General features: G+C 39.5%; 5 protein-coding genes and 1 non-coding gene across 17 annotated transcripts; 2 read left to right on the top strand and 4 right to left on the bottom strand.

Annotated features, from left to right (window-relative positions):
- Positions 1-27,934: 27,934 nt before the first annotated feature.
- kdm4ab (lysine (K)-specific demethylase 4A, genome duplicate b) lies at positions 27,935-48,299 on the bottom strand. 4 transcript variants are annotated; one of them, XM_017310201.2, is made up of 23 exons: positions 48,127-48,299; positions 46,146-46,307; positions 45,862-46,037; positions 45,662-45,776; positions 45,306-45,499; positions 44,230-44,279; positions 43,783-43,886; positions 43,544-43,681; positions 43,238-43,455; positions 42,726-42,883; positions 41,956-42,623; positions 40,745-40,849; positions 40,432-40,552; positions 40,129-40,304; positions 38,565-38,778; positions 38,168-38,247; positions 36,254-36,309; positions 34,278-34,386; positions 32,644-32,835; positions 31,593-31,763; positions 29,738-29,857; positions 29,561-29,653; positions 27,935-29,438 (listed from the first exon to the last, which is right to left on the bottom strand). In XM_017310201.2, the coding sequence occupies exons 2-23, from the start codon at positions 46,284-46,286 to the stop codon at positions 29,301-29,303; spliced, it is 3,537 nt and encodes a 1,178-aa protein (XP_017165690.2). In that variant the 5' UTR covers positions 46,287-46,307; positions 48,127-48,299; the 3' UTR covers positions 27,935-29,300. The 4 variants fall into 4 exon arrangements, with proteins under 4 accessions (XP_017165690.2, XP_008431630.2, XP_008431631.2 ...); XM_008433408.3 differs by having other exon boundaries at positions 40,432-40,549; XM_008433409.3 differs by lacking the exon at positions 40,745-40,849 and having other exon boundaries at positions 48,127-48,298.
- Positions 48,300-51,251: 2,952 nt separating this feature from the next.
- On the bottom strand, positions 51,252-65,827 carry abhd8a (abhydrolase domain containing 8a). Of its 2 annotated transcripts, none has more exons than XM_008433413.3 (5): positions 65,276-65,827; positions 59,110-59,942; positions 57,030-57,200; positions 56,637-56,853; positions 51,252-54,977 (listed from the first exon to the last, which is right to left on the bottom strand). In XM_008433413.3, the coding sequence occupies exons 2-5, from the start codon at positions 59,931-59,933 to the stop codon at positions 54,777-54,779; spliced, it is 1,413 nt and encodes a 470-aa protein (XP_008431635.2). In that variant the 5' UTR covers positions 59,934-59,942; positions 65,276-65,827; the 3' UTR covers positions 51,252-54,776. The 2 variants fall into 2 exon arrangements, with proteins under 2 accessions (XP_008431635.2, XP_008431634.2); XM_008433412.3 differs by lacking the exon at positions 65,276-65,827 and adding an exon at positions 61,226-61,354.
- Positions 62,136-68,743, top strand: mrpl34 (mitochondrial ribosomal protein L34). Its single transcript, XM_081598221.1, has 2 exons — positions 62,136-62,661; positions 68,167-68,743. The coding sequence occupies exons 1-2, from the start codon at positions 62,360-62,362 to the stop codon at positions 68,489-68,491; spliced, it is 627 nt and encodes a 208-aa protein (XP_081454347.1). The 5' UTR covers positions 62,136-62,359; the 3' UTR covers positions 68,492-68,743.
- Positions 68,744-77,206: 8,463 nt separating this feature from the next.
- LOC103479147 (DET1- and DDB1-associated protein 1-like) lies at positions 77,207-80,783 on the top strand. Of its 3 annotated transcripts, none has more exons than XM_008433416.3 (5): positions 77,207-77,317; positions 77,742-77,822; positions 77,927-77,978; positions 78,055-78,116; positions 78,904-80,783. In XM_008433416.3, exons 1-5 carry the CDS (start codon positions 77,258-77,260, stop codon positions 79,006-79,008), a joined length of 360 nt encoding a protein of 119 aa, XP_008431638.1. In that variant the 5' UTR covers positions 77,207-77,257; the 3' UTR covers positions 79,009-80,783. The 3 variants fall into 3 exon arrangements, with proteins under 3 accessions (XP_008431638.1, XP_008431639.1, XP_008431641.1); XM_008433417.3 differs by having other exon boundaries at positions 77,210-77,311; XM_008433419.3 differs by having other exon boundaries at positions 77,229-77,538.
- Positions 80,784-80,939: 156 nt separating this feature from the next.
- On the bottom strand, positions 80,940-102,872 carry ano8a (anoctamin 8a). 6 transcript variants are annotated; one of them, XM_008433420.3, is made up of 18 exons: positions 102,508-102,870; positions 98,275-98,385; positions 95,095-95,227; positions 94,870-95,008; positions 94,632-94,728; positions 93,785-93,901; positions 93,516-93,643; positions 91,904-92,065; positions 90,997-91,149; positions 90,290-90,416; positions 89,958-90,013; positions 89,798-89,872; positions 87,320-87,817; positions 86,749-86,925; positions 86,448-86,639; positions 86,225-86,356; positions 85,947-86,057; positions 80,940-84,167 (listed from the first exon to the last, which is right to left on the bottom strand). In XM_008433420.3, exons 1-18 carry the CDS (start codon positions 102,686-102,688, stop codon positions 83,526-83,528), a joined length of 3,231 nt encoding a protein of 1,076 aa, XP_008431642.2. In that variant the 5' UTR covers positions 102,689-102,870; the 3' UTR covers positions 80,940-83,525. The 6 variants fall into 6 exon arrangements, with proteins under 6 accessions (XP_008431642.2, XP_008431643.2, XP_081454141.1 ...); XM_008433421.3 differs by having other exon boundaries at positions 86,749-86,922; XM_081598015.1 differs by lacking the exon at positions 102,508-102,870 and adding an exon at positions 102,320-102,431.
- On the bottom strand, positions 91,537-91,609 carry trnak-cuu (transfer RNA lysine (anticodon CUU)). The gene has a single exon. It is a non-coding gene; the product is annotated as a tRNA-Lys (tRNA).
- Positions 102,873-103,423: the final 551 nt, after the last annotated feature.

Genomic DNA, 103,423 nt, shown 5'->3' with positions numbered 1-103,423 from the left:
TTGGTAGTGCCCCACAGTCACTGGGTTTGTATTGCAGTATTTAACATAAATTCACATAATTAATCCACATAACTCAGCTCATGTTTAACATAATATATTATGTTATATATTATGCATTGGAGTGACCATCACAAAGACCTGATGTCAGTTCCTTTGAAATTTGGCAGATAGAACTGAAAACAAGGAGTTCTACAAACCTGACAGTCAGTGGTGGTTCTTGACATGGGCAACCATCCAGGGAGGCATCTTATGGGGGGTGAAATGGGTCACCCCCACCCCGAATTCCCCCTTCCCACACTCTTAAAAACCTGAGGCTCTGAATATCAACAGTACTCAACAACTTCATGGAGGATGGTGGGCAAAGAGGGTATGGTGGGACCAGAAAGGTGGTTCGAACCAGGGGAACAACATTTCAAGATGACAGTAGTCATTAAAAATAGGATTTCGTGTTGAATTTGGGGGGTGGGGGGGTTTAATACTAGATTGTTTAATTGTTTAAACTGTCCTGACTAACTTATTTCATGGGCAACTGTACACAATCAAAACTGAATTATGGAGTAGCAAAACATGTTTGCAAAAATTATATCAGCATAGTGTGGGAGACTGATTTAGTGAGCTTCATACACTGTTACAGACTCAGTCAGTTTGAAGGACCTCTGCTCAAATCACTATGTTTCCATTGATCTCAAGATTGTGCAAATTGGAATCTCAAAAATAAATATGCTTTGTGGAAACACGCCAGTTTATATATATATATATATATATGTGTGTGTGTGTGTGTGTGCGTGTGTGTGTGTGTGTGTGTGTGTAAAAAATTGCAGTAGGATGAGATGGGCTTATCAAAATTAGTGTATTGCGCAAAACGGCAATGAAAACAGTTTTTTTGCATCATGATAAACAGCCGGATATTACTATTGGTGGAAAAGACGAAGTAGACAACAATAAGTGGTAGGTGGATAATGGTGCAACATGTTTTTTAATGACTTATCGCGTGAGCAAACTTATTCACATGTAATGTTAACTGTGTTTCATATTTAATGGAAACGCTGCAATTGCAAAAATTGTGTGTGTGTGTGTGGGGGGGTTGTTTCGTTTTTTTGCACACTGGAAAAGCAGCCACTGTCAGGTATCTTAATGCAACAGCCCACTGTTCTGACAACCTTCATTCCAGTTGGCTTTTCAGTACATCACAACCCCAGGTAACAGCCGACTGCTGTGCCCATAATCCTGTCCCCTCACTCTCTTGCTCCTGTTACTCTTATTTTTGGGTTTTCCTTTACATATCTTGCATCTTGATCATTTCCTGACATTCACAAAGCATTTGTATTCTGCACAAGCAGCTGTCGTACTCAAAGAGGAGGAAACAGTGAGGCGTCAGTTTTCCGTTTTTACCCTACAAAGTGCGTCTCAGAGTAGCACCCCAATCTATTAATATTGAATCAAGCAGGAAATAGAATCTGCTCACCCGCTGTTCTCCAGATGAGCTCAGGAGATTTGGAGCAGGAAGGAGAATGACACACGAGGCAAAACCTGAGATGCACTCATACACAAATAGACTTCTCTGACTGAATTGTCACAGGGTAAAAAAAAAAAAAAATAGCAGCATTTGCCTCCATGGGGTATTAGTGGATCAGCATGGTGAGTTATACACCTCATTCACCTTTAGGGTTTGTTGTTAAATGGGGTGCAATGTACCTTCAAAGTGAGGAGCCACATTCATTTGCTCTCGATGTTCAGGTGGCATCGATTCCCTGTCAAATCTCGTCCAAGTTTTTCCCATTCACTGCATCTGTTGTGAAAAGCTTATGGTGGGGAAAAGGCTCAACTCTGAAAAGAAATACAAGCTGAGCACCATAAATTAAAAGCTCGTTTTACTTGCAAGGTTGTGTAATTTGCTCAGCTTGAGGTTTCCTGCCATGGCGATGGTTGGGCTGTATCGCACCTCACCATCTTGTTCCTGGTTTCTTTCTTCTGTGCGTCTCTGTCTGTGTTTTAAAGGTGTGGCACTCTGGACTTGAAAACCAAAGCCAGGTTGTTGTTTGTGCACACGGTTCTTTGTCAATGAAGTTGATTCTATTTCACTCAATTGGCTCATCAAATCTCTTACTGACAATCCAAGAATCTCTTCATTCATCACTAGTGTCACTTGTCGGTCTTCCTCATTAGATAAATAACTTAACCTCAACTAGGCTAAGCAGACAATATTTGTACAAGGATGATCATTAAATTTTGTTATTTGTGTTTAAAGAAGTTGCCGCTCCAGTGTTGGACTGCCTGTTGATAGACACCTCATTGGACGGATCCTGATCAATATGTATTCATGATCATATTACATGGTGGAAACACATCCCTCTTCCTTCTATTTTTGGGAACCATACAATAGAATTATTTTCTCTGGGTTTCTGGATTTAAACTTGACATCTTTACCTCCAGGATCATCTTGAAGCTGTAGCATGTAACTTTTACAAATATATATATATGTTTTTCACATATTTGCTAAAACTGTCAGCATGTCGTGACAGTATATTATTAGACAGATAAAATGTGAAAAGATCGATTTCCTCCCCCTCCTTCTGAGCTACTATTGACCGCTCCAGGTCAAAAACAGCCAATCAGAGCCAGGAGGAGGTTCTTAGTGCTGTCAATTATCCTCGTGTATGTGCTGCTACATGTGCTAATGGTTGAGAAACAACTTACCGTTCCAGGAAAATTGTTTTTCCACCATCATCGGTGGCCATGCTAACTAACCTTACCATTTCTGGCAAATTCTGCTATCAGGAACAAACAACAAGACGGAGGAGGGAAAGTTTGTGAGCAGCTGGTATCCAAGTTGATTGGCAACTCCAAGATCCTCCTCCTGGCTCTGTTTCTAGTTAGTAGTGGTTTGAGGAACTCAATTTTTTTCCCAGATTATCTGTCACAACATAGTGACAGTTTTAACAAATACGTAAAAAAATATATAAAAGTTACATACTGCAGGTTTAATGCTTTGTCACATTCTTGCTTGAGTTTCACCAAGACCTGATTACTGCCTGACCTGTACAATCAGAAAATTAGAAGAACGCCCACAATACGTGGTAGATCAAGAGATGTCAAGAAACATCACATCATGTTCCAATGTCAGGACTTTGGAGAACAGACCCCAGATACATCTATCAGTCTGGTGAAGACATTTCTGTACCACACATACTAACATGTGGTTGGTACATGTGAACCACGGTGAACCACAGTGAGAGTCATTATTCTCAAATGAAAAAAACATGGGAACACCAAGAGTGGAACACCAACTCCTCTCCAATAACACACCAGGAAGTCACAAAGAGGCCTCCAAAACATCTGGACCGCACACCTCACTTACTTCAGCTAAGGTCAGAGTTCATTATTTAACAATTAAACAAAGAGACCATAATAGCATATAGTCAAGAGTTCCACATCCAAAATCCCTGCTGATCTCATTGATTTTCAGAAATTATTAACTAACAAGCTGTAGAGTTACTTGTAAGTTAGTTTTGTCTTATTTCAATTGTGCTAAGATTTTTGCACTAGAAACTAGACCAAAACTACATGGTAAGATTTTGTGTTTTTGCACTTTACTGTAAAATGTGGCATAGTGTTTAGAATTGGGGAAATAGATAAATAAATTATGGGATGGTTTCCCTCTTAAGATAACATTACATAACCAAGACAAGCATGTAAATGTCTGACAGTCCATCATGCTGAAAAGTTTGCTCCATGTTGGGTCATTCTACATTCAGCTTTGCCTGATAACTGCTGAAAATTTACTATCAGCACAGACAATTATCACTCATATTACCACATGAGGTGGAAAGTAACAGCGCTACAGATATAATAACTGAACCTACACTACGATGGAGTGTGGGTTGCACCACAGAGCCTCCGGGACATTCCTATGACACATAAAGTCTCTGACTACTGCAGGAATTCCATATAGTGACTGTCCAGTCACTATATGGAATAGTTAGATCACACTGTGTGCAATGCTAAAACATACAATTTGCAATTTGCATAAGTAAGACAAGACATAAGTATAGTAGTGCAGCATACCAAATAAACCATCACAGTAATGTGTTGCACTGGATGAAATATACTGCAGTACCATAAAATATGTTTTTTTTATTTATTCTAGTGCCTCTGCTCCAACACAGCTGATTCAAATGGTCCAACTACACCTATTCTATGGATAGTCTAAGTTTTTACAGAGGCCTGCTAACAAAGTTTCTCACAGATCTTTCTTTTTCCCCTCTCATCTGTTGCAGATCTTCTGCTGTGTTTGGAGTCATTGTCCTCATGGCTGAGTTCACACATTTTTGCTAACTGTCTCACATTTGACTTCAGAATACTTTTGTGCACAGCAGACAAGGGTTGACTGAAGGTCCAGTAGCTTCTAAACAAGCCCAGATAATCTTCCCCATCAGCTGAATAAAAACAACTGACTAAATTGAATGAATAAAACTGATGATTTCCTTCAGTGACAGCGCCTACAGTTTGAATGGAACATGAGTTTCCCTTAAAGACTCACCAGAGATCAGAGGAGGATGGAAACAGTAAATAAATGCTTCAGAAGTTTTTATTGTAGCTCATATTATTATAGACCCATTCATAGTCACAGTTAAGTCAATTGGAATCCAGGCTGATAGTGACTTCTGGCCTACAGACTTATTTGACTTTGCACAGCTTTATTTCAGTCTAAGATAGTAAATAACAGCTATTCAAAAGCTCAGCATCAGGAAGGAGGCTCACCGGAGGTTGGAAGCAACTCAGTAAAATCTCCTCCTGACCAGCAACCCTTTAATAAACACAGAGACTGAGGAACAAGTCCTCTGAAAATCACTCTGGAATTTAACATTTTGCTGTTACCATAAGTTCTAAAGGTTCTAATTCCTTGGCACCTTTTCCCCCTGTCTTCATTGTTCCGACTTTCATCACATCTAATTAATGTTTCTGCACCACTCCTGTGGCTTAACTGTGGTTAAATAAATCATTAATTGCTGTAAATGATAGATGAGAAGCCAGGTGGGCATTTTCCTCCACTGAGAAGACTGTAGGAAGTAGATAAAAGGATCCTGCACATGTCCCATATTCAACATGCAGGAATATGTGGACAGTGGAGCAGAGTGGGATAAAGTGGAGCATAGTGTTACAACACTGATGGACTTTGTGTTGGTTTACACACCATTTGGTGTGCATTTTTCACAACTTTCAACAGTATGCATGCAGTGCTTTGCAAAAGTATTCACTGATTCAATTCCACATCTTCCATTAATGTTTTCAGGGGAATTGTCTATGTCCAGAGTTTGAATTCCATATTGGCCAACAAAAAACTTGGATAGTTTCTAATTTGAATTAAATTGGCTTTCTTATTTTTTTATTTTGTTTTTAGCATGTACTTGGAATAAGTATAAAAATGACAGTGGGCATTCTATGGAGTCTAAAGAATGCTGTATAAAGTGTTTGCTTGATTAAAAAAAAATAAAATTAACAGGTTACTCTACAAAAAGTGCTTTATCACCATTGCAGAAACTAACATACACAATCTTCCTTATTTATGTTTTGGAGTGTTTATTGGTTGTTTCATATTTGCGCTACTGTGTTGTTTTTATGGTGAAAAGAACTTTGAACTTTCTTGTCACTGACGTGTGCTACACTTATACTTGACTTGACTTTGGGTTACAGCCAATTAGTGCTTAGGAAAATAAGGGTGGTTCTTAGATTGGCTGATTCCAAGAGCCAGCCAGTAAAGTGCCAAGCAACATTGTGCAAGATATTTTAGCTTTCAATGATGTATTTTCTTTTGAATATTTTTCATATGCTATACGAAATAAATCTGTGAAGACCTGCTTTTATCTCAGAAACTTTAGAATTATGATCCACAGAAAAATCAGCAAAAAGGTGATTTTTTTGCTGATTAATCCATAAACGTTTCACCACAAAATTGGTGCCATTAAAGGTTTAAGTTTGTTGTTAGCTGGCGTCATTCAATCCAAAACCACTCTAAATGTGTGTTTATGGTCATTGTCTGGTTGGAAGTCTCAGTTATGTCCAGATTTTAACTGACCCACAACATTACGGTAAAACTGGATCGATTATTCAGAACAACTTGGAGCAAGACAGAAGCACCTGGTAGCTGCTACAATTATCACTTAAAGCTCAATCAAAAATGTGGAGCTGCTCACATGAACAAACCAAATGTTTATAGATTTAGCTTTGCATACATCTCAGGACCACCTTATTTAAATACCTTACTTGTGTAAAAAAAATATTTCAAATCAGTTGCTAAATGCTTGGACATAATTGGGTGTTCCAACGGGATCAGGATGATCACAAACATTAAAACTCATTTTTGACTTTAAAACACTAAACGTGCCTCTGCCTCAAAACTATTAAAACTTTATGGACGCCAACCAGCAGTAAATGAGTTCTACAATATCTGCCAAATATGCCACAGACTTGTTAATAGCTTACCAAGGTGTGGTTTCTTTGAAACACCCTCGGCACCATTTGTCTCAATACATCATTCCTGGCTCAGGTAGATCTCGTAAGTGAACCTGTATGTATAGTTTTGACCCTGTGCATTATAAATAATATTTGCGCATACAGTTAGAGTTTACCATAATCATTGATCAAGCTTCCATTAAAAGAAGACACCAAAACATGCAGAACTGCCTCACCCACATAAAATGAACAGAATTGTAAGATTCTGAGATATAGAAACCATTTAAACCAGATCAGAGATATCAACAACACGACCGCTCAGCTAACTTTCTGCTACCGGAGAGATAAGATGTATTTTCAGTTTTCTTATGTGTTATAGTGATACAACAAATTCTATAAACTAAACTCACCCCAAAAATGAAATGTGCAAATATTTCTACATTGAGAAAAAAGCCAAGGAGACTTTACCACATAAAAAGTTCACTGGGATGTAGGAGTATTTGTTCATAAACTCTCTTCTGCTTTGAGCTTACTACTGTCTAAAATACTCATAGTTTAACTAGTTGTAGCACATTACGACCATGTTGCCAGTTTACTTCAATGTTAGCTTCTTCCCCAGTTATGTGTTTTCGAGTAACATGTTTTTTTTTTCTTTTCTTGTCTTTTTACAGCTTTATTACCTCCGATATCAAACTGAACCGAGGCATATTTTTTAGAAGCAAGTCTCCAAATATTTGCATTGATTTTTCATTGTAGCTTTGTAACACTTTAAAACAGGTCTCTGACTCACCTGGCAGAGGATGTCAATACAAATTTTCTTCCCTCTTCTTAATGGATTTAACGGATCAGACTGCAGTTTGGGGGTAAGTCTTGTCTGTCTCTCCTCTCTCCAGCTCCTGAAGGGTGGGGCTGCTCCTCACACCTGCTGCTAATCTGTAAAGAGGGCCAACAGGAACAGTCGCCAGCTTCCAGATTGCCACTAGCGGTTCCTGTAAAAAATCTTTTTGTTCTGCTCCTTCTGAGCTCTAGTATCTGTTACATGTACTCACCTCATAATTGCACTTCAGTCCTTTATTTAATTCCTCGTCAGCTCCGCCTCCATACTGATAACCTGGAGCATGTGAACTTCAGCAGAGACAAGATTCAAACAAATAGTTCAATCACATAAAGGAATTCCTTATTCTAGTAGCAAGATTATTCCAAGGCTAACCGGGCTAGCGTTGTATATTTCTTCTCCATGAAATACATTTGTTTGTTTTTGTTTCCGTTCTCTTCCTATTTCAGAGGCAACACAGAAGCATGACCACACAGACCAGAGAAACAATCTCCTCATTAAAACAGCATTTCGATAACATCCATTATCAGGACTTCACTGGATGTTCTCACGCCTTGTCTCACAACCAACACATCATCCGCCGAAACACACACGTTGCTGCTGCAGCCTTTCTGCCTCTTCCTGAAAAGGAGCAATGACTCCTCCCTCATTTTCAATCTACAGTTTTTTTAAAGCCTTTAAAATTTAAGTTGGAATATGATCATTAGCTTTTCAGTTGCAGCTCAATGCCTCCTCCTGAGTCTTCAGTCAAACCTGATGCCCCCGCCCAAAAAAAGACCCTAACAAAATACTGTTTACTTGATCATTGACCTTTTAGTACTATGCCACTAATAGTTAACCAATTTGTCAATTACAGATAAAGCTGGAATCCAAAATAGAGGAAAAGGCAATCTAAGCAAAGCAGGAGGTCATGAACACATGACGTCAATTTCTATGGCAGGCTCCAGTTTAATTAAATGATTTTATACATGCAGACATGGTCAGCAGTGTACCCCCCACCCCCACACACACACACACACACACACACACACACACGCACACACACGCACACACGCGCACACGCACACACACAAACACACACACACACACACACACACATGCGCACGCACACACGCACACTGTGTGAGTACACTGTAAAGAAATCTTCATCACTCATGTCCTCAAAACATTCTGCCGGTCAGGAGATTAACCCCTCCATGGCAAATATGATATACACAAAAATAGCTTTTTATGCCGTTTTTGACAATGAACTTTTACATCATATTGTTTATTAACATGTGCAAAACACACAAATAAACAACACACAACACTTTGTTTCTCTTTCTATAAGTCTGCTAAAAACTGTCCGGAATATACAAAGAGGTTTCATAAAATGCTTTCATAATCACGTGACATTTCTAAATATAAAACCTTTACAAGTCCCTTTACTCCCTGACAGCCCCAGTGTGTTTGCTGTGATATCATGAGACAGACCAACACAGCTCTGAGGGTGTGTGTGGAGTGGAAGGAAAATGATTCAGTGTTCACACAGTGATGTGAATTTCCGTCTAGCCTCCCTTGACTGATTTACCCACCAGTAAAATTCCAACAAAACATATCAAAGTTTGTGAAAAATTTAAAATTACAAACTTAGACTTATGAGTACTTCTGCCACGTACTGTACATTAACGTGGATCTACTTAGATTTAAATATGTAGGTCATTTTATGTGAAATTATTTCTTTCACTAACAAACTGTCATCATTTTTGAAATGTTTCTGTTTGAAATGTTTCTGTCCTATCTGCAGAAGGCGAGAGCTGGTGGTTGTGGACCAGGAAAACACCCTGAGATTATTGAAACGATTATGGGCTCAGTCCATCATGTGAGGACTTGAGTAGAACTGGAGGCTGCCTGATGAAGTGGGAACAGCCTGAAACATGTTGGAATGAACGCTAAACTTAGTCTTCCCTGCAGCAGCAAACGCTTTCAGAATAGTCAATGTGGGGAAACAATGCAGGCAAATGATTACAGAGTGCTTCTTGGTATTTAAGCAGAGTTAAATATAGAGAGAAGGAAAATGTGGGCCAGTGAGGTTAAAATACAGTGAAACATCGGTTAAAAGTTGTCTGCTAAATCACTAACTGCTTTCTGTCACTCGAAAGCCTTAATCGTTAATCAGCCTGAACTTTCACATCCTCAGACCTCTAGACTCTTTGTCTCCAGCCCTGATGGAAACACACATGCACTTCCGCAGCGTCGTGACTCGTGAGTGTGTGCTTACATTTATTATTTCTCTTGCAGTGCTTGATGTTGATCTGCATGACAGAAGTTCAGAGTAGCACTTCCTGGAAAGTCTCATTATGTCAAATCATGAGCAAAATGTACCAAAAAGGCTGTCTGTTGCACAGATATGATCAAATTTATGTGTTAAATTTGTGGAGAACTATTTGCTGTTTCAAAAAGGTACAACTTTATCCATATTACATTTATTATTCTGGAAAATATTAAGAGGCCACTTTAAATGATCAATTTCTCCGATGTTACTTTTTATAGGTATATTTTTGAATAATATGAGCATTGTTCTTTCACTTTATGAACTACTGACATGTCTCCGAAATTCCAAGCAAATATGTTTTATTTATTTTAAGAAAATGAGAAATGGTCAAAACAACAAAAACGATGCAGTGCTTTCACACCTCAAATAATGAAAAGACAACAAGTTCACATTCATTTGGAAACAACAATGCTAATGTTTTAACTCAGGAAGAGTTCAGAAATCAGTGTTTGGTGGAATAAGCATGAGGTTTTCAGTGGGGTTCAGTGCAGTGAATCCCACTGAAATATCTAGAGCTGTATTTTCAGACTTACTATTTTCTAAAATATTTGAAAGAAATGTGTCTTGGGAAGCGGAAATGCCTAGTGCTGCTTGACACACTATTGGTTGGAATATCCCATTCCTTTTCCTTGAAGGTGATTGGCTGTAGATTTTGAGGGGGCAGCGAGACATTACTACAGTAATTAAAATGTACTGCCCTCCTACTGGTTTGGATCCTAGTAAATCAATCAAACTCCAAAACTGTTTAACAGTCCATCATGTGAGGATGGACTGTTTAGCCAACATGTCGCTATTGTGTTTACATGAATAAAATTCTTTTTTTTTTTTTTTTTGCAATCAAATGTTTTTATTTTAGTTGTTTTACATCCACAACAACATGTACAATACAGTATAGTTACAATAGTGGAATCAGAAATAGAAATAGAAAAGATAGTATTCTCTAACCAAAGAATATGCTGCGTCCCAAGCTCTAATCGTTTTTTGACTGGCCGTGTGCATCCTGGCCACTGATCTCTCCATCATAACGATAACTAGGAAGGAGTTGGCCCATTGTTGACAAGGCAATAAGTGTGGTGGTTGCCATCGTAGAGCCTCATGAATAAAATTCGGAAAAATACACAGAAACATACATTGTAGCTCAAAAACTAGCTAGATAGTAGTGAGTGCTAGCTGCTAACAGTTGGTGGTAAGCCTATTTTATGAGTGGGTACTTTAGTGTTTTCTTTGGCACGGTGGAAAATGTGGAGTTAGCCAAAACACCCAGTAGCTTGGCCCAGCTACTAGGTACTCTATTTTACACAAAGAAACTAAGTTTGTGGTTCCCCTGAATAAATACTCCCAGACTGAAAAGTCTGTATCCAGGAGTTTTCTAAAAACCTTTTCACTTACTCAGAACTCCAGTAGGCTACATTTTATAAGGAAACAAGGCTTATTTATGGTCTTCTTTAAAAGGGAAGTTCCAAAGTGCTTCATTGTAGAAGCAATAAAATCATCAGTAATATAAATTGATTGTAACTTCATCCATGGAGCAGCCATTATCTGTCCAGCGAGACTCTGTTTTCTGACTGGGTTTTATATGTGAGCCCACTTACTGTATAATAGCTATAAATCACACAGCTCTGAGTCCGGCTCAGCAACAAACACTCACAGATGTTCTACCTTTGTCTTCACAGGAACCTTCGAGCAAACAGTGGTAACGTTTCTGGTTATAACACAGCCAGAACACAAATTAGTAGAAAACAAGTAGAAAATAAACTCTATAATATTCACTGTAGAAAGTTCAAACAAAAACAAACCCAATGAAACTGGAAAAAACTAAAGTGAATCGTTAGGGCTCAGCTTTTAGAAGAATGTTAATTGTCAATCACACAAAGGCCAAAAACTTAGGTGAACCAAACTGTGAAAACTCCTTCACAGCTTGTCTTTCGTTTCACAGAGGATGGGCCTCTTTCTGTTCTGGGTCTGCTACTTCCTATTCAGAAAAGTAGCAGACCCAAATATTATGCTAGCACCTCTACTGAGTTCCCCTCTGTTTGTACGACTAAGGGCTAGACCTGATTTCATGTCAAAATCACAGCCATGCTGTGTCAAAATCACAGCCTGTGAGAGTATGGCAGGTAGCGGTGAATATTTGTCAAAGGTCAGCTGTGGTGGTGCAGGTGCAAGTGTGAGGACTGCATCAAAACCCACAGATGGTGAGCTGATTATCTAATCATGAGAGATGAATCACACCCACATAGGCTGGCAGATGCACTGCTTTCAAAGTAGTTAAAAAAAGTATTTATTTTTTATATGTAAAGTATTTTTGAAGTGAATTTGAATTAGAATGTCTCATGAAGGTCACAAAAGGGACATTTTCTTGCTGTTTTTCTTTGCACAGCTTCTGACCTTCAGTCTGATTCAAGATGTGCAGCTGCAAACTTCCATGGCTGCATCATGCTTAGTTTGTACATCATTAATCCTCATTTCATTTTGCTGCACCCGCTGATTGAAATATTAACATTTATCAACTCAATGAAGTCCATAATTCATGGTCAATGTACCTGCTCCTAAAACTGTTGACTTATCACCTGTATTATAGTGCATTTAGTCAGTAATGTACTATATTGGTTGTATTTTCATGGAATTATTGATGTTTTTCCCTATTTTATGATATTCTTCTGTCTTTTGCTGCACGATATTCTGTTATTTGATGTTTTGTGAACAGACCATTGATGAAAATGAGAACTTGTTCTCAATCAACTTGCACACTATTGTGGCAACAAAAGCTGTCCTCAAACAGACATGCTGTACATGTACAAATACTTGCCTAAGAACTCTGCTGAAATAGAATGTTTTCCTCTTGATCATGTGGTGTGTATAGATAACTTGGGAAACACCAAGTTCTTGTTTGAATTCTAATTTTGTAAGTTTGCGCACTTACAAACACTGAACACGAGTTTTGAACTAGAAAAAATAAGCCATTCAAAAACCCTTATTTGCTGTTGACAGACAAAGTTTGTCTATTTGGAGGTCTTCTGCTTCCTCATCTGAATACCTACAGCCTCACACCAACTAGTATGCAATTAGTGTAGAATTGTATGTAACCTTTGTAAAAATATGTTTCTACACATTTGTTAAAAGTATCATATCAGGGTGCTGTGGTGGCGCAGGGGCGGGGCTCGTCCCATGTGATGGGGCCTTGGTCCTCGTGCCGGTGGTCGCGGGTTCAATTCCCAGCCTGGCGACATTTGCCGCATGTCTTCCCCCTCTCTCGTGGCCTTCTTTCCTGTCGAACTGCTTTCAGGTGGGGGCCACTAGAGCCAACAAAAACTTTAAAAAAAATTAGATATATATATCTCATATCATATCGTACCATGTCATGAGAGTATAATATGAGACAGATAATCTGTGAAAAGATTGATTTCCTCTGCAAAATCTGCAAAAATGCCCCAAAAACAACCAATCAGAGGCAGGAGGAGGGGCTTAGCCCTGTCAATCAACCTTGTGAATGTGCTGAAAAATGTGCTGAGGAAAAACTCACTGTTACAATAACTGTCAAGGGTGGCCATGCTAACTAGCCTTAGCATTTACAACAGAATCTCCTGACAGGAGAATCTGTATCGTAGCAGAGAGCGAGGGGACAGAGGCACACAAACAGAAATGACTGAAGCTAATGCTCACAATGGCACATCTGGAACAACATAAATTCATCTAAACGGACAGATGAATGTCTTTGGCCGTTTTTGTTGCAGTATTTTACAAAGATGTTCAGTCTGTCGTGTTGAACTGAAATTCTATATCAAAAGCTTCCCTTCATGTGGTTTTAGTCTTGTCTTGAGTCTTCATTAGTTTTTATTTGGTTTATGCTCGTGTGTCCTCTGCTGTACACCATGCTACTGCTACTGCATACTGCATGGTGTGCAGCAGAGGAAGTCTGATTAATCTGTTTGGTGTAAATGTGATGTGAGCTGTCAGAACTGAACCATCAGGAGGCAGAGTGGCTCTGCTGTCAGTTTACCACACATCTGCTACAAACTAAGACTTTTAAGTAAAGTCAAGAATGCTGCTTCCACTTGTACTGTTTGGAGGACAAGAAGAGCTTAGCATGACCCAAAGAATCAAGGTCCACAAAACACAAGAAGCTGAACAGCTGCAGGGGAGTAATTATAGATTAGTAAACACACAATCATGGCAGAGAGGAAAGACTAGAATGAGTTCACAAGTTCATTCGAGGGAGGAAATAATGACTGGAGAGCTGAAATATCTAATTTGATTTTCCATATTAACAAAGGTTTTTGTCCAAAAGTAGGTACTTCCTCACAACCGACTGCTCCCTAAAACCATCCATCCTCTGGCAGAAGAACCTGCTTCTGGAAGGTGAGTAGTTGGGGCTAACACACCCACAAACTTCTGACCAGTCACACAATAGTTATGCATGGAGAGGTGGGGTTGAAAAGTTTGTGACAATAAGGGGGGAATGGCATGCAGGTTTTGTTATGTAACTGCGACAATGAGAGCCAAGCATGCAGGGCGTAGTGGTATTTTTAGAACAATGAACTAAACGTACCAGCAGGGAAGCAAATCAGTGGATAAATGAAACACACATTTTGATTGTGGAGTTGCCTTTACAACTTCTGATCTAATAGACGATATGTGGAGGAATCTAAAGGTCATGTTGCCAAACTGAAGCCAAGAAACCTAAAGCAGTAGAGTCCAAGTGTCAAACTCCAGTCCTCCAGGGTCGGCATCCTTCTGCGATGGGGGTCAGTCAGTGGAGACGTGTGTTGGACTATAAGTTGCAGGACACCAGATCCAGAGAACTGAACTTTTAAGGCCCCCCACATACTTCATCTGAAGCCGAACAGTTGATACGCAGTCATGGGGTTGTGAACTGTTCGTATTCACACACAACTTTCATATAGCGGCTTACAGTCTTTGGGGGAAACCTCTTCCACTTTGGTATACCACAACCCACCGGTGTTTCATCCTCTGTAAACTGACATGGAGCTAGCGCCACACTTTGCTGCAGACAGGCTCCTCTGTGAACAATGTTACAGTTTTTATCCAGGAGTTAATAACCATTCACCAATCTGAATTTTTTCATAGGATTTATTTAATGAAGATTTCTATGTAATTCCTCATTGCCTCAGGTAAATGTTCCCCAAAAGTATCCACGTCTCCTGCAGATACGAAAACCAGATAGTGGAAGCAGACTAGTTGATGATACATTGGAAGAGCACTTCTGCATAAAGCACAGCAACGATCCCTCTGACAGTGCGTCAGTCAAACTGCATCAGAGTCCATATGAGTTCACAATGTAAAAGACTTAATGCTACCCTGACCTCAGTTAGGATGTTGTTTTCGCAGAAGGATTACGATCAGAGACGGCATCAGTGCTTGTATTCAGGAAGCACATTTTTCACATATTCCATGCCCAACTTTTTATAGACTTTTGGAAAAAGAGCAGAGGCATAAATTGAGTTACGGAGTTAAACTGAAAGGCCTTTGGAGGCGTCTAATAACAAAAGTAAGGCCCTTTCTTGAATCTCAGTCTCTGTTCTCTCAGTGGTTAATTGAAGGAGTTTCAAGTTAGATGTTTTAACGACTTCTTGTATCCATGGATAAAAGTATTCAAACCACTTTATTCACATTTTGTCACATTATATCCAGAAACCTCAATGTAATTAACTGTGATTTTGTGCCATAGACCAACACAAAGTTGTACCTGGTTGTGAAATTGTTTTCAAAAACATTTCTGCAATTTTAATCCAAACTGTGTTTGGATTGATGTTCAGGATATCTGTACTGCTCAGATGACATTACATAATGGATCAATTTATTTGTTTAAGACTCAAAATAAACAGTTTTGGCACAGTTTGAGACCTTAATGCCTTTATTTGGGATTTGGGTGGGAAAACGTCAGGTAAAAAAAACAACAAAAAAAAACTACTTGGTCCTGTGTTCAGATGTTTACAGTTTGTCACACAATCTGTGACAAACTTCTTTCAGTATTAGGTTTCTAATGAATGCCAGATTTGTGGATTGTGTGACTAACAGATGATCTGTGAACAAATTACTTCACCAGAGCTGCAGATCTCTGTAGTTCCTCCAGAGTTACCACAAACTCTGTAACTAATTATCTGATTCAATCCCTTCCTTGCCTGGCCGGTGAGAATAGGTGGAGAAATGTGTCCTGGTGGGTTTGCAGAAGTTTTTTCTCTCCATCTTCACTGGATTTTATGTGGACGTATCAGAGTTAAGAGGGTTGGATTCAAATCCATGACAGGCAATTTGGAAAAACATGCACAAATTATTTTCAGTTTGCAGTTATACAAACTGTTGTGTTGGTTTAACCCTGTTGTGGGAAATAAAATTGCCAAGCACCAGAGACACTCTGTCTCTGAGCAGCTGCAGAAAACAATATCTAACCTTGGGTGTGTTTCTGAGAAGTTAAATTGGTGAGAGCTCATAAGCATAAAAACATAGTGTAACATGACCAACATATTATGAAATATATAATGATGCTTATCCCACCAGGGGGAAATCATTTGTTCATTTTATATACAGGTCCTTCTAAAAAAAAATAGCATATTGTGATAAAGTTAATTATTTCATATATTTTATATACATTGCACACCAACTGAAATATTTCAGGTCTTTTATTGTTTTAATACTGATGATTTTAGCATACAGCTCATGAAAACTCAAAATCCCTGTCTCAAAAAATCTGCATATTTCATCCGACCAATAAAATAAAAGTGTTTTAATACCAAAAAAGTCAACCTTCAAATAATTATGTTCAGTTATGCACTCAATAATTGGTCAGGAATCCTTTTGCACAAATGACTGCTTCAGTGCGTCGTGGCATGGAGGTAATCAGCCTGTGGCTCTGCTGAGGTGTTATGGAGCCCAAGATGCTTCGATAGCCTTAAGCTCATCCAGAGTTTTGGGTCTTGCGTCTCTCAACTTTCTCTTCACAATATCCCACAGATTCTCTATGGGGTTCAGGTCAGGAGAGTTGGCAGGCCAATTGAGCACAGTAATACCATGGGTCAGTGATACCAGTGGTTTTGGCACTGTGAGCAGGTTCCAGGTTGTGCTGAAAAATGAAATCTTCATCTCCATAAAGCTTTTCAGCAGATGGAAGCATGAAGTGCTCCAAAACCTCCTGATAGCTGCTGCATTGACCCTGCCCTTGATAAAACACAGTGGACCAACACCAGCAGCTGACATGGCTCCTCAGACCATCACTGACTCTGGGTACTTGACACTTGACACTGGACTTCTGGCCTTTTGGCATTTCCTTCTCCCCAGTCTTCCTCCAGACTCTGGCACCTTGATTTCCGAATGACATGCAAAATTAGCTTTCATCCGAAAAAAGTACTTTGGACCACTGAGCAACAGTCCAGTGCTGCTTCTCTGTAGCCCAGGTCAGGCACTTCTGCCGCCGTTTCTGGTTCAAAAGTGGCTTGACCTGGGGAATGCAGCACCTGTAGCCTGTGCACGGTGGCTCTGGATGTTTCTACTCCTGACTCAGTCCACTGCTTCCCCCAAGGTCTGGAATTGGCTCTTCTCCACAATCTTCCTCAGGGTCCAGTCACCTCTTTTTGTTGTGCAGCGTTTCCTGCCACACGTTTTCCTTCCCACAGACTTCCCACTGAGGTGCCTTGGTACAGCACTCTGGGAACAGCCCATTCGTTCAGAAATTTCTTTCTGTGTCTCACCCTCTTGCTTGAGGGTGTCAGTGATGGCCTTCTGGACAGCAGTCTGGTCAGCAGTCTTACCCATGTTTGCGGTTTTGAGTAATTAACCAGGCTGGGAGTTTTTAAAAGCCTCAGGAATCGTTTGCAGGTGTTTAGAGTTACTTCGTTGATTCAGATGATTAGGTTAACTGCTTGTTCAGAGAACATTTTCATGATATGTAGATTTTTTGAGACAGGGATTTTGGGTTTTCATGAGCTGTATGACAAAATCACCAGTATTAAAACAATAAAAAACCTGAAATATTTCAGTTGGTGTGCAATGAATCTAAAATATATGACAGTTTAATTTTTATCATTACGTTATGGAAAATAATGAACTTTATCACAATATGCTAATTTATTCAGAAGGACCTGTCGGCATTTTGAACACCAGTAATGGTGACAGGATGGAGGATTGAGCTAGGCTTCTGGGGAAGTTGGGCACCAACTGTGACATTCCTGCACTGTCACATTGGTCTCACCCAGTTAATTCCAAATTATGATGCTTGTTTCTGCAACTCAAATTTTTTTTTAATTTTTAACATTTTTAACCAAAACATGCTGGGCTGCTGGTGGACTGCCATGCCATAGCGCCCCCTACCAATGGGCTGAGCAGGTTTTCTAGAATGACAATGTGAAACATTTAAGTGGTCTGGATTATTTTTGAAGGTACTGTTCTAGTCCAATGTGACTTTTTCTATTTTCATTATTATTATAACTTCCCACATTCTTTATGTGTATGTTACTTTCTAAAGCTACAAACTGTAAAATATAAATCTAGACCTAACTCTAATTCATCCTTCAGTCAGAAACAATAATCCTACTTATTTAGCTCATGTTATGATCTGTGTAAATATGTGGAACAGAAAAAACAGCAACTGTTGCTGCAGGTCGGACATGTTGCCTGCTTGGGGATTCATGTAAAATGATCCCCACGTGTCTGACGTTCATCTAGTTCAGTTATTAAGTACTTTTATAAAATTCCCATGTATTCATAAATTGCCTTATACATAATCTTCCATATGTATTTTTCACATTTGCTTGTCATACAATCACAGTTTGCGTGTGTGAGAGACTTGGTTTGCACAGGAACCAAAGCTGTTGCCTTCTTACTGTTGTGTAAGACAAGGTGTTTTGTAAATCAGACACCAGAGCTCAAAGTAAAATGAGCTCAATCATTGGACCAGCATGTGATTTCTCTGCAACACAATAGCATCCAGCTTGGAGTGTCAGCTGACCTGCAGTGGGTACTGATGGTAAATGGCCTGAACATTTACCATGTTCAGGCTCGCTCGCTCACTGCCCTGGAGCGAGCAAGTGAGCGGGCGGGCGGGCGAACGGACAGACGGACAGACAGACAGACAGTGGCTGCCATGCACCGGCACCACCTAGCCATCTGACCAGCAGCAGGCAGGCTGGCAGACACAAGGACAGAGATGGATAACGCAGAGGTTTGGTTACTGGACACACTCCTCCCACCGCCGCCATGTGCTGATGACCGGGGCTCACATAGGCAGGCAAGGTGAAACATACGTAGTGTTTTATTAGTTTATTGTATGAAAGAAGGCTTAAGACAAAAAGAGACAAAAAAAAAAGAAAAAAAAACTGGCTAAAAAAGCAGTAAAAACCAAAGGATACAGACGAGGGTCTGGTTTTTATCAGGAGTATTAACCCTAAATGCATAAAGCGATCAAACCACTTGGGTTTCAGTGCTGTAATGCCTGTAAAGATTTGTCAATAGATTATTGAGAATAAATAAGCAACATATTGTTTGACAAGACATGTTTTTTAATCAAATTTAAACAGATGCATATCTTTCCAGATGTGCCTGTCTCCATGTCCTGGCTGAATAAAAAATTATGCTAAATCTAGAATAAATTTGGTCCAACGTGTTTCTGATTAGTCTCTGATTCAGTGTGTGTTTCAGCTTCAGTGTGTGTTTGGTTTGTGGATGTGCTCCTGCTGCATGAGTTCGTCCTGTTTGCTGCTCCATTTAGGAGCCGGAACACCGAGATTACATCCTGGTGGATCAGGTTTCATCTGCAAATTGATTTTCTCATAAACCAGAATAGCAATAAGTCAATAACAGTGAATAACTCTGTCTTTACTACCGAGAAGGACTGAGGAGAATGTGAGGGACTGACTTTATGAGACACAAACACACAATTAGTAGCAGGCAGACTATTACTGATCATAACTTTTTATTTAGTGTTTTAGGTTATGATGATAAACCTGCTCTGACCAGAGCTGGAATTTTCTGATGTCCTAAAATTGTCTTCGATCCGTTTTAGTGAACAGACAGCAGACTATTGAACCACTGCAGAATGAGGTAGAGTGTCATGAGGCTAAGAGCTTTTTCTTGCCTCTACTCATAAAAACTGAACTGCACTGCAACAACACAACTTATTGCTAAGTATTATTGGTTTAGTTTTTGGTGTAAATATCTTTGTAAACTTGAAATAAGACAAAAAATTACCCATAAGTAACTTTACAGGAAAATATGGGAGCTTGTTTTAAGTCAGTAATTCATTGATGAAAAAGTATTAGATCAATTGGCAGAATATTTCACTAAGAAAAATGTCTTGTCATAAGTAAAATAATTTGCCAGTGGACCTAATACTTCTTCAGCACAACGACCATGACTGACGCAGACAAAGACAGTGACATACGACGAGGAACAAAGGACACAGGTGGACTTAAATACACAGGTAGGGTAATCACAGGAATGAGACACCTGGGAACAATCAGGACAGGACGGCACAGAGACTCACAGGGGAACAGCACTAATAAACACAGAAAAACCACAGAAAACACAGATCACCACACTACTGAATGGGACATGCTGGATATTTAAGTGAATATACCTTTAACTTCAGACATTTATTGCTGAAGCAGACTCTGTTGAATCGCCTGTCCTCCAGCGTTGGTGTCGTTTATTTCAAAAGGTTAAATCAGAGTAATGTGGTCTGAGTCAGGTCGAAACCAACAGCATTTCAGAGGAAACTGGCACACCTCTCAGCTGAATTCACATGACCACAGCACATCCTTCACCATGTCCCCTTATACAGTCACTTTGTTCCCAGATGCACTGCAGCCAGCCTCTGCTCAGGAGGATAACAGCAAAGGAAAGGTGGCTAATTAACAATGTCAGCAGTGAGCCACATGTTTTACTCTGGCTGAGAGGTGACTTCATGAAAACAAATGAAGCCATTAACCTGAGTGAGACATGAGAAGTAACACTTAAAGCAGTGGTCCCCAAAGTTGGTCCTGGAGGGCCGGCATCCTGCATGTTTTAGTTCTCTCCCTGGTTTAGCACACCTGGATCAAATGATGGCTCCATAGAAGGCCTAAGAAGAACATTGACCTGCTGAAAAGGTTTATACTACCAGCATGGAGAGAACTAAAACATGCAGGATGCCGGCCCTCGAGGTCCGACTTTGGGGACCACTGACTTAAAGGCTTTACTTGAACCCAGAGTTGAATGTCATTACATTAATGGCAAACAAAGTATTTTAAATTCTAGATCCTAATATTTAACTATTTGTTGCTCCATGGCAGCAGTAGCAATCATCAAGTGTTTGTTATAAGTGGTGAAGTCTGCTGCAGCACTGCTGAGCCCACTCTGCTTTACAGAATTATTATAATTCAGACAAATTGGCTGCTCATGTAGATTTCTACATGAGCAGCCAATTTAAAGTTATACTAATCTGTTTCTGTCACATTATTCCTCTTTTTTTCCTTCTTCGGGGCACCTGACTATTCGGGGAACCTGTTTTGACATAATTCTTTCTGGAGTCACTTGGCACACAAAATTCACCCCACTCTTGTTGCTGTTTATCTAAAAGGCGCAGGTAGTTTTATGCAACATCCACTCAAAAGCTCCACTTTTTGCTGACACTGGGTTAGAAACAAAAGATTTTTTGGAAGCTGTCTGTTTTTTCAACTGAATTAGGACTAAGTTGCACCGCTGAATACAAAACTGACATCCATTTTTCCCAATCAGGTCAGGTTTTTATTCATTTCAAACAATAATTTCTCTTTGAAATTAATAAAATAAGTAATTAATAAGAATTAAACAGACTAAATTAAGATTTATCAACATATGTATTTATCAACACACACACACATACCCCCAAACTGGAGCAGTGGCTCAAACAGATCCCAGGAACAACATCAGACATCTCAGTCCAGAAATGTCCAGTTCTAGACACAGCCAAGATACTGGAGGAGAACCTCAAGCTCCCAGGTCTCCGGTAGAGGACCTGAGCTCAGAGGATGAAAGAGACCACCCACGGAGGGTGAGAAGGGAATTTTATTTAATTTTTTTTATGTATTATGGTTCATTAATGAAATCATACTACTTGCTGTATTTACTAAAGTTGCTTTATTATTTTAAAATTTGCTTGATGGGAAACATGTAAGAGGAAGGAAAAAGCAAAACAGAAGAATTTTGTAAGCACATCACGTTATCTGTCCTTTCAACCATCTAAAGTGAATTCTGTTGTCTACTGTTTAGAGTTGATCTAATCTTTAGCTGATAAGATTGATAAAATGAAAACTGTCACCACAAGCAAAGATTTTGTCCGTCTGGTGAAGGCTAGAACCGTCTGAGGGAAGACCAAACCCAGGAAACGAAACATGAAAGTGGTAGATGCTTCCTTGAAAGCAGCTGCTTAGAAATTCTACAACTCTAGAAACTGAGATCTCAGTATTATTAGTAAAACACCTGAACTCATGTCTGTAACTGAAGCCTAACAGATCAGCATCATGAAACCACAACATGCCAGCCATCAGAGGAGGGGAAAACCTCTGACATGTTTCTCTTTCCAGGCCACTCAGAGGAAGTCACAGTTCTGGCCAAAAGTACGCAAGAAAGCGGAAAATAGAGAGATGTGGGTATTTTTTCTCTCATTCACTCTTCATCTGTAGGAACCACTAAGAACCTTTGAGGAAATCTTATTTGATCAACAACAATGCACAGAGAAAACATCAATCTTGTAAAATATAGGCAAAGGCGCTCTGCTCCAAGTATTTGTTTTTTGTTGTTGTTAATTTCCACCTTTGGAATGACTTAAAGTAGTATATAATATATTAGCATACATTGTTTTCAATAATAATTACTGAGAATCATGACAAAGAACTTTATGCAAATTGTAATATAAAGATTCAAAAACTCCCCAGGGGGAATTTTGTAATCCTCAGTTCTTTGTTAGCACAAACTCAAGTTTGTGCTAACAAACAGGAAACTGAAGAACAACAAGCACAATTAAGATAACATATCTCCCATTTGGACTTTGGATATCTGATCCCCAGATGTAAAACTAAGCATTATAAAACCAGTTTGGTTTCTTCTCTTTTTATAGTTTTCAATATTTTAAAGTATTGAGCACTTGCCCATTTTAAATCATGTTACATCTATAATGACACGAAAAAGCTGACTGGCCTCCCTGTGACCACATCTAAATAAAGTTGACTGATTAATTGATTTGATATCTAAAAATTCTTATAAAAGAAGAGTCCTTTGTTCCTCGTCGTATGTCACTGTCTTTGTCTGCGTCAGTCATGGTCGTTGTGCTGCTCGAGTTTTCTGTAACCTTGTGGATTTTCATTGTTAAACCTCCTACTTTTGTCATCCTGGGTCTGCCTGTGTCAATCCTCACCTCATCTCCACCAATTCAGGACAAGTAGGATCTCAGTGATGTTTTTTTTAGATAAATAAACAAAAAATCAAATCATTCTGAGAGATGATTTATATGGTTTTTTTATGGGATTCTATTGACATGTTTCGAACATCTTACCTGCTGTAAGAGTCCTGACTTTACTCACCTAGAGATTAGTCTACCATCTAACGGCTGGTCTGTGTAAGGCTGGAAGCAAAAATGTTGTCTTCTGCATTCCAATGGCATTTGTAACAACTATTCATGTAAAAGAAGTTTCATTAACCTTAGAAGCAGCGTAATCTTTGCATTAAAATATTATTTAAAGAGAAAGTCTATGGTTACAGTATTCACAATGAAGACTTTGATATACCATGGTTTAGCAGCAATGACCTTCCCTTGTGAAACACCAAGAATAACCCCAAGTAACTATTTATTACACATATAAGAAGACATACAAAACCAAAAGTATTCAGATTCTTCCAGTTAACCTCATGCCACTCATCTTCACCCTGTACGCCCTCCCATTAGATGCCCACTTTGACTTCAGAACTTTAAAGTTTTCTATTTTCACAGAACAAGTTTGACAGGCCAATTTCAGGAATCATTCAGTAACAGCAGAGCACAGCAAAAACAAAGTCTTTCAAAGTGTTTCAGTCTAGTTTCTAGTGTAGATATTCTAATGCATTTGAAATATAACTAAAAAGTAACTTTTAGCAATAGGAGCTTTTTTTATAGTCAACAATTCTTTAGTATTGAAGAAGTATTAGTTCCACTGGCAAATTATTTTACTTATGACAAGACATTTTTCTTAGTGAAATATTCTGCCAATTGATCTAATACTTTTTCATCAATGAATTACTGACTTAAAACAAGCTCCCATATTTTCCTGTAAAGTTACTTATGGGTAATTTTTTTGTCTTATTTCAAGTTTACAAAGTCCTCTAATTATTTTTTCAGGACATGAGAACCTGCAGATGTGTATTTCCTTTTTAATGTCACAAAAACTCATTTAAGTGAAACTACAGACAGTTTGGACCAAAGTATTTGCGCATCTGCTTTCACACATGTAAACCTGAGTGGCATCTTAACAGTTTCAACTTCTTTAAAGTTTAATGAGTTCTCCTCTAGCCAAATACAAAACAAGAGACATATTAATATGATATATAATATAATATAAGAATCTCATGCGGTGGGCATGACACAATAAATCTACAGCAGCATTGTGGAACACCTTTGACAACCTTCACAATGCACTGAAACAGTCGAAACTCAAACCTGCAGCTTAACAAAGCAGCTCCTCAGACACACCTCAGGAACTCCGGTCAGACTGCACTTATTATTTGTACTGTAAACAGAACCATGCAGGGACAGGTCAGAAATCCTGAACCAGATCAGATTCTGCTCTGAGGATGCAGTTAGATGTCAGAGTGTGATCTTCCCATTCGTACCAATATGTGGAAGGCCGCCTAAATAAAGACGTGCATATTGTATTTCCTCGGTCTTCCACTCCCCAGACTCTGTATGTGTTAAAACACTGACGACAGGAAGTGTTTGAGATATTAACAGCATGGTTCATCTGGTTCAGCTGCACTTGTCTCCAAATACTGATGTACGAGAAACTGTTGAATTTCCTCTACAACTGTCAGTCACATTTAGACCGACCTTTAGAGAAAGGAAATGAAAGTCCTCCAAATGTGTGACATGTCTTCCAGCTGTCATGCTGTTAATTATTCAATAAAAGCTTCTTACCAAATCTGTAATGGTCAATAAACCAACTCTATTTATAGAACACCTTTACAGCCACTCAAGCTGATTAAAGGACATTTATAGCAAGTTAGATAACATGGTGAAAAAAACATCACCATGAAATCAAACATATATATATATATATATATATATATATATATATATAAAAATTCCCTTCTCACCCTCCGCGGGTGGTCTGTTTCATCCTCTGAGCTCGGGTCCTCTACCAGAGGCCTGGGAGCTTGAGGGTTCTGCGCAGTATCTTGGCTGTGCCTAGAACTGCACATTTCTGGACTGAGATGTCTGATGTTGTTCCTGGGATCTGTTTGAGCCACTGCTCCAGTTTGGGGGTGACTGCCCCGAGGGCCCCGATGACCACAGGCACCACTGTGGTCTTCACCTTCCAGGTCTTTTCCAGTTCCTCCCTGAGGCCCTGGTACTTCTCCAATTTCTCCATGCCGGCTCAGACGTCGCCCGGTCAAACAAGGTCTGCGTCAGGTGCTGGGGAACCAGAGCACCCTGATGAAAAGTGGGCTACTGGAACAAGACGGAAATGGGCGAGAGGTGAAAACATGGATCTGATGGAATGCTATTACTCAAGTAATCCTAGTCAGAGGGGCTACATGCAAAGACTGTGGGAGGAATGGTTAGCTCGACATCCCCAGTCAACACTAACTGCCAAACAACTAGTAGCTCAGTGTTCCAACATCCGCAAACGGCAACTGCTGTCACAACTTGAGATTGACGAGGTACGACACAAGTGCTACGGGAAGGAGCCAGGATGCCAGGTCAGAAGGGAGTCAACTACAACTCCCCGCCCAGAGACTGGGTATGTAGCCCCAGTAATGAACCAACCATCTGAGCTGAACGAGGCAGCAACTGACCTGAGAGAGAGAATCATGGCCCGAATGAACACCAGACGACCCCGACGCCAATTACAACGGCTGAGTGAAGTACCATCAGAAAGTCTCATTGAAGATGTGAATGCAGCATTGAGAACGATCCCTATACATATATATGACTAGATCTGAACAGCTTGTCAAATTGATTGATCTTCCAGACTGAAACTGAGCCAGAAATGTAATCTTCAATCTAAATAAATTGTGTGAGACCTTTTCTGTGTCAAAACAAAACCAGATTCACATGGTCACCGTAGCCCCGCCCCCTTTTGGGCAGGAAGTCACATGTGTATCTGCAGCTGTCCTTCCTTTTATTCATGGATTCAAGCAGATTCTAAAAGTTTCTAACAGAACAACATGATGCTGAATCCTCTTGACAATGGCTGGTGGCAGGAGAATGTGAGCGTATTAGAATGGCAAATTACATTAGAAAAAAACTGTTAGTTTAATACCTGAAAGTAACTGCAAATTCTGCAGCTTCATAAGTTTGTTTTGAGCACTGCATGGTCTGACCCTGAGGTGAATCAGGTGGGATGTCCACACCTGGCAGCTGCTCTACAGGTTTTCTTCCATTCTCTCTATCCAGAATGCCAGATTGTTAGGAAATGACTTTAGAATATTTTCCAGATTAAGGAGTAAATTTTTTTTTTCTGGGATTGCTGCCGAAGCCTTTGACATTCTGAGGAGACAGATTGGTTTCAAATAGCTGTACTGACTTGACACCTAGAAATCGGGCCTCTGTCTCTGTAGAACACCAAGTGCTGTTGACACACCATCAAAAGACAAACAAGCTTCTCTCCTCAGTAAGAACTTCCCCCTCTTGTGGAGACGGGTGGACTAGCTCCATAAATTCACTGCTGACTACCTCTGCTCTTCAGATGCAACCTGCACCCTCCGGCTGTAAAATGTGTCTGCTCAGCTGTGATTTAGGGATCTTCGCCTCATTACTCCCAGCGCATCTGCTTCAGCTTAAAACTGAGCCCAGATATTGAAAGCCTCAGATGTTCGTTGGAGAACATTAGTGGATAGATGATAGAAGGACCTAGAGAATCTGTCCCTTTTTCTATGGACAAAAAAAATGCCTTTCTGAAATAATTTTTTTTTTTTTTTAAAGGGCCAGTATTATGTTTTTTCCAGGCACATAGTGCCATTTTATAGCACAATCAAGTAACTATGTTACCGTCACTTGGCATATAAATGCTGCATATATCAATACTTAACACCTAGAAATTGGGCCTCTGCCTCATTTAAAAAAAAACACTTTTTTTTAAAAGTGTTTAAAGTTTAATGAGTTCTCCTCTAGGAAGTTATACCAATATGGCTCCTCTAGTAACCCTTTGTTTTTTTTTGTTTGTTTTTTTAACCAGCGTTGCACTGAAATGTAGCTCCTGCAATGAGTTCAGCAGATGCAGTTCCACCAGATGTTTGCCAATAGCTGCTGGCTAGTCTGAAGGAGCTGAGTGAGGGTCTGCTGCTCTGTAATGTGGAAGCCCAGAAGCTACAGCTCAGTGGAGGAGCTGCGTCTCGAAGGCGGCGCTACGTCCACCCATTCATATTGCACAGCTGAATGGTTGCCATGACGACTAAAAGATTTCTCAAACATGCATGAAATAATCAAGACAACACTCCAGTTATGTCTTTGATGAGAGAATAACATAAAACATAAAAAAGGCAAGCTAAAAAAAAAGCTCATAAAGCTGCCCCTTTATTTTTAGTTTTGTTTAATTTTTTCTAAGTGAAGTGTGCCTCCATGTAGCATTCCAGAACTTAAAAACATATACTACCAGTGGACAACATTTTACAATCTTTTCTTTGAACTATACATTTTTTTTTCAAGCCGTTTTATAAATTTGTGGATTTGAAATGCTTACTTCTTTATACATTGATGTGTCATTGCTATACTTCATGCTGTTGTTGCCGATTTGACCGTTAGAAAACCCAGCCTGTAGAGTTGAGCTTTATTAAACATCAGCCAGCATACGGCTACGTAGGATGATGTTTAAGATGTGCTTTGAATAAATCTCACAGTACTAAGGCCACTGGTTGTTCCCTGTGCTGCACATGGTGCATCTCCCTGGTCTCAATTCTGAGAACATGCTAAGTAGATCAGAAGCAACAGAGGCAAAAGGGAAGGAACAAAACGTGATTCAAACTAGTTTAATAAACAGGCTAAATTTGAGTTGAATAAAAAGTGCAAGGGATTAAAACTGCAGAATAAAAAAAACTAATCACATCACACTCTGCTCTGATTGGCTGTTGAATAGTGTGGGATGTCAAGGAGAAATAAATGATACAAAGCACTCTCTTTTTTTTACCCCAAACTTTACTCAAATAGTTTATGCTTACAAAGTTTTAAAGCAACCTTATGAACAGAGATCTAAAGACGACAGCAGGACGAAGATAAAAACAAGCATCTGGCCACATTATCCTACAGAAAGGCCAGCTACTTTTACTTTCCTTATCACAATTCTAGCTTAGAGGAGGAATAAGGAGCTGAAAGTGGGAGTAAAAACTTCAGAGCATATAACTACAGGGCTTCCAAGTATCTGAAATTTAATACTCTACAGCTAGTTGAAATAAAAACAAACACAAGGGGAAATAAAATCCAATTTTCAGGATGGTTGTCAAGGATACACAGATGTATCAAAGGTTAAAACTTCCTGAAAGAAACAAGTGCTTTAGCTTTGAAAAACTCTGGAACAACAGGAAGTCGTCACCTTCCATTTCCTGCACAGGAACAAAAACAATAAACAAACAAAAAAAAGCTCTAAAATTTTAAAACCCGTCAGCGTAATAAATATAAATACATCTCAAGTTGTCTTTAGATTGGTGAAAAGCATGTGACAAAAATAGCTTTCTTCTCAATCTGGATGCATTTTGCATAAATAAAGTAACACTATTATTTACAATATTTATAATAATCTACGGGACAAAAACAGAAAAACAAAAAGTCAGCTTGGTCCTACAAAATGTAATGCTAGAACATGACTAGACTTCCTTCCATCTTCACAGTAGATGCACCATAACGAGCTGTGATTCAACTACACACTTACTTAATCAGATCCTATTCAGATCATTAAAATGATTCTACGATTCTATGATGGAAAATTAGTCTGAAAAACTGGATACGAAAAAAAAAAAAACATCTTCAGGATCTACAACTCTTTGGGGTCAAAGTTGGAACAGTTCATGACAAAAAGAAGAAAGCGTACATTTTAACTGCATTTGTTAAATAAATTTAAAAAAAATTCCTGTAGAAGCAAATATTGTTAAAATAAATGGAAAGTTCGAAATAAATAGCTGCAACCTGATCAGGAAAGCTTGATGAAGCGGTGGTAGTAGAGAAAATCTAAATTTATTGTCCCGTTCAGTCCTAATGCTTACACTTCACTGATTAATGGCTTCTTCCTGAAGAACGGAGAACAGAGGTCTAACAGGATGTTTTAAAGCACGAGTCGTTTTAAGTCCCAGCCGTAGTTCAGAACTATGGAGGCTTCTGGAGGAAGGGAAAGAAAGCAAAAGAAAACAAAGAGAAAAGAGAAGAACAGAAAGGAAAGAAAGAGAAAAGAAAAGAAAAACAGGGGAACGGCAACCTGTGAGCTAAAAAACTAAAGAAATGAAGACTTTCATGTTTCCATAGTGATTTATTTTGGTAAAACATGGCAGCAGTCACTCCATGATGGCTCGGTAGATAACGGGTTCTATGTAGTCCTCTCGGTATCGGGAGTTGATGACTCGCTGTCGTTTGGAGTTCTGTTTGACGTTGCTCTGTGTGAATAGCTCGAAGCGCATGTCCGACGCCACCGACTGGAGACAGAACACAGAGGGTGAAGGGGTAGGAGGGAGAGAGGCCATGGGTCGCCGCGGGTCACCACAGGTCACCACTCACGCTCATTCATGACAGAACAGAAAGAAGAAACCAAGCCTACCATTCGAGACTTGACTCGTTTGGGCAAATCCTCTTCAGGCGTGTAAATCTCTTCTCTCTTCACTGTGAGTTGTGATCCATCTTCAAACTCCACCTGTAGGGACACACACATATATTAAAAACTTGACACAGATATGATGTGCAGGATAGTGTGAGGGACCAGCAGCAGCAAGTTTACCATGTACATGGGGACGGAGTGGGACGCTACAAACTTAGCTCCATACAAAAGGCCGTCTGTCCATCGCACTTGGACAGGCTGGCCTGCAGAGGGCGGGCCGAGCCGGGCACAGTCCCGGTTCTGGAAACACGCAGAGCAAAGTGTCAACTTTAACTGTGTGTGGACTTCTGAAGCTGCATAAACTGTAACACACATTTCTATATGTGCAGAAAGAACACAGATGATAAACACTCTACACAGAGCCACATACTTCAGAGCAGTGTTTCAATGCCACAGAAGATTACAACGTATAGTAATTGTATATGTTCACAGTTAATGTTATTGATTTTATCAGCCTTTCTATAACACCAGATCAGAATGTGAACGAATTCTGTCCCTTCATGGTCGCTCATCTACCTGACGGCAGACAGGTAGATGAGCTGGTTTTTTAAAGTTTCACACAAAGAAACTAAAAAAAAAAAACGGACTGCAGAGCAGGTTCAGAAAACTATCAGACACGATTCAGGTCCACTTATGGAAGTGGCTCAAACTGGACATTTTGGGGTGAAAAGATTGGAAGTGGGCTGTTCAGACTGCAGTGAAACAGTGAATATGGGTTGCATTTGGATGAAAAAAAATATATAACTTAGGTCGCATTTGCCTGCTGTGTGAATTTTGCCTCACTTCCTCTAATTTAGATTATTAGAAGTGCCAGATAATGAAAACCCAAAATAATACTAAAAATATCAACAATAGTTATATTTCATGTAGAAATATTCATGTTGTGTCCTCCAGTCATGTTGAGATTTCTGACTAAACAGTCACAGGAAGGCTAAGCTACAGAAGGTCATTGCTGAGGAAGCTGGCTGTATCCAGGCATGTTAAAAGGAAGTGCAAAGCAGGTTGTGTAAAACTGAAGTGTTACTGTGACCGACTGACCTCACATGACCCCAGAGAGCACATGTGACAAACTGAGGGCCTGCAGGCCAAATCTGGCTCGCCGTGGCCATTTCTGTGACCCTCCAGGTCTTGGAGGGCCACAAACAGAAGTCCACAATAACAGCTGTGTGATTATCATTTTCAGTCGAATCAATTCAGTTTTTATTTTATATAGGGCCAAATTACAGCAATGTAAAAAGATGTGAAATGTGATTTCATTTTAAGTGCAAATCAGATGCAGAGAAAGATGTAGTATTTAACAGTTTATAAATTGGTAGTTTTATCCATCTGTTCTGCCACGACCCTTTCAGGACATTCATGATCCCGGAGTGATGTGACATGAAAATGCCATGCAGAATCAATGGAGTCTCATCAAGAAGAAGATAAGATGCAAGAACGAAGAATGTAGAAGAGCTGAAGGTTTTCTGAACACCTCAGCAAAAACACAGGCTGATCAGTGAGTCACACAAATGGAGCTCCAACTAAGAACCGTCTCCTGATCTGGATTGAAAATCCTAACTTTATTGTTATTATGTAGTTATCAAAGAATGTGGGATTTTCTTCAACTGTGAATAAAATGCATCACTCCGGTTTAGGATTTACTAGAGGTGTTGTATTAATCAGCCTATTTGTGCTTTTTGTGTGTGTGTGTGTGTGTGTGCGCGCGTGTGTGTCCCGTTTTGTTTTCCTCTAAACAAATAAATAAGACATGCATATACTGGCGGTTTGCTATTTACTTTGTTCATATAAATAAAAAGAAAAAAGACCAGCAAATGATCAGATGATATTTCTGCTCTTTAAGTTGTAACTTTGTATATTGGCGAGTAAAAAAGATAGAGAATAAAAAATACCAATCGCAGCCCTTTGTTTTGAATGGAATCATGGGAATGGATAACTGTCATGGTTTGTTTGTTGATTGGACTGTACCAGTACTGACCTCAATGTCCTCTGGGAAGAGGTTGTCGCTGTATGAGCCGTCATCAAACACCACCTCATAGAAGGTGGCGGTGGTCAGCTCCACCACCTCACTGTAGTAGTAGCGGCAGTTCTTGTGCTTACAGATCACCTTGTGGCCCACTGACAGATCTCTCAGAGAGGCCTTGTTGCGCTACAGAACAGAAACTGAGTGTTACATCAACTAGAGCGGCAGTGAATCAAACAACGAGCCAGAGGTATGAAGGCGACGCTCCACTAATGGATTAGGACTTGGAGAGAAATGCTACACATTTCTCTGCTTCAAGACATATCCAGCTTGGGTAATGAACACGTAATGAACGTGCACAGAATTAGCTTCATGGAGAACCACTGCAGCACTGAAGACAGGTTTGTTGGCTGACTTGACACGACACCAAGGCAAGATGGCTCCTGTCTGTGTGACAGCGATCTGAAGACGTTTCTGATCGAAGAAATGGTTGCTCCACAACAGTTTTTGTTTAGTTGTGTTATTCAATTTATATAAAGTTTTGCATGTGTTCGTGTTGAAAATAAATCAAAGCGCTTCATGTGTTTTTGTTGAAGAGATAGGACTGTACTGAATGTTTTAGGTACTGATACATGTATCGATACAGTCCTAAAAGAAAGGTCAGCAGTCCTGCTGACAGCAGGAAAATGCTTAAACAGGAAATACTGGGAGGGAGGTCAATCTACACGGAATTCAGATTTATTCTTTAAATTAAGAACAGCACATGTTGGTGAAAAAAATATGAAAATATACCAGACCAGCTGAACTTATCGCTCAGAGGCAAAAAACCCTTTATGCACATAAAAATAACTGTTTTTACCATTGATAGGAATTTAAATATTGTTCATTTCTGTACTAGTGTCACCTTGTCGTGTTTTTCAGTATGGTGTATTTTTTTTCTTTTCTCCGACTTGTGTATAAAAAAGTAAAAAAACACCAAAAATAAACGTATGTAATATTATGTAATATAATCGTCGCCTAAAGCTGACCTCTACCCGTCAGCCCAGCTGTGGCCCTGCTAGGTTACCTCAGGTATGACGGGCGCTCTGTGCCGGTGGCAGGTGATGAAGACGACAAACGGCCAGTCGTCTGGGTGCATGAGGATGCCAGCTGCCTGAGCACAGGAGGGATGAAACGCTGTGGAGCAGCGGCCATGGGAGCACTGGACGCAGCAGCCCTTCACCTCCCTCTTCATTCGTTTCCTGCAGCACGCACACTTCTGCTCACACAACCCAGGAGGAACACAGAGAGCAGTCAGAAAAAGGGAAAAGCAGAAAGACTTTGCAAGGGAAAAGGGACAAGGGGAGGATGTCCACTATCAAGGACAGCAGAGAGACTGGGACACATGCTAGAGCCAAGATATGTAGAAAGGGAAATTACACCTATTTCCCTTTGATACTTCAGTGCCATCATGACATCATGGGGCTTTTCTCATTTCATTTCATTCATGTGACTTACATCAATGAACAGAAGGTCAGCTATTGTGCTTAATGACTTGTGGCATAACAAACACTCTCACAACATGACATATTGCAGACAGAACGTCCCCAAGCCTGAAAGGGGAAAACCTGCTGGTCAACTCTGCACAAAGTGAAAATTGCAACATCATCTTACATACCAAACTTTCACCTTTATGGGTTTTTATCAGAAATGATTCCAAATATAGTAACACCAACAATGAAACTAGCTTCTGAGCTGGCAGTGAAATAAGGGCCGGTTGAACTATTTATTTGAAATCTATGTCAAAATGTATGATAAATCAGTTTTATTTTCTGATTTTGAAGACTTAATTTTTGGAAAATTAAGTTTTGGGTTTTTTTCCACCAGTGTTTTCACAGCTCAGTGATGTCAGCCCACCTAGTAACTGCCATTTTGTTTGACCAGTGGATTTTACTTATTTTGACTTTACCAGCTTTGTCGACTCACAGAAGGAATGATTGAAATAACAGCCAGTTATTAAGTTATTTTTAAGGTATTTTCTGTCATTTGTTATTTTTTAAGGAAAAAAAATATTTATATTGGAAATTTAATATCAAATTATTTTTATGAATTGGAAATTACATTTTTAAGTCACATCACCCTGCTTTAATTAGAGGGTAAAACAGTTGTGAAAGTGCCATTTTTAAGTATTAAATGAGGATGGAGCAGCTGGCTTAATTTGGATTTAACAGAAGTGGACATAATTGATATTCATTTTAATTGTATTTTTTGATTAGTTGTTTTTAAGACTGGTTGTGGGTTTATATAGCAGTTCACTGACAATGTTTTCCCATAACATATAATTACCCACTGATATTTTTACTTTTATTGTCTACTTAACATCTTTTAATACAAAAACACGGTGGACCGCCGGTGGACTGCCGGTTGACCGCCTCGGCACCCAACCACTGGCCTTAGCTGGTTTTCTGGGGGAAACCCTGTAATGGATGAAAATCTAAATGTCTCGAAACAATTTTTCCCCTATGTTAATTTCTATTTAATTTTCAGATTTTTCAAATTGATTGAAGCAAACTCCACATTTTCAGGACTGTGTAGGAACCCTGAGAGTAGTAACAGAAGGATGTGAGAGAGAACAAGATGTAACTTCAGATCAGCAGGAATTCCCTTCATCCGTTTTAGAACAAGCGCAAACAAAGGAAGAAAGCGCCTCTGGGCTCCTACCAGTCTGAAGCGAGGCAGCGGGATGGCAGAGAGGTCGATGGGGCTGCGCTTGGTGATGTTGACAAAGCGCGCTTCCAGGACAGTGATGGCACACAGAACATGGACCCATCTGAGGGAAAGGTAAACACAAAGCATAAAGTCTGGATTAATCAAGCAAATAACTTCTTCAAGGTAAAAACAGCTAAACAGGACGATGACACTAAGGATGGAATATAAATCCCTATCGAAAGGAATTTCTAGTTTGACTCTGAAAAAAAATATTAAATTAGTATTAGACTATGGCTCAATTTGCCCCTTCACCTATTGATTTCCTACCCTTGCTTTAGCACACCGTTAGTTAAAAAAAGAGATGCACTGATCAGGTGCAGGTCCTTCTCAATGCAAATTTCAGATTTTTGTTCCAGGTCTGATTTGTTATTTTAAACCAGCGTTTTTCAACCACTGTTCCGCGGCACACTAGTGTGCCGTGAGTGATCGTCAGGTGTGCCGTGGAAATTATTCAATTTCACCTACGGTACCATGTGGATTGTAACCCGGTGCATCTTTTCTGTGGATTTTTCTTCAACCACCAGGGGGCTCTCTAGCAGGAAGTGAATCATTAGAAGTCAAAATTGGAAATCAAAGAATAACGCGCTAATTTTCATTTAGAAAAAGCACATGCTAGCAGCAGGCACGACGGAGAAATGTTTTCAAACTCGTATGATGCAGCTTTTAAGTTGAGGGCTGTCGATCTGGCACTACAGAAGGGAAATGGAGCCGCTGCACTTAAGCTAGGTGTGAACGAAACCATGGTTCGGCTTTGGAGACGGAGTGCTGCGTCCTTAATATATCCAGCAGATTTATTAGGACGCAGCCCTCTGGTGCTCTCTGCTGGGTCCTTATGGAAAACCGAGTAATTCATGTAATTTTCTTACCACTAGATGGCAGTGGGTACAGAGGATTTTACATTAAAACGAGAATTAGTGATGCATGAATGTTACAGGTAGCGGTGAGAGCATTGTATCTAGCAAGACTGTGACGACAGTGATGGAAAAGACAGTGAAGCTCAGCAGTAGTTTTAAAGAACATGTGTCCATATCATATGGGTCCAACAACATATCTGTGTGAAGTGAGCTTCTCAAGCCTGGCTACTATAAAAACTAAAAACAGAGAGAGAAACAGAGTTGTTGAGGAAGAGCTTTGTCTTTCTTCAACTCAGCTCTGTTTTCATCCAAACATGCACAGGTTTCACACCAGAAGGGTAAAATATACAGATATTGACATTTTGTACATGCAACTCTTCATATTGTAACAGTGAATATGAAGTGAAATCTTTCCCAAATATTATTGCTTCTTTCAGAATAAGAATTATTTCCTGTATTCTGGCTATAAGAACGCTTGTGGATTAGTTTGTAAAACACTTTAAAGTTTTCTACAACTTCTTTATATTTAACACCACAGTGTTGTGGTACTGTTCAGGTGTATTTTTGAAGTGGACATCTGAAGTGCAATTTGCCTAGAAATTCTGTCCATGAAGGTAATGAACAGAATCGGTGACAAAGGGCAGCCTTGGCGGAGTCCAACTCTCACGGAAACGAGTCCAACTTACTGCCGGCAATGCGGACCAGACTCTGACACTGGTCATACAGGGACCTGACAGCCCGTATCAAAGGGCCCGGTACCCCATACTCCCGGAGTACCCCCCACAGGGCCTCCCGAGGGACACGGTCAAACGCCTTCTCCAAGTCCACAAAACACATGTAGATTGGTTGGGCGAACTCCCATGCACCCTCCAGGACCCTGCTGACGGTGTAGAGCTGGTCCAGTGTTCCACGACCAGGACGAAAACCACACTGCTCTTCCTGAATCCGAGGTTCGACAATCTGACGGACCCTCCTCTCCAGGACCCCAGAATAGACCTTACCAGGGAGGCTTAAGAGTGTGACGCCCCCAATTATGATCGGTGACCGATCGATTGGCACACCTCTACTACTTACTTGTCATTGTTGGCTCTCTGCAGGGCTCCACCTCTCAGCGAACATAGGCAGCAGTCCTGAAGGAGGGAACAAGAAATCAGTTTGTCATAACAGTCCTGCACCTCAAGGAACGCCCGACTGGGTTAGATAATTAATTGTCTAACCCAGTCTAACGATAAATCAATTAATCGCACAATAAATTAAACCTATTGACCTCATTTTAATTATCGGCTTTATTGTCTCTTCCTGCCTTTTTTCTTTCTGTTGATGACACTGAATGAAAAAAGGCTCAACTCCGGTGCCCTTTCTTAGTGTAATGTCCAGCGCACACTACACGAGTTGTCGGCCCATTTTCAAAACCTGAGAGACCACACATTAGCCAACAGAAATCCTAGGTATAACGGTTCGATCGGGTTCGATCGTGCCGAACCCAATCAAACCGTTAAAATCAAACCCAATGCTGTGTTAAAATCAGGCATTAATCAATGTGTTACTAGAATCTACCTGTGATGCATGTGGCTAGAGTCAGCGTAAAGTCCTGACTGAATGAAAATCATTATAACCTATTTATGTCATGTTGACGAAGAACAGCTGAAAAGTTACCGGGTTCATCAACTGCGGTAGCAATTTGACTCCAACTTCTCCCCTTGTCATTTCTATATTCATTGCACAAAATGTTGAATAAACATTAATGTCGTTTCCACAAATCATCTCTGATGTCAGCTGGACTTTGGGTTGTGCCGTGTCAGCTGTTTGGGATTCCCCTCCATAATTTCCCCTCAGAAAACGCGAGGAGAATTGGCTACCTGTCACATTCAACAGGCTGCGTTAAGCTCCCAGTCGGGAGAAACCCGATTTAGATCGGAGCGGCCACGACGATCTACCGTAACACACCATACACTACAGGATGATCGTTTACAAAATCATCGACGAAAATCTTGGATCAGCTAACGATGTAAGATTGTCATAAGGGGAAAATAGGGGCAAAAAATCGTGTAGTGTGAACTATTGCATTAGGTAGTCAGATGTGCCCATCTTCTCTATTTAAATCTAGTGATTACTGAAGGGCAATATAGTATACAGACTTCATAATCTGCACTCTTTTGGTTGAATGCAGTATTTATTTCCACTTTGGCTTTATGTTGTTTAGTTTTTATTCAAGTACGTTTTTTGTTAATGGAGACTGAAAATCAATTTTATTTTTGTTTTTGGTTGTTTATCAGTTCCAGTTTTATGTGTTTTTTTTTTAAATAAAATGTATCTATCTATTTATCTATCTATCTATGGCACGAAATTGCATGCATTATTACGTCATTTCCATTAAATCAGTGTCAAAAAGTCTTGAAACAATATTATCGTTTATCGCAATAATTTTTTGGGCAATTAATCGCTCAGCAAAATTTGTTATCGTGACAGGCCTAATTGTGACTAATTTTAATCTAGAGCGATGAAAGTAACAAGGAAACTGAGATCAGTGGCATTTTCAAAGGTTCTGACCAGCAATAGCAATTTTAGATTCTACATAAAAACAATTACTAGGTAAAAAAAATTACTTGGGTGGAGGTGGGAGATGGAATTACTTTTAATTAAGGACACAGAAGTTACCAAAAACTAATCTAAGTTAATGAATAGAAAATAATGTAATTATTATTTTACATTATTATTATTATTGAACAATATAAAACAAAAAAAACATATTTACAAGTGAAACTACTATAAATAAATGGTATCTCAGATGTCTTTACCAACTCAGCACTGCCCACTAGTGGAAGACAACGTTCAACCATATGAAGCATACAAGACTGCTGAGAACCAGGAAGCCACTTTGAAGACTAAAGTGTGGAGAACCGTCCTCCATGACAATATGTGAAGGAGCAAAAAATGCTCCAACCAGCTAACTGCTAATGGAAACATGAGGGAAGCCAACAAACTAACCTCAGTGATGGCACTGGCCTCACAGCGAGCACATAGCCAGTTGTCTAACTCCGCCTCTTCTCCAGAAACTCCGTAGCAACCTAAGCATGAGCAGAAAAAAACAAGTCATACATTCCTGAGGTGTACTGAAGCAAAATGTCAAGTATTTTTCATTCTTCATTAAAAACACTTTGAAACTATTAGCAGAATAGACATATATGTAAAAAGCAAACACTTTAATCAATAATAAAACTTAAATCCGAAAAACAGTTTAAAAAAATCTGACAATGCTTCAGGCAGCAAAGGCTTATTGTGTCTCAGCTATTTTAAGTTTACTGTAAATTTACAGGTAATATCTGAGTGCCTGTGCAGACACTGGATTGTTTTCCAATCTATCTATCCAGAGGGGTGGGCTTACTTGTATGCACTCGAACGCAGCACTGAGCACAGCTGATGAGGCGGCTCGTCCCATCCTCAGCGACGTGAGGATTGGACAGCTGACCCTGTGCGCCATCGTTTGTTCTGGCTGAATGTGTGTTGAAGCACATTTCAGGGATGAGCGGCCGGGACCACTGATGGCCTCCTGGGCGGTTCACCAGCATCAAGCTTGAGCTCTCATCACCAGACTCAGACTTTAAGGGGAGCAAAGAGAACCAAAGAGTTTATTTCACCCCAACCCTTTGGTATTCCAAACTCTGTGAACTGATGTGCAGCTACTTAAACCTTACAGCGTTACATTAACTGACCTATCAGGTTTTATTTGTCAGTTTGACTGCAGTTTTCTGGACGATCACTGATTTCTAAACAGCTGGATTTAGGCTATATTAATATTTTAGTTGGTATCGCCAGCAGTTAAAATGTTAGCATTTATTGCCGTATGCAGCTGCTTAGTTCATTTATGGATTAGGACACCCGCCCTTAGCCATAAAAATAAAGCATGGGCAGCATTATATCGCGTCTTAAGATCCACTGGCTGATTACTGTATTTTCCACACTATAAGGCTAACTGCTAATTCAATGAATGGCCTATTTTAAAACTTTTTTTATATTTAAGGCGCACCGCATTATAAGGCGCATACAATAGACGCTGCAGTAGAGGCTGGAGTTACGTTATGCATCCACTAGATGGAGCTGCAATAAAAGGGAATGTCAACAAAACAGTCCGACTCCGGTTGGCAAGGAGAGCCTTCCGCAACTGGGCCGGGGCGTGGCCGGACGATGGTCACCCTTCTCCATTCGCGCACAGCATGTTCGTGGAGAACGTGGCGCTAAATGACCTGCAAGCGACCTGATTCTAGACAGTCGGTAGGTAGGTAGGTTGGTCAAACTTTATTAATAGATTACAAACCAGCGTTCTGACAACTATCCCAGCATGCACCGCGCACTTCTTCTTCTACGGGCAAAAATGAAGTTGGCGGCTGCTTACCGTAGTTGCTAGACCTGTTGTGGCTCAGTATTGGCCAATATATAAGGCGCACCGGATTATAAGGCGCACTGTCGGCTTTTGAGGAAATGGAAGGTTTTTAGGTGCGCCTTATAGTGCGGAAAGTACGATACTTAACTGGCATTTAATAAAAGTGCAAAAAATTTATATTTATTTTAATTGTATTTTTTTGTTTGTGGTTATCAAGACTCTATAGCTGTGTGTTTTAAGTGCTGTTAACAATGTCATCCAGTAATACAATAACCCTGTAATATTTTTACATTTCCTGTCAGAGTAACATTTAATACAAAAACACGGTTGACCGCCTGGAACCCCGACCAACAGGGTTAGCAAGTTTTCTGGAGGAAACCCCAGAAATGCAATTAGGGTTTCTAAATATAATGGAAAATAAATCATAAGGCATGAAATCACTCAGAGCACAAAGCACAGGATCTATGAGTAAAGATCTAATTGACTAAAGTATGGATAACATCTCCGGGAACATGCCTGAAAAGACATATAGCAGTTGTTTACAGTGCAGCAGTCCTGTAGCTGGTACCTGGTGGTAAGTGTAGAAAAGCAGACAGATGGAGCAGTAAGGAGGCTGCTGGCCCATCATTTTGTTGTAGTCCCACTCTGCCTGGGGGTTGTAAGGCTGGCTCTGCCACAGTTGGGTCAGAGGTTTTGCCCACTCCTCTTTCTCTTCTTGTTCGACCTCTATGCTGATGTCCTGATCTGGAGACAAGAGGGAGAAATATTTTAATAATCAAAAGCAATGATTTATAAACCAAAATGTGATAAAAAAAAACAAAAAAACAGAGTCAACATGCCACCTTGCAGTGAGAACTACACAGTTTCATACCATCATCACCGCATGTCTCTCTGATCAGAAGAGGGTGATGGCGAGGCAGTCGACAAAGCTCTTCTTCCTGCTCCTGTTTTTTTGACTCAAGCTTGCAGTAAGACTGCTCTTCTAATACCTGCTGGAGAAACAAGGGGAACAGCATGTTTTCAAAATAAGTAATCACATTGTCGCTGTGGACACCTTAAAATCTGGAGATTATAATCTTCTTGAAACATTGGGGCCCACTGGGGCCTCTGTACTCGTGTGCGTCAAATCCTAATCAAATTCTGCATAATCATGTCATCAAACTTTGCTCCCTTGAACTACTTACATAAGTGTGAGGAATCACCTGGACCTCATCCTGCTTGTGTTGCTCTGCAGGAATGGTGTCTTTCAGGGTGATAATGCCACTGTCCAGTAGTGGACACTCGTAACTCTGTAGTTTAAACAGTAGATTCAATGGATCCAGAAAATCAATAAAGGCAGAGAGCGGATTCAGGGCAAAATGGTTGATAAAAGTGGTTTCTGCCATGAGAACGACTTAGTCAAGACTCTTTTTGTTAGTATAGTTAGTATGAGAGGAAGAATGTCATAATAAAGTCATGCAGTGAAAACACACCAGTACAGAGACACCAAAGAATGTTTCAGTTCAGCAATAGATTAAAATCCCAATTTGATACCGAAATCAAATTGACATTTTATCATTCGAAATAAATGTCACTAAATTAGCTTTTGAAATGTTCTTTTCTCAGGGCGGAATGTTGACAAGAACCTCAGCAAATCTTAAAACCAACAACTAGGTGCACAAATCTAAATTTCCTACAGATTTTTTTCTAATACAATATATCCAAGACCAACTATTTACATAAACCCATGTTAATCTTCAGCAGGTTGCTAAGCCATCTGAATATAAAGACTTTATCCAGTATGGTTGGTTTCCTGGTCCAGACCTGGTTTTAATGAGATATTGCACAAGATGTACGGAATAACAAAAGAGGATGACTTTCATTTTCTTCAACAGGGCAATTATCCCAAACTACTGACTGGGCTCAAAGCTGTGTCTCTGCCAAGAAACCAAGCAATGGCTTTGCTACATGTGACTTCTTTGGAATTTGATATGGGACATTTGTGGGGATGTATGCATATAATATTTCAAGCATAAACATTTTTGAACCTCTGTAGACTAGAGAAAATCTAGTCAAATCTAAAAAAAAGAACTCAATCTTTTGTTTTTATCTTTTAAATAAAATTAAATGGCTTGTCTTGTAAAAAAAAAAAAAAAAAGAATAAAAAGTCAAATTTAACATTAAAGGCCAGAAATAAATGTTGTCCTTGTGTGTCTGTAAAATTTTGGCCAGGACTGTCAGTTTAATGCCAAGAGAAAAGGTAGAATTGGTTATTGCTGCTGCGTCACAATTAAGCAAGCGAGGCGAATTATGCAGAGAGTAAAGTTAGTAAAGTAAAGTTAGCAAGAGTACAGAGAAAAAAAGGGCCTGATCACTAGCCATTAACAAGTATTATTTTAAGTCAAGCGACACAGACCTTTCGCTTGTTGGCTCTGGAAGCCTCCATCTTGACTTTGCTGAGGTCATGGAGCTGTGTCTGGCTCTGTGGGGGGGCTGACCTGGCGTCAGCTTTGGCTTTCTCCATTGTAGCTGGGTCTTGGATGAACTGTGTTTTTTCAGGCTTGTCATTGTTTTGGTTCTGGTGTGCTTGTGATTCATTAAGTTTCTCTTGTATCTGAAGAACAGAGGCTCCAGGCTGAAGCTGTGCTAGTTCCTGGCCATGGGTAAAGCCTGGACCCATGGGTAAAGCCTGGACCCGTGTCAGTGTGCAGGCTTTGCTCTGAAGGCGACGAGGCTGCTGCTCCTTAGCGTAGCTGTGGATTTGGAGCCGCTTGTGGTGATCCTGCTGCTTTTCTGACGTGTAGCTTTGCACCAGGAGAGTGTCTTTTGAACTCAGAGTCCTGTGGAACAGCAGGCTGGCCACACCCATTTTACGCACGGGTTGAGCGGGGGCTTCTGTCCACGTTGGCGCTGCTGAAACCGACAGATGCCCATTTCTGGGCCTCGTCTGAGAAGAGATTGCAGGGGCTCGAGTCTTGGTGTAATGAGGAGGACGGCCTCCGTCACCGTTGCTCTGCGACATGCTCCTATGAAATGGGTCCATCAGCGTAAGCTTTGTTGGCGTGACAACCAACTTTGGCGGCCCTGGAAATAAAATGAGAAAAGTCTATATATTTTCTTTCCCCACTGAGTAACTAAGACCAAACCAGCGGATCAGAAAGGAAGCCCTTGCGATGAATATAGTACCTTTATTTCTTCTGCCATCATGCGACACTGCTCGATGAGGGATGAGGCTCAGCCTGGGCCTCTTTCCATACTCCTCGTCATCGTCCTCATCTTTGGGGACGACCTCGTCAGGCACCTCCAAACAAACACGGTGTCTTTTGGCCTCTATTCGTTGCGTGCTGAAGAATCACCAGAAACAGACAGAGCAAAGGTTACCAACATATGCTAAAATTTAAATTGTTTGTTCAATAATTTTGAGGTTATTTTAGTTTGCTTGTAAAGTTTTGCACGTTTAAGTGGGTCAATTTAAACAATTCTTTCTTAAAAATTTCATGAATCATTATTATAAAAGTACCCTCTAGTGAACTACTGGGTTTGACTGCTGGCAGCAGTGGTGGAGCTAAAGTGGATGCTGGTGTCTAGCTTGAATCAGATGTCTTAACAGATCAATATTGTTTCTATTGTTGCCTTTTGCATATATTTAGAACATTTCCCCCCCAGCCACCTCATTATTTTAACAGTCACTACAATACCTTTTCCTTTCTCCATCCTCACAGCCACTCTCGTAGAAGCTGCTGTCGCTGCTGCTGCTGAAAGAGTCGCCCAAAAATTCCCTAGCCTCTGGGGTGGGCTTTGAGTGGTCGATGGGCACCGTATCTCGCCCTGCCAGCCACTGTTCATAGCGGTCTGGCTGGTACTTCCTGACAAAAACATCCATTGAAATCTTCACCATGTCTTTACGGCATGAGCACTGAGGGAGGAAGAGAAAGCAAGACAGGGGTTAAAACAACTAAATTAAATGAACGATTAAAAGCATACATGTTTTATCTGGTCCTCACCAAAACTGCTTGCTTGCCATACTCGATCCATCTCTCCGTAGCAAAGTTGGTGGACTCAGCACAATTGAAACCATGGTTGAAACCAGCGTGATAGGCATAGGGGAAAGTAATCATAAACTCACCAGCTTCCTGAGTGATCTACAGAAACAGGGCTAATTAGCAACTAATTAGCAACTACACATTAACACACTTGTTTCACAGGTACAAATCACTATTGAAAATGTTAAATGAACACTTACCTTTTCAAATGGAATGCCGTATTTCTTCAGTATTGAAGGAGAGATAAGAGTCATTTTATGCCTTAAAAAGGCTTCACAATTTTGAGAACTACCAGGAAAAAACCCTAAAGGAGAAGAATAAACAGATTAAAGAACAACCTCTAAAGTAGCCTGGTTAATCAGATGATATTCTTTTCAACAGATCTTTTAGTATGAAGGTGAACTGTAAGCTGCTTCAGGACTTGCTGATAACTTGTGATGAAGATCCAATAAGACGTTGTGTTGGTGTTTTTTTGCTTTCAGCGTTTTAATGAGAACTGAACCTCAATATAATCTGACTGAACAGCATTGTAGCCATTCAGTGATAAAAATCCCCAAAATTGAACTTCATTCTCACATAACATATGTGATCAACAGTTTTCTAGAAAACCGTTCATCTCTGTAGAACTCCACTCTGTGCTGCCTTACCTTTTGCCAGACGCTCCAGTCTCTTCCCATGCTCTGGGGAAACGCAATACCTACAAACAACCAAAAGAGAAAGAAGTTTAAATTCTACAAGCATTTAGTTTTATCAACTGTTGTTAAGCCTCTCGGAAGAAAAAAAAAATCTTGAAGTTAAATGCACAGAGGCAAGGATTTCACCTCTTGTGGAAGAAATTAAGTCAATAAACATTTGTGATAATGTTAGATTTTATTTTATTTATTTTTTTGCTGAAATATGAATTGAGTGAGAGGTTTGACTGATAGACCAGCCTAACAGTTCATGTCTGTACATTTGAAGTTAACAACCGTCTCCTCACCGTTACCAACTCAGCAACTTTCTGGCTATAATTAGCAACATGTCAGACAAAGTTTTCTGGCCAATCACCGACCTGCCAATTCCAATTTTGGCCTATATCAATTGTTAATTCTAAAAAGTCGCTAAAAATAGCAACAGATATAGCATCTGTTAGGCATGTCTCAGTTAGTCCTCTCTCACTGCAGTGCAAAATGGGACAGTGGCTGATTTTTAGACCTTTGTAAATAGACAAGATTAGAGGATAAGATCGGTTTGACATGCAAGTATCGGCCTATATTCCAAAATTAAGGAAATAGGGGCCGATTTATTGGCGCACCCCTAATTCTACTACGAGGAAATTAGGTTTTATGATTTCAATAAAAACATCTACCAGTTGTTCAAAGTTTCTTGACTGCAAGTTATACAATCATCAGTAAATAATGTATAATAATATCAAATTATGCAAGACTTTTTAGTATTTTCATGGCTATCTCTAATTTATGAGACTTGACTTCAAGGAATAAATAATATGCAGTAGCTTAGAGACAAGAGTACAAAAGGTTTAAGTGGAAGTAGGAAGGGACAAAATGGTCAAAACGGGGCTCCAAATTGGTTGGAGCCTTCTGTTACTTATGTATCTCTGTGTTAAACCGAGGCTGCCATTTTTTTTAATCACCCTACCATGCTTGTGCAATAACGCCCAATAGAATTTAAAACACCTTCACATTTCCTGTAACTTTCGAAGAAAATCTGTGGAAGGCCTTACCACGACTTGGGCTCTCCAAAGTGCAAGTAGTTGATGCTGTAAAGGTCCATGTCCTCAGTGTGCCATGCAAAGGTGGTCTTCCACATTCCAAAATACAAGTAGGGGGTGTTAACACCCTCAATAGTTATTCCACTGTCACGCTCCACAGTGTCCAAAATGGTTCCCAAGTGGCAAATATTCCATTCCTCAATATCCTGCCAGAATACAGTCCCAGGTTAGGTTACAGCAATCACATGAGCAAATATGAATAATGATGTTCCAACATCAGCTTGACCAATCACATAAACACTACATTGCAATCAGAAATGTGTACTGATGATCACCACATCAACAACACCTAATGAGTATCTACTCACAGGGTCATACAGGCTTCCGTTAACATCTGCTCCATACAGAGGAGGGTTAAATGTTAAATTCTTCCAGTATTTCCTTTCCAGCTCCTCAAAATCATCATAATGTGGGCTGCAGAACCTGAAAAAGGCATTCGGGACAGTTAAGACCAAACTTTTTTTTTTTTAGAGTTAAACAATCAGCATTACAAGCACATGAATCCTACTTGTCACTGTTAGCAATCTTGCGAAACTCTTTGACAGTCATGGCTCTCTTCTGAATGTTGTACTGAGTGAAAAGGCCTGACTGGCCAGTGACCACCTGCTGAATGGGTGCAGGAATCACCAAATCATCTATGTCCTCATAAGAACCCCGAGGCCTCCACTCCTTTGGTGGAACAATCTGAAAGAAGGGTCAGGAGACGGATTTATCTCAACTAGCAACATAGAACTGATCCGTGGCAGAATCGGAATCTTGTTTTTCTACATCCCAACATCAGACATTAGTTACCTTTGCTAAACCTGCTCTGTGTGCTCCCTTGGACTCTATATATGCAATATAGCGGCTGAAATTCTTGAATTCTTCAGCAGTGGGATAAAACGTCATGATCCCTTTGGAACCATGATTTTGAGAGAGTGCCTCTGACGCCATCTTTTATCTCTGGTGCGGCTCCTTCACATTGAAAAAAAGAGACTTTTTTTTAGCACAAGAAACAATTTAAAGTGTTTTGTAGAAGTTATTACACCTCATATATTTTTGTAAATATTCTATTTTATCTTTTCATGGGACAACTTTGAAGATCTGACACTTTGATACAACGTAAACACTGCAAAGAAAATCATACAATGCATTTTTGTCTAGTTTCTGGTGCAAATACCTAAATACACCTGAAATGGGACAGAAATAACTTACCAAGTATGACTGGACAAAATAGCTGAAAAGCTTATCACGATACAAGGTTTTCATAACAGTCAATATTAATAATTATTGATTTGTTTTTTATTTAAAATATCTGATATACTGCCAAAATGGTGGCCATTCCACAGTTTTCACTTCACACTGTTGTTTTTTATTTGCCTCTCAATTGCAAGTCTATAATTTCTTAATATTAATAATAAAAAGGTATTTACACATTAGATTATTTTACTTATAACTTGGGAAAAATGTCTTGTTACAAGTTCCAGGACACCAAACCTGAAGGACTGGAGTTGACACCACTGTTCGAGACTAACTAATTGGATGAATAACACATTTACTAATGAATCACTAAGCTGTTCTAGTCAAGGCCAAAATGCTGGAATTTATGTCTAATGCAGGTTAAAGAATAATTATGCGAAGAAAAAAAAAGTTGTTTTCCACATTGTTGATGGTAGAAATCAGCAGAAAGGTTAACAGAAAGGAGATGACCATGACAAGGCACCAAGCTAGTACAGAAATCTGATTTACTATTTCATAATATTGTTTGTCTGAGAAAACAATGGACTAGAAATCGGATATAAAAAACCTGAGTGATATATAATTATGTTGCCAAGCAAAAGACTATTTAAAATTGACAGGCAATTGTGATATTTTTCCCCACTGAGTAATCTATTTGAAAACAACTGACAAATTTCTAGTAACATCTTTAAGATATAGATTTTTTTATGTACAATAATGATCAGAATTGTAATATTTACATTTTCAAACAACCTCAACTCTAACCTATTAGTAGCATTTTTAAAAAGATACATATTCTGAAGAGGGGTTCAAATGTCGGTAGACCCATCTCTCCTTAACCAATTATTCTCCGACATAAACTATTTTTTAGGATCTAGCATGTAGCCGTTTGACATCCCAGCATTTCATGTTCCACGTTACTTTGAAGCTAGTATGAATTCAGCCTGGATGCTGCCGCGTTCAAAAATAATCGTTCCTGATTGGTTAAGAACTGGTCTCTTTAAATCTCCCCGAAATGTGGCTAGCCACCGAGCTAATGAAACAAGCTACATCAGTCAACGACTGTGTGGCAAAGCAGAATGTAAAGTTACAAATCATAGCAAGTCTTATTCAGCGGATACTGGAAACATGGCAATGTCAACCAAAGCGTTAACTTCGTAAACAACAATAAGCAGGCTGGGAAACAATGGCAGGGTGTATTAAGAACTCCAACCCCATTAAGCCCGAAATGGAATGTGGCTACACTCAGTATCAGATGTTACATCCCATAGAAACGTTTATATGCATCTTGGCAGACTTAGCTTTAGCATTCTCGTGGTAGTTTAAAAATTAACCTATATTAACCCTCCGTTTGAACGAATGTCTGAGCCGAAGTATTGCAACTGGCATGCAAATTCTGTATCTATACCAGGGCATGGCCTGCACCCCGACCAATAGCAACTCCATTAGCTTCACAGCAGCTCCTATGGCTAACAAACTATATCCACCGGATTAGCATTTTGAGTTCAGTAGTTCACGTTCTGCGTCCAAGCGACGTCGACGTGTAGATACATACCTCCTGCTCTAGATATGACCAAACTCTGTCCTTTATGGAGCAAATAAATTGTAGTTAACCAAAGGGGCGAATAGCATACCACAGAGAAGATAGCCTGCTAACTAACTAACAGAACATCACAGTCCTCCATTACCACCTCTACGCATGAACACGCATCTCGTAAGTTGTTTACCACAAGACGCACGGGACACGCTCAGCCAATCAGATGGCGAGTTTCATGGCTTCGCTTTACAGCAGCTTTATTTAGAAGTTCACTCACGAATGCAGTTAAAAGTTAATTTGATGCACTTTAAACAAAAAGAGGAGCATTTTTTGCTGGTTAAAGGATCTATTACACCAACATAGTTATAACGGAAGCCAAATTATATACTTTTAAAAAGTGTATTAGTCATTATTTAGGAAAAGAACGAGCCCACTAGCAAGTTTTACTTTAAACTCTTGAACTAGAATTTAGATTTTTATAGCATAAGTACTAATTAACTAGGTAAATACAAATTAAATATTCCAAGCACTTTGAGTGACCTATTAAATCTCAGCCAGTGCCACTAAGAACATCAACATTGTTGTGTAGTAATAGCAGAATACTCTTATTTAAACAAATAGGATAATCCAGCTGTTCAACCAAAGGCAAAAATAATGAAGAACCAAAGAAATTTACACAAAAATCTCAAAATATGCACAGAAACATAAAGATAGAACCTTAAATAACTTATTTAGACAGTTTAGCAGCAAACAAAACTCGAGTTAGGGGTTAGTTACACTTTAAATACCCATCTTTTTGGTCTTGATTCTGTGTTTATATAAGATTATATGTACCAATAAAGATTCATTAAAACATAAATAAATTTTACAATAGAAAAATCAGCCTGTGGATTATTTTTAATTGTATATATAAAAGTATTGGTAATAGACAGATTACTAGACAGATAAGTGCAAAAGATATGAATTTTACTGTTACTTACAATAAGTCAAATAACTGCTGCATATGAAATATTAAAATGTTTAACTGCCTAATGAGAGTTTGTCCATCATAAAGATGGGCCCTGGTGTTTTTATATTGGTCAGTTAATAAAGTCATTTTAGAGTTTGGTTGCCAAGATCACCTCTCGGCTCCATCTCTCCCCATTTCTTCATAACCTATAAGCATCATTATTATTAATACACTCCTCATAAAATCTTAAGGATTTAGATTAGTCACTCTTTAGCTTATTTTATCAGAAACTGTAGAGTACTCACTATTTAGATGCAGAGACCAGAAGCCCAGAGGACACTTGTGGATCAAGTGTTGTTGGACTAGTTTTTAGACTTCTGTTCTCCTAACCCAGAAATTGAATTAGACCAGAGGATACCTAACAACCCTGAACAGGAGCACCTAGTTTATATATTTTAGATCAACATTAGATAATTTTTCTTCTTTTGCTTTTTTTCTTCATTTTCTTTCTTTCCTTTGATTTGTTATTTTGTTTGTATTTCCTTTAAGTTCATGTAAAGCACTTTGAATTGCCTAATTGCTGAAAATGTGCTATATAAAAAAAATTACCTTACCTTACCTTAAGACAACAGAAAATTTTTCAGTTGAACTTCAAAATTAAATTATTAAAATGAAATGAGCTGGTGTGTTTGTGTTTGTGTTGGGGACTTGGGCCATGCCTCAGCAGTGTGTGTTCTGGGCCAGGGTAGCATATTGTTAATGGGGGTATTTTGGGCCGGCTGTGGTACTGAGTTGTGCTCTGGTGGGGGTCCTGCTCCATGACTTGATTCCCTCCTCCTCCTTGCTTCTTCCAATCCCTGGGAACTGTAGATTGCCAATTCCTGCCTGACAAGTTTGGGGTACCAAATCAACACAAAAATAGTTCCCCGGTTACCAAAATCTGCACCTGATCCTAGATCAGAACCAAATTCTCTGATGAAAGCTATTGAAGAAGAAAGCATTAGAGATGGGCCAGGACTCTAGGTGATCCAGAACAGAGGTGCCAAAGTCCAGTCTTTGAAATTTATCATTCTGCAACTTTTAGATGTAGGATGCCCAGTGTTAGAACACCCAGCAGAGCTCAAAGATGCTGATGAGCCATTAAATTCATGTGTGTTGGAGAAGGGAGACACCTAAAAGTTGCAGCATGGTAAATCTCTAGGACTAGAAATGGCACCCCTGATCTAGAGGGATTGTGCGCTTAGGAATGGTCAAAGATCCCTCCATCTGTAGGCTGCAGCTTGGGAAAATGTTATAGCAGGAAGGCAAAAAGTTGTCCTATTGGTGCCCTGGTGATTTAAAACAATATTTTTTAAATATAATTTTATGTGCTTAAATTAAAGGTTGGATTTTTCTTTATTTATCAGAATGACAAACAATGAATTTATTTGAAGGGCTTATACATATCTCCTGTCAATGTGGATCACAATGAACATTTTCTGAAAGTTATCACACTTTGGAGGCTACATGTAAATTACTTTTATCTTTTACAGCAGTGGTATCCAAACTATTTGTCAAAATTGTCAAGTCAAAAGGACTCACAGGCCAAAAAATAATGTTTAAAACCACAAAAAATACAGCATTCTTCTACTGTTCAACAATAAACTAAGCACACAATGATTCTAATTAAATAAGTCAGTTTTTGCTTTATTGTGTTGTTTTTTTTTGTAGTTGTTTGAAAGGGAAGTTTAAATCATTGTAAATCCAAAACTTTTGAGTTTTTCTACTTTATTTAAAGAAAGATATCCTGTTTATAAATTTGCTTTGGCTCTCTCTCTTCATAAATGCTTGCTATATTAAGCCATGTTTACCAAATTGAAAGCAGATTTTAGTTCTCTAAAGTCTAAGTAGAAATCAGCTGATAAATGTAGTCCTACTTATAAAAAAATTAAGAAGCATGGTTGTTAAAAGACAAATACTTTGTGTTTTATATTTTATTGTAGAAAATCTTATTTGTCACCAAAAATTTTGCTCTAGTTAAAGAAAAATAAGTCTCTATTTGCATCCATCCCCTGTTCTGGCGGGCTACACAGAATCAGTGAAGGGCCATAAAAGGGCCTCTGGGTCGCATTTTAGACATTCATTACATATGGATGGATGTCAGATATTTCTAACTCTTCCAAAAAAAAACCAAACAAACATGCAAAACCCCATCTTGATGCTGAACATCTGTTTTATTTCATGCCATAAAAGGCACATTCATACATTAAATCCCATGATTGGTTATATAATGTTATATGCATCTACATTTAGGCAGTGCATATACAGTGTTATCATTCCCATTAATAAAGGTAACAATAACATTAAACTTGTTAACCACAAAAACAAAAAAAAAACAAAAAGAAAATCAGCACGTATAACAATTTGTATATGCACAGTTTTAGCATAATAGGAAGTACATGTGCACCCTGTAGTCCACACACTTTTACTCACCTTTTACACCAAAGGAGACACAAGCAGCATTTGTGGGGTTTTTGGGAAAGTCCATAAAGAATATACTATAGAATGTTATAGAGACATCAGTCCCCAGTCTATTTCCTCTCTGGTTCCTTAAATTGCATAAAACACAAGGTAAGTTGCATCCGCATTCTCTCAAAATGCATATTTAACCTCTACATGTCCTCCTTTGGGGGATTTATGTAAATTCATCATGGCGGCCCATTTTTTCTTCTCATCTATTTACACCCTCCGCGACACAAAACAGTAAACTATCCAACCAACAGATACGTACCGTCAGGGAGTTTGTTAGAGAACGCTTAGTCCACACTGTCCTGTCCCACTATGAGACAAACAACATCCATGAGTGAATAACTTCCACTTAGGAACATTTTGTTTAGTCTGACACACAGTAAAATAAAAAAAAGAATTAGGGGCATAGAGAGCAAGGAGAGCAAACTACTCTTATTTTTGCACTCATCGCTGTTTAAATATAGCAGGTCAAAAAAGCAACCACAACTTGTACTGGAGATTGGTATTGTTTCAGAAAAGGAAAAACAGTACTCATTTAATCAAAATGTAGTGTACTAATTATTAATTGTCTCCTGTTGCTTATATTCAGGAATCATGCAATAGCATTTGACTTGTTTTTTTCATTAGGTCACATGTAGAACTGACCCGAGGTCAGAATTGGTTGATTCCAGGAGTGAAAGTAGTTTTAAATTCTTGGGGGTACTAGCTATTGAATTGATAGAAAATAAAGCTGTATTTCCCTCAGCCCACTGGCTGCAATGTGAGATGTCATGAGACCTAAATTCTGAACATCATGGCATGGAGTGCATCCCAGTTTTCCATGTCTGGCATATAACCATTTTAGCTTTTAAACTGGTTATATCGATCCTGTGTCCAGATAGAGGGATAATCAGCAGCCTAGCATCATGACCTGTTTGTTCTGAAGATCCTGCAGCTTCCACTTCTCTTCCTAACATGGCGCCTCCTCACCCTGACTCTCATACTGACAGGAGGAACCACAGAGCTCTGTTAAGTTAACAGCACATCTTCTGAAGTTGGGATATTTTTCCTCCAACAGGATCCAGAGGAATCACCTCAAATCAGATGTTGGACTGGATTTTATTTCACTGTCATTTGTGAATGTTAGAAACTTATTTTCAAGAAAGGAGCTACAAAGATTGAAAAAGGTGATTATTTTGGAGAAAATCTCATCAACATCAATATTTCCACTAAATAGGCAAAAAAAAAAAGTTTGATAGAGCTCAGACTCTGAGCTCAAAGCAGGATGCCAGAGAGCAATACAACTTTTTTTTAAATTAGATAATTAATGTAATTTCACATAATTATCCAGTAGAAGCTACTTGTTTCTTAAATACTTAATGAAACATATTTACCGTGTTTGATGTTTGTTGTGAATGACGTATAGTCACAGATAAACGAGGTCATTAGTCCAAGTTTGTCGTTTGTTGAACGTTCAGGAACTACAGCGGCTGTGATGCACCAAGGCAAAGGTAAACAAAGGTAAAACAACCTGAACAGGTGATCAACTCAAAACCACTCGCACCTTTTTACTCTCTTTCTGTCTTTGTCATTTAAGCACACCCGTTGCAGTGGCAACCGCCTGCGCTCCGCAAGCCGAGAACAGATTATGTTTAAAACATTTAGTCCGTTATGATATTAGGTTTTTAGCCTTGATATTTATTTTGCGATTATTAATAAGTGCTCCCCTGAACACAGTGGTGGTCGATTAGTTAATTTTAAACTCCTGCTCTGCTAGTTATTTTGGTAACCGGAATGCACAAAATTGCGCAACACCTTGTTGAAACAATAATTACTGAGATTACTATTTTTGTTGGGTCATTCACTTGAACACTTTTTTATTTTTATTTTTTTGTTGTTGTTACTGTTAGGAATGTTTTGATAAAGAATCAGAGGACGAGCTGCTCTCAGCGTCCTGGCAGCGTTCAGTTTGTCACCTAATCCTGAGATCGACTCAAAACCTTCCATGATCGACGTATTGCACCCCTGCTCTCTAGAAAAGCACGAAGAGTTCAGAAACAACATGAAATGGGGAACAAAGTTATTTATTAACTAATTAAGTCGTGTTTTAGATTGTTCTTGAAAAACTAATCAGTCACGGCTGATTAATGGGTAAACTCACGGCTGCACAGTGACCCCATTGATTTTTTACAGCAGAGAGCCGCTTCCCTCTCTTGCAGGTACTGCGTACCCCCGCTAAATCTTTTAGGGATGCAGTACCCTACTGTACCCCCCTACTTTCACCCCTGGTTGATTCTCCCTTGATTGGCTAGGTGATCTGAAGGTCGAATTAATATGTTTTCGAATCAGTCCTCCAATTTTCAGTCTCTAACTGCATGTGTGTACTGATTTAACTTTATGAGTATATTAAAAGTCAGATAAAGTTTGGGGACACATGATCTGATACATAAATGGGGATCATTTGTAACCTGCAGTACATTATTTTTGTTGTCCTTATAGAAAATGAACAAGAAAATAAGAATAGTGGGTCAGACCTCAAAGAAAAACAGAAATACTTCTGTTGGCCATAAACTGTGTATCTGTTAATTATGTCTGAGATGGGGAAAACAGCACATTTTATAGAACTGAGGAATATTTTTGTCTTTGTCATTTTATATTTCCGGTTAATTTATACAGATGTCCATTATGATTTCTTTTACTATGTTATTAGTATTATCATACTTATCATTGAATGTGATAACAGATCAATACTACTACTAATTCTTGCCGTAGACTGTCCCTCCATAGCTCTATTAAAATCAGTTTCCCTTTTACAGCCGACCTGAAATGGATTCAACCATTAAGCAATCCTTCTCAGAGGTAAAACAGATCCATATGAGAAACTCCAGACATCATTACAGAGATGTTTAATCTTTTGTGTTGAGTAGCTGTCCGCTTTTCCTCACAAACATTTCACACACAGATCACAAATGGCAGTTCTTTTGAGCACCGAGGGAGTCATTTTGCAAGCGGAGCACAAACCGGTGCAGAAGTGGAAAAGAAACTGTGTTTGCGTCTCTTCCTTTCATCCAATGTTCCTTGCTGCTCTATCTCAGAGCACCAGCGTTCACCCACATCCTGAAGACATTGGCCCTCCTTGGAATCGCTCTCAGTCCCGGAGCCTTATTAACACGTAGTTGCAGAAAAACGGCCTTCCGCTTGGTGATGTGACAGAGGGAGGCTTCTGTGAGCGTTATTTGTCCACAGGCTTTTTGATCTTCAGCGTGTTGACAGTGTCACAGACAGAAACGGTGTGGTCGGCCTCTCCCTTTCTGGACATGTCGGGCTCCCAGAGGAAGAACTCGTGGAGGAGGGTGTTGACGGTGTCAGGACACTCCATCATGACCATGTGACTTCCCTCCTCAATGACCTTCAGGAAGGCAAACAGCAGGATCTGGAAGCAGAGTTGAAAGGAATGCAAACCTGTCAATATCTAAAACTGGAATGGATCAGACACATAAATCCAGCTGTCATTTCTGTAGTATAAGAAGGTTTTTGTTTAAGGTATTAAATATTAGCTAGTTAGGTTGTTTGCATTTATTGAATGACTCTGACATTTTGATCAGAATTTAATTGAATATGTTGGCTCAGTTAACTGTTATTCTGATTTAAAAGTTTTATTATTATTATTGGGGGGTTTTTAAGTACAAATTCTTAGCTTTACTGTTATGACACATAAGTGCTTGGAATCTTAGCTTTAGTTAGTGTTTAGACCATTTTTTATTGTTTGTTTTTCTTATATCATGTCATTTTAGTTCATTGTGTTAGTTCAGTTACTCTTATTGTTTGTGTTTTGGATTTATTTACTTAGATTTGTATTAATCTGTTTATTGTTCATTCTTTAATTCTCTTTCCTTCTGTTTACTTCACCTCAGTCTACCATTCTGCTTCCCGTCCCAGCTGTTAATCATTTCCTCATTTACCCATACCTGCTATTTTTTCCAACTGTGGCCATTTGTCTGTAATTTGCTTTTCCAGTTCTTCTACGTTTCCACGCCCTTCTGAGTACATTTAAGCTTTCTGGCTACATTGAGTTAATGTGAATGCTACAGAGAGAAAATGTTCCTCTGTCAGCTTTTTTTCTCCATGTTTCTTTGTTACCTTTTACCTTAAAGAGGGGTTTTACAAGTCATTTCTGCAATTCGTTATTAAAATCATGTGCACCAATCCTGCCACCACCTGTTGCCCACACTTACTTTATAACCACCATTATGCTGCATTTTATTTCTATTCTCAGTAACATTTTATTGCTGTTCATCATTTCATTTCATTTTGACATGGAGGACAAACCTGACAATTTCCTCAAAAAGAGACGGGTGCCAAAGACGACCCAGCAGAGGTGTCTGCTCCTGACATGGGATCCTTCACATCCATAACACTGTTTTATGAACATTTATCACTGCTTATGTTAATGAAGAGGAATACATTTCAAATAGAGCCTGTTGATTTTACACTCGTTGTGGAAATATTATATACTTTAATTTGATCAATAAAATATATATATTCCCATTTATGTAGCACTACAGTAAGAGCCTAATTCATTTAATTTACTGATGAATTTAAGTAGTGTACAAATACATTTGTTAGAATTTACCTAATTTAGTTAAATACAAGTCAAAATGGGATTGGAATTTAACTATTATTTTATTTACAAAACTTAATACATTTGTACAAAGAAATATAAACTAAAATCTACCCAAATAATTTTTTTTTATTTTGCAGTTAAGTTCTAACAGTCCGTTACCGAGGTGTACAGTAATTTATTGCTGCTTCTGTTGTTGTGTACTGTCTGCCAGCTTTTGAGCAATAAATATATTAAATAAATATTTATATATTTATTCAAAAAACAATTTACATGCACACAGCAATGTCCACAGAAAAAAATGTATGAGATGGCCAGTAAAGATTTTTAAATTATTTTAAATTACATTTTTGTTATAACTGATTTTGTGAATAGTCTGATACCATTAGACTGCAATACGTCCACTCATTGGAGTCATAATGTGGAAGCCTCATATCTGCACAGGCATATGTTTCCTGTAGCTTTATGTACCTCTGCCATTCGTTGGTCCTCCTCCATGGGCACAAATTTGTCACACATGCCGTGAACCAGCAGAATGGGCACAGTGAGCTCGGCATGGTAGACCTCATCGCCCTCTGGCCAGTACTGACCGCTCATCATCGCCCGCAGGACAAACGGAGACACATTGAATGCGTTGCCCTGCTTCAACAACTGCTTCTCTTTTGCACCTTGGCGAGCAAATCCAGCTCTGAAAGTTGGAAAAATGTTACCAAAAATCTGCTCATTTGAAAATATTATAAAGATTAAAAAGTAGACAAAAGCTGCTTTTTTTGTGCCATTTCTTGATATTATTAGAATTTTTTATTTCTTTTTTTTTTTTGCTTCAATGGGTGTCATTCTACAACACAAAGCCATAGATCTTACTTCAAAAAGCTCCAGGCCAGGCAAGGTGAAAGGCAGTGAAGGACACATGATGGAAGCTGGAAGATGGAGCAGAGACTGGGCTCCAGAGCTGTAGGACCCCCTCCATTGATCATCACTACCTTATGGACCAGATCAGGATATTCATGGGCGAGGAATGTACAAAACGATACTCTGGAAGAGACATAAAGACTAATTGAAGAATGGCAGTAAAATGTACATTGCAGTTGGAAAAGCAGTTTTGCACAACTGTGTAAAAAGGTAATTGTAGATAGAAAAAAAAGAGTAAATTTAAACTCTAAAATTTTGATGTTAATCTCAGAAATTTTCTAGAAAAAAAACAAGCCTGAAAAGTTTAACATTTGCTAGAAAAAACCCAAACATGTATGGATTAAATTTCTCAGTTTGGAACGCCAAATATTTGCATGAAAAAACCTCTGATATCTTGAAAATAGTTTAATAATTTTTCTATAGAAAACACAGAAATTTTTGAGTTTCAAGCTGAAAATTTGCTGGAAAAAATGTACTTTTTCTAAAAAAAATTCTAGATATTAATCACAGAATTCCTCAATTTCTTATTCAAAAATTCACAACTTTTTGGGCTCAGAAATATTCTTGTTTTGTTCTAGGAAATTTTTGAGGTCTTTTGGCAAAAATGTACTCTTTTTTTATAAGGGGTTTGGGGACCCCTTATACACCAGGGGTCCCCAAACTTTTTCCTGTGAGGGCCACATAACTTTTCCCTTCTCTGGTGGGGGCCGGAGTTTGTAACAGAAAAAGTGTGACAATTGCAGGAGTGCCTAAATGTAAAAATGTATTGTTTTCCAGAAAGCACAATCAAATAACATACTCTGGGTTCTTCACAGAACAAAAGTCAGGAAATAAACAATAACACTATTAATGAAATAAATAATAACCAAATAACCCTGTCTGGGTTCTTCACAGAAAAAATCCAGGAAGGATTATAGTCCATATTTTCCGAACTATGAGCCGCACCGGACTATAAACCACAACCTCAAAGTTTTTTTTTTTATAACCAGTAAACATACACATATAAGCCGCATATATCTCTGCCGCTCCAGGTTTTCCACAACGATGCAGCAGCAGAGGGGGGCGGACACCCAAAATTTGAGTCATAACAGGTCAATTGAATATCATATTTATTACAGTTGAAAAAGAAAAAGTTGCCAAGTTTAGATTTAACTGAATTGATTACGGTAGTTTCCGAACGGTAACTGTAACAGTAAAAGTGCTGATTCTTCGTGTTGCTACTAGCATGTGCTAAATGAAAATGGGTGCTTTCTTCTTCTTCTTTAGATTTCAACAACAGCTTGCATCCATTATTGTTTCACTACTGGATCCTAATATCTATACCTCAAATTCTCATAATGATCCCAGTATTATTAAAAAAAAAAAATCTTCTTTTTCCCCTCAATGCTATTTAACTGATCAACAACATTCTCAAATTTCAATTCGCTATTAAAACCTAATTCCGTTTTAATGGGCGCTTTCTTCTTTTATTTAAAAATTTTGACTTCCAATGATTCTCTTCCTGCTAAAGAGCCCCCTGGTGGTTGAAGAAAAATCCACATATAAGCGGCTTATAGTCCAGAAAATACTGTATATGAAAAAAAATCTGAATGCTCTCTGGTATTGTTCAGGGGGCCGGACCAAATGTGGAGGCGGGCCATAGTTTGGGGACCACTGTTATACGCCATCAGAATTTTGAGGGTTTCCCCCAGTGTATTATAAGCCTGGCGGGCCACCAGGCTTTACTTGTGCCCCCACCAGGCTTACAATTTATTTTTATTTTTATTTTTTTTTATCTTTGCATTTTTTAAGACTTTTTAGTTGGTGTTCAGATATAAATCTTCCAATAACACATAATTATTAAGTGATATTATCAAATTTCCTGTTAACTGTAAACAGATTTTGAGTCAAAAACACGGCGGACTACTGGAGGAATAACTGCCAAGTGGCCCTACCACTGGGCTTAGCAAGTTTTCTGGGGGAAACCTTGATTTTGATTATTTTTGCAAGTACAGATTACTCCTGGACCCAATGATTTATGAATCAGACTCACCCATATGAGTGGCCTATGAGAATGTTCCGTTTCCGAGCATATCTCTTGAAGATGGCCCGAAGGTCCTCTGCCAATGCGTAAAAAGTGTAAGCCGCTGCGATCTGTGGAGCAGTACTGGCTCCGTGCCCAGCCAGATCAGGTGCGATCACCTCATAGCCCAGACGGGAGAAAAACTCCAGCTGGCTGCTCCAAATGTCCAGAGAGCCTCCCACACCATGCACAAAAAACAGCGCCACATCCGAATGCGTTCCTTTGCAGCTCGAGATGACCCGTGTCGAGTCAATCAGCACAGTGCGTTTGGGCTTGCGACGGCGGCGGCGGGGAGGTGGAGCAGGCTTCTGCTCTCCAGAAGGCAATGGAACCGGAGGAACAGGGTTGGGGTCAGGAGATGAGGGCATCTCTTTGTAGTCAGCGAGCTCCACCTCCACAGTGCTGCAGGGCTCCAGATCTCCATCCTGACACTGCAGGATCTCAGAATGCAAAACATCGCCGAGGTTCTCAATCACCAGCTGGCCGTTGCGATAGACCGTGATCTTCCTCTTGCAGTGGACGCTGGTGCCAGTATCATCATCAATGGAGTCCCGAACAGAGGCATCCCTATTGCCATCACAGTCAGCAGTGGTCTTGTTCTTCCCGGCATCTTGTTTTTCCGTGTCCACGCGCTGGCGCTCTGGTTTGATGTGGCGCACTCGCAGAACCCTCCCTGGTTTCACCTCCACAAACTCGAACCCATCGGACGGCTCTGAAGACTCCAGAGGCAGGACCAGGCTAGTGGTCTTCCCCGTCAGGCAGCACAGGATCCCGTCAGTGATGCTGGTCAGCATAGTGCCTCTCTGTTTTGACAAAATGACACATACACAAAGTCACAGCTAAGTGTCCGGAATGGGAATCAAAGGATAAACTCTTACCTGTTTACATGGGAGCATGTTTTTAAGGAGTTAAAAATTCAGATGAAAGGTAAAATCAGGTAAATTTACTTTTATTGATAAGTGACTGAATTGTAAAACTTGTATGTATTTTCCAGGCATATAGTGGCATTTTGTCAAGTAACTATATTACCTTCATTTATTGTAAAAATGTAGTATACAGGGTGGACCATAAGCTTCCATACATAGGAGAATGTAAAATGTATATTTCTTTTATATTACAGATACCCAAGAAGATGCGTTTGACAAAAGAGCAAATAATTGAAATTATACTGATGGTTGGATAGGAAAGCACTCGCATGGTTGCACGAAACTTTAACAGAAAACATGGAACGAGCATCACATGTGACACTTTGGCAAAACTTATTTGCAAGTTTCAGAAAACTGGAAATTTTGCAGATTATCCACGAAGTGGCCCAAAACATGCAGCGATTACACAGAGTCCCACAAAAATAAAAACGCTTGTCCAATATAAAACTTTTATTTTTTCTGTGTATGGAAACTTATGGCCCACCCTGTATATCAAATATGACTTAATGATTTTTTTTACTTTGTCATTTAACACTTTGAAATTGAAATCTAATTCAGCTCTAGTTCAGCTTAGCACTAGTGCACAGTCATGTTGTAGATCAAATAAAGCAATCCAATTATGAGCTTGACATTGTAAGTGTAACTATAAAAGCTGGGTATATAAAATAACTTCAACATGCAAAGCTATCAATAAGGATGAGAGAGAGAGCAGGATCAGCTGTTCCTCCTTTTGCTGTCAGGCATTTAGCCAGGACTTCCTGAAACTGGAAAACTGAATGGATAAAGAAGCACTGATGGTTCAAGAACCTGAATAACAGTTTCAGTTGAGCTCATATGTTTATTTATTCAATAATGAAGCAGCAAAAAGGATTTTTGAATTGAAAATGTTGCTTATTTTGCCAATATATGGTTTTCGATTAATTGCAATTATTTAGTTACCATCAACTTGATTAAAAATTTTAATCAAATCTAATCTTTAATGTAGAAAAAACATCAGCTTTCATATTGTTTTTGATTTCTACATTGCCTGTGCAACAAGCTGTGACTGGAGGTTTCTAAATGTCAACTTCTGCTCCATGATGAAATTTAATCTGTGATAATCCCAAGAGACGAAACGCTGAACCAATAAAGCCCAGACCAAGTGTTGTAAATGCACTTACCTCTAGCATTCTAACATCCACATTCTTCAGAAACCATAAAAAAATACTTCTGCTGTCTTGGAGTTTCGGTGTCAGTCAGGACTGACCATTCACAATTGGACCAGAATGTTTTCTATTCATAACTCCTTCTTTAACACAGCCAGAATCCAAAAATAAATAGCAAACACTAGTCATGGGTCATGACTGGGTACTTGTCTGTGAGCAAGATGTCTCATAATAGAATGAGAGCGGTTTTCCAACTATTTCTGTTTCCATCCAGACTAGAAAAATAGCAGTATTCAACTCTGATGCATTTAAAGAATTTGAAGGGAGTTTAAATTAAGCATCTTTGTTGCTAACATTTGAACCAAAACAATCTGGGAATGAGAACAGGAAGAGGTTGGTAAAGAATCTTGACAGGATTCACTTCCCCATGCAAACTCAATAAGTGTTTATATATTTGCTGGTATTTGTACAATATACTCATTTTAAATCGTATTTCTGCTGATATCTGGCATTTTTATTGTTCCTTATTTTAAATAATCTGTTAATGTTTATAACAGATGTTTTTTGCTGTTTTTGGACGTCAGCTCAGCATTTAATACGATCATTCCCCAGGATCTGGTATGCAAACTGGTCTCTCTGGGCTTCAATACTCCACTGTGCAACTGGCTGCTGGACTTCCTCACCGACAGAACTCAGTCTGTCCATGTGGGTAACACCTTCAGTGTCATTTCTTAAAACACTGGCTCCCCACAGGGCTGTATCCTGAGCCCCCTTCTGTTTACCCTGCTGACCCACGACTGTCTTCCCAGGTTTAACACCAACCACATCATGAAATATGCAGACGACACAACAATTGTGGGATTAATTAAGGACAACAATGAGGTGAACCACAGAAAAGAGCTACAACATCTTGTGGACTGGTGCAGAATAAACAACCTGCTCCTGAACATCGACAAGACAAAAGAGATCATTGTCGACTTCAGGAGGTCTCGACCGAACCACACACCTCTTCTCATTAACAACAAAGCAGTGGAGATCGTCAGCAACACTAAGTTCCTGGGGGTTCACATTACAGACAACCTCTACTGGACAACTCACATCACTTCACTGGTGAAAAAGGCACAGCAGCGCCTGCACTTTCTGAGACGAATGAGAAGGGCTTCTCTCCCGTCTCTCATCCTCTCCACCTTCTACAGAGGAACCATTGAGATCCTGCTGACCAGCAGTATCTCCATCTGGTCTGGGAGCTGCAAGGCTTCAGACTGGAAGTCTCTGCAAAGAGTGGTGAAGACAGCGGAGAGGATCATTGGGACTCCACTCCCCCCTATCCAGAGCATTGCACACAGACACTGCATAGCCAGAGCAAACCAGATCCTCTCTGACTCCACCCTTCCCCTCCATGGCCTGTTCATCCTGTTGGCATCTGGCAGGAGATTCCGCAGCATCCGCTGAAGAACAGCCAGACTTAGAAACAGCTATCTCCCACTGGCCCATTGCTCAACAATCCCATCACTAAACCTGTCTGAGACTCCTTGAAAATACTAAGTTATATACACTGCTCAAAAAATAAAGGGAACACTTAAACAACACAATATAACTCCAAGTAAATCAAACTTCTGTGAAATCAAACTGTCCACTTAGGAAGCAAAACTGATTGACAACGGAAACCCTAGTCGGGTCAATCAGTGTTGCTTCCTAAGTGGACAGTTTGATTTCACAGAAGTTTGATTTACTTGGAGTTATATTGTGTTGTTTAAGTGTTCCCTTTATTTTTTTGAGCAGTATATATTTATCAATAAATTATTTTTTGTTTATTATGTAATTATAGGCACACTTGTGTTTCTGTGTGTGCTCCGGTGGCCAAGCGATGACGTTTCATTGCCAATTTTACTTATGTTTCTTTGTGCAATGACAATAAAAGAAGTCTAACCCTGTCTAAGTCTAACACTATGGGTTTAATCAACCTATGCAATTCCTTACTTTGGATAGGACTACACTACACTTTTTAATAACTGCACAGTATTTATGCTAAAATGTCTAAATGGACTAAAACACCTTTCTCCAGAAGACATGTTGCTCAGCCACATGCTAATTCTTACTGACGTACTTCATTTTGACCAGGTGCCAGTTTCTTGGTCAGCACCCAGTCCATGATGTTTGACTCACAGTGTTGACAATCACACTGGTGTACAATCATCCCGTGTATGGAAGGCTTGAACCTTGGTCTAAACTTTTTTTTTTTTATCAAAGTGTGGCAATTTGGGTTAGAAGGTTAAAACTTGAACAGTGGGGTGGTCCACTAGGACAAAGATCCCAAACACTCATAAAAACAGGTTTTAGAATGTGGGGTGTCCTGATCCGATGTTTATATCAAAAATTGGTTTGATATCAGCCAAAAAAAAGCATTGGATTATATCAGCATACATCTAAAATCACAAATATAAACACTCCGACAGCATTTAGTCTGCCCCACAATTTCTATCCCTCACACAGACCTACTGGTTAATTATAAATGAGTCAGTTGTTCTGACACTTGTTGTTTTCTGCTTGAGTAATACCACTTGGTCAAGCCTTTTCCAACATTCCACACTGCAATGCAAGTTATTAAAATATGTATGATTTGTGCTGATATCGTATTGGGTCAATATCAATATTGGCTGATACTCAAAGCTGCAATATCGGTTTCATAACAAAAGTGAAAAAGTAAGAATGGATAAGCAAGCTGACATTAAAATTCTGAAATGTCCTTGACCATTGTGAAAATGTGTGATTAAAAAAAAAACAAACTAGCACAGCATGTTAGCCTGAACCATCCCTGCAGAGAAGCCGGGGCAGGGTAGTATTACTCTGTGGGAGAGAGGCTGAATAGAGCTTTAGGCTCGTTGAACCTTGGTCACTACTCTCATCTTTATACTAAACTTGCTTCACTGTGGATAGAGACACTGGCATTTGCTTGACCTTTGAATGTTCCTCAGTTCTTGAACTCCCTAACCAATATAATTTCATGGTGACAGTTTGGATCAGATTGGAGTAAATTGGACATAATGTAAAGTTCCAAAACACATTAAATCTGGTTTTGGAAGCAGGTTTATAATAAGTTAATGGAGTTGGTCCAAAATGAAACCTTGTGAGATGTTATGGATAGTGCCTGAAAGCTGGATCAGAGATAAGAAACCAAACAGTTTGAACAAGTTCTATCATTTCCAAAAAGAAGAGTGTTCTTATATGCAGTCAGAATTATGCAATTATGCAAAATCTTATCTTTGTTTTTATCTATCTAGCTAGCTATCTAGTTATCTATCTAGCTATCTGTCTATCTATTTATCTTGCAGCTGCATTTTTCCTCATGGTGCAGGAAAAACACAGCAGCAGCGGCCTGAAATGTAAATCAGGGATTCTCCTACTGACCTACTCATCGATAACCAGACCCAGATCTGCATGTGTCTGCAGTTTTTATTAACAGACCTAAATAGTGCAGGCTGCCCCTCGAACCGTACCGCCATTTTCGCAACTCTTACATTTGACGCATTGTGCGCATTCAGCCATTGCTGCGGCTGTGCGTGGGTTGAGTGTTGCACGTGCATGGCCTGTTTTGCAAGAGGAGACCATTTTAACCTACTTTCTGTTTACTGAGTGATCCGACGTGGCGCAGCGGAATCACAATGAATTCAAAACATTGAGTCATACAACAGCATCACAGGCTGTTCTGCAGGAAAACAGTGTGGCTAGACATGCATGAAATAACAGCGAGAACAATTTATTTTTATTATTATTATTATTATTATTATTATTATTATTATTATTTTATTTTTTAAATTTTTTTATTTTATTATTATTTATTTATGTATTAAATGTTATTGATTTATCCTTTTTTGCGCATCAACAACGTGTGGCAGTCCTGTGCGTTATGTGCGTTTTTATGATTGAGATGCGAGTAATTTTGAGCATCCACATTAACAGATGCAGTCGGCCGACCGATGATGAAAAGACTTACATGCAAAGTGAAACCCTGCCTCGCAAAAAAAACAAAAAAAACAAACAACAAAAAAAAAACGGATTTCTTACCTGCAGAATTACTGACGACCTGGTGCGTAACCGGCTCTGAAGGGTCGTCTACACGGGAGATGCTGCAGAACGGTGGACGCTTTTCAGCCTCATCAGACGGCCGTCAATCGACACAAACGGACTCGAAGTGAAAGTAAGGCATGCCTCCATCAAATTGTGCCAGCTGCATTCAAATAAGATACCCATAGCGAGAAGGAACGGCAGTGTTTTTCAGCACTCCTCTCCTCCCCTCAGCATCCACTGCGTTATGAGGGCCAAACCCTACCCAGCCCTGCTGCCCTTGGATCCGCAGCACTACGGGCAATCTTCGCGCATTTTCGTTGCTGAGTGGCAGCGGGGAGGGCTAATAGAGGACAGCTGAACGCTGGGAAGAAGCCAATAGGAGAAGGCAGCTTTCCTTGTTGCTAGGCTGGCTTAATAATAACAGAATGCTTGTAGTCAGAGACAGAACCTGCTGAGATGGTCCCATTTTATCATCTGAGCAGTGGGATGCATGATCATACATAACATGACATGAGTGAGCCTCTGTTAAAATCTGCAGCTGCTATCAAACCCCCATAAACGCGTCATTATGTTGTACATGAAAGATGCAGTTGCTGCATCACAGAGGGCTCATACTGTATGTCCTCCAAGCTGATACATGAAATTAGAGCAACACACACAGTTGTGTGATGTATATTTTCCTTCAGCCTCCTTTACTCTGACACTGTGAAATAAAATCCAGTGCAACCAAATGCCTCCAGGATTGAGTTTGTAAATAGAAATGGATGCATGTGTACATCCATTTCACACAGCTTTTCTATGAGGGCCTGAGGGGTTTATTAGAGAATGAGTAGCCAGCAAGCAGCTTTCTCTGCAGGAAGTTCAAAACAATATATCCAGCTATTAAGATCTGAAAGAACACCACTCAGGGAATTCCCACTACTGTGGGAATATGGCACACCTGCAATTCTACCAGTTCTATGAATGTCCACCTAAATTGGCAAATTGGGTAAGAAGAGCAGCAAACAGTCTTTCTCAAGAGCCCATACAATGGGATGATATTAGTTGTAAGCTTATCTGGCCTTTATGAATGATTTCATTCAACATTGTCGAATGAAATTCACTGGAGCCATAGAGTGGGTGGCAATCATCGAAGAAGGTGCTCCAGTCAGATAAGATCAAAACTGAACCTCATGGCTTATAGGTGAACAGGGAACAGGGAAATGCACAGTAAGACCCTTTTTCCTCTTGACAGAAAAAATTTGCCCTTATGAATCCTGCTTTTTTGTCATCCAAGGTAACATTTTTGGATTTTAAAGCCTGTTTTGCCAGCCTGGTCATTGCCTTCCTGCACAATTCAAATATAATCTTTCCTCACTGACAGTCTGGGCTTTCTACCATTTATTTGAGTTAGAATTTCTACTGGGCCAATCAGCAAACATAATGAGAAGTTGTGAATGATGATGTTGATGTTCTGTGCTGTTTTGGAATTATTTTAGACCCTCTGTACAAAGCAAATAGCATAGAACAAGGGGCTGGTTTTTACCAGGCTACCATTTTGCCTCTTCAAATTATGCCCCACATTTTTGTAATTTTGCCTAACAAGAAGACAGTTGAGCTTTTCTCACTCGTTACACCAAAAGTGGAAGTTTTAACATGACAACAGTGAAAAGGTTAAATGATCTTGAATTTTAGTTGCTGCTGCCATCTACTAGAATTTATGCCAGAATGTGTCCAAAAACAGATAGACTATTCTTTCACACTGGCACTGAACCTAAAACCAGTTTGATTTACCTGGTTGACTTAAACCTGTAGGTTCTGTAGTTATGTATGTGTCAAATACTTTTCTGAAGTGAGTCTGATTTTAATAAGAAGAATTGATCTGCGCCATGAATGAATAATGCAACTGCAAGATAGATATAGACAGACAGGCAAATGGTGCGCATGCGCACCCTCCCACTTTCTTTTTTAAACATACACACTCTCTCTACTTCATTGCCTCGCGCAGCAAGAAGCATTTCCTTTGGCCAAATCTGAGCCAATCAGCTTGCTTCTTCTTGCAAGGTACCAACCCATCTGTGACTTTCAGCATTCACATGTAGTTAACCTGTTTGTATGAAAAGAATCTCAGAATGAACACCGTTTTGACGTCTATTTCCCGTCTGCGTGGATTAACCCACCTGCGTAGGTAAGTCAGTTCGCTATGACAGACAGAGGAGGAAGGCTGCAGTGTTTCTACGCCATGCTAAGCGCACAAGCTAACGGCTAGGGGGTCCCGTTCGCTAAAATCCGTATTTATGCTAACGCGGAGTGGGAGGCTGCTTTTGCGAGCTTCCCACTGACTCATGGTCACAGACTACAACCAAGTAACACTGAATAGAGTCATTATTACTACTAGTGGCAGTGCCTCCTTTTGGTTTTGCAGTTTGCTTTCGCTGCTCCATCTTCACTGCTAATGTGGACTTATTTAATGTAGAAGTGTCAATGATTCAGTTCAGTTTATTTATACACCGCAAATTCCCAGGAGCATATGGAGCAATCGGGTCTCTGATGCACGATGAAGCTAAAGGATTTAGATGTGATGTTAAATCCAGAATAGAATTAAACAGGGAGCCGGTGAAGGGAAGCTAAAATGGGGAAATATGATTTCTGTTTTAAATTTTCATCAAAACTCTTGCTTCGGCATTTTGGATCAACTGAAGAAAGGGATTGACAGGGAATTCAACATATTAGTAGAAAGTGGTCTCAAAATGACAATGTTATCATTTATCGCAATAATGTTTGGTTTACAGCTAAATTTCTTATCGTGACAGGCCTCAGCCTACCTATGAGATGTGATAAATTCATTACAGTTGAAATGTGTTTTCATATTCAGGCTCATTAAACTTTAACTTGTGCTTCTTCTGCAGCAGCGCCCCTATGTCAGATCTCCCAGCAAATGCCACGTCTCACCTCAGGTTCTTCAGCAGCTGGTTTGCGTCTGGCGCAGCTGCAAGACCTCGGGTTTTCCGACTTCTGGGGCCACTCCCTATGCAAGCAGAGAGCAGCGACGTGGTCCAGCAGCTCCCCTGGCTGCACCAGCAGGTGCGAACCCGCAAAAGAGGCACAGAGTACCAGCCGAGCAACATAAAACGGATAAATAAGCACGGTTGGATCAAGAGGATGAGCTCGCAGGGCGGCATAGAGGTGATCCTGCGGCGTATGTTAAAGAGACGGAAATCCCTCTCTCACTGAAGGTCTTGATGGAGGATCTGAAGGACTTGGAATCTTGGGAGGAGCTCAGGGTGCCACTGGAAATGTCTGTAGTTGGATAAAATGGTGATTCTGGTGTCATACTTTCAAAATGACTGTTTTGTCTTCTGATCAGAACCAAGAACTGCTATCTTATAGTTTCACCAACCGGTCAAACGTCCTGTTCTAAATTACAACATGTAAAATGTGTTTCAATGATGAAATGTATCAAAATAAAATTATTTTGCAAAATAAGTTATTGTGAAACCCAGTGATGTTTGGAGGTATGTGAAACACCTTTTCAATGCTCAGCCCTCCAGCTTGTAGAACTGCTTATTTCCCAGCAGACACCAGGAGGAACACTTTTCTCTGTTTGGCATTCTGGCTGTGGAAGTGCAGATGCATCTCAATGAGTACAAATTCCAACAAAAAACTTACTTCATTCAATTTGTAAAGCAATAGTTACATGTTTTACAGTGACGTATTAAAAGCATTTATTTAAGCTAGTCTTACTTTTTGTGGCCTCATGACAGTTACTGCCACCCTCTACAATGAAAAGAATCTTACGGCTGCAGTATGTTGGTTTTATAAAACGTTTTTATCGCATATTTGTTCAAACTGTCAACTTGTGACAGTATGATATGAGACTGATAATCTGAAAAATAATTGAGCTCGTCTGGTTGTTTCTAGTTAGCGCTGGGAAAAGGCAATCAGAGTCAGGAGGAGGGTCTTAGCGCTTTCAATCAAAATCTCACCTGGTGCTGCTTATGTCCTCTTCCATTGGTTGTCTGGGGTGGGGCAGCTTCTTCCTGGTAGCTACCCTGGCTGTCAGTGCCAAGGCTAGGTTGCATGACCTGCAATGACGGCGGATAAACCATTTTTCTGTAAAGGTAAGTTGTTTCTCTGCCATTAGTACATTGACTTCTTCATTTTTTTTTTTACAAAGTTACATACTGCCGCTTGAAGGTCACAGTAAAAAAAAGGCTGGCTTTTTACAGTGTTTTATCCAATCATAATAATGGAAAGTTGACTGGAAGGAAGAACTGATGTCAAATCAACACTACTCAGCTTTTGCTTGAATAGCATTGATGCAGTAATTTGTGCATTTGGTACCCCAACTAGAGGTAAGTATGGAATATATGGGGTATGTGGTTTCTTTTCACCGTTAACAAGGTTGACATTTCTGCATTGGAAAAAAAATTCAACTTTCAGTGACTTTTTATTGTTTTTCTCAGTTGTGAGCTATTAGAATCAAAATTAGCAGAAATAAACACTTAAAGTCTATCATTAGGCCCGAGCAGATAAGCGCTGCGAAAACCTATTGTTTTTCAAATGTTTTTTTTTTTTTCTTCTGACAAATGAATTGCCTTTTTGGGGGCTTTAACATATTCAAAAACTCACCAAAATTGGTGGAGCCATAGAGACTGTGAACAATTTACGTATTTTAAGGTCTACGCAAAATTCGCAAAACAAATGTCTCAACAGCGCCCCCTAGAAAATTTCAAAAGACCCTTTCCTATCCTATTCACTTACTTTATCATAGAAACTTGAAATTTGGTACACTTGTAGAACTCCCCAAGACAGTCAGAATTTACAATTATTCTCATAGTGCAAGTCAAACAGAAAGTCGGCCATCTTGGATTGAATTTGCGAATTTCACCCCATTTTGGCCATTTTTGGCATATATCCTTGTGACATATAACAGTTATAATTTTATTAAAAATGCAGCAGTCATGAGTTCATAATGTGATAAGATTTATTTTAAAATATGTAAGTTGATTTTTCTTTAACATTACATAATTGATAACTTTTTGAAGCATGGTGCAACATAGTTCATGATTTGTTAAAAAAAATGTTTGAGTGGCTAGTGAAAATTGGTCATTTTTCCTATGAAATGTAGAGATGTAAGTGGTTATCTAAAAATGTAACAATTACTGAGATTAAAAGAGATAAAGTGCTGAATATTGATATCTGTTTCCCACCTTGTTTTCATTGCTAATTATTGTGAGAAATCATTAACGTGATCAGTTTCTTCCCATAGATGAGAATCATTAATCATTATTGATAATTTATAACTAAAGGCAAACTGAGTAAATTTGTTATTTCAGAAGAGCATGTCAAACTGTTAGCCTTTATATGACTCAGTACCCATGAAGTAGCTTTCAGTTTCAAAAAGGTTGGTGACCCCTGATCTACTCGCTGCAGCCAATCAGCAACACATTTTTGTGCATTGTCTGTGAGCAAAGCCAAACATGACACACCGAGTAATTCAAGGAGGGCGGGTTTGGCTGCTCCGTGAGAGCATGAGCTGTGGCAAGGGGGAGGCGGTGCTGGGACCAGGCGGTGGCTATAGGCCTGAGCGGCGCTTGGCTGCGAGGGCCGCTTGTTTTTTTTTTTTGTATTTTTATTTTATCTTTTTATCTATTTTGTTTTACTTTTCATGTTTTTGTGTGTCTGTTTTTGTATGTCTGTGTAACAGAAAATTCTAATAAAAATATCTTGGAAAAAAAAATAGTTTGAGTCATGCAGAACTGATTTGACCGTTTCCATAGCAACCATCAGAAGCAAGACATTCCCCCAGAACCATGGTGAGCTCATTGTAGCTATGACATCATCATCTATGACATAGATCAAAGAACATCTGAAGTTATGAATTCTTGAATCTCAAAACAGGAGTTCATATCCAATCATCTCTTCGACTCTTCGACTCTGCGTGTTTTAGCAATTTTAGTATGGAACAGGTTTTTACCACCGTCTTTTTCCCATTAACTTTTGGTGCTGGATATGTCATCACCACCGGAGTAAGGAAGATTTTTAATAAAATACTTCCTGGGATAAAATTTGAAACCTGGAGTTACCAGGATGAGACCATCGACTACGACGAGTTTGATGCCTTTCTTTTCAACCCTTCGCCAATTGCAAAACAAACTTCCCCGGCTGGGGAAGTTTGCAGAGCAGAGGTTGTTGAGGACTCAACAACCTCTGCTCTGACAGAAGTGGCATTCAAAGACCGGTCTCAAGAGAGGGCTGTCCCAGGGGAAACGTCCTCGGCTGAGGATGTTTGCTCTGGAAAAAGGAGGCCGGACTATGAAACGCTGACTTCTGTGCTGCAAAAAAGGGCAAGGGAAGAAGATATCTATGGCATTCGAGCTCTTCATAAGTCAAAATACGCCGCCTGCCCAACATGCGAGGATAGGGCTAAGTTTAACCCACACCTGCTAGATAAGGATAATTGCTGTTCGTTATCTTGATAACTTCAGACCCACAGTCCAAAAAATGACTGTCAAGTTAATTGGCCTCTCCAAATTGTCCCTAGGTTTGTGTGTGTAGGCTGCACAGTGGCACAATTGGTAGAACTGTTGCCCTGCAGCAAGAAGGTTGTGGGTTCGAATCACGGCTCCGGTCTTTCTGCATGTTCTCCCTGTGCATGCGTGGGTTTTCTCCGGGTACTCTGGTTTCCTCCCAGTCCAAAAACATGACTATCCAGTTAATTGGCCTCTCCAAATTGTCTCTAGGTGTTTGTGTGTGTGTAGGCTGCACAGTGGCACAGTTGGTAGAACTGTTGCCCTGCAGCAAGAAGGTTCTGGGTTCGATTCATGGCTCCGGTGTTTCTACATGTTCTCCTTGTGCATGGTGGGTTTTCTCCGGGTACTCCGGTTTCTCCCAGTCCAAAAAAATGACTAACCGGTTAATTGGCCTCTCCAAATTGTGTGTGTGTGTGTAGGCTGCACAGTGGCACAGTTGGTAGAACTGTTGCCCTGCAGCAAGAAGGTTCTGGGTTAGATTCACGGCTCCGGTGTTTCTACATGTTCTCCCTGTACATGCGTGGGTTTTCTCCGGGTACTCTGGTTTCCTCCCAGTCCAAAAGCATGACTGTCAGGTTAATTGGCCTCTCCAAATTGCCCCTAGCTGTGAGTGAGTGTGTGTGCATGGTTGTTTGTCTCTGTGTTACCCTGCGACAGGTCGCCAGTCTGTCCACCCTGGACAGACTGGCGACCTGTCCAGGGTGACCCGCCTCTCGCCCCGAACGTTTGCTGGTGATGGGCACCAGCAACCATCCATTTTCTTAACTTTTTGTCCTAACGGACAAGGGTGTTAAGGGTGTTAAAAATTTTAAGGGTGTTAAAAAAATTAAAAAAAAATAATAATAATTTTTTAGGACAAGGGTGTTAAGAAAATGGATGGATGGATAACCAAAATTCATTGATGGTTTTAAGTAGTTGAGGGATTGAGCACTTCAGATTAGACAGCATTAAAATAATGTCATCTGCAAATAGTCCAATTTTAGATTCAATACTTTTTATTCTGACTTTTTCTTCTGTATATTTGGATTGTTCCTTATGGCAAAAGCCAATGGTTCAATTGCCAGAATAAAGATTAGGGGTGAGAGGTGACACCCTTGATGTGTTCCCCTAGCTAGATTAAATGAATCAGATATAATATTATTCGTTATAACTGAGGCTGTGGGTTTATTATAAATGATTTTAATCCAGGTTATGAAATAACTACCCAAGCCAAATTGAGATAAAACATTGTATAGATAGTTATGTTCCACTCTGTCGAATGCTTTTTCTGCATCAAGTGAAAGCAAAGCTGTATCGGGATGTTCATATTTAGCTTGCCGCCCCTTTATGAATCCGTTCTGATCAGGTTCAGAAAGAGATGGTAAACATTTCTCAAGCCCAAGTGCTAGTACCTTAGATATTATGTTGGCGTTTATAAGAGATTGGTTGAAAAGATTCGCATCTGGTGGGAGGTTTTCCAGGTTTAGATAGTACTGTTATGATTGCATTTTGTAGAGAAGGAGGTCATTCTTTAAGGGTTTAACTTTCTGCAAGCATATTATAGAGGGGCTGTAGTAGTCAGTTTTTAAATCGATTTACAAGTAATACTGTGAATGAAGATGTGTGTGAGTTGGTGTCAGGGCAGCAGGTCGCGCTAGACTTTTTTTGTTATCCGTTATCTTGAGCGACAACATAAAAAAAAATTGGTCATGCACTATTTTTATCCGTGAAATTACAATCATATTAACATCGGCTATTTAGTCGCAATTTATGCGGTTTAGTTAATATTCACCGTGAATCCAGATCCCATCACAAATTAAGCAGATTCTTACCTTTTAACACTGATTTAAATATTGTAATTTTTAAAACTGAGCAGTAATTTTACATCCATGCAAACTCAAGTGTAATATTTAAAACTTCAGTACATAAAATCAGTTATTTAACAATATGAGGTGTTGTTTAATTTATTTTTATCATTGTATTTTCATACATTTATGCTAGGGCTGCCGTAGTCTAGTTTTCCAGAGCTACCATCTGCAACTTTAGATGCGTTCCTTCTCTAACACACCTGGATCATTGACTCATTATAAGCCTCTACAGAACTGAATGAGGGAGTCAACCTTTTGTCTGGGATGTGTTTTAGCGGGGATGCATCTAAAAGTTGCTGAGCAAACAAATGCCACTAAAATTGTTTATTATGTATGAGTTTGAGGAACTGTTCTTTCAAGAGCTGTGCTCTTAATAAGTAGGTCCACCTGTTTCTAACGCTGCTACCCAGTGCGTTAAAGTCTTTACGATCGTTGAGCCAAATTACCACTAGAGGGCAGAGTTGGGTTCTTAATTTAAGAGAAAGATTAAAGGTTGGACAGTGAACGGAGGTGGTCCATTTGCTTTAATGTGGATGGAGAAGTTTCGTCTTCGTCTTTTCGGTCATAGTAGAACCGTTTTATTGAGCCACACTGATTATTCGTCGCTCTGAGTTTTGCTTTGAGGTACGAATCTGGAACCTCCCCAGTGATGAGAGTGATTGTTCTGGATACAACTTGTAATATATCAAACCGTTATTTAGATCAGAATTAAAAAGCCTTCAAGAAACAGAAGTCCAAATGTCTTTGATTTAACCCTCCTGTTATGTTGCGGGTCAAATTGACCCTTTTTAAAGTTTAATTGTTTTTAAAAAATAGTTAGAAGTATTTTTTTTGCATGAAACTTTTTCTATTTGTCTTAATAGGTGCACTCTACATATAAATTTAATTAGGCCCGAGCAGCTAAGCGCTGCAAAGGCCTATTGTAATCGTGCTGTAAATTATTATTATTCTTCCGTAAAGTAAATTGGCTTTTTGGGGGCTTTATCATAATCAAAAGCTCACCAAACTTGGCAACCGCATATAGAACCCAGTGAAAATTTATGTATTTTAATGTCGGCGCGAAAATCGCACAAGAAACAGCCCAAGGGCGCCACCTAGCAACTTTCAAAAGACCCTTTCCTGTTCACTTACTTTATCGTAGGGACTTGAAATTCGGTACAGTTGTAGAGCTCCCCAAGACACTCAGAATTTGCAATTAACGTCATAGTGCAAGTATCTTAGGAAGTCGGCCATTTTGGATTGAAGTTCCAATTTTGACCCCATTTTGGCCGTTTACAGACGTTGCATGTGATCAAACTCCTCCTACGTATTTCGATCGATCGGCTTCAAACTCAGTCAGATCGTTCATAAGGCATGGCCGATTCAAAGTTATCAAATTGGTGAGTTTTCGAGCATGCTGAAGGGGTCGTACCAAGGGTCAAAGTTCACCGACTCGCCGTGCAACACAAAACTGTTACATAACTATTACATAAAAGCAGACAGAGGCACCAAACTTTCAATAATTGATCATCATCGAGTCCCATAGAATAATCAATAGTCAAATGATGACATCACTTAGGCCACGCCCCCTTAGAACAGGAAGTGTAATGTTTTGCACTGAACGATCCCTATCTGACCCATGTTGGTGTGTTGTGGATTCCAACCCCGTTTGTTTTCGATGGAGTAGGTGGGCGTGGCGGCGTGGCGAAGTAACCTGTAACGCCGTGTCCATACGTTTGGCTCTAGATTCCACAATTTTGAGCCCAGCTGCACCAAACGTGACATGAGTGATCCTGGTTGGATCGATCCCCTACGATTATATGTCGTCATAGTCTGACTTAATCAAAGCCCCGCCCCCTTAGAACAGGAAGTGCCTTTTTTTCATTGGAATGCTCCATCTCTGGCTCTTTTGACCTAATCAAGATGATTCTATGTTGGATGACAGATAACAAGTTGGTCTCACTTGCTTTAAAGCGCCAAGAGTTTCCAGTAGAGGGTGTGGCCGCGGCGAATCAGAGGTCACGCCACCGCCATACGTTTGGCTCCAGATTCCACATGTTTCATTCCAGTTGCACCAAACTCACTAGGATGCACCCTTATCAATCCCTGAACAGGAAACCATAACAACCATTGATGGGCGTTGCCTAATTTCTATATAACGCCCGCTAGAATTTTTTTAAATGATCAGCCCCAAGCCATGCTTTTACCTAGAATTATGAAACTTGGTACACATGTGTAACTTGTCAGGACCTACAAAAAAGTCTCTTGGAGCCATGATCAAAACCCAAAAGGAAGTCGGCCATTTTGGATAAAATTCCGCCATTTCCTGTTTTTCATAGATGTCATGTTTGATCGAACTCCTCCTACAGCGTTTGACATACAGACTTCAAACTCAGTCAGCAGAGAGTTGAGACATTAAGGGTCTAAAGTTATCACAGGAATTTTTGTATGTCAAAACATGTGGGCGTGGCTAAGTTCCAAAATTTGACTATTTGCCATAAAACATCAAAGTGACATAACTTCCACATACAAGGTCACAGCTGCTTCAGACTTCCTATGTCTCACTACTGACCAACCCTCATTACATTCTCATGGTCAGATGATGACGTCACCTTAGCCCCGCCTACTTCCGACAGGATGTCACCTGTTTTTTTCTACTGTATGTCTTACTTTTACTGAGAAATACATACGGAATTAATCTTCTACCACCTGACATAATATGGCCTGATGATGAACTCTGATGATGAACTCTAACCCGTGGGGGCGTGGCCAACTAGCTGTCCTTCGCCATATGCATACAATTGTCTCTGAATCACACACGCATCTTCCGATTGGCACCAAACTGAATACGTATGTTCAATGCTAAAGAGCCCAACAGGATTGAATTGTAATTTGACTCCACTGCGCCCCCTAGGTCATTCCGTCAGCTATAACTCCTCTCTACATCGACCGATCTGCACCAAATTTGTGGTGTGTCGCCAGGGAACCATGCTGAACTCATCGGTGCGTATTGCCTGGCGGGCGCGCGCCTAAACTGTGTGACAGCGTACGCGGTGGCAGGCGGGTGGCGGTGCTGGATCCCCCGCAGTGGCTATAGGCCGGAGCGGCGCTTGGCTGCGAGGGCCGCTTGAGGCTCCGCGGAGCTTTAATTCTACTTATTCTTCGTTGTGACAATATTATTGACTTCAGAATAAATGTCAAAAATAATAAGCATTCACTAAGAGAGTATTTTGGAATGTGTTTATAATTTAATAAACACATAAATACACGTCAAATTAATATATCGATATTTTACATTTCAATTATGGAATCTTGGTATTAATTGTATTATTTCAAGATACTTTGGATTACCAAAATAAGAAAGATTAAAATGGGAAAAATACAGCATTTTCAGAGCAATAATAAATTTTAGCTGTATTGATTATTGACAAAATAAAGAAATGCAAATAAAAGTAGTACATTATTTAATATGTTTATGTTTTGCATTGCCATAATATAATAAAGTGCTGGAAAGTCCACAAGCTCAAAGGCAAAATTACGTAATCACCGTTTTGGCCAATCATCGTATCGCTCTTCAGAGCTCGTTTACAGTTAAACCAATGACATGACGTGAAGGTTAAAGAGTCACCGCCCCCGAAATGGATAAACAACAAAGATGGAGTTGTGAATTGAGAGCTACGCAGACACCTCTAGTAAATGTTTGTGTTTTTTTTCTTATAGACTTTTAAGCGTCTAAATGATAAAGCTGACGTAGTACAGTAATATTAGATGTAGTTTATGACCGTTAGTCGTCCTGAGAAGCTGCCTAAGAGGTAACAAGTCGGTTTCTAGGAAACGACTCAACAACAAAGCTTTGTTGCTAGCTCGTTTTCACTCAGCGTGCTAAGCTAGTGGACACGCGAAGACAAAAATGGAGAAGGTATATTTACTGTTGCTTTATGTCGGCGTTTAGATACATTATAGAATAATAAATCATTTGTTCTACTGGGTTTCTGGCTTCTGGCACATTAACAACAGTGTCAACTTGTGAAATAATTCGTAGTTTGTACCACTGATGTCAGGAATTATTTTTACCTCCTGGGATTTACTGCTTATGCTTTATCTGTCCTGAACCTTTGACAGAGGAACTTCCTGAAGGGGCTGCCTGTCTACAACAAAAACAGCTTCACCAGGTTCCACGCAGACTCCGTATGTAAAGCATCAGTAAGTTCTCCATTCTCACTGTTTGGATAAACAAATGTTCCTGTTTTGTCGACATGATTACTGCTCATTTCTGACTTAAACTTATTGTCAATCCTGTGCTCCAGAACCGTCGGCCGTCTGTGTATCTTCCTACACGAGAATATCCATCAGATCAGAGTAAGTTCCAAGACGTGCTCTAAACAGAACATCCTGTGCATCTTTTAATGTTTCCTGTCTGTGTTATTTCACTTAGTCATTGTGACAGAGAAGACAAACATCCTACTGCGGTATCTACATCAGCAGTGGGATAAAAAGGTAAATGTTGGAAATGAGTGGAATGATGTGATGACCTGGAAACCTGCAGGGTTTTAGAAACAGAAAGTCTCAGGGTGTGTGAAGTCAAACATACTCATGCTGCAAAAAAATGACCATATTTGAATAGACTCCACAGTTTCTAAGCTAAAGAACTTTCTGGAACCTTCAACTTGGCAATTGCAGAAAATTTATTTACATGTCATGATAATAAATTTTACTGGTTGATAAATTGTCCCAGTAATTATTACAATAACATTGTTGTTTTGAGACAATTTTCAAGTAATATATTTATAACGGCATAACAATACAATTTTGCCCTCTCAAAAACCAATAACCAATCATTTTAACGCTAGAATTGGGAGACATTTTATAGATCCAAAAATAAAACATGACAAAAACGATTAAATAAAATGCAAATAAAAACCACACACACCCGAAACCATAAATAAAATGGACTGTACTTCAAAAAATAATCATCAGAATGGAATTTTATCATGGGGTTAATTGATTAATTGCTTATTGCAACAAGTTTATGAATACATGTAAATATTTGACAGATCCAACATTGTCTGGATAAAGGAAAACCACAATAAATGCCAACCTGAACTATCCACATTTCAAACTCTTTTGCTGTACATTATATTAATTTTCCGTTCAGGGAAAGAGACTATGTGAAGCACGACATTCAAATTTGTATGTAAGCGTCTGAGCCGTCATTGTTTCATCTTTGACTGCCCACGCTGAATGTCGTGAGCCAACAATTTGGATTTTCTTCTAAATTTACCAGAATTCGGGGAAGAAGCGAGAGCAGGAGCAGACAGAAGAGGACAGCGCAGCGCCTCCGCGAAAGATGGCGCGAACGGATAGCGAGGAACCCACTGAGGACTCGTAAAGAGCCACGCTGCTTCCTCCGTTCTCCCAGAGACTCGACTGCTTCAACAGAATCCAGCCAGACATGCGGCGTGTTTGCAGACGTGGTGGTGCGGTAAACGGTGCTGATGGTTTCCAACCGCAGCTGTCCCGGCAGCCCCCCACAGTGTGACTCCAGGTTTACTCCAGCAGCTCCTTTACCTACCAAGTCTCCATGTCTCTGCTGTAGAGTGGGAGTCTTAACATGACCATACTTCTACCTCCTCTGCCCTCCGTCCTGTTTTGTTCTTCTTCTTCTTCTCGTCCTAAACAGTCTCGTTTGTACACAGCATGTGAAGTTCTAATTGTTGCAGAGCTTATGTATGCAATAATTCACGCATATGCATATGTTGCTATCATTCTGGTTTGTGCTCAATCAGGTATTTTCCACTTACATAATTGGTAATGAGAGGAGGCATTTCAAATATGTTCTAGTTTCATCTTTAATGTTCAGTGGTTTATGATGATTTATTGATTCTGGGCTTTCTGCATTAAAAGACCTGAATGCTGAAGGAAATGAGTTGTTTCGTCAGAGAAACTAGTGATTTATTGCCTTAAATAATATTGGAGAAATATGAGCCAGCGTCTAGTGAAGTAGATTTCTTGCTCACATCGGGGGATTCAGATCGGTTTCCAGAAGTAGATTTTGTAGCTTTCAAGCGCTTTGTGGTGTGAGACTTCACAACCAATGGTGTACATTTTCTAACAATAAAATTAAAATAATACTTCAATATTTTGTTAATATCTACAGCTATGTTTAAGTTAACTTGTATCCGTACTAATAGCGAGACTTCCTGTGAGTCCGTGCTACAATGTGCCAGACACACTAAAGGAGAACCCTGAAAACTGGGCCAAGTTGGGCCGAGCAGGTACTGGTGGGAAAGAGTCTTCTTTAAAGAGTTCAATGCATTGAGAAACGGGTTCAGACTGGAACGCTCACTTCCTGACAAGCGTTTGGATATTTGCAGTGTACATGTTGGAGTAACAGTCAGTTGAAAAAATATTTATGCTCCTTCAATTTTGGCACACTGTCACCATAAATGACATTCTTTTTTTATTGGGATTGTTGATTAAAGAGAAAAACATTATAGTGCACACAATGTAATGTGACATCTAAGGAAATAGATGTTTTCTAAATAAATCTGAAAAGTGTGAAGTGCATTTGTAATTGCAGCCTTCACTGCAATAACAGCAGAAAGAATTACGTCTGCTAGCTTTGCCTGTGTTGTATAATAGCTCCAACTCAATGCAGTCACACTAGACGGAGAACAGATCTGCTGTCAACATCAGTTTTCAAGTCTTGCCATGAAGTCTCAACATCCAGGTCTGGACTTTGACTGGGACATTTTAACACATGATTATGTTTTCATAACCCGTTCCATATTCCATGTTTTGGGGCCTGCAAGAAGACGAAGCTCCTCCCCAGTCCTCAAGTCTTCTACAGGTTTTCTTCCCTGATTCTCATATATTTAGCTCCATCCTTGTTCCCTGTTCCCACAGCATGATGCACACACTACTGTGTTTCAGAGTGATGTGGATTCACGTCAACAGATTTGCTTTGGTTCTATTCAGAATTCCAATAAATTATGTTCGTCCTTTTAATGCGACAAATGGTTTTGTATTGTGTCTTGAAGTAATATCTTCTTTGTTTAGCTTTGTTGTTTTTTTTGTGTTTAAGTTGTTGAATTTAAAGGCAGATTTTGGTCACAATGTAACAAGAACGTGCTCTGAACAGTAAAATGCATCTTTCTTTCAGAATTATTTGCGGTGTTTGTTTATTCACTGACTGCTGCTCAGAGGTTGGGACTGAGTGTTTACCTGCTCGGGCATGATGAGTACCAATTCTAACGTTTAGCATATTTGACGTGGACACTTCTTTCAACTTCTCAGTAGAACAGTTGCAGCTCTCACATGACAAGTTTGGAATGTGTCTGAGTTTATTGCATATATGCACTGTCAGCGTTTGTATGAAGGTACATGGTGACACACAGTAACTGACACAAACCAGAAAGCTTTGGAGAAACTTTCAAGGAAAAAAAAACAACCCTTTCTTCCTTCTTCTGTCATGACAAAAAGAAAGTACACCCTGTTTCAGCTCTTGGGTTTTATGTATCGGAGTACAATAAAAAATAATCTGGTCCTTTAAAAAAAATCATTTCAATTTGAATGTACAAAACTGTGTACCTTCATCCACACTGCATGATTCAGCAGGCCTTGTAGAAAAACCATGTTGAGGAACATTGTATTATACGTTATGGTCTAAAAGTTGTGTTTTTGTAATACTGTGAAGGTGATTAATGTGAAGATGGACAACTTTTCTTTTCTAAATGTTTTCCAGTCATGATTAGTTACACTTAAAACATTTTATTAAAAAGTTTTATAGTTTTTGTCACTTGTTTCAGAAAGTGACTCATGTACAGATACATCACGCTGGGATTTTTCAAGTCTCTATTTCTACTATTTTTGATGATTATGTCCTAAAGATAATGACAGCCATCAATTTAGTGTCTCACAATATAAGAAAATTGTGGAGATATTAAACACTGAAAACTCACGGTTCACACCTTAATCAGCTAATTGACTGAAAACACCTGCAGAGGTTTCCTGAGCCTCTCAGTCTGGGTTGGTAAGACAACATTCTGACTGGAGCATAAGACAGTGATGGACACTGTCCACTCGGAGGTGAGGCTACAAGAGGTGATTGCTGAAGAAGCTGCTGATTCACAGAGGGCTGTATCTGGGGCATATTCATAGAAAGTTGAACGGAAGGAAAGTGTTATTTAAGGTGCACCAGCAACATAATTGATGCTTTGAGATGATTGTCAAGAAGAATCCATTCAAAACGTTGTGAATTTGACCTTTAACCATGTAGAGAATATCTGGGCTGTTATTAAGTGGAGGATGAGACTCCAGATCCAACAAGGTGGCTGACCTGAAGGCCGCTGTCAAAGCTACCTGGGTCACAGGCTGACCTCCTCCATGCCACACTGCATTCATGCAGTAATTCGTGCAAAAGGAGCCCCAACCAAGTATTAATGGAATAGAAATAAACATTGTTTTCAGAAGCCTGTCATGTCTGTTAAGTAATATTCTGATTTTCTGAGACACTGAATGATGGGTTTCCAGGATCTGGTAGGTGTAATCATCAAAACTAGAAGAAATTAAGACTCTGTGTTTAACTTTTAAAATAAATAAAATCAAATACTGAGCTGTCATGACTAACAATTGCATGGTGGTGCCTATGCTGATAATAATCAGTTGATGAAACCCAGGCTGCTACAGCCCCTCTAAAGTCCCATGAAGGCCCCATAGGTGCACTTAGTTTTTTCACCAGTGTTTCCATCATGGGTTACTTTTTGTTCAAAACGGAACAAAAAGCTGCTGTTGAACAGACAGAAGAAAAAAACATTTATTTGGACTCCTGAACATAGACTTATTTTTAGTTTTTCTGGAAAATGTCAATTTTTGGATGCAACATTTTCTTTATTTTTTAAAAGAATAATAATTATTATAATAGTGGTTTGTTTATATTAACTTCTGGATAAATTGTTGCGACTTCTTTCTTAGAATTTTTATTATATTGTTTATTTCATTTTAACTCTTCTTCCAGTTTCTTTTTTAAAGTCTGTTTGGCTGTGAACACAACAGTTTGACCTCTGTCACATGAAATAAGACTAGATTTTGCTATAATTGGTGTTTTTCTTGGGATCTTAATATATATTAAAGCCAAGAACAAGCAGGGTGTACTCTCTTTTCAGCCTCACTGTAAGTTTAAACAGTGGTGGCTGAGAGTTTGCCCCTCACCTCCCTTGTGGTTGCCACCGCCTGGAGGCATCAGAACCCAGCAGCAGCATGGTCTCTCTCATAAAGCAACACCAGCTCCTCCTTTCCTGTTTCTCTCACGTGGACATTGAACTGAGTGACATTTATTTGCCTCATATAGTTACAGTCACTAAATTATGTAGTAAAATAAATTCATAGAAAATCAAAGTTTGGAAAAATAGATTTTTTTTCATGGTCACAGTGACTATATCTGACCTAGTGCAGAAGAATCCCAATGGCTTTGAACGTGCATTGCAACTGAAAAGACAGTAAACATGCCATGCTTGCACATGTTCACTGTGCATGCGTGGTGCTGGTACATGCATCCAGTACCAGCACCAACTTGGAACTGGAAGTTTGACCGACAAACTGCCTTTCTACTGTCTTGGTTCTGGACCCTTTCTGTCTCTGGTACTGTCTCGGATCAGGCTGCACTGTTACTGAACCCCCATAGAATCAGACACTTACTGTACAGTTTATACATGGAAGTTAGATAATTAAGTGCATACAGAGAAAGTGGCACACTTTATGGAGTTGCATCAAGAGTGAAAGCTGAACACTTGCTGCATGTTTTCCTTGTGGTTTAACACCGGAGTGCATCAGTGTTTCTACATTTTTCATGATCATTTGTACATTTTTCTCCCTTCCTAATATGACATTGTTGTGGGTGATCATTTGTTAGGTCTTTGGGTTTTCTAAATCAGTCTGTAGTCTTGATTCTCCTTTATCTGACTCGTTTGAGGGTAATTCCTCTGTGGTTGTGTTAGAATGAGAGTTAGTAGCCTGGTTTGGCTGCTGTGTGCCATTAGCACACACCACCGTACCCTCTGATTTGCTAAAATTAAACAGCTTCCCTGGACTAAATGTTCTGTTTGGGGATTGTGGCTTCTCCTGTCCACCAGGGGGAGCTGAAGATGTCACTGCTGAGCCTGGTGTTCCTCCAGATGCCGCCGCTGGCTCTTTTTTCACTTCAGGTGACTTTAGGAACTTCAGAAATCCAGGCAGCTTTGCTTCGCCTCCCGTTGGCGACTGAGCTGGTGACCGGGACGTCCCAGAGGAGAACTTCCCTTGGAGAGGAATAATCTGTTTGAGCTTCATCACGTTGTTATTCCCCAGCAGGGAGCTGGGCCTCTTGGGCTTGTCACCAGGCTTGCTGCCCTGTGATTTGTCATGGTGGTGCTGGTGCTGCATGTCCGCCTTGTGGTAGTCGCTCTCATGACGAGCTTCTGCCTGCAGCTCGGCTTGACGGTGAAGCTCCTCCTCCTCCCGGCGGCGCCGAAGCTGCTGCTGGAAGTGCTGCTGTGCCTGCAGCTCATGTTTCTGAAAGGAGAAACATTTAGGAAAAAGTGATGGAAAAGAAACATTCTACAGAGCAACAATGTGTTCTACATTCTGACTGCAAACTAAGGGTGTTTTCACACTCGATAGTCTGGTAGACTTGGTTCGACTGGGGACCAAAAATGCAGCATTTTGTTCATTTTCACCTAAGAAACACTGAAGGAAACACCTCTGAAGAAGACACTGAGGGCATCTTCCTTCTTCACAAAATGTGAACAAAAGTGGAGTGGTGGTTGCAAGATTTCTCTTTTGTCTTTAGTAAAAGAGTCTGTTAGATGAACATGTTTGTTTTGGTTGTATTTACCTAGAATGGATCGTGTTGTAATCCACTCCCTGTTTTTGAGTGGCATCCAGACTGCTTGGCGTTCACATATGTATTCAAAACGCACCGTAATTAACTTCAATCAGATTGACACCTGGTTCGTAGGTAGACCAGAATTCACTTTTTTGCTCTGCATCAGAATTTGATAACATCCTCTGTTTAGCCCACTTTAAATAAAATCAAAATAAAACTCTACTTCCTTTGTGTAGAAAGTCTGGTTTGTAGGTGAGATGTGATTGTGTAATCAAACTCTCACTCTTCTCTCACCGGGAGCGATGCATTTCTGCACATAGCAATAGGAACCTGAGAGGCTTAATTTGTTTTCATACATTATCTCTCATATTTAACATATATGTAAGGTACACATTTTTGTAAAAGGTACCATTAAGTCATTAGACCCATCACATTTTTTGTTTTGAGCTATTAAGAGGTCAAGGAAAAGATATTTTTGCAAATGAGAGCTTGGTGTTTATTTGGTCAGCCGTAGGTCTCGCCTTGAAACTCTCACTAGGAGGCCATTTTATAGGCCCAGTCTGTCTTTCTCTGTGTTGAATCCTTAATTCTGACCTTAACTGAGGTAAGTGAGGCCTGCAGACCTTCAGACATTGTTCTGGGTTTTTTGTGACCTCCTGAATGAGTGATTGATGCACTCTTGCAGTCATTTTGGGAAAGTTCACCATTGTTCCATATTTTATGTACAACATATATTGTGTTGATAACAGTTCTCACTGTGGTTCTCTGGAGTCTTAACGCTTTTCAAATGGCTTTGTAACCCTTTCCAGAATGACTGTTTTACATGTGCTATTTAACTTCTTCTGATTTTCTTTAGATCAGAGAAAGTCCAAAGAAGTTAAACCTGTACATTGTCACACAGGTTCTATCACATAAGGCTTTTTTTCTTAATAAATAAAATTAGGGTTGCACAATATTAGAAAATACTGTGATGACAATAATATCAATACATTTTATGATCACAATAACAGTGCTTATCATAATCATGTTCAGAACACTGAATATACTAGCCAAAAATGATTGCACTCCAAACAATCATTTGGGATATGAATAATGGGCACAATAATATTGAGATAGCAATATATTTGCGATATATTGTGCAACCCTAAGTGACATCATCACATAAAAACCTTTTTTAATTGTTACTCTGATTATTTTTGCTGTGATGTTAACATTGTTGTCCTTTGAAGTGTGACAAGTAAAAAACTGAAAAGATCTGAAAAAGGATCACCGTACAGAGAGCTGACTGACGTCATGCACTGCCACTATCCAAAGACAGACTGGACCACAGAGCATTTCAGGTTAACACACAGCAAGAAACGAAGGGACGTATACACACATATATGCAATACAAACTGGCCAATCGGCAGCCAACAGCAGGTCTGATGTTGGCAGAAGGTCTTTCAAGCTATGACATAGCGATATACCTTGAAAGCTTCCCTTCGTCGGTACTCTAGCTTGGCCATCTCGTCTGCTACCCAGCCAGGGATATCAGGGATGGCGACATGGATGACGTACTTTAGGAGGATTGCAAAATGCTGAAAACCCACAAGACCACAAAGGGACAAACTCAACACAACACATCAGAGTACAAGACATTCATTTTCACATTCTGTGTTTTGATGGATTTATAAGTCTTACATACACCATAAAACCTACACTATACAGAACATCTTTAGGTTTAATGAAAGTATGTAGGAAGTACCTCAAGCAAGACAATGGAGATGATGGTCATCTCTGGGCTCAACCAGGGGAACAGACGCTGAAGCTGGCCACACTGACCAATCAGGTAACAGTTAACTATAATGGCTATCAAGCCCATGGCTTCCATTGCAGTCTGTTGTTGAGAACAAGCAGACAAATTTACAGGCTGTTGAGGTGGAAGCCTGAAAGGCATTACTGACATTTTCAAGCTGGAAGCCACCAACCTGCCACTGTCCGATGTTCTCCACTCTCTGTCCGAACGGTCTCTGAAGGCCAGTGCACAGCTTCAGGGCATCACTTCGTATCTCAATGATGTTGTTGATAAGAGCACACATGGCCGCCAGGGGAAAGGCCGAGGAGAAGAGCACCACATAGCCGAACTGAATGAACATCTCCTGGTAGTCTTGAAGTGTTCCCTTTTCACATCAAATGTCCCACCACAAAAAGATTAGTCACATTTTTTTAATGTGTACACATAACTGTGAGTAGACATAATTTTGGAGAAACATGTATCAGGAAGGCTACCTCATATGTCTGCATACAACTCTCTATCTCAGCCTGAGTCAAAGCAACGGTTTTGGGTTCCTCTGGTGGATCCATCCAAGATTTCTTGTCATCTTTCCCCTCCTCCACACTCCTTCTCTGGTAGATGGAGTCGGATTCTTTTGAAGAGGACACACTGACGTTCTCCTTGGTCTCCTGCTGAAGGAAAAATTAAAAATGATACTTCTGTGCTAATAACTGAAACGTCTTTAATGTGTTCACACATTTCTTAAGGGTCCAGCATGGTCAAGCCAACGTGACGAAATTGGTTCTCATTGTCACAGTTGGGTGATTAAAATTACTTCATTTAGTTCTCAGCCTCATGTCGTCCACCCCTTCCTGTTGTAAACTACACATATGATGAAACACCATGACGTATACTGCAGTGGGAGGGGCTTCACAGGAGCTAAGACCAGTGTGTCTTGTGGACCTTGAAGGGTGTTTGTGAAAACAAACCTTTGTCAAGCATTGTTGACTTCTACCCAACAATGGTGGGCCCTTAAGATGTTGAGAAACCCTGCCCAGTAGACAGAAACAATGTTGACCACACTACCTGAGACAGCGATTCACAGTCACTGTCCTCATCACAACTGTCAAAAATACTGGATGGATCCATCCCATCTTCCACCAGCGTTGGACTGTCCTCCAGGGAACTGTCCTCCACAGCCTGGGTCTCCGTCTTGACATTCTTGTAGTCCACCTTCTCTGTGAAGCTGACTTTCCGATGCTTTATAAAGCTGTCGTTCATGTCCCACTCTTCCTCTGAGAGCCTGAAGCCAGCTTTCAGATCTCCTCTTCTCCTCGGTTCCTGGTTACAATTCGTGGCGTGACTGTTTGAGATTCCTCTGGGACTCAAGAAGGAGTAGGATGTAATTGAGGCTTGTGCCTTCCCAAGAGCCAGACGCCCATACTTGAGAATGATGACTTGTAGGAGCTCCCACAAGACCTTTGGGGTGAAGACGCCAAGCTTGCTTTGCTCGTAGAGATATGGCTGAAGGACTTCTTTGATGTTTTGCAGGAATTGGCGGAAAATCAATAGAGTAGCAAGCATCTGAAAGGAAAACAGAGACTTTACATACAACATATATTGTTTTATATGTGCATAAATATGTGGGTTATTATGGTGTATTGGAGAAAAGGTACAATTAAATGCATTGTTATTTCTTCCTACACCTTCTCAGACATATTAAATGGAATTTATGCTTTATGTGTATTGTTATGTGTGATACAGGTTATTGATATATGTATATGTGTGCACATTGGGTATATACTTATTCTTCAGATTTATTTTGTGTGTATTCAGTTAAAGTAGATGTATCAATTGGCATAAACTTATTTTAAAAGGGGGGTTTTATATGTTCAAATTGTGTGTGCATCCATGTGTCTATGTGTGTGTATATGTATATATGGGTATGTATAGATACACAAAGTCATACTAATGTTAACGTGGATGAACATAAACACATGGATCCATTATGAAAATGAAATGACATGGTGGATGTGCCTGAAGTGCAAAGTGCTTTGAGTATGAGATATGATTCAGTCCATTTTACCATTTGTCTTTGTACTGTTTATTTGCATGACTACCAACAGTAGAAACTTTAACTAGACTTTTCAATGTTTTTGTGTTGTGAGCTATCAGTGCAGAAATATCTAGATGTGTGATTATGCAGTCAGACACACAGGAAGTTGTGTGGTTTCCTTGAAACAGCTGCTATAGATAGAGTCACATGTTTTGTTCTTACACTTGGTCAGAGGTAAGATGCAATTTACAAATTGAAAGTAAAAGATTCAAAATGTAGAGATGTTACAAAGTGGTTTTACCATCAGCTTTCTGTTTTCATTATATTTAGAAGTGCATTCATGTCTGTTCATGTGTTTGTGTCCATACATTTGCAAGACACTATTATCCAAATCGGCTTACAAATGAAGATAAAAATGATTGTTCATAAAGCTCTAAAGCTACAAAGAATTGCTGGTGAAAATAATCCAAAATAAGTTGTTATTATTATTATTATTATTATTATTATTATTATTATTATTATTATTATTATTATTATTATTATTATTATTATTATTATTATTATTATTATTATTATTATTATTTACATATACAGTCTGTAACAGATGAATCAGTCTTGGGGTGAGGGTGGTCACATGGCGCCGTGGCTCTGACTGCAAGGCAGCCTCGCTTCTGTCAGTCTGAATAACATCACCTTCCTAAAATAATGACTTCAGCCATTTCTTTTTTTTTTGTCAAAAGTGTTCTGTTTTGTTTTGTTTTTTTGTTGCTTTTTTTCCCCAAATCACTTTTGGCAAAAAAAAAAAAAAAAGGACTCGGGATTATTTTAGGGATGTGACAATATTATGTTTTTCAAGAATCTATTTAATCTCAGGGCTGCACAGTTGGCAGCACTATTAACTTGCAGCAAAATCTCAACAAATCTCAACTTGCGGTCTTTCTGTATGTTCTCCCTGTGCATGCATGGGTTCTCTCTGGCTTCCTCTCACAGTGCAAAAACATGACTAGCTAATTAGTCTCTTTAAATTCTCAATAGGTGTAAGTGTGTGTGTCTATGGAGTGTAATCTCAAATAAGATAATGACATAACAATCAACATTACAATAATTATCAAGTCATAAGATTCTGTTTTTGTTAATATGTTATTTAATATTACAACCAGAGTTCATACACATTTTTAATGCCAAAATTCCAGAATTGTCATCAGAATTCCAAAAGAAAAGCATTGAAAAAGCAGAGAAGACGATATCTAAAGACATGCTCAGCAACAGTTTATTGAAGTCAGAAGGTTCTGACACTGATGGAAGTTGCAGACTGATTTTAATTGTAATTTTAATGTGTTGTGAACTGGTGCTATATAAATAAACTGAATTGAATTGATTGAGTGTACAGGACTGGCAAATTTTTTCCAAAGCTCAAAACTAACTAATATTACAAAACAAATGGCAACTACTGATTTTTTTTTTTGTACTACCGATTTCAAATTTCACATTTTCTTCAATGTTCTTACCTCCTTCAGTCGCTCCATGTCCTTGAGGTAGAATCCAATGTAGAAAAGGCTGAGGTAAGAATTAATGAATTCAAACTGTAAAGAACAAGAAGACATAAGAAGAAATAGAAAACCAAACTATCTTGAGAAACAAAGCACAAAACAAAACAGGATAACTTACAAAAACCATCTTGATGATCAAATTGTTCTCGTAGGCACTCTGAAGCCTGTAGTTCTCTGGAAGAACAAACAAACATGAAGCATTAAAGAGACATATTCTATTTCCTATTTCTGTTTCTACTGGAGAAATAATATACCATACCAACTTTATTTATAAAGCACTTTAAAACAACCACAGCTGATACAAAACACAACATAACAATAAAAAAATAAAATAAATAAAAACTCCAAATAAAAATGGAGAGTCAGTCACCATCCTCTCCCTTTCTTATCAAAGAACTCGGCTATTATTCACACAAACAAAATTATGTCATTTGCCAAAATGATTCCTACCCATGTCATTCAGCCAGTAGGCAATCTTCTTATACACCTCATCACATACAGTTACAGTGATGGCCAGAAGTATCTTAGGGATGAATCTTGTGATACTAGGCAGCTCCTGAATCTCCATCACCAATTCCTGCAAAGTGAAGAACATTATTGTGGAATCAGAACTAGTGATATTCTCATAACTGTTATTTATCATTGTCATGACATGAAAACTATGGAGGACCAAAACTGACATAATTAAAAATAAAAGCAGAAATTAATAGATTTTGTTTTTCCTTCTTCCTACACATGCATTTTCATCAAGAAATGCATGACCAACCCATAGACAGGAGTTGAAGTCCTAAGACATCACCCCTCCTCATTTGTATAACGAGGCAAAAATGCTTTAGGGAAATTAAAACGAGGAGGCGAGGAAATGTAAAAAGAACAAAGGAGAAGGAAAGACAAAATATACATATATTTCTTAATGAAATGAATGTGTAAATGTGACAGATAATACATTTTATTTATAGTGGCTGTTACATCTTGTGATCTGAAAGGGCTAGATGACGCTATGTGTCATAAAACTAGACACTCTTTATAGAATATGTATATTTTACCTGTTTGAAAATTGAATACTCTAATATTGGATTCTTTATGTTTGACTGTGGAGCTGTGTCATTACTAGCTGTTTTTGTTTAGCATGGTAGACAGTGCTGTCCAACAGAGACCTGCAGTTGAAGACAGAGGAGCATAGCGAGGAAGACGAAGCAGAGGCAGAGCAGGCAGACCGGCAGGCTGACCAGCCATCTGAACATGGCTCTCTTCCAGGTGGGGTAGTAAAACTCCTCACAGCCCGTTATGGGACTGCACCGCCTCACACCCTGTAGGCACACATTAGAAATGAGATTGTTGAGAAAGACTGGAGGTCCTCTGGACATGATGAAGCAAAGAAGGACTTTCCAAATAACATTATGAACAACCCTGACCATGAGATTGTCTTAGAAAAAAAGGTGTCTTTAGTCAGAGGCTTTTTCAAATTTGCTGTAATACAGACCGCTACAGGAGCTCTTTCCTGCCAACAGCCATCACTGTCTACACCACCATTTAATTTCCCTTTGGGATCAATAAAATACTTTTAATTTAATTAATATGAGCTTCCCTCAAAAAATGAACTTCCATGAAAGTATGAAAAACAACCTAGGTCAGTGTAATGCTTGGTAACATGATCTGTTTATGTGGGCAACACAATGAAACTTGACAAAAGCAAGCGCCCAACGTGGGGCTCGAACCCACGACCCTGAGATTAAGAGTCTCATGCTCTACCGACTGAGCTAGCCGGGCTCAGCTCCCATGTGACCTGTATGCCTCTTTACCCATCACAACCCCTCCCACCACTGCTTCTTTTTGTGGGGGTATGCAACCTAATAATACACCCCCCCCCACTCCCCACACACACACTAACCCCACCCCTCCTGCTGCTCTCAGAGCACATGGACCCACCAACCCCATTTCCTGCTATTGTAGGCTAACTCTGTGTTGGGAGGAAGACTGTCAGAGGAAATATCACCAAGACATGAGAAACTTTCAGGCTCACTATTACAGGAAGCCTGTGCTTTTATTGTGAAGAGTTCTCACCCTGAACTGGGGCCTGGGCTCCTCCAAGGACTCGGCGGGGGTGTCCAGGGTGCCCCACCTGTAGGCCAGCTCTGCTTCTCGCCGCTTCCAGCGCTCCAGAAACAAAGTTGCCCAGACGACATTAAAGAGAGCAAAAACCACACAGCAGATATCTTGGCTGGTCTGTGTGGGGACAAAAGGTTGAGTCAGTCACTTTACGCGACTTTAATTATACAGCTGTGAGGAGGATCCATCTCATGACAGTGAGATTAATACCTGGTAGCAGTCATAAATAAAGTAAAATCAAATTATTGCTTTTTAGTAGTTTCCACCGAAGATGTTCCCCTTTCAATGTGTATTTTTTGAAACTTTTCTCTGTGAAAATATAAAATCTGAGAATGACTCTACAGCACACAGGAGAAAAACACTAAAAACATGGATTTCTGTTCATAAACTGAAAATGTGTTGCCTTTTTTAAGAAGTATATGTATTACAGTAATGCTGACTAAAATGTTCTTTGCAGGTCAAGTCTTTGGTCATGCAAACATAAAGTACAGAGTGTAGGTCATCTGACTTCTAGTTAATAAAGGAAATGACCTTGCTATTATTCACTTGTCTACGCTCTTTGCACAGATGTAAGGTGGCTGTTTTGCAACCCTGAAAAAACACCTAGAACCGCTGGTTCCTTATCTTTGCAGATGTTCCTCATTTCCTGCAGGAAATGAGCTTATTAACTTAATTTTTCTACATACTATAAATGCTGCAATGTACATGTTTCACTTCACCCATCAATATGTCTCAAACTTATGCTCTGGAAGTATAAGGTCAAAGGGGACATAAGAGGGACATACGATGGAATAAATGACAAGAGTATAACTATAAAGCAAAAACAATATAACCAATAAATGCAAAATGATTCTTAATATGATGAATAGTATGAGTAAAATAAATATATGGGCACATAGGAATAAAAGTTGAATGTAAGATAAGTAAAACAAAAATAATAATGCAGTGATTATTATTATTTTTCCAACACACATATTGAGCAATAAGATCAAATTAACTGCTGATAACATATGGACTTCTTTTAACAGAACTTCACTTAACTAAAATGGTGAACTATTTATTTATTTTCAATATGATAGCAGTATAAAGTAACATACATGAACAAGTATTGCAAAAGACATATTTTTTGTACCACAATAATCTTAACATGCCTGAAGAGGAGTAGGAAGAAGTACAAAACTTATGAACTCCTACCTGATAAACTTACCATGTTTTCACATGGAGCCTCATTATTAAATAAAAAAATAATAATATCTTGACATAGTTTAATTAATTTTCCATGTTATCTGTTTTTTGGGGGTATTTTTGCCTTGGACTCATCAGACACACATATACATATACATGCATACATCCATACCCACACACACTCTGCATTAGCCTCAGTTTACATATATAGATTTGTGCTAAGTCTCACCCATATTTCTACAGCTGGTGAAAATGACCTCATTTTTCTTTTCAAATTGTATTACATTTTGACTTTGTTTTAACTCCTCATTTAACTTGCTCCATAATTTTACACCATAAATTGAAATACCCTCCAAAGCTCTCTCTTTAAGGTTTGTGATACCTGATCATCTTCTGCTAGTATCCAGAGCAGAAAGCCGATGACGGCAGGGTAGAGCATGGAGTTGGTGTAGAAACCCAGCCAAGCAAAGTACATGCCGATCTTCACTCCAAAGTAGTCACAAATGTCATCTGGAAATGATTTATTATACATAACTGAGGATATTCAGCTTGCTTTAAACAACTCCAACCTTGAGTTAGCAGAAGTGGACCATGATTTCAAGGAATCTATTCAGTATGAGGCATTTCATGTCATCCTCGAGTATTTCTTACCGAGGGGTTGCCTTTCACACACAGCCTGGACCCACGAAGTCATCAGCTGGTTGAGTATCCTTTGTTCATGAAGAGGAAACATCTGATGGATCACTCCCCGAGCGATTAGCTCTGGAACTAAAAGTACAGACAACGGCTGAAACCAGAGTTCCCAGTTTGATGCTTCTGTTCTTCCATCACATAAAATCATAACAAAATCAATCAAAGTTTTTTGGGTTACAATGTGACAAGATGTGAAAAACTTTGGGGTATGTAAACTTTTGAGATACTAACAATGCTGTAACTTTTTGTTGAACTTTTATAGCTCCTCGTCCAAAAGTGCCACATAAATATGACAAGGAAAAACATTGAATATATAAAATTTTTTAAATCAACTAAATGCAGATTTTGGTGAAATTATATCCGCTATATAGTAAAAATTGCTGGATATCAATATGAAACTAAGAAACAAAAAGAAAAAAACATGTATATTATAAGATGAAAATTTTGTAATGTGCCTAATGTTTTCCATTTTCAGAAAATTTCAGTTTGTAAAAAAATTTACTTTTTTAAGAAAAAAAAAGTTTTCATTTGGATCATCTGCCTGTCCTGGGCCCCCAATTATATATCAATCAAATGTTATTTGCATAGCACATTTCAGCAACAATGCAGTTCAAAGTGCTTTACATCATAAAAACATATGCCCTGCTTGCAGCCATGATCCACACAAAATTAGCTTAGCTGCTGAAAAAGTGCCCCCCAGGCCACACTTTGAACATTAACCCCTGCATTAAGGGATAAAACCAGAATAAAGGAATGAGAAGATGCAGAGCGGCCTGGAAAATGAAGATGATAAAAAGCATCTCACTTATTGGCTGCCCCTCCAAGAAGTGGATGTTGTGGAGCATATCCCCCTGTTTGGCACGCAGGTTATCCAGCCAATACTTAATGATGCTCTGACGTTCCTAAACACAACAGGAACACATGGTTCTATTGATTTTAATAAAATAACACCTACATTTGTGCATCCATTTCTTTTACGAAGACCTGAGTTACATTCCAACACTTCCAGATGACACTGATAACGAGAATCCCAGACTTTTAACCTGCGAGGTGAAAAAGCAAAGCTCGCTTTCTATGTTCTCATAGATGTTGTCCTCCTCACAGGAGAAGCGGCGCATGCCACCACCAAACTGTGGCTTCACAGTCTTGTACATGCCCATCTGCTCGGCTCCTCGCAGCAGGCTGTTGGGGGGGAACAGCAAGATTTTATTTCCATCTGAAATAAGAGGCTATGTTTTCTTGTACCTGTGAAGGAAGTTGAGTCTTACTTTTCAAATGTTGTTGTGATGAAGAAGGCTTGGGTCTGGGTGTGTTTATGTTGCCGGACCTGGATGCTGACCTGTGGGATTCCAACACGCATTTGATTCAGGAGCCACAGCAGAGTGTGGTCATCTATTGTATCTGGGGAAATTAGAAATACATCCATTTGAAGTTCATCAGCATGTTTTCAACCATCTACTGTCCAAAAACAGAAGCAGATGTGGTAAAGTAGAAGTTTCTGTGTCTATTCTAGAGATGTTTGACTGGACCAGTTGTTGATCAGCTGATCTAAAACTAAAAATCACATCCTTTGTGTGATCATTTATTGCAGTGTATTGATAATCTGTAGATTATCTTTTGGATAAACCAATTAATAATTGGTTTGTATAAGGTGCTAATAGGATTTAGTTTTTTTTTTTTTTTTTTTTTTTACAGAATTCGAATATAGGTGAAGCTAAAACTATGCCACTTGAGGAGTTCTGGGTAAAGAATATAAAAACCCCTGAAGATTTTTCATCTTAAATGGAAATGCATGTATCTTTTTACACAGGTTTGACTTAATTACTGCTCTGAAAGTGTTCTTTCAGCAAATTGTCTTTTTTGAGTCTGTTTACTCAAGTTAAAGATGAATCATTTACCGAATTACTTGATGATTATTTCAATAATTAATTCATCACAATTATTCCAATTAATCGTTTCAGCTCTAGTTGTGTTTTTAGCCCAGTTCTTCTTGCATGGAATCTCAGTGGTGGATCCACTTCCGTTAATCTGCTGAAGCGCTAACAGCAGAGCTAATTTTTCATTTATTGCCTGCAGCGTTTTTGCTAATTTGTAAAATGTTTAGGGCAGTTAGCCCTAAACATCAGTTGTTCCGAAAGCACTAATTTAATTTATGGTTTTGTAAACCTTTAACTGAATAAGGTTTAAAATCTGTGTTGAAGCTTTGATTAGCGACTGTTAAGCATTCTTCAAGTAGTGAGATGTTTATACATGCTCTTATTGTGAGGGAAAGACTACTTCTGCAGAAATTTATCCATCCATCCATTTTCTTTACACCCTTGTCCCTAGTGGGATGGGGAGGGTTGCTGGTGTATATCTGTGCTGGCAAGAGGCAGGGTACACCTTGGACAGGCTGCCAGTCTGTCGCAGGGCAACACAGAGACAGACAGGACAAACAATCAGGCACACACATTCACACCTAGGGACAATGTAGACAGACCAATTAACCTAACAGTCATGTTTGTGGACTGTGGGAGGAAACCGGAGTGAACCCACGCATGCACAGGGAGAACATGCAAACTCCAGGCAGAAAGACTGGGGCCAGGAATCGAACCCAGAACCTTCTTGCTGAAAGGCAATAGCTCTACCAACTGCGCCACTGTGCAGCCCCGCAGAAATTTATTTCATCTCAAAATACATTTATTCTGTACCTAGACTGCATAGCTGTAGACAGATTAAATACTACTTGTGTCCTGCCTGATTTCTGAATGAATCCCTACTGTGGTCAACAAGGCAAACTCAGCAACAGCATTAGCAATACTCAAAAACCTCTTACTCTTATAATTATTTATGAGTGAAAGTTCTCTTCCAAAGAATAACTTCCTGAAGCATCACTGTACAGGTAGGTGTGCACTGACAAATCTGACCCTGCTCATGGTAATACACTGTGCTATAATACATGGACTGGACGATATGACCAGGTGTCGGTTGTGTTAGGATCCTGGGTTGTTGAGTTGTAGTCGCAAACTTTGACATTGAATTCAGTTGCTCCTCCACCCTTTCTCTAACTTCACCATAAAGTGCGGGCATGGCTGTGTGTGAAAAATCTTCCCAGCCAGGGATTTTGTATCTATGGTCGATGACTGACATAATTTTCCTGAAGCCCCTTATTTCCACCGTAGTAAACATCATGCCTTTACCATGGGCTTCTCTTTTGACATGGCTGGGTCTAGGGTGATGCTTCAGGGACATGTTGGCTTATACATTCATGCCAACATGCAAACTTCATCTTGCTTCTTCTTTTGACTCTCAGAATATTCTATCAACAGGAAGTGCTTCACATAATGGAACAGATAGATGTGTCCTGTTGCTAATTTTCACGACTCTATGGCACATTGTACAACACGAAGAAAAATGAAGTTTATAGAGATCTGAACTACGTTTACACCACCAAATTAATCTTTCCTCTCATCAATATTCTGTCTGCTTTCTCTTTGCTTGTGGAAGCTGGGGGCATTCCATTTTTGGCTAAAACGTACCACATTGGAGCTTAGCATAGCCTAGGCCAACCACCTAGCACAACCTTCTAGTGCTGGGCACGGGTCTGTCGTGTACATCATTACTCAAGTAGCCAATGTGTTGTGGCCAGTGGCGGTTTCTGATACGAGTGACATGGGCAACCGCCCAGTGCGCCATCTTGGGGGGGCGGCATGAGCCCAGGGCACCAAACAGACTAGGACTGTCTCTGGTTGCAACTCTTTCTGTTCAGCTTGAATTGGTTGTGGAATAGATCAGACACACAGTGATTCCTTTTGATTTTTATGTGCATTTCCAACTATAACCTGATAGTTCTGTAAATCTGGGATCTTTCTGTAATTTATTTATTTTGATATAAATATTTTATTTTTGAGACAGTAGGCTGTTCAATTGATTCTGAAAGGTAATCTTTAATCAGTGCACACAGAGTAAGGTTGAGTAGAAGCCATTTTTAACAGCACTAATATGCTCACTGGTGATAGGTGGTACTGGGGGATAAAGGTCAGTCAAGCTGAGTTCCATAATTTCCTCATCTTTCATAGAAAATAAAAAGAAAGAAACTATTTTACACGTCATCCTTTTAGAAACGGTATCTGAGACAAATGTGGCAATTGTGTATTCAGACAAAAATAATAAATGTTGACTTAAGCCACTTATCTGCCCATAAGTAAACAGCGTGCTCTGTTTAAACACCACACATATAACAGGATGTGCTCCTTCATGCTGCATGTGTATGGTGGCTTAATGAAATGCTTCGAGTTCACATTGCTGGCCCTTCCATTAAAAGGAGACAGCAGAAAGAACAGGTGCTGTTAATTGACAGCTTTTAATATCCTCCAAAGCACTTCACTATACATTTCTGACTAGCTACCAGCGCCTTCTCTCCTCACTGCAGGACAAACATGGAGGACATGTCAGAGCAGAGCATTTACCTGGAAAAGTCATCAGGATGTCACAGTTTTGTGTGGGAACCATCTTTAACCAGGACTTGCGAGAGTTGATGTAATGTCTGGCCAGCAGAAGTCGTTTCCCGAACAGTTTATCTAAGAAAAAGAAAGAAGAAGATGACATGGAAGGATAAAGCACATAAAAACCGTGAGTGTGTGCTGATGAAAAACAACATGTTTTTCATCAGATGGTGGTATACCACCACCATCTGGTGGTATAAATACCACCAGATGGTGGTATTTATAATTGTGACGATCATGACCATAGATGACTGGCTGTTTGTTAGTAGCACTCTGCCACTCATCACTAGCTGCATTTCCATTGACCAATCTGACATTTCACGTGTTTCATTGAAGACGTGTTTTTTGCTTAAAGGTTTTTCCGCTAGGTTGAGAGGTTTATTGGTTTATGTTGCAAAACTGCAATGAAACACTTTTTTCGCATCACACGAGTAACCAGATGTTACTACTGGCACAAACCACGAAGAAGACGACGACAGGCAGTAGTTGGAGGATGACAGCACTGCATGCTTTTTAATGCCTTATCGCTTGAACAGACTTACCACAATTGTGTGTTTTTTCTATATTAGCAGAATGCTGACAAAATTGTGCGCATATTTGTAATGGAAATGCAGCTACTGACGTTATTTCTTCTGAATATTTTTTTACTCCTTCCTTTTGTCAATTTTCACTAAGACAAAATAACAGAAATATCCCAGATAAGCATAATTCTGCTGCTGTGGTTGAATGACTGAGCAAATATTGTGTACCGACAACTAATTTGCAAACTGAGTGGCATGCAAACAGTTCCAAGCAAACTGTCTTTTCAAGTCTGACTCCAAAAAAAAACATCATTGGTGTTATTTTTGGTTTGCCTCACACTCGTACTGCTCATGTGGATTTTACTCTGACGTGGTGGTGGATGTTAGAAGACACAAAGTTTCAATACATAATCTGTAGCTTATCTGTCAGCTGAACCTTGCACAGGATTCCCAATACTTGTATGCATGTGCAGTTAACTGCGGGTTGTTTGTCATGGATGAAAAAGCATGTATTGATCACATGTAGGTCATAGAGAATTGCAGAAGTTGTGAAAAAGAATGATCGGCACTCTAAATATTAACTCTTCACACAAATTTGATGTATTTGCAAACAGAACCGTGTGATGTAGTTAATTAGTTTTGAAGTGTATCACAGAAATATGTGTAAAAAAATAAAATTTAAAAAAAGCTGAAATCCCAAAATATGTGTGTGTGTGTGTGTGTGTGTGTGTGTGTGTGTGTGTGTGTGTGTGTGTGTGTGTGTGTGTGTGTGTGTGAACATGGTCTGCAGCCATTCTTGCTGCCTGGTGGTCCTCAGTGGGTCACACGCTGCTTCCTGCTGAAGCAGTAGCTGCAGTGACTGACCACTCTCCTAATTGTTCACTGAATTATAAGGTGACTCTCTCAGTGTTTGTGTGAGCTTGGATTTTTTATGATCAAACCCATCTCAGAAAGTTCTATCCCTCCCAGCCTGAGCCGTCCGTGTGTAAGTCATGTCTAGATTCATTTAAAAACCAAACATTTTGGCTTTGTGAGATTTAAACTAAAAAGGTTAGGTAAACCTGCTTTTTAACATAAATAAATCAAAGTCACAGTTCTGCCTTGAAATTTGCTTCTCTAACATAAAACCTTGTTTAAATAGGCAATAAATATACAACTTAATGAGAGAAGAAATGCTAAGCTACTAATAGGGGCACCAAAAAATCAGCCCTGACTTCCTTTATTTTGGGAGACTGGTGATTGGCTGATAGTTGCATGTGAAGGCGATCTTATCCACTAATCTTTGATACCTCCATAAAGGTTTGAAAATCAATCAAAACCAATAGATCAAAACCAATAGTTACCCTTTCGCCCAGTTGCTATCTTATCAACTTTTTTTGCAACATTTAGCAACTTTTCGGACAAAAAAATTGGTATCTGCCAACAGGTAAATCAGCAAGTCAGGTTTTTTAAATATTGGTGAACGGCCAGAAAACAGCAACCAGTGCACCCCTACAAAACAACTCTTTAGTTATCATTTAAAAACTTACAGCTATTTGAAAAGGTCTGGGATAGGACCTGTGACAACAACTGTTTATGAAGTTCAAATCCAATCAGAATAATATTTGGGTTTAAGTGGCATCAGTGCTCATAAATGTTATGAAATCTGAACTGTTGTCTACTGAAATATAGACACAGAACCGTCTTTGTTAGAATGGATCCATCAGAATCTTATGTCTTCTTATCTTATGATGGCACCAGTTAGTGTGTGGGATGTGTTAGGCAGTTGGATGTGTTAGGCAGTTAGTGAACATTTCATTCTCAAACTCTATGTGTTGGAAGCTGTAAAAATGGGCAGCAGAGTCCAGGTGGTGACTGTCAACCAGTGAAACAGGAAGAAACAGGAAGGAATTGTGAGCTGCCATCCAAAAGACATCCTACTGCTGAAGAAGTTAATGTTGCTTCTGCAAGAGAGGTATCAGAATAAACTGTGAATATGAGGCTTGTTGCGATGTAGTGTGAGGGCCTGCAGACTAGCTGACCCCTGGAAGAATCAACAATGGAGCTGTGAACCATGCAGCAATGGATGAAGGTGACCTGATCTGATGATTGACGTTTTCTTTTGCATCACCTGCATGGTTGAATGCGTGTGTCGCTGACCTGACACCAGGAAGCACAATGAGAAGAAGGAAAGCCAGCCTAAACAGTGTGATGCTTTGGTCAAACAGTGTGATGCTTTGCTGTGAAACCTTAGGTCAATGTGGATGTTACTCTGACACATACACTTGTTCTTGGAGGTGGTATTTCCTGATGGCTCTGGCCTGTTTCAACAGGATCATACTCCCTGGCACTAAGTGGTAATGCTTCAGGAATGGTTTGAAGATTGACTCCAAATTCCCCAGATCTTAATCCAATGAAAATGTTTGGGGTGTGACACATAAACAAGTTCAATTTATGAAGGCCCAATCTGACAATTCCCAGAACATAAAAGATGTGCCCATAAGCACAGCTGCAGCTGGATGGCTTCAGGGTTCTAGAGGAGTCCAGGCCGCAGCATGTCAGCGCTGGTTTGATGGAAAAAGGAAAACCAAAATGCTACTAAGCATAATATTACCAACAACGCTGATAATCTTATGTCTGATCAGTGTAAATGCTGTATATTAGACTGTTGCCTTCTGATTTTGGTCAGTACTGATTTTGTTTTTTTATTTTGTTGGGTGAAGTAGCCTTTATTTAACAGCTGTGAGAGACAGGGAAGACATGTGGCAAAGGTCATCATGACGGGACTCAAACTTGTGACTAAGGCCAAAAAGGTTCATACATGAGTCATGTTTTGCCCCATATCAATTTTTTTTTGTCTGAAAAGTCGTTAAATATAGAAAGAAAGTTATTAATTGCAGAGGTAGATAAAACCGGTAAGATCGGTTTAACATGTAAATATCGGCCAATCATCGATTTCCCAATAAAGAAAACTGAGGCTGGTTTATCGATGCACCTAGCCTGTATATTTGATCTAAACATGACTATTGATTGGATTAAATTGCAATGAACTTGATAAATCCAGAAAATAAAAGTCATATTCCATCCAAATATGACTGAATATAAAATTTACCTGTTTCTAACACACTTTAAAATGATGTTTGGTAAATTTGAGTGGTATAAATAGACCGCATTGAGTACAGTTGAATTATTAACATGAAATAAATTTTAGAAATGTATGCCAACACACTTTACTATCAATATGTATTATGTCAGCACTTGATTTTGAAAAGAAACGCACCACTCCAACAAACCCCTGAAACATAACAGCACACAAATCACGTATAGGTTATAAAACCAGCAGCATTTTCAGTGACTCAAACTAATCAGATAACGACAGAGCAGGATTTCAGAATGCATCTTCATTGGACAGTTCTAAAGACAAAAAGAGCTGCAACATATTCTTCTTTTGTACCGTTTAACCAGTAATGCAGCAGCAGCATGACATGCCTCATGTTTCCTGAATGCACCTGTGGTTCCAGCAGGCCCGTCACAGGGAAACACGCAAAACCAAAAACCTTCGGCCAAGTCTCCGCGGCGTCAGTGATGCTTCGCAAAACCCGGGCACGGTGGCTTGTAAATCTTCATTTTCAATCACATGAAACACAAATACGTAGCTCCTGCTTCCTGTCAGCGGGGGAAAGGTTGGGGGACTCACCGAACACCCCGGCGGTTTGCTGTTGCTGGGTGCTGGTCCTGTCCTGGTGCTCGCTGGGCACCGTCCTCTCCCTCCTCTCCCTAGCCCCGTCTCTGCCGTCGACGTCTGCGGCGCCGCTGCTGCCGTCTTTCGCAGAGTCGGCATCAGCGGTCGCCTGCGTGTTGGTGCCCAAAAGCTCCATTGCGTGAAGGAAGACGGCCGTCAGAACCCGGAGGAGGCTGCTGTTAATACATGGCTGCTGGCAGTAGGAATGACAGCCTGGTGTGTGTAGCAGTCAGGGAGGAGCATGAGGAACACAAACATGTCATGTAGCCGCAGGTTCTGCGTACCAGTCGTGACTGCATGACGACACAGACCGGGGACACCGCGCACGGGCTACGTACAGGTTCACAGAGAAAATGGGACATGTCTCTTCTAGGTAGGCGTATTTATTGCTCAAATATATCTAGTCTGAATATCGCTTTGCTATATGTCTGCATTATCCGTTTTTCAGTTAAAACACATATTCTGAATGCGTGTGATAATCCACCAAACCGTCAAATATAAAGCTGAAAACAAAAGTTTACATAAACCAAATAAAATACGTTCTTTCCCCTCACTGTCTTAAGTTAAATCTTCTAAACTTCTCTTGTTTCAGGTAAGTTAGAGTTACCAAAATTATTTCTGTTTGTTAAATAACATAACAATGTTAGAAAGAATGTCAGATATTTATTTACCAATGTCTTCTAAATCAGAATTTTACATTTCCTCAGCATTTGGTGGCATTACCTATGACTTGGGTCAAAGGTTTTGGGATTGCTTCCATAAGCTTCTCTCAATAGTTTGCTGGAATTCTGGCCCATCCTTCCAAAGAATTCTGAGATGAAAGTCAGAATTCTTTATCTTCAGTGGCTCTAGTTATCTTCCGTATCCTCCA

The sequence above is a fragment of the Poecilia reticulata genome, chromosome 17, assembly GCF_904066995.2.
Source record: "Poecilia reticulata chromosome 17, P_reticulata-male-v2, whole genome shotgun sequence".
Classification (NCBI taxonomy): domain Eukaryota; kingdom Metazoa; phylum Chordata; class Actinopteri; order Cyprinodontiformes; family Poeciliidae; genus Poecilia; species Poecilia reticulata.
The sequence above is the reverse complement of the archived record's forward strand: the minus strand, read 5'-3'. Positions and strand labels throughout refer to the sequence as shown.

Coding starts and splice junctions, on each gene's coding strand:
- LOC103479147 (XM_008433416.3), top strand. CDS start 77,258: ATGGATAAACAACAAAGATGGAGTTGTGAATTGAGAGCTACGCAGACA. Junction 77,823..77,926: donor ACTCCGTATGTAAAGCATCA/GTAAGTTCTCCA, acceptor CCTGTGCTCCAG/AACCGTCGGCCGTCTGTGTA. Junction 77,979..78,054: donor AGAATATCCATCAGATCAGA/GTAAGTTCCAAG, acceptor TATTTCACTTAG/TCATTGTGACAGAGAAGACA.
- abhd8a (XM_008433412.3), bottom strand. Junction 56,854..57,029: donor CTGGCCTGGAGCTTTTTGAA/GTAAGATCTATG, acceptor TCCAACTTTCAG/AGCTGGATTTGCTCGCCAAG. Junction 54,978..56,636: donor AGGACCAACGAATGGCAGAG/GTACATAAAGCT, acceptor CTCTGCTTCCAG/ATCCTGCTGTTTGCCTTCCT.
- mrpl34 (XM_081598221.1), top strand. CDS start 62,360: ATGAGAAGGGCTTCTCTCCCGTCTCTCATCCTCTCCACCTTCTACAGA. Junction 62,662..68,166: donor AGATTCCGCAGCATCCGCTG/AAGAACAGCCAG, acceptor CTTCTTCTGCAG/CAGCGCCCCTATGTCAGATC.
- kdm4ab (XM_017310201.2), bottom strand. CDS start 46,286: ATGGCGTCAGAGGCACTCTCTCAAAATCATGGTTCCAAAGGGATCATG. Junction 36,310..38,167: donor AGGCCAGTGCCATCACTGAG/GTTAGTTTGTTG, acceptor TCCCTCCTTCAG/GACTGCTGCCTATGTTCGCT. Junction 34,387..36,253: donor CAGAGAGCCAACAATGACAA/GTAAGTAGTAGA, acceptor CCTTTCCCTCAG/ATGGGTCCATGTTCTGTGTG.
- ano8a (XM_008433420.3), bottom strand. CDS start 102,688: ATGGAGCTTTTGGGCACCAACACGCAGGCGACCGCTGATGCCGACTCT. Junction 95,009..95,094: donor ATCACAACAACATTTGAAAA/GTAAGACTCAAC, acceptor CCCCCCCAACAG/CCTGCTGCGAGGAGCCGAGC. Junction 84,168..85,946: donor GACGAAGGGAAGCTTTCAAG/GTATATCGCTAT, acceptor TTCTCCTTTCAG/AAACATGAGCTGCAGGCACA.